This window comes from Nymphalis io, chromosome 7 (genome assembly GCF_905147045.1).
Source record: "Nymphalis io chromosome 7, ilAglIoxx1.1, whole genome shotgun sequence".
NCBI lineage: Eukaryota > Metazoa > Arthropoda > Insecta > Lepidoptera > Nymphalidae > Nymphalis > Nymphalis io.
In genome coordinates this window covers 8,514,950-8,625,052 of record NC_065894.1, presented here as the reverse complement: position 1 = coordinate 8,625,052, position 110,103 = coordinate 8,514,950, and the positions used below count along the sequence as shown (strand labels likewise).

Here is a 110,103-nt window from a genome sequence, read left to right as displayed (position 1 = left end):
ACTTATCTGATCTGATCTTATTCTGGTACGTAAGTCGGAAATTGAGGTACAGCTCTTCCCCGTTCCATCTTTTAAAAACTATCGAACCCTCCAAAAACTGAATACGAAAATTTGTTAGTAGACTAGTGACGTCATACGCGTAACTTCCAGCGTTTTACAGGGAAGCGTTCTCGATCCAACACTTTTATTAATTTACTTTAACGACTCGTGAACTATAGATATAGATATTGAAGCATGTAAGTTACTTTTTCAATGATAATACTGCAATTTTATTATCTGTGAATGTATCACAGAAATATTCGTGCCCAAAGAAGATCCACATCGGATTGTAGGCTTGTTCATACTAATCTTTAGATATACCCTCAAAACGCAACGAGAAGTCAGGTATAATTTATCGCAGGATAATTAGGTCCACAGCAAACACGACCACATCTCTCTTCAAATCAGAGACAAGAAGACAACGTTGAATTTGAATCCATATGAGTTTCACACTAGCGCTTTTTTGACATACTCTTCTAGGACCGCCGTAAATAATTTAGATGAAATGGCATCTCCCTCTCTTCGAATTCTGTTTTTAACAAGAGTTTTTTCAACTGTTATACTGCCTTACCCAGGCGATTTTTCGATTTTAATCAGAGCTTCGCAGGGTTTCATTTCTACAACTATGGCTGAATGAAAATCTCTACAATTTGGTGGTGTTTAGTAGATTGCATCTTTGAAATACATACTTTTGAAAGTTACTCAGTGTTTTTTTATTTTTATTTACATTAATAAATAAATAAAGAATACACTTTCATAAAACTAAATGTTCCATTCGCTAGACATAAGTTTACACTATTTAACCACATTTTTGAATAAAAAAATAAAATGTTTTAATTTAATAATGTTTTGTATAATGTACTACTAATTTAATTTTTAATCAGACGATATAAATATCTAATTTAAATGTTTATAACAGAAATAATTTCTCAATATAAACAAACACTAAATAGTTTTTATAAAATATACATCTCTAAAATCCACGTAAATAAATTATAATACACACAATCGTTTCAAGTTTCAAATTACATGAAAATTATTATCTGTGATCGCATCGCGGTATTGAGATATTTAAATCATGACATTTGTTTCGATAACATGATACTGCAAATGATATTCATAACCAATGATAGTTATCGTTAAGTAAAAAGGGTTGATAATATAATCAAGTAATAAGGGGATACTTTTTAGTTTTATTTTGAAATTATAATTTTTAACAAGTGTTGGAGAACGAATTCGTCGTCACTCAGTTATTTTATTGAACCCGTGATATTTATCACCAAACAGAAAAGAATTTAATGCTTTTAACACTATATTCTCATAATTAATCAATAAATACGATTAAAACGGATCTTAGTTAATATACAGCAATATGCGAAAAATATGAAATTTCAATTTCAGTTTCAGCAGTACAGCAGTAAAGCACTAACCGCTTTCTATTTCCATAATAAGACCAATAAACAACTAATTTGTGAGGAAAGATGTTTTCGTAGAATCTAGATTTTCATCTATAGAGTAGAGAATAAATATGGATACGTAGTAATTGCAAATTGACATTTTAGGGCACTACTCGTATAATGGCCGGCAGTGCATCAATATTTTGCGCGGACAGAGGTTTGGACGGATTCGCCACGTTTGGAACTACAAGTGTTAGGGACAAGTGAAGCAGCGTTCCTTCTTTCAAACGCACTTATGAGTGTTTTCCTTATTTAGTAATTGACGTTCAATTACATAGACAGAATACAATTATCACATTGAAATCGTACTGCCTTTGGTTATCCTCTCACACATCGCATTTTGCACCGCCAAACAGAAATACTTATCGTATCGTAATAAGTATGGTTGGGTTACGGTTTGAAAGGTGAGTGAGCCAATGTAACTACAGTCACAATGGTCATTACATCTTAGTTCCCAAGCTGACGTCGCATTTACCAGCCTGCCTACCTATTTTAAATAAAAATAAATGAATAATGCAACAGCTGCACTTTCCATAGGCTGAATAAGCAAGCAATCCTTCAAAAAATGATAATCTGAAACAAAAAAATCATTCGATAATCATCATATCGAAATATTTCCACATAAAATATCACAAAAAATAAGATTAAAAGAACAATTGGGAAAAAAGAAACAAGATATAGATAACGTTGATCGCATCGAGTATAAAAAATAAAAAACATCATTCTTTAAATCTGAAAGCAACTCAAAAGCATCACTTATCAGAAAGGATTCAAAAATATTTCCGGATTCCCCTAATAAAGTCTGATTTCAGCCATTTATTATTTAGGCTAGGCATAACCAATCCAACCAAGGCTGGGTGCTTTTAATCGAAGTTTGCGCTTACATTTTTAAATATAACTTTATTTTACCAAGTGCAAAGATAGATAATAATGGCAATTTTGTAATTGGCTATGTATAGTACAAAATGTTATAAAAATTATAAATTATTAAACTAATTCTGCTCAACCTATATTTTCTAGGCGAATCTTAAAACTAAATTCAATCTTATATTGTGTATACATGTTAAATGGCGGAAAAATATTTAATGAATGTTGTGTCGTGAATTGTGAATATTTAATTTTTAATATTACTTTTTTATATTTAATAATAGAATTTGCATTATTAATATTTCATCGGTGAATTACATTAATTTAAACACAATAATATCAATTAAAAGAGACTCTTTTAATTTGAATTTTAGCTATTATGAATTATTAGCTTAAAATCACAATAATTTCCATCACTTCGATGGAAATTATATATATATATATATACTTGTGATATATTTTTTTATTATTTAAAATAATAAACATTTTCGCCGTTTAAAATAAAAAACATTTCTACATAGCTAACCACTACTGAACGTCAACAGAATTTCAAGCCATAATAAAATTGTACCACAAAAGCAAAACACGATAAAAAAAACAAAAAGTCACATCTCTATTTCAGCACATTTTACCTCAAGAAGTTCATACGTGATTTTCTGTTTTGTAGAACAAAACGTGGTACAATGCATAAACTTTCAACGCAAGATCTACGAGAAGGCATGGAGACAATAAAACAAAGAGAAACGTATCTGGCCTGGAGCGGTGCGACGAACTCCGTACGGGGCGAGAATCCGCCAATCAGCGTCACGAACGGCTCGACCGGGACCGCCCGCCGCCGCCCCCGAAATTTCAACGAACAACGCGCCGGGAATGAATGAGACGCAGCATCCCTATAAAGATTTTACATCGATTACGGGGGTATGGGAAAGAGCCGTTTCGCTCTAGCCCGAGGGCGGCGACGTGAGGTCCTCTCGCGCAGTCGCGAACAATTAGCGCGCGGGGCGGCGTGTCGGCGGCACACCACGTCACTATAATGTGGTTAGTCAGTGAGCGTCGGGGCCGAGCCGACGGCGACGGCACGGATCACGATATTCGAAGCGCGGGAGAGCCGCGCTGCTCGCTCAGCCAGCGCACCGGCCACAGCACGGTGGAGTTCAAGAGTGCGGCGTGCGCGGGGGCCGTAGAGCCGCCCGCGCCGCCTCTAGCTGCTTTGCCGGACCCGCAGCAGTTCAACATCTTCCCGGCCTTTTTCAGCCGTCAGCTGAACTTCAGCAGTGGCGGCGGTAGCGGTCAGGGCTCAAAGATCATGGAGGAACTCAGACCGAACTTGGTGGGCGGCTTACTTGGCGTACCAGGACTCCTGGACGAGCATCAGTCGGATGCAAAATTTTTACAATCAGGTGCGGAAAGCAAATATACGCCAGACAAGGGCCGAAAGTGCAGCAATGCGTCATCATCGTCAGCAGAGGAATTCGGAGGATTGTATGGCGGTGATCATGCGGCTACTCCGCCAGCGCCGCCACTTAGTCGCTCCTTACAAGATCATACAGGTATGTATACGATTTACTCTTGCATCTAATCGATCGATTGAAGACGTTATAATGGTATTTTAAGTCGAAGCAAACCGTCCTGTCCTGCAAATATCCATTTGTAAAAACATTGAAGTACTTATTTACTCAGATTATTGTCAACAAACGTAAGTATGAAATACAATAGTTTTAATATTAAGATTTTAATAGACATTTTATTATAGAACTTCCATCCCGTCTCCACACGAATACCAAAAGACACAAATCAGCAGTGCATATAGCGAACGATCTGCATTTGCCGGGCACATATTGCTAACTATTTATTAAGAGTAGGTACCATTTATCCAAAGCTTTTCTTGTTTCAAATTTTATAATTTTATATCACGTATCGAAATCGTAAAGATGAAGCGACAACAATTATTATCAACTACTTAATTAGTGTAGTACTTAGTTAAGCTACTTTCGTTTATCAAAATAATATAATTTCCTTTGACAAAGATTAATACCTACACAAATCGGGTTACCATTAAAGTATATTTTAATATAATTATACGATGTTTGTTGACGAAATAGTTTTTTTTTTGTTTCATTTAATATTTAAATTGTTTTGTTTTTTTTTTTAGTAATGTGTCTATATTTTGAAACCATAACAGGCCGATGTAAAAAAATACACTTTCGTTTTATTTATTTTATTTAATTTGAACAAGTTATACATATCATAAACAATATACACGATAGTAACTACAATAGTAATAATACTATTGTAGTTACTATAACACGGTATAAACCGCGTCACAGTCACTATCACCCTCCAATTCAACAGCACATTTATTTATTATTTGTTCAATGCAAACATAAAATAGAATATAAATTAATTTAACAAAATATAATATTAACCTAAATATATATACCTACATATAATTTATAAAGTGTATAATAAGAAAAGGATGAGTTAGAAAGGAAAAATAAGTTAGGTCAATGTTATATTAATCGTTTCTGAATAATAAACACATTACATATACTATATCGATCTTTAAGTATAAACTATCAGGATATAGCAGTTCCAAATTATTCTCTAGTAAATTTTGGGTGGACGGAAGAAGAAACTACCCTTTAGCACACTGTATAATATATATTTATTTAAACTAAATAGTAAGTAAGTTTTATTTACATATGTATAAATGTAATAAAAGCTTTCAGCACAATTTCTATCTACTTTTGGCTGTCCAAATATTAATAATCGAAATAAATGAAAAAATCAAACAAACAGTTTGATTAAAGTTTACGCATTGTATAATTATCATATTATCATTTATAAGCCAGTGTCTTCTCATAATAACATTGAGATTCAATGAATCCTTAAATACAAAAAAGGAAAACAAAACGTTTCATTAAGTGTTTCTTAGACAAAAATCTGCGTGCATATATGGACATATGTACGTTATACATGCATGTTATGAAGACTGCCTCGTTGGTCTAGTGGCTTGATGGTCGGGCCAATAAAAACTTATTGGGTTTTTCTGTCAGAAAATTCTCAGTAGTAGCCCGGAATCTGGACGTTGGAAGTGTGTACACTCCCGTGCCTCGGAAAGCACGTAAAGCCGTTAAATCTGCGCCTGGACTCATAACGGTCGTTTCGGATTGCCTTCCCATCGGATTATAAGAGTTAGGGAAGAGAGAGTACACCTGTGTTTCCGCACACACTTGTGCACTATAATAGCTCCTGCGTAGTTGGCTATTCTCTCTTGTGGGTAGCCGCCGTGGCCTTAATCTGTCTGAAGGACATTATTATTATTAATATTATACATACATGTTTCTTTCATTTTGGTTCAAAGGTTCATAGGTTTTGCATAACATATAGTTCATAAATGAGGTTTTAATAATTAAAATATGTATGTTTCGCAACAATAACAATACAACGGAAGCAATGAACATAATTTCGTAATTTGGGAAAGTTTGTAACTCATTTAAGTTTCTTAATGTTACCACTTAAAAATATTTGTAAATCACTTACCTCTTATTTATATCCAATCCTCAGCAAAAGCTGTTTAATGCATTCTAAACACAATTCTCGCATCAGAACTATTAAAAGACACTTAATCATTATATAATAAGGTGTTAACGCTATTATATTTATAACAAAGTTTAATAACTACCATCGACGTCTTAAATTAAAAAAAATATAACGCCATTTGAATGAAATCATATCATTTGAAGTTGAGATGTAGGTACTACCTACATTTTCTTGTATATATTTTTATTTACAGAAAAACTATTTTATCATCAAACTGACCATCATAACTTTGACCTGCTTGATAAATCGTTTTTTTTTTTGGATATTCCCATTATTTCCTTCTCCGATAGGATTGTTAGGCACATTGTATGGTACGTCAGAATTCGTTTCAGTATTGATTATAATTTATGTCACTGGATTCAGAGTATCCATTTTGTTGGAAATCTTCATAATTGGAATCACCTCCAGTATCATAATAAGTATATTCATTTGTTTTAAAATTATGTTTGTTTTATTATACATAATTTATTATTTAATTGCTTATATCAGTTTAATATCCACTTAAAAATTTATATTGTATAATATATTATTTGGATATGGTAGAAGTTTATATTTTTCCGGAATAACTTCGATTATATTAGTCACTATACTTAATTGTGTTTATTGATAACCTTTAAAATGAAATAAAATATCTTATTAGGAATTTGTCTTTGAATTATAATTTACAGTGACTGAAAACCTCATAAAGACATCAATATGACAAATTTGAAAATTTTTGCATAATAAAATAATACTTTGGACTTGTGTTATTTAAATAAATTCACGCCAGTAAAAGTTATTTCATTTTAATAATAAAAAAGAGCTTAAACTAACAGCATATTATAAGTGAATTAAGGAAAAAACTATATGCCGCTTCGAGTTTTATTCATGTTAATCAAGAGGTTTTATATGAACACTAAAAGAAAAAAGTTTAAAAATATCGCTTAAAATGAATGTTTTATTAAAATATTTATGGTAAAGACGCTTTGTTAAGGTGTCACAGTGCTGTTCTTTATGTAAATAAACTATAAAGATTGTCGTACCTTATTGATTATATAACGTTTATTGATTATAAACGTTTACATATTTAAATAAAATAAATGCAAAAATATAATGCCTGTAAAATATTATGCGCAAAAATTTCACAACACCAACTGTGATTAATTTATTACAATACCATTTATGACATTAAGTTTTCCTTACAACGAAATCAATTTGAGTAAAGATAAGATTTTTTGTTAGTTGAAAGCAACTTCAATAAAGATGTCCGCCTATATAAATGTCAAACTGTTTATCATCTCGGACGCATGCTCATGTTACTCAAACAGTATTCATCTCAACAGTGTTTTGCAAAAATGTTCGAACGCAAAGAATAACTAGTAATGTACAGCCTGTCAATCGCGGGGTAAAAACCTACGCGCCTTTTTGAAAAGAGGTTTTGGACCTTACTCCACACTGCTCCAATGTGGGTTGGTGGATACATATAGCAGATTATCATCCACCACACACAGATTGCCTTACGATATTTTCCATCACCGACATGCACGAGATGATTCAAAAACACATGAAAATTCAGCGGTGCTTGCCCGAATTTGAACTTAATATCATTGGTTAAGATTCACTTTTTTACGTTAAGATAAAATTCACGTACATCCATCACGACTCATAAGAAACACTAATAACAGTTATTAAGATTAAAAATATAAAACTTTTTATAGTAACCGCAACCGTGCTACATAATGGTATGAACTTGAAAATAATGTACATAAACAAAAAATATGAATATGGAAAAACAAATAAACGAACAATATACAAATAAAATGTCTTCATTACAATATATTGGAGTTAGTATTATTTAATTTTCATGCATGATTTATAAACATTTCATTGTATTTAATTGTATAATAATAATAAAAAATGTATTACGTTACAACTATGTAATTTCTTGGCGCAAGTACGTCAGGGTAGGTACCGCCCACTCATCAGATATATTACCGCTAAATAGCAATACCTAGCGGTGCTGATCGCTATCAGGTGGCCCCTTAGCTGTCCGTCTAACTTTTTCATAAAGTAATTATTGAGTGTCTTGCCAGTCCTTTTGTTAAAGTTTACATTCCGAATCAGCAGCAACTTTAAATTTAATTTGATCTTGTAAAGGAAAGGAATCAAAAGTGTTTGTTAGTGTTGCAATGAATAAAATGTAATTAGATTTGTCATATTGTATGATTAAATTTCCATTATAGAATAAAAACCAATTTTAGGTGTTTAGTAGAAACATTTTTAATCAAATACTTTTAAATAACTAGGGTCTCAATTTAGCTAATATTTTTTATATATAGCATATAAAAAAGATTATCTTATGTTATTATTATACAATTGTGCATATATTCCAATGGCTCTCTTTTTTATAAGTTACACTTCTATATTAACCGTAATAGCCTGTGAATGTCCCACTGCTGGGCTAAAGGCCTCCTCTCCTCTTTTGAGGAGAAGGTTTGGAGCTTATTCCACCACGCTGCTCCAATGCGGGTTGGTAGAATTCACATGTGGCAGAACTTCAGTGAAATTAGACACATGCAGGTTTCCTCACGATGTTTTCCTTCACCGTAAAGCACGAGATGAATTATAATCACAAATTAAGGACATGAAAATTCAGTGGTGTTGCCCGGGTTTGAACCCACGATCATCGGTTAAGATTTACGCGTTCTTACCACTCGGCTTCTCGGCTTCTATATTGATAAAGTTTAAATTTAAAGAAAAAATAGACCTCCAAGATGAAACAATTTGATGAAACAATGAACAAATTTAACAACGCTGTTACTTTTGAGCAGCGCGTTAGTCGGCCTACCCATATTAAATGTACAAACGAAAAAGCTTCAACAAAATTTATTAAAATACAATTTTCATTCAAGTATTTATGAAGTGGGATTTTTTAAAAGAATCATTAAATTAATACAGTTTATAATAATAGTTTAATATTAAAGTCTTGTCTCGCCAAAACATTGAATAGTATAGTAGTAATTGCGTATCGATTTAATACTACTTTCAAAGCGTTTGATGTCGGTAGAGCTGTGTCCTTTTTAACTAATCTCTTTTGGGTGAGTGCCATCCGACTATTAGTTATACAAACATCAATACGATTAATTTTTTTTTTTTTACTATTAATAGGCCAGCTAATAAATAGTTTGACCGTTGACTTGCCTGATGTTTTTTTTTTTTACTATTAATAGGCCAGCGTTTGACCGTTGACTTGCCTGATGTTAAGCATCGATACGGTCTAAGATGTAGCACGCTTGCCTATAAGAAACCTGTTTACTCTGGATTTGAAGACACCAACATTGTACCTATCGGGAAATACGGACTCAGGCAAAGCATTCCAAAGTTTCGCAGTGCGAATGATGAATGTAGACTCAAAGCGCTTCGTACGTAGGCGGGGAATTTCCTCTGTGTACCTATGGAACTTTGGTCGCGTTTGCCTGGCCGTTCGATAGTAAAAAGGGGCTGGAGGAATCAGTTCATGTAATTCCTGAGCACATTCTCCGAAGTGTATCCGATAGAAGACTGAGATTGATGCAACCACACGATTAATATTAACATGATAATAACACATGATTAATATTGCTGGATTCCAATATAAGGGATGATTTAGCTAGTATCACTACAGGCACATGAGAACATAATATTTTAGTTCGCAGGTTGCTTGGCGTTGTACGTAATCTTTAATAATTCTTACAGCGCCAATATCTATGGGCAATGTTGACCACTCATCATCAAGTCTGGTAACCCATTTGCCCGTCCGCCTACATATATTATTAAAAAAAATTACACTAATAAAAGCTTTCTCAAACAAGTCTTTTTTGATTAAACAATGATTTTATTGTAAGCCAGATACCATTTAATTTTTTTTTCTGTTTGTCTATTAGAAAAGAAAATCTCGTAAAGTGGGGCATCTCATAAAATTATTTGAAAAGTAACATAAACAATAAGTAATTTAGAGACATTCGAGTTATATCAAATAAAAAAATAACTTAAAAGAGTTCAAATAGGTTCTAGGTTTTTAATATACTTTAAAGAAAAGTATTAGGGAATGTAACCCATATGTCATGAGTATATCTAACTTACCGCCAAATAATATATACGCATAGTAATTTACTTTCTATACATTTTCATCATCATGTATATTATGGATTATACTTGACATAAACTAAAACATAACCCTTCCTTAGCAGTCAGTCAAAATCAATTGAATATATTACTGAAAATATTGTCTGCTTATTACTTTCGTATAAATATAAGGTGTATTTAGATTACGTCATAAAAGGACGTAGTAATTCAATTTTTTATCTAGGAGCAAAGAGTTAATTGTGAGATTTTTTTTACCGATACCTTCTGACACAAGAATAGAATAGAAAATAATATGCTTTTTTGTACACCAAAAGAGTTACAGAAACACACAGTTATAAACACACAAAAAATAATTCATTCAAATGTAGTTTAAGATTAATTTTTAATAAGAAATATACAATATAAGAAAACGATTATTATTTGTGTGTCGATTATTATTTTCATTACAAAAAAGCGCTTTCGTTATAATATATTGAGACTAATAGTGTTATTAATTGATACAATCCCCATAAGAACTAAAGCTACGAGAACTAAGCTACGAGAAGCACAAGTAACGCTTTAATAAAAAATCTCTAATTAATGTACCAAAAGTGTGGGCCTTGATGCCTCAAAAATAACTATATTATTATTATTAATAATATATTAATGACAACTTTAAATAGGTGCCCTACCTCCTTTTATTGTTTTTACGTCGGTCTGTTCGTCAAAATAATTAAAATACAAATGTATATCGTAAATAAACAAATTGTGGCTTGGGAAGTTCTTCTCGGGGAAATTATGAAATAAAAAAGAAATGTTTTTCAAGAGAAGCTTGTGGCATATCAAATAAAAGGGCTCATGAAAAATAAAATAAAATTTTGTAATAAATTGTGTAATAAAAGTTTGCAATAGACCAAGCGTCACCACCGTCCATAGAGGGTCCAATGTGCCACCAACGTTGGAAATTAAGATGATATGTCCCTTGTACCTGTAAAGTGGCGCACTCACCATTCAAACCGGAACCCAACAATATTAAGTATTGGAGTTTGGCGGTAGTCCGGTAGAATACGTAATAAGTTGGTGGTACCTAGACGGTTTTGCGCAAAGCCCTACCACCAAGTCTTAATATTAAACTGCACACTTACAAATATATTTTTACTTGACAATTTTCTGAAAATATAATACGCTAGCAGCGAGTTACATATTGGATAGAATAAAAAAGCCTCTCCATTAAAAAACACATATGCTAATTTTCATGGCTACCGGTCAAACGGTGTCTAACTATATGTATATATACATAAATAGATTTATTAGTTATCAAAGTCGACCTATTTGCGGTAGGCACAGAGTGCTAAGAAACTGCACTGACGCCAATCCTCCATGTGCTTTTGCTGGTAGATATCCCGCCATCATAATGTTGGATAAGACGCTAAGTACCTTCTAATAGTATTTATATCGACTTTTCCTAAATTAAGGGATTGAAATGGAGTACCTATCCCAAACCTCCAAGCAGACGCAACTAAGCCAAAGAAAATACTACAAGTGAAATCAAATTTACCTAAAAAAGGGAACTAAAATCGAAACAAAAATGACAATAATTCTAAATTTAATAAAATTGAAATTCATTTTTTGTTTTATCCTGATAATAATATTCACACATAATAAGACAAACTATTACTGTATAATTACGGACACGTACTGGGACACTATCCAGAATATGTACGTATTACAATTTCAATTAGAGTAATATTGCAAACAATCGGCCCGAGGCTGACGTCATGAATACGAAATGTCACTAACGACCGCCTCTCCCCGGCCCGGGCGAAGGCTGAATTTTCAAGCGGATATAAACCTCCACTGGATATGTGGGTATGTGGGTAGCTATGTATTCATACCGCGTTTATTGCTCCGTTGTGGACAAAGTGATAGTCGCTAAATATTATAACGATTTTATTAGATTTGAATTTATTTCATTTCAAATGTATTTATATTAAATCAAACCCGGCATTGCTTAAGGTACTACCTATGTATTGAATGCATACATTGAGAGAATAGTTTTTATGTATTTTAACATTAACGTAACGATAATTTACATAAAAGCAACAATGGCTCAGTTATAGTTAGGTGATTAAAAAAGAAATGTATGCTCATTCTGCTGCTACTGCTTTATAATATATACTTCGCACACGATTTCAAAACTTAGTTGTTATCGTATGAATATTTCACATAACAAAAGGTACTTAAAAAAGATTACAAAAGTGTCTATATTTTAGTTAAACACAAACAAACTCAATTAAAAATGAATATTTAACAATTTTAATTATTTTTTTAACCCTACATATAAATAAATATGTATAACTAACTTCATAAAGCTATAATTTTTTTTTTTTATAGAATAGGAAGGCGGACGAGCATATGGGCCACCTGATGGTAAGTGGTCACCAACGCTCTTAGACATTGGCATTGTAAGAAATGTCAACCATCGCTTACATATCCAATGCGCCACCAACCTTGGGAACTAAGATTTTATGTCCCTTGTGCCTGTAATTACACTGGCTCACTCACCCTTCAAACCGGAACACAACAATATCAAGTATTGCTGTTTTGCGGTAGAATATCTGATGAGTGGGTGGTACCTACCCAGACGAGCTTGCACAAAGCCCTACCACCAGTATTTATAAGTAATTGGTTTCACAACTGGTGTCGAAGCTGTGTTCTTCAACTTAGTTAATAAATATATATATATCTAATAATTGCACGTGTTTTACTGTAACTGTAGGCTATGTATATAAAAGGTGTAGTGGTTGTACACCCCACCGGCGCGTCACGTACAAGCGCTAACAATGGCCGCGCGAAACGTGAACACAATTTCTTAGGATCTATAAAGAGAGACTTTAAATATCTTTCTAATATAACAACCATCAAAATTTATCCAAACTAGTGCAAAAACGATTTATTCTTTTTTTTGTTTTTATTAAGGTTTTATTTTATTTTAAGTTTTTTTTGCGTTGTTTACTTCCTTATAACGGCATTTAGATTTACTATAAAGGACCCTATCGCAAAGCATGCATTAAAACGTAACAAATTTTTATGTAAGAGGTTTTTTACTTAAAATAAATGTAAAAGTACAAGCGTCTTCTGTACGAAATTAAATTAGGAGCCTTTTAAACGTTCGTGAGCAATAGATTAAAAAAAAAAAGATTCATGCACGTAAACCTATATTCATAATACCTACTATTCATAATAATAATTCTAGTTAGCATGCGTGCACTTTAACTATATCATATATATCAAATAATAATTCCTTTATATCACCAGCTCCATGCGTCTTAGCAACGAGGGAGTCTAGATACAAGACTCATGAAATGAGATCATGGAAGGTGGAATGTACTTTTAGCACGTTTTTATATATCAAATTTAACTTACTTCTATCTTTGTATGAATTTAATGAAAAAGCTTTAATTTTGCAGTGGCGCAATCCCAGAAAAATCTCTTAAGATACTAACAAAAAAATTCGTATAAAAGTGTTTGCGACTTTCTATCGTTACGCAAATTTTGAGCACCAAATTATGATAATTTTGATTTTGAAACATTTTACTTGGCGTGCCACAGTGAACCTTATGTAGTTTTCATAAAATTGATTTGTTTGACCACTACTTGGTGGTTAAGCTACAAGTCCACTGGATAGGCAACACCCACACATGTATTCTACCGCCAAACAATAATTAGTATTTTTAAGTTTCGGTTTGAAGCGTGAATGAGCTAGTACAACGACAGGCACAAGGAACATAGCAAATGGACGTTAGTGACCGCTTATCATAAGGTGACACTTTGGCCAATCCGCCTTATAAAAAAATAATTTATTACACTTATAAAAGCTTTTTTAAAGAAAAATCTGTTGGTAAAGACTAAAATTAAGTCAGATTTATATTTGATTTAAACAATAATTGTTTTAGACCTGATACTATTTTCATAACATTCCTATTTGCCTAATAAAAAAGTGAATATCCTAATATAATAAAAATAACTACATACGAGCATAGCATATTCTAAACAGAAGCCAATTCTACTAACATATGTTATCGCAATCGAATCGAAGCGTACATGTTAACGTTTACCCGTTTTCCTATTCTTTAATTTAATTATCGACTGTTGACATAAAAGTTAACAATTAAGTTTGGTTTTGACATAACGGTATATGTTAACATCATATCGGTTCGGTTTCGATCCAAACAAATATAGAATAATAATAATAAATTAGTAAGTGGATAATAGGGGAAAAAGAATACTTTATTTTTTTAACATTAAAAAACTAGATGGGGATATAAATGCTCTTTTTCCCGGTGACCGAGACGGAGTATTTATTAAAGCCGACCCAAAAAAGTCGAGAAAGTACGAACGTGAAATTAATAATAATAATAATCATTTATTTGCATGAAACAGAATAGTCAAAGTTGGATTGGAATTGATTTGGGAACTTATCGTAATCGTTATATATCGTTATCGTTATAGTCGAATTGATCCCCAGGTCTCAACACAAAGCAATAAATAAAACAACTCACACCAGACTTCGCCACGTTCGACATTGCTAATGACCTGCGACATGAACATGCTTCTTCTAATATCCGTCCCACATGCTCTACATTAATAGCTAAAACATTCACTGCGGCTAACTTGTGATATATAACATTTAAATCCAATTATGAAAAGTAATTATTAACTTGAAAATTATAGTACAAAAAATTTATATAAAATGTAAGTAATCAAATACTACTATCGTAAAAATAGATAATTTTCAATTCTATTGAATATACTTGTTTTATATACATATAATTCATTTACATGCATAGTATGGTAGATGTTTTAACTCGATATTGAATATAAAGTTGATGTATATTAATTCTATAAATTTCAACTCAATGCTAAACTCAAGTAACAATTATGCATACATAGTAATTATATAAAACAATGTATATTTCCGAACATGTAATGGACGTCAGTACAGAGTCAATAAATTCCATGAGATATACTTCATAAAGTACGTTGGATATACATGAATATTAATATCCTTTTGACAATCTGTCTGAATAATCATGGTCCGACATATACTGTCGGTCTAGAGTTATGAAATTAAAAAAAAACTGCTTTCATTAATCGTAATTGCAATTGCACATTTTTAATAATCCTTTTTAGCATTTTAAGGATCTTTTTGACTATTGCATTAGATTTTCTAGTTCAATCGTATTTTAAATTTACCAAAAGTTATTATAAAAAATAATACAATAAATATTAGTACGATATATTCAAATTAATGAAGTATTTTCAGGCTAAGCTCCTGTATGTATAAAACTGTCTGACGTCGAGAATGTGTATGAGTTGTTATTATATGACACACATTAGTACATACAAATAATTATGAAGTAAATTTATTAATTTTAGTGATTACTAATAAAACAACTGATTGGATAAAATTGTAAATTAAGATTAATTAAAAAAAGATTATATTGTAATAAAATAAACTAGGTATCTCGGACAACGGTTTTAGTATCGTGTAATGTATAGACTAAAGTCGTATTGATAGCAAATTTCTACATTCTCGTTCGCAGTTCTTGCCCTAGCACAAAGTCGTTAATTGATACAAAGTTTTGATGAAGATTTTATAGGTAGGTAATACTGTACAATGAACACTACAATTAAGATTTTATGCCCCACTTAAACCCACACCCTTTAAACTGGTGGTACCCACTGGTGGTAGGGCTTTGTGCAAGCTCGTCTGGGTAGGTACCACCCACTCATCAGATATTCTACCGCAAAACAGCAATACTTGGTATTGTTGTGTTCCGGTTTGAAGGGTGAGTGAGCCAGTGTAATTACAGGCACAAGGGACATAAAATCTTAGTTCCCAAGGTTGGTGGCGCATTGGATATGTAAGCGATGGTTGACATTTCTTACAATGCTAATGTCTAAGAGCGTTGGTGACCACTTACCATCAGGTGGCCCATATGCTCGTCCGCCTTCCTATTGTATAAAAAAAAAAAAAAAAACAGGAATACTAAATATTTCTGTTTAACTACAACAGTAATATTTACAAAAAGGTAAGGTATACAAAAAGCTCTTTCACCAAGCGAATGTCTACTGGCTCTTCAACTTTATTAATTTTTTTTTTAATTTAAGATCAACGTTATCATTAATTCTGCACTAATATTTAATTGCGTTATTATTGTTTTAGCTTCTACTCCTTAGTCGATAGTAATGGCTTAAATGAAATTAATTAGTATTCATAATTCAGAATAATTTATAACTTCGTTGCTTAGTTTGGTAATCTTCGTATATAAAGCTATTTATAATTAGATAAAATCATTGGCACTATGATTAATATCTAACAAACATGTATCTAGTTTCTACAAAATATAATTATTTTATTGAAAGTACTGACAATTACACAATTGTAGTTAAATAACTATTAAATAATATTGAAATAGATTATTTTAAGACATTATTAAATTAAAATAACATTAAAGTCGGATTAGCTTATCAAAACTATTAAAATACACTTAAGATTAATATAATAAATTGTTGAAAATTTTAGTACTTTTCACAAAGTTGATTATCGTTACAATTGTTCTCAATTATGATATTTAACTACATCGTTGTTTTACAAAAAAATTATAATATCAATCAATATAATATACAATTTCTTTTGCGCTAATGCTGTCAACCTCAGGTATAACTGGTTGGACTTGAAAGAAAAATTTCGTTTTAGTTATAGGCTTTAAAATTTTTGTCTCAGGAATGTCATTTTTCTTATCTTTTTCACCAACAAGACTTGTAGAATCTTCACCAAATCTATCAGAAATAATATCAACTACATTACTTATTTCATTGGCAGTAGATTTCCCAACATCAACTGGATTGATTAAATCAATAGAACCTAATGGACTAGGTATGATAGAATTTTTACTGTTATCATTTGAAGTTGTACCGACACTTCCTTGTATATTTTTATAACCAGAAAAATTATCGTTGCTATTAATCTGACCAGTGTACCTTTGACCTGCTTTATAATTAATTTGTTGATTTTGGATATTCCCATTATATACTTCTCCAACAGGATTGTTAGGTACATTGTATGTTATGTCAGAATGCGCTTGAGGATATTGATTGTTATAATTGATTTCACTGGATTCAGAATATTCATTTTGCAAATCTTCGTAGTTTGTATTACCCTCGGCATCATAATCGGTATACTCAATTTGTTGTTGAAAATTTTTTGGACGTATTACTAAAGGTAAAAATTTTTCTCTTCTTATTTTATTTCTTTCGTGAATCTTTTCAAGGATACCCCCGTCGCTATCATTGAATATGTTCACTGAAATTTTTATATAAAATTTAAATATAAACTTCATTTACTTATATATCATTTGTCAGTGTATAAGAAATTTATTTAATAATACGACTTTAAAATACACGAAAAGTTAAATAAACAGACTAATTGACCGGACAATAATATGAATAATTTTATTCTAATATCAACATTTGTGTGTGAAATTTACAGTCCTTTATATTACTATTTACTTATAGTAAAATGACTCTTTGTATTCTCCAATTGTTTACCGATGTTTGAATACTTTAATCGGTTATTTGAATAAACACACTTTTATAATATCGATATTTTATCGTATTAATACACACTTTAAAACAAATGAAATAAATAATATAAAAAGTTTATTCTTATAACAATTACACTTACCGAAAACTAAGCAAATAACAAGTAATTTCGTGATTATTTCCATATCGAGTTGTGTCTGACACAAATAAAATTTAATGACTAAAATAAAATCACGCTAACGAGCTGTGCCAATCACTCTAATTATTTGTATCATTAAAATTATCAAACTTGTTTCGAAAGTATCTTTAAAATCATATTAATAGTTAGTATTAGGCTAGATTACCACTTTTGTTTCGAGCGTCACGGTAGCGCAAGGCAAGCGATCCCGTGGCGCTCCTCGCTTAAGACGGAAAGGGTACCGCTGGTTTTTCAGTGGGTATTCCGATGTTTGGAGCGCACTCAGCGCCTTGGATACCGGCGAGCCCTACATACCGACCCCCCCCCCCCCCACACTGTTCCCGTAGGGGAAACGCGTTAAACGCGTAAAGGTTACCACTTTTATTATTTGACTAAGTAAAAATAATCAGGAAATTTTGGTATGATGCATACTCAAACAGATAAATTCACAATAAGTAAAACCAGAGTAAAAATTATACAAAATAACGCTTAAAATTAATCTTTTCGTAAGATATATTATTTAGTACTACGAATTATTTAGTAATACTCATTTTATTTATTTATAAACTATAAATAATATCGTCTAAATATTAAAAATAATTGCGAATTTACCGCCTGTTTAATAAACTATTTATACAAAATTTAACACCAGCTGTGGTGAATTTAATAACGATACAATTTATGTGAATAAACTTTCCTTCCAATACAATAAATTGTAGTAGAGTTGATTTTTTTTATTTGTAAGCATTGGTCTTCAATAAGGATGTCCACATGGAGTGTAATGAATGTCAAACTTTGTGTATAATCTCGGACGCGTGTCAGGCGCGTGCGCATGTTATTTCAACTATCCTTCTCAATATTGTTTGTTACCTGTGGAACTATAACATTGGTCTACTAAATCCTTTGTAATATGATGTACCATTATATAATTTGCTGTATTTTTCTTTGTCTGATACCTACATATTTGGTGTTTACAGCTAAAATCTTACCTTTAATTTAAAATAAAAATTAAAACCTTACCTTTAATATGAATGGATCTTGCAACTGGGTGTATTTTCGAGATTTTAATTTTAATGCGTTGTTTTTAAAAACTTCATCGACCTTTGAATAACGAAAATTAGTCAATTTCAATTCTTAACTTTTATTTAAAAAAAATCAACAACAAAATAGCAAACTAATATGCGCATAAATATCTTCAATAAAGAGCCCACTTGACATAATAGAGTGCGCTCGCGCCGCGTCACCCCTAAATCCTATAAACCTATTGTAATTACAGCATACGATCAGCTGCCACTCAAAAAATGTTACAAATGTCCAACGGGTTGAATACGAGGAGAAATGTGAATTCGTTTTAGATTTATCCTAACTAACATTTTTAATACGAAGGCGTGTTTTTTTTATTTATTTGTTTTTTAAGCTTTCAAGTCTTAACTACTCAACAGATCGTCGTGAAATTTTGCTTACACATTGGCAGGGATACAGAAAAATACAGAGGATTAATATTTGTTATAAGATGATGAAACTTGTATAAGGTCAAAGTGTACATTGGAAACACACGCACGATATTGTAAGTATAGTATGTATTAATAAGTTCAATAAATAATATTAAGTGCATTTTACCGTTTTGAAATTCATCAAATAAATAAAAAGTATTAAATTATACACTTACCTATTTGAGTAAGTACTTTCTACTTACAAGAAAACTAAATAAAATAAAATTTACTTCTTTTTATTAGATAAAAATTACTTATCGTAAAATCGATTTATACAAACTTTCTTTGAATCAAAAAACAACATGCTTACTATTAGATATTGTCTTAGAAGTAATAAATTATGTACGTTTTAGTTTAAGAAATTAAAAATAAAAACTAGATTCAACCACAAAGTACCCTCGTAATAAAAAAATCATTGCATCCTAAGCCGTATAGGAATAGTGCCAAGTGAAACGAATCGAGATCTCAATCAGAGGGATTTGCGGCATTTGCACCGATTATAAATCTATTAAGGGTCTGTGACAACATATGGATGCTGGAGGGCGAAGCGACCTGGAGCCCCGTGGAGCACCAGAGGGTGCCAAATACGTAATAGATTTTTATTTTTAATATGAAATTGCTATTTACTTGACAGCAGAATTGTTGTGCAAAAATTTTATATTTTACTTTATTATTTTTATTTTACATTATTATTTTAGTCATATATATAAACGGAACCACGTTTATTACGAATATAAAAAAAATCCGTTTCATCCGGGTTAGTCCAACACTATAATTATAGAACATCTTAATTCTTATTTATAACAATATTTTTTTAAAAGATACTTTTGGAGTCTATTTAAAATTAAAAAAAGAAAGAAAATTATGTAACAAAATAAACGTTATCAATAGTAATAAAAAATAGTCATTTTTAAAATTAGCTTTTATAATACATACAAAAGTGTTGAAGAGTTCTTTTATCTGGAGCCAACCCTGAGTGTAAAGCATGCTTACCAAAAAAAAATGCATTTTCATCGGAACTGTAAGTTTTCAACTCCGTTGGATAAGTGGAAATGGTCTAATTCAGCCTGCAAGAGATGATTTAAACAAACTAACAAACATTAAAAGTTAAATAAAGGCAAAAATCAACGAGATTTATAAATGCTTATACCGTTAATATAACAATAATCTCTTCTCATCTTATAATCAAAATATCTCAGTTATGTTTCAATTAACTAAATAAAATTAAGATAGATGTAATTAATTATTACACCAGAATTACAAACTTTTACAAATAAATGTACATATATACAATTAGTTCGTCATAACTATAAAAGCAAATATTTTTGTATCTTTTAAATAAGTCTCGTTTTTTACCTCTTAGATTTTTCTAGTAAAGTCACCCGACACCTTTCGATCGCCACAGATGGTGCTTTTATGTCAATCGTCATAATTAGAGGATTAAGGACCCCTAATGACATGTTACATTGAATCTTTGTTACACCCCCGAACAAATGTTCCCTATTTTGTACTACAAATAAATATTGTGCGTTGACTTGTCGCAAGTCACTCGTGATTGTGTCACATTAATCTTTTGTTCTCTTTACAAGAGAAAACAAAACCACGAAACCTAATGGACTCTATTTTACTTTACTAAAAATGTAAAAATATAACAAGGTTTAAAAGAAATCACGTTACCTTGATTGTGTTACGGAAAATTGTTAGGCAGAACCGTAACCGATATATACGCCATCAAAGCCTCTAAAACATAGAAGCGAATAAAAAACAGCCTTTTAAACGTTAAAAGGCTCCGTTTACCGCGGACGCAAACACTTAGCTCCGTGTTAATTAATAAGTAGCTGGGACGCCGTCAAAGGGAATGCATGAATACTTGCCAAACCGACCTCCGACGGAGCTTTTAAAATCTCCCCCTCTTAATTCCAATGCTCAGAGAAACCAAAGGTAAACTGATTATGTCGCCAATATGCGATTTTTTTACAAAAACGAGCTTAAAGACTTGAATATGTGAGTGTGTGTGGATGGGACAGGTATAATAGTAATGGAATTTCATTGCACTCGCTGCAGACAGCTAATTTTGCGAAAAGTAAGAGCTATTACATTTTACTCATATTACAGTAGTTAACATTGAATATTTTTTTTCTAAATCTGTTTGTTTAAAAAAAATCAAGTTAACTTTTGCAGACAATTTTAGCATGTGCCTTTTGTAATATTTCTAATGATATCGTAACTTATACTTTACTTGTTTTCTTTCCTGTCTTGACTTATATATAATAACTTATTAATTATAAGTTATATCTATAAGATTATTATCACTTATCAAAATATTTTACTACTAAGGACAACTTATAACAAAAATAATATACGCCAGCAATAAACCACAAGGGATAACTCTCAAGTGCCATTTTTCTGACTCTCACGAAGACCTCCGTTCGGCTGAAGTACACGGATTTGATGCCGAATCATTAGCTGTAACAGTGTTAAAGCAACGCAATTACAATTACGTCGAGCTGAACTTGACCTACGGTAAGGATCGATGCGACCCGCTATGCAAATAAGAAGCGGCTTCTTTGAACCAGACCCGCGCTAAGTGGGGTCGAATGATCAGACCTTATGTAAAAATCTACCTAAAGATGCAATTGTTTGGTCCATGGATATGGGTTAATGCAATTTGTATTATTATAAAAGGAAAAACTGTGGAACGTTTTTGTATATCTTAATTAAATTTCCCGTATCAAGTAATGCTTTTCGCACTATGATTTATTTGTTGCGAGCCCGCAAATTATATTATTGGATTCCGTGAATATTTTTTTTTCGCCATTTTAGCTTTACCAGAAATATTAGAGGATTAAGTTTTTTTACAATAAGGTAATATTGGTACTACAATTTTATAGTTTATAAATTTTGATCTAGATATTTAAATTTATAAATTGTATAGATTTTGTAAATATAATGTATAGACATATTTTAATTCGAAATATTATAAACTTTACACTACATATTTCTTTTGAATAAAAATAACGTTTATTTAAAAAAACACTACCGTAATGTAATAAGTTACAGTTTATTAAGATACCGTTATCATCAACAGCTGAAGGAGCGTTCAAAAAATTGAAGCCTGAACCTGGCGGGACGAGCACTTCAGGAGGCGCGTCAGCACTCTCCCCCTCACTAGGACCACAGCACGCTGGACATACGCCTACCACGGCGTCCTGTCCCACGCCTGCGAGACGACGTCACAGAACGACGTTTACACAGGTACACTATTACTGCTTAAGTGCGATTCTACTACGAAAGTTAGCACTTTCTGTGTTTGCAACTATTTCTGATTCTCCAGAGAGCCACTAACAATGTGCTCGATATTGTCGCACTAACAATGAGAGCACTATATATATTTCATTAATAACTAAATAATTTTATATACTAATGTTTAATTGCATTGTCATGCAATTATCAACGTGAATGCACACACTCAATATGTATTATTCAGCACATGAACACTAGCATAGGATTTTAGAGAACATTTTCAGCTAAATAAAAACTGTAGCGCTATTTTAAAATATAAATCTGGGAACATTTACCTTACTGCAATGGGTTATTTTGGCACACGTGTATTTTCAAACTCAGGTAATAGCGTTGAAAAATGTTGCAAAAATGAGATGTAACATTAAAATCCTAGATGATCTGTTAAAGCGTCACGACTGTTCCGATATTTTCTCATTTAGCTCCAACGTTAGTTTTTAGCTAGCCTTCAGCTTCCTTAAACGGTAAATGTAGACATTTAAATTGCAGTTAAATTGTTAAGCAGCTTTGCCACAAACATAATTTATTTTTTATTATTTTTATATCAATACTTCAGTTCAGTGAATTAACTACTTTAAAACGTTCCATCATAGGTTTTAGTGGTAGTTTAAATAAAATACATATTAATGTAGTGATTTCTCATAACATGTTATTATACATTTTTTTGGAATTCCCGTAAATTTCCGTTATAGAAATTGTATCTCCAATCGGACATTTAACTTCAGAATAATATTTAATCATTTGAAAATTTAAATTAATAAAATGATTACATACATAAAATTGATATTACCTGTCACAATATTATTACAAGCTTAGGTATAATATGGTGATGATAACACTGATAAGGGTCCCTAGTTACCAGTTTCTCAACGTGTGTTAGTTGACAATACAAACTCTATATGACAACCACCTCCAAACATTTAATGTGGCAGCAATACGTACACAGTTAACCTGTTTTGCATAGTTACTACACTACATAGTTAATACATTATATACTGATAATAATATTAAATTCATATGTAAATATTTAATCACCACCAGGAACAGTTAGCAGAATTAGAGGCAGCGTTTGCAAAATCCCACTATCCCGACATCTATTGTAGAGAGGAACTAGCGCGAACGACGAAGCTCAATGAAGCGAGAATACAGGTCAGTACTATACTTATAAACGATAATACAATACATTGACAATTTTATTCAACAAATGTACGAATTCCATGTTTCTTTAATCTATTATTTTATTACGGCTTCGTTTGTTGTATTAAAGCTTAATAAAGTTGAAAACAAGCCGACGACTCGCAATGCCGCCTTTTTCTTAGGTAGAATTGTCGAAATATCAATGATGCGCGAATACTGGAATAATTTAATTTGGAACGTAGGCCGGAGGCGGATTGAATTAAGGCACCATCTGTCGTCCTCGGCCGTATGAATACGAAATGCTTACAGTTACTCGCGAGCGATCCTTATCTCAGTTTTAAAATTGCTCAATCCCCCGGGACACTCGCTATTGATTTGTCCCTAGAGCACCTAAATCGCAGCTTCAGATATTTTATTCAGAACATGACTTGTGACATGTCCAAGAACGTCTCCATTGAGTTTAAAGTCCAATTTAAAAGTATTTATAACTGGTAACTTATACTATAATCGTACAAAAATAAGTGTAATATCACTTAGCAAAAACGAGTCCTGCAAACGTTATTATTTTATAAAGATAAAACGTCTACTCAAAAATATGAAAGGTATGGCAAATGTCATTACGTAAGACTTTTGCATACATTCTGCCGTTAAAAGCTCATGTAACGTACGCACACAGCGTATTTAGAAGTGCCAATACATGTAGGTAAGTAGCTACGGTACCTACACTCGTGCACACGCGCTACGTAGAAGGCTATTAACGTTCAGGCGACGCTACATAAGAATGTAAACGTTAAAGACGACAGCGACGTCGGGCTCCCTCCTTCTAGAGGAAATTTCGATATAAAAATACAACGTGCCGGGCGAATGAGGGGACGTGGGCGGCGGTGCGGGAGGGTGGCCCCTGAGGCATTGCAATCCCATCAAATGGATCCGTAACGAAGTTAGCCGCTCATCCTCCCCGCGCGCCTCTCGACATTGTCTCTGCCCTCAAATGAATTCTACAATTGGAAATAAGAAAATGTTTTGTTGGATCCGTGCTTTTTCAGTTTAAAGGAGACCATTTTCTACAGATACACGCTCGCCTAAACGAGTCGGTACTGACTTGGTTTTTCATGTTTGAACCTCTGTTATATATTTAAAAGGTCTTCTTATCTTTCTACAAAATATTATTTATCTATCAAGTGTTTGGAAATTATATTACGAGTCGTACAAGGTTTTCATAATCGTTTTCATATTCCTATAATTTCAATTAAGTTAATATGATTTGAATAGGCGTTAACTATTATTATTATATCAAAATAATTTGATTATTACCATTTTTTGAAAGACCCTTTTTTAATTTCTTATTGAGTAATTTTAAAAACATTCCATTTAAAAATATATCAATATATGAAAAAAACAATATAATATACCTATATATTTATTATATTGTGAAAGAGAGCTGACGCTGAACAGAATATTTATATGTTTTTTTTAATGTTTCATTGTTTGTGTTATATATTAATATAGCATATTGTTACAGAAACCTAATACTTAAGTTGAAATAACATTTAAAAAAATACTTAGTTAATGTATTCAATCAACATACAATTGACTGTTGAAAAATTTTTTTAAAAATAAACCTTAGACCATTTAAGTTAATTACAATATTTAGTATAGTTTGTATTGTAGCACGAAAAGTTTATGCAAAACTTCAGCTCAATCATTTGAGCGGAAATGATTTAAAATTATGTTATAATAACCCACACATAACTTAAATAAAAACTTGTATTTAAAAAATAAATTGTAATATTTGTTTTCCTATTTAAACTGCTCTTTTCAACTTGAAGATATCCAATAATAATAATATTGTAACAGATCGCTCTTAAAATGCTCGGAAATTGGTTCGTTTTTCATCACAACGCGCGCGGCAAGGGACGGATGTCGAATTGCGTTGCGAAAAAACTAATATCCCTTTTATGTTCTCTTACCCTATTCTATGTACTACATATATCAAATATTATATCGTCCGTATTTTATTAGATATAGGGTTCAAATTAGTAATTACAAACGATGGGCTGGTATGTATCGGTTTATTTATATGGGGAGTGCGTCCGGAGGGCGTCTCCCTGGCCCTCTCCCTCTAATCAGCTGTAATCACCATATCAAAGTACGCACGCCTCATTCCCGTTGACAACACCGATTACGGGGCGATGTTTTTTATTTTGTTTTAGATATTACATGTTACGAAATTATATTTCGACTTTTTACCCATTTCAAAGAATACCGTCGCTGTATGAACAATGCAATAAGGTATCATCGTAAAACACTTTAAGCATTTATGATGAAACTTTAGTTACATTTCATTCATTCACATTCAACGTCATTTATTGTTTTAATTTTTTATAGTATTTCATTATATTAATTTATAATGCTTATTTTATTTTTCTTTAACATGACCAAAATCAACTTAAATCTATTTGTATCATGTTTCATATAAAAATATTATCAAATTCTCCATGTTTTACCAGTTTTTAAACTTGTTTATTTCGACTGCAACGATTAAATACAAATTCAAAGAAAATAGCAAATAATAATATTTTTGTTTAACTTATTCTATTATGTTAAGTTTGTAAATATATATTTGTTTTAAAACAGGTGTGGTTTCAAAACCGTCGAGCGAAATACCGCAAACAAGAGAAACAGTTGCAGAAAGCGCTCGCGCCAGCAGTGCTGCCAGGCTGTAACGGCATGATGCGGAACATACAAGGCTACAGGGGATACCAACCCTATCCGCATCCAAATACTATCAACAGATATCCACAGGTAACCTATCATCAGTTAACAGTGAAATTTAACCGAAAATGTGTTAAAATCTTTTATAAGTTTTTAAGTGTTAAATAAATCATTAAAATTCGTGATAAGCAGAGAAGGAAAACATCGAGTCAAACATTGACACATTGTATTTATGTCCAAACATACATTCACAAACAACCAATGAAGCAGCTTTATGATATAAGCCCCAAGCTTAGCAAACTAACAGTAGTTTTTACATAGCAGTTAGGCATTTACGGGCTTTTACTCAAGATCATAGAACTCTGCAATACAGATTTGGCTAAGTATCAATAAACCCCAGAACACATTAATCTCAAATCGAATTGATAATTAATTTGCTCTCGAGAATATTTGGTAATTATAGCAACCAAAGATATCTAGTGTTAAAATGTTTTGTTCTAACTAAAACATTAATTTTTAATCTGAGAAAATATTTACATGTCATGTTATTTTTTAATACAAGAGCAACAGATAATTTCTTCCAATTATAAAATTGGAATTACAAATTATACCTTTCCTCAATTTACAAACGAAAGTTATACACTTATATTGTTTAAGATATATAGATTCTTGAATCAAAGTTAAATATAAAAATCCAATCCAATCCATAAACAAATAAGGATTTGAATTATTTTCCTGACCTAAACATGGTCAAGGTTCAAATTAAAAAAATTCAAGGTCATGGTTTAACTTTGGGTCTGCGGTATAAACCGAGAACGTTTAAGTAAATAATCATTTTAACAGAAAAGTAAACAAAAACAATATATGATGTCGTTTCTTGTAAATTATCTTTTTATAAATAAGAAACTACAATAGTTTTGGAGTAAATTCGATATTCTTATATTTAAGTTTTATAATTCTTTTTGATGTATGTTATCGTATGTCTATATCAGTACTATGTATTCCTGTATACCAGTTTGAAGAGTGTCACTAACTCTTCAGTGCTAGTGTCATTGCAACAATATACGTAACATATATGATCCCATGGTTGTCAGTGTATTGACGTTGGAAGGAGTATTTTTTATTTCTTATACTGCCAATGGCAATGACTCTGAGCAAAGTTTGCTACTTGCTTTATAAGGAGGGCAATGTTTGCTCGGTTGCTATTCTAAAATATATAATAAAAAAACGTTTTACTTCCGTTCTTAGCTACGACTATACGAATAAACGCTTTCTAGATTTTATCACTATAAATGTTCAAACAACATTATCTCTCCTTGAGAGTAATTGGAATGACGTCTGGTTTTTAGTGATTTAGCTTAAAGTTTAGACTAGGAATGCGGCTAAGCAGCTAGGCGGCTATAGTCTTAGGAGTCATTTAGTACGTCAAAATCCAATATTATAAATGAGAAAGTTTTCCTGTATAATATTTAATGTCTATAAATTAAAATTACTTAAATCCCTCTTCATAATATTTTTTATAGCTGGGAACAAGGAGTTTGTCATGAATAGAATTTCACGCGGGTGAAGTCGCGGTTTTAGCTAGTATATTATAAGGAATAACTTTAATTGTTTTATAGTAGACTGTTACCTATATAAATAGGCTATATCATATAATGTATTTCAATATATTTTTATAATATCTGTAAAATATGTGTTTGTATTGTCGTACGTAACATAAGAAAATATCCGTACCGTAACCGTAACAGCCTGTGAATGTCCCACTGCTGGGCTAAAGGCCTCCTCTCCTCTTTTTGAGGAGAAGGTTTGGAGCTTATTCCACCACGCTGCTCCAATGCGGGTTGGTAGAATTCACATGTGGCACAATTTCAGTGAAATTAGACACATGCAGGTTTCCTCACGATGTTTTCCTTCACCGTAAAGCACGAGATGAATTATAATCACAAATTAAGCACATGAAAATTCAGTGGTGCTTGCCCGGGTTTGAACCCACGATCATCGGTTAAGATTCACGCGTTCTTACGACAGGGCCATCTCGGCTTTTAAAACAGAAAAGAAAATATGCAACAAATTTAAATTATCAAAGAATGTATTATGTGAACGATTCGCTCGTTAGCGTGTGGCGCTAATCAGTCGCTCTGATTACGCCATAATGAGATTGCGTCATTGTACGGCCACCGAAAATAATGCAAATAGCAGCCGTAGGTTGCGCTTGTGGACAATGCAACTCGTTATGTGTTCCATACGTTAACGGATATGAACGAATGTACACAACGAATCGATTCGAAACTTAATTGATTTCCTTATTTTGTTTGCGATGCAACGAAATAACAATTTTTAATAGCATTCCATTTATGAACGACAGGAAAATATTTTTTACGGATGTTTACGGAAAAATGCAATTGTTTTATAACACTAGCTGAGCTGAGGTTACGTCTGTTTTAATTGGGTTCTTACAAATATTCATGCACGTTTCATACAGTTTCATATATAGAATGCCGCTTATAATTGTTGAGCCGCTTTAAAAAATTGTAGCGTAAATTTATAGATCCTAAAACTATCCTCAATAACACAAATATATTTTATCAAATCGGATTGGAAGTTCCTGGAATTAGCCAACGTACAACTATATCGTGTAGACAAAGATGCTGCATATTACTCAAATCGTTTTTCTTTACATATGTACATAAGCGAATCTTAACCAGACAGCAGACTCAAATCGATACAAGAACTAACAGTAACTTTTTAAGTATCACGGAGATATTATTCATGCAAAAAATACATTGTAATAATGATATATATTTTGAAGTGTTCAATTGCCGGTTATAGCCGTACTATAATGATGATTAAAAATCGTTTCCCGACGTGGTAATTGCAGTGGTTTCAATATTTTCGTCATCGCATTACCCATTAGCGAAGTGTTGATCGTGATAAATTACAACCGCAGACGGAGCACGGACTATTTATGGCCATGTTTCAACGTAAAACAAACCGACTAGTAACGTTTATAACATACTATTTCATTTTCAATGAATAAATATAATCATAGTATTCAATATTTAATATCTTACACGTAAATATTACGTTTTAAGTAGGTGCGGTCTACTGTTGTTATACTTATTTTTATATTCTATACCCCCCCCCCCCCTATAAAAAATAGTTAGTATTGTAGTGTTCCGGTTTGAAGATGAATGATCCAGTGTGAGTACAGGTACAAAGGGCATAACATCTTAGTTCTTAAGGTGGTGCACTGCGACTGGTTAGTATTTCTTACAATACCAATATCTATGGGCGATGGTTACCACTTACCACCGATGGCCCATTTACCAAATAATAAAACAAAATCGATGTAATATTTTTTTTCCGAAACCGTTAAACACCAAAGAACTATTGTTATATAATTTTAATATATTTTAGTATTAATTCTCTTGTTTCTCCTATTTAGCACCACGGCAGCTACGAAGAGCTGCAAAAGGATATCTTCTCCCTCTCACAAATGGGTGGAGGCTCTTACCCGATGCCACAAGGCTTCTCCATGGGCCACAGCGCTAACATGAGCGCCGTCGGCATGCGACAGGATACTATGGGTGAGTGGCCTCGACTTTGTATCATATTACTTTGAGACTTAGGAACTGTCTCGAAAAGAACATAGTCCAACATCCGTCACTTTGTGACGTAAAAGATCCGACGGCGGCGTGGAACTCCACATAAAATAAATAAAATAAAGTAAGGATATGATGAAAAATTCCGAAAACCCTGCTGAATTAAATATTGCTGCATGTATTATTTTATTTAAATATTTCTTGCACAACACAGAAAATATATTGTACAAAAAGCGGACAAATAATAAAAACATTCTCTGTTACCCCAACTTAGGTACTACAGCAAAGACCGCTTGTAAGAGTGCACAAAAAACATACATACGAAAACATAAAAATGTATGTATGTATACATGATAATCATATTTTCATATAATACATTACTTGGATACTTCAAGTAAGGTATTATTTTATTAAAATCATGTTCCATATACGAATTTTTTTTAAAAAACTTTATTTTTATAAAAAAAAACTTTTATATTTCGTCAAAAATAAATACTTTGAATATGTACCAAGAACAAAAATAACGCATTTATTTCATATCATATCACTTCACAGTATACATCTATAAATATATTAACTACCAAATTATTATAATAATTATTTGATAATAAAATTATAAAAATACAATAAAACACATTTGGTCCATATGTATTACAATATGCTATTAAACATTAAAATAGGTAAATAAATAATAATTAATTGAAATGTAACAAGTATTAAAGTTTGTAGTTTGTATTAAAGCGATATGGTATGGAATAAGATACTAAATACAAAGTTTTATTATTTCACCGGTTGCTACCACCCACCGCCTAACACAATGAATAATACGAAATTAAATCGAGTACGAACTAAGATGTAAGTTTGAAGTGTAAAACAAGAAGCGGTAGACTCGCGCGGCAGCTTTCATCAACTTTCTATTAGAACCGTCAAGGCAATTATAAAGTTGCGGAGCCCGGATGATCGCAGCCTCGTTTTTATACAAATATCCCTTATAATAATGAGAAAACTTGCTCTTTGCTGGCCACGACTAAGTTCCGCCAGATGATCTCGAAAAGGAAAAAAAACTTAATTAGAATTTGTTAAAGTCACAGGAATTCTTTCTTTTGTTCGCTGTAAAGTGTTTTGTCATAGCTGCGTCAAAGACACTAAGTACTATTAAACTCGGTAAAAAATGTTACTCCTAGTAAATTGTGGACTACTTTTATTTTTATTACTATTTTGTTTATTTGAATAAATATTTTCATTAATAGTTTCCTATATATTTGAAACTTTTTACTCTTGTAAGTAATTATTTTTAACACGAAGTATTCATTTCATATATTTAATTAACGTATTAATAATATTAAATTCTAAAGTTTTTTGTCATTTAATTTCAAATAAAATGCAAGGCAAAACAATTTTTTTAGTGTCCTTCTAAGTCAGGAGACATTTATAATGGATATCAAGTTATTACCTTTGAATTAACTTAAGATATTTCCGTTAATAAATGATGTACTTATGTCAGTCGTATGTAGTTGAAGACGCTGGTACGTCTCACTAATTCAATGATCCTTGAGTTTGCGGCCGGAGATTATAAATCTGTTCTACTGAACTCAAGATGTTCCAACTTGTCCTAAATATATTCCAGGTATATTACTTACATTTAAAACTTGAACAAAATTTTCTTGAATAAAAGAACAAATCCCGCAATGTTCGGACTCTCAACAATAAGATAAAATAACAAACTATTATATAACTGGCTATCAATAATCCACTATTCGAAAACTCAACTTTTACAGGAACAGGAACAGACGTAACCAAATACACAATGGATTTTTTGTTTTTTTTTTTTAATTAGATTATGAGAAAATTTCGATTATGAGAAAAATAAATCATATACTCACATACTTTATAATTATTCAAAACACTTGATGTCTTTAAATAAAGAGATATAAACCAATATTATTTTTTTGATATAAATTAATTGAATCACTCGGTGGTAGAGCTTTGTTTAAGCTCATCTGAGTAGGTACCCCATTCATCAGATGGTCTACCGCGATCCACGACTCTACTGTGATCATTTTCACCATTTATGACTTTCAATTTAAAAGAGTAATAAAACATTTTTGGTACCTCATCGCGGCCTCGCGTGAAACGAAAAAAGCCTCAAGCCAGATTCCTGCGTAGAAAAAACGTCCAAGTAATGGAGGCGAGGCATCGTACCGTAGATATTCTAATAAGAAAATTTCCACTACATTTACTTTGGCGGGCGTCCTCGCGGCGTCTTCGCAAATATCTTATTTCCTGCGGCGAGATTGCATCTTGAGAAAACGCGAGGGTCGCCTTGTACCTCTCTACTCTCACTACCCTCCGGCTCGTCTACATTTATGTCTATCACTATGTGGTAAAGCCGTTGAGGGTAACTGCTATCTCTCCCTTTGCATCTTTACATAATACTTAATAAACAAGGGAAATTTTAACAGAGCAACTTGACAACAACATAGCATTAGTGTTTATATACTCAATTTATAATTAATTATTAACTTATAATTCATGTCAATAGAAATCCTGCCTGCATTTTTTAAATTCTTATTTACTAAGCGAAATCTAAGTCGAATCTAAGTCTATATTCGATACATGAGCGTTAAATTTGCTTATCGATGGACTGAAAATTACTTCTGGAAAGAAATGTGTCAATACTCAGAAGAATCAGCTAAATAAACTTAACTAAGCAGGTTTATATATTTTTCTAACCGTAATTTTGTTTAATTAATAATTATAATTATATGTATACTTTTTTAAGTAAAAGCCTTGGAGGGTTATTTAATTATTAAGGTATCACCTAAATTGTCGTTACTTTTGTAAACACACTAAAATTCCTGAACAGGTCATATACCTGTGATCCAATATTTATATACTTGTGATGACGCAATCACCTTCTTCATCCAAACAACAAGATAAAAAGACGGAAACACCGCCTTGTTTGAAGAGTAGACAAAAACAAGGGTTGCTTTTCTTAACGTCTACAGTCTTAGACGAAATACATGGATGTATTACAAAGATGTAAACATCTATAAGTTATTATGATCATTATTGTCCACATCGTTATATAAATAACTTTATTATAAAAACAACTTTACAAATACCATCAGCAGAAAATATTATATAGGGATTGTTTCCTATTATAATAATATTTCAATCTATATATATTTTATTTCCGTGACTATTATTTTTGAAAAACGTTAAATAACAATAATATAGATTGTTAAATAACTCGTAATAATTCAATTTTCAGAGCAGTACAAATGTACATAATGATTACACTTAAAGCAAATAAACAAAAGTAAATGTATGTTTGTTGTTCATTTTATTTGCATTTAAAATTGAACTTTGCTAATATTAACAATTCGAATGATATCGACAGGCATGAGTGCAGAAGACGAGTGGTACAACAAATCGCTGTCCGCGCTGCGAATGAACAGCGGCCACCACGCGAACCTGGCCGCCGCCCCTATGCTCCAATACCAGACCTAATCGCTGCTGCACGGCGCCGACTACTCCCCGGCGCCGCACGACTACGCATCCCCGTAGTCGCTTGGAGTACACGCTCGGTCGTTAAAGGTAATGTATGCATAAAGCTTACTGCACACGTAGCGTGACTTTAATAACACGTGATGATTGAAAGCTGAACGTCTAAAACTGTATTTATATATATTTCAATTATTTTGATATTCAATGCGTAGTAGCGCCCTGGAGTGAATAGTTTGCTAATCTTGTCAAAAGATTGATGATGAAGAAATTAAGATTAAATATGTGGTAGCCGTTTCATTTTGTAGATATTTATTTAAAGAGAAAACGAAATCTCATGTGCAGATTTGATATTTATAATTGTTTAATACCAAGCTATTTATGTATCCAAATTGTAATTACGTTTTTATATTCATTTTAGTTCAATTTTCAAGTTTAAATGTAACTGGACACTAATAAATTGTTTTTATTTTTAATTTATCAAAAGATAATTTCAGATTAGTCTTTAAATTTTTGGTTGAAATAATAACAGTAATGCATAGATACTATGTATAGGTACAAAATAGAATGTTAATTTACCAAGGAACGACTGTTTCTCTATAAACGTATATTGTGTATGCTAGTCATATTGTACAGCCATTTCGAAATAAATAATTAATAAGTACATAATATTTTCATGATTGTTGTATTAATTAAGTGAATTAAGTCGTAAGATCGTGTTTTTGATTGCTCCTTGTGTGTAGAAACATATCTGACAAACATATGTCAAAATTGTATGCAAAATGTTTTCTTAAAAGATTAACAAAATATAATTTCACTATTTGCTATATCATAGGGTGACTTATTATTTTACCGATACAATGTCAAATAGTATGGTAAATTATTTATATTAAAATAAAAACTAAGCAAGGAGCTATCATAAATGTACGAAATTTTTAATTATTAATTGCAATACAGCCTGTGTAAATATTAAACCGTTTGCATGATACATTTAAGGCGTTAAAAGCTCAACGATATGGTAATGTTAAATTATTATTTAGTCAAATTTTAATATTAAGATTACCTTTCCACATTACATTCTAAATACTGTACACACTGGCAATTCAAAATAATGCTAAACAGTCACGGTACCTACACCTACAACATTTTTACATTTGTCAACAACTAAAACTGAAAATTATTAATAATTTTAATTTTCAATTAGGATGGATATAATAGTGTTGATTGCGTCTGACTTTATGCATTTATTAACATTAAGTGATATTAAAAACTTGTAAATCGCCAGTTTGTAAGCAAACTTAAACCCGTGCCAAATGTTCATACTAGTCATATTTGTCTTACAAAAATCGTTATTGTAGTTTAATATAAATAAGGAAAAACCACATTGTATTTATCATTTCAACTTTGTACAATATACGAAGAACTATAGATAAATTAAAAGAAAATTCAATGCCGTTTAAAGGCCATCTGTGCATTTTTTTATGTAAATATTATCTATAAGGAAACTTGTCTTATAATGAACATGTGTAAAATTAAATAAATTGTCTAAAAGGTATTTTTGTTTTATTTTTTAGGTATATTTTAATAACACATATTTGAAAAATGGTTTGTTTTTCATTTGTGTTTACATTAAAAAACATTCAAGGCCAAGGTAGCGTAGAGCATGCTCGAATCCACTGGTAGACAGTAGAAACAACAGTTGGCACTCAAATTCGCTTTAACGCGTTCCTGTTCTCTAACTTTTGGGACTCTTTTTACTTTTATACCTATATAAACCAATCTGGTTCCCAAGAACCAGACGTTTAGCCTATTATTATATCAGTGTATGCAATGTCGGTAATTGATTGGCAATAAAAAAAAAAAAACCTTTTATTTTGCTGTAGCTGGTCGTGTCAAATTGCTATTCAATTATGAGAGACATTTGTATAATATAACATCTCCTGAACAGTTGTCTATTTATTAATTGATTTTAAAAATTAAACACAGATAAAACTAGTCAAATTTATTTTAAATAAACTCGTTCCTAGGCACAGCGTAATTAGGATTGGTTATAATGTTTTTATTGAGATATCGAACGAAGTGAGAGTACACGATGTTTTCACCGCCAATAGCCTTCCAGAATGTTGCAGATTCATGACGCAGCGCCTCGTTTTGTCCACACTCCTGAAATCAAAAAGCAATATATTGTATTATAATTTATATTTCTTCCCACAAGTAAAGAATATCTAGATTTAAATCATTTTATCGGCTTATAACAATCTAATACTCTTTCGTAAACGAAGATCGCTAGTTTAAATCATGCAAAACCACTGACTACAAGGTCTAAATAAGTATTAGAATTCGAATTAAAGAAAATAAAGGGCACCTGTAGCATTTACTAATAATCCTAGATATACGTATTCGTAATGAAATGGCATAGTGAGTAGCTTCTGTACTCTTCTTTTGAACAGATTACTCAAAAATTATAAAAAAAATGATTACCTTACAATACAGTTGGCGAAAAGATGCACTGTCAGACAAAGATTCATGGTGAAGTTTAATATCAGGTTTCCGATCACCAAAGAATTCTTCGTATTTGGTTTTCACCACGTCATAAACCTTAAGAATGTTTATAGCCAAGTTATTTTAATATTATTAGCAAAAGCCTAGTGACGTGAATGTGGTGAAATTTCCTGGTTCCTGTTTACCCAACCGATTACTAGCATGAGCTAACAAACATGGACGGAAGGTACGAAATAAATGACATAATGACATTGTATTGAATTGAGTTGTATTGAATATGTATATCCTAATTATAAATAATTTAATATAATTTTGATGCGTTTATATTACGTTAACTATTGTTTGTAACACTTTTGTTTTATCTGAAATGAATTAACTCTATCAGAAGATGCGATGCAAATTCTGATTAGTATCATCACGGGTTTAACTTCTCTAGTGTTCCTACATGTCGAATATTACTCGATATAGAGCTTACTTATATAAAACCAGTATATTTCATTGTGACAATGTGAGACGTTATATTATATTATAATAATCTATATTTTCCGATGATCTATTAATAAAAGCACAACCGTATTTCCTCCCTGTTCGTTGACATCTTGTAAAAGAACACCGAAGGGCTCTTGATATAGCGCCGCTGTCCATGTTTGAATGAAATATTCAAACAAATCATCTATAAGATTCATCTGAAATATAAAGTCATAGATAAATTTTATTACATTGAAGACGAGTAATTTAAAATATTTTTTGCTTCACTTTTAGCATTTGTTCAAAAATTTTAACCGTCCAAATTCAGAATACCATGTTTAATGGTTGTTTACTTAAACATTGATTTATCTCTTTCTGTCTTTATTGATTTGACATGTGAAAGAAACTCTTCTTTACTTACTTTAAATCTGCCGAGAAGATTATTGAAATACGCTTCATGCTTTCCATACAATTGAGTGAGAGTTTCGCAGGAAAATTGCCTCTTCGAAAGGCAAGTAATAGATTCAATACAATGCAATGCATTTATCTGAAGTCTAAAGTAGTTCTGCCGTGTATCCGTTACAAGTGTATGACCCTGGACGGAACAAAATATAGTATACAAAATATATATCTTATATGACTTAACGCCAAGACTTCGATCTTTCCCAATCTTAAGGAGGAACCAGAGAAAATGCAGTAAATTCATTCAATACAGTTAAATCATACATATATTTACTTAGTGTAAACAAAAACAGATGGTACCACTCATTCATCACTTTGTCTGCGGTGATTTGGTCACCACCAGCCAACATCGGTAATGTAAGAAATAATAACCATTCCTTACATCGCCAATGCGCACCATCCTTGGAAACAAACGATAAGGTGTTATGTCACTTACTCATGTAAAACGCATCAATACTAAGTATTGCTGTTAAGCGGTAGAATATCTCACGAATGGGTGGTACCTACCGTGATGGGCTTACAAAGCCCTACCATGTAGTAAAATTTCGATACTTTATTGCTTTATTTTCTTTCCAAATCATTTTCTTGATTTAGATTAAAATGATTTCCCATTAATCAAAACACAAACCGCACGTGTAGTCTATCGCCCAGCTCGATGTAAAAAAGAAAAATTAGCAGATTTACTTGATTAGGTAACAACAGTTTCACTGCCATCGGTATATCCCGACCAGGCCTGCGCAGACGCATATAGTGGAGCGGCCCCGGCAACGTCGCTGACTGAACTATTGGCGATTCAAACTTCATTACAGGTTGCCATCGACTAAGTAAAAGTAACATTTTTTCATGAACGTTTAATTTTATTTACGCATGAAGAAGACATTTTACAAAATGGTAAAATATAAGAAAATTAAGAAGAAAAGCTTTGGTATAACAATAATGTAATAGTACTATGGAATACATACATACATGCATAAATATTTCTACAAAAAATATACGCAGGATATATTTTGATGTTCGACAAACACAGGTGCACACTATTCCACTACTCTCATAATCCAACGGACCGACCACTATAGTACATAACAATAATTATTAAGTAAAACAAACCTTTTAGAAGGACTGCTAGATGAACGACGAGTACTCATAATACTCGCATGGGAACTTCGGCATCTAGAAGATAAAAGTATTTTATAGGTAATTTAATCAAAAACTGGAATAGCTAAGTATGTAGATCAAGTTTCCAAGCCAAGATACCCTTATCCGGGTATGTATGTTCTACTCTTTTGTGTGTTCTACAGCTTTAATCTCAATTAAGCCAAACTTAAAAGTATATATGACGACAAAAGATTTACGCCAGCAAGCAAGAGCTGTATCGTGACATCAGATCCGAATAAAGAGGATCAAAATCAACGCTGCCCGTCATGAAGGGATCCAGTTTACTTAGAAAAAGCTTCGCTAGCTGCAATGAGAGATAATTATTATTTACATTTATGTATTCCTTGTACTGTAACAGCCTGTTAATGTCCCACTGCTGGACTAAGGCCTCCTCTCCCTTTTTGAGTAGAAGGTTTGGAGCTTATCCACCACGCTACTCCAATGCGGGTTGGTAGAATACACATGTGGCAGAATTTCAATCAAATTAGACACATGCAGGTTTCCTCACGATGTTTTCCTTCACCGTCAAGCACGAGATGAATTATAAACACAAATTAAGCACATGAAAATTCAGTGGTGCTCGCCCGGATTTGAACCCACAATTATCGGTTAAGATTCACACGTTCTAACCACTAGGCCATCACGGATTATTCCTTGTATCTTTATATAAATAAATTCTTATTTACCGTTTATATAAAACATTTTAATTAAACAATAAAATAAGAGCAATTTAACGATATATTACTAGACTACACATACTTACCTAATAATATCAAATTACTTTTACTTATAAATTGAACAATTAGTTATACAATTAATTATTATTTAAGTCATATGGACAAAAGCGCTACAGCATTTATCAATCTTACAGAACTAGTTATTTATGTTCTCTCTCTTTGTTTACCGCTTCACCAACGTCCTCGGAGCAGTAATATTTGTGGAGATGGTGTAGCGCATAGAGTCGACGAGAATATTTCGCGCAAGAACCGGCCCCAAATACATGGGGATCATTGGTATCGAACATCGGACCGACCACCAGACCACCATCGTACACTAAACCACAGTCATTTATAGCTAAAATTTAAATTGATATTATATGATAACATTTTCAAGTCAGTGTATCTAGAATCCTTACTTCAATCTGTTACAATATCTTTATTTATTTATATTATTCTTAATAGCTAATTATAAATAAAGCCTTATAAATGATAATTTCTAAGAAGCATATTCTTAAGACATAGAGTTCTACGCAGTCCTTTTTGCTTTAGTAACACACATAATATTTCTACCGCATAACATCAATACAATGTTGTTTCATCGTCTGGTTTGTAGGTCATTACAAATACAAGAATCATAATATCTTAGATCCTATGGTTGGCGGTGATTTAATAATATAAGGCGTTCATCTATCGATTCCATCGACTAACCTATTTACTTAAATAATGATAATATAGAAAATAATGTTTAATACCTTTAAAAGCACACAAATTTATAGCTTTAATCCCAAAATAGAATAAAGCAAAACAAGGTAGATGGACGGCGTGCAATGGCGTCATAAGACGGAGGAACTGTACACGAGATTCTTGCTGCGACCAGCCATTCAAATAGCACTTTCGGTATATACGGACACCGAGTTTTTCTACACTAGCTTGAACTCTTTCATCAACCTTAGAAAGTTTAAAACAACTGTTAATTACAGTAACAGCCTGTGAATATCCCACAGCTGGACTAAGGCCTCCTCTCCTTTTTTTAAGGAGAAAGTTTTGGAGCTTATTCCACCACGCTGATCCAATGCGGGTAGATGGAATACACATGTGGCAGAATTTCAGTGAAATTAGATATATGCAGGTTTCTTCACGATGGATTCCTTTACGTCAAGCTCAAGAATGATAACACAAATTAAAAACATGAAAATTCAGTGGTGCTTGCCCGGGTTTGAACCCACGATCATCGGTTAAGATTCACGCGTTCTTCCAACAGGGCCATCTCGGCTCTGTTAAATATTTACCTATTAAATTAACAGATTAAATTTAAAAAGAAACGATTATGAAAAAGGCTATCTTAGGAATAGTTCAAAAGAAAGATACGGAAATATAATAATTATAGGTTAATAAATAAATACCAATATGACACTATAATTTAATATTGGAACATAAGAATTGTTTTGCATTGAAAGAAAACAATAAGTAATTCTCTACAATTACAATTTTCTTTTCATCTATTACTATAAAATTTAATTATTTTTTAGTATTACAATACTCACCGTCTCATTATTAAAGCAGTTAACTCTCATAGTGGTATCTTCTGGTGGGAATGGTTCAATAAAAGCAATGTTGTTGGGCTGAAGTCCCAATTCTAGTAAAGCAGCAATACAACTGTATGCTTCTATACAATCCCCATAAACCACCACTTGATTGTCTTCACGAAGACAGCAGATACTATTTTCTATTAAGACTTGCTTGGATTAATATGTATCAGCAAGATATAACTTCAAAAAAGTTTAGCAAAATGTTAAAGAAAAAGTATAATTTAAGAAGAACAAAACATAATCACACACTAAATTCAGATATCATCCACATCAGCTTCCTAAGACAGGTATTGGCCTCGTATAATGAATTGATAAGCATCACATTTTCTGGTATATCAGGGGATGGTGGGACATAATCCGGTTTGTACTTTGGGTTATCCATTAAAACTCTATGACAAGGTTTACCTTTCCTAAAAAGTTTTCATTATTCAATATTTTAATCAGTAGTAACGATTTTCATTATTGTAATGTATAGAAAGATAATAAACAGCATAACAACAATTCCATTCCAGTAGACAGACTCCAGACGGAAAACTGCATGACAGGCTGGCTGAGTACTGATGTTCGAGGAAAAAGGAGCCTATGTTAGGGTACAGAGAGTCCTGCAAATCTGTATAATGTATATAAAGTATATAAAAAAAATGTTTTTAACAAAAACAGTCATCTGTTCATTACAAATAAATAATTTACTTAAAAGTTAATAAACATAAAAATTTATATATTTACTCTACTTCCTTAGCCAATTCTATAGAGTCCTTCAAATAGTCGGGATGTTGGAATTGCTGACCACATACGAGAACAAGCTCGTCGTAGAACTTCATACCACCACCCTTCAAGTGAATGCATTTCTTCTTTCTATTAATAAATAAATATGCAACTGTAACTAATTTAGTAGCTTAATAACAAGCTTTAATCTACACAGACAATTTCTTAGGAATGTTGTTAAAGATATACCTATCGATCTGGATCATAACTGCAGACATGACATCAACATAGTAATAAAATGGTAGGCTCTTGAGATAGCGGTCAGTGTATCGACCATCGCGCGGTACGCAGGTCTCTGCTGCATGCATGCTATCAGCAACAGTCGGCAGACCGTGTAAAGATACGAGTGTTATGTTTGTAAATATAAGGTATTCAGCCGTGGGCCTGCAAATATATCATCGTAGTATTCGATTAATTAAATTTAATGATTGTCGGCCTTACTTATAAACTTTGCGTAGCGGCTGATTAGTTAAACAATGTTGTGTCCTTTTCTTTCAAATATCAAATTAATAATGTAATGTATGTTAATATTGCCGGTACTGGTAGGTAATAATTAGTAGTATATTTGACATAAGATTAGAATGTGTCAGTTTGGGATTAAAATGGTTATGGCAAATTGGTATTATTTTTTCTAAATATAACAAATAATAACAGAAAGAGCGAAATTGGCGTTTAAATAAACATCTGCCAAGCAACGTTTATAAGTAAGGCCGTTAATCTCTATCATCATAATTACTTATGTGGAGACTTTGGTTACTTATACAAATTAATTACTATGTAATTTTCGGTTGCCAATATTTAGATTAAGCTAGAATATTTTTTCGAGTAACGCGTACTTTTCTGTTTTACGATAACTCTAAAGTAACAAATCGTGACTTTAAAATAGAAAGAAAAATCTCACCCTAAAAGTAATGTTTCAATGAAAGCGAGTCCCGTGCGACTGGCACCAACTACAACGATGCTACTATTGACGTGCACCTTCGGAAGACTGGTCAGAGGTCGTTCCAGTGACCACAGGGCAAATGGCGTTGCACTGCAAAAGGTATTATGTTCGATTTTCACAGTTACAAGTTCTTGTAGTTAAAGCGCACCACTCTTCGTACAAAGCACTAATACAGTAGGAGCGTTGAATGACTTCCGCGCCGTGGAATTTCTGTCTGCGTATGCGCATAGACTCGGAAATAAAAAAATAGCATCTGAAAAGCAGTCTTGCTGGCATTCGAAACCGAATATGGTTTGTTAAACCGCATCATATGAGATCCTACAGCATTGCATAATTTAGACATTTTGTGTTTAACAACCCTACATAACCCAAACAATATAAGTTTTCCTTGTTTAGGCTCGAGGGTTACAAAACCTTAAAGTAATATCTAATTAATACTTACATGTCCTTGACTATCTTATCGCCTTTATTACCAACTACATTAAGCATCGACCGACGGGGGCGCACCGGCAACATGTGACTAGCTAACGACATGAGGTTACGACTTGGACTCTGCAAATTTATATGATTTAATAGAAAATTTAAAATAAAATAGTGTAAAATGTGACACATTCCTGTATTAATAAAATAGAAAATAATAGTAACAATGACAACGTCAAATCAAACGAAATAGACAATATGTATATCTTTAGTTAGATTTTTGAAGTCCAATTAAGATTTTTTTGAAGTCAAATTAAGAGGTTTTCATTTACGTAAGTGTATCTGCTCTTTATGTTTAATTATTTTAACATTACTGATACTCACCGCGTCGCCTTTAGCGAAAAGTCTGCAAACCCAGAACAAAGTTGCATATTTTGTTTGCCTTAATACGTCTCTCAAATACCATCGACCATGGGGGTCCATAATAGGTGACATAATACACGCTAAAATCTATCAAAAAACATATGTATATTGTATGTATGAATGTGCAAATATAAATATAGTCGCACTTACAGAAGCATCAGTGCCAGAACTTCGAGGCTCAGCCTCCAAATTATATTGAGTTCTAATTGATGTAACATCTTCTAAAGGTCTGGAAAATAAATATTGTTTTAATAATCTAAAAAATATATTTTTTAATGTACATAATATTAAAAAGCATTAATTAATTCTGTTACGCCACTGGTTTGGATTATGGCTATGAAAAAAATGTTTTTTTACTTTTTAAATGAAATTAAATATATAATTAAAAGAAAAGGAATGTTTTTTTTTATTTAATTACCCCAGTACAATAAGTCCAACTGGTTGATTTTGACTTAGAAAAATATAAGAGGATAATGAGTCAGATTCGAGGCTTGTTTCAAATAATGCTAGCAAATCTTGCTTCCTGGGTGCATGTTCTAACACATCATTTAAATTTGGTATATCGTACGATTCCGCTTCACGAACTCTTATATCTCTAGAAGATAAATTGACAATTACAAATTTGGTTGTTAGAAGTTCATAACAAACCCCCATGCTTAAGATCTCCGAAGTTTAACTGTTTATGTACATACGTCCGTGACTTTTTTTCAGCTCAAATATCTTGTAAACAAATTTTAATAAATAATAATCTGACTTGCGTTATGGATGAACTCGTCATGAAATTCGATTTTAAATTGAATAATTGAAAATTTTCTATAAAGGAGTAAATGTAAGGAAACTAAAACGTATATCACTCTTATACACAAAATACTTATAATAATGCCCTCCAGACCGATTTCGGCCACGGCGGCCAATCTCAAGAGAGATAAGCCAACTACGCAGGAGATATTATAGTGCACAAGTGTGTGCGCAAACGACGGCAATCCGACACGACCGGAAAGAGTTTAGGCGCAGGACCAACGGCTTTACGTGCTTTCCGAGGCACAGGAGTGAACACACTTCCAATTTCCAGACCCCGGGCTGCTACTGAGAATTTTCTGACAGAAAAACCCAATAACTTTTTATTGGCCCGACCTGGGAATTGAACCCAGGACCTCCGGGTCTGCGGCCTCATATCTATCCACTAGACCAACGAGGCAGTAAAATACCTATAATACTATCTTATATGGATATTTCACTTACCCTCTTATTGAGTTAACATGAGCTATATACAGAGTCTCATTCATGAATCGCATTCGAAAACTATAAGGTGTTACGAGCTGAAATCAAAAAGATTAATTGAAGATTTCCTTCATTCGATTCGTTCTAAAAGTTTAATTTTTTGAAATTTATATGTATGTGGGGCTAGAAGACTATATCACATGTATATTAAATAGTATAAAACCGAGCATGGATTTTTACCAACCTACATATCAAGCACACAGTTTTTAGATCATAAAAAAGTGCATATGTTTTCCTCAAATTCTCAAAACTTATTATGATCGAAATTCGACCATTGCACGAACACCAGTTGGCTTAAAAATAATACCATTTCAGCAATAAAATGAATTATTATTTGAATCGAACCTTTTCATTATCTCGGTGAAGTACAGATTAAAATGTTTTTACTATACTGTAATGCTAACAGTGCTTAAACTTTTATGTAGAAACGTCTTGACTTGATACCCGATTGAATCATAAGCTGTATAATACGTGCGCCGGTATGTGTGCGGCTTTTTCTTCAGACACGCTTAGATTGACGGCTTTTTATATCTACTTCAAATCTATGACTATAAAATGTTAGTATATATAACAGTTATGTTAGTATATATAACATTATCCATATGTCTCGTTATCGTATATTTAGTTTGTATATTAATACGTGCATGTGTTATAAACATTTTAATTATAGACAAATAAAAAAAATACCGTAAAATGTTCTAGAAGCGGAAAGCATGTGTGACTCGATGGAAGACACATAACACAATAATCTTTATCAGGAAATAGTTCATAAGCTGCTTCAAGCATATCAAAACCGTATCTAAATCATAAGAAAAAAAATAATAATATTGTGTTTTTCATGTTTTACTGACCGATTTCGGCCACGATGGCCTATCTCTTGGGAGACTAACAAACCGCCTAGGACGTATTATAGTGCACAAGTGTATGTTCAAACATAGGTGCACTCTCTACGCCAACATAGTCCGTTGGGACGGCAAACCCAACACGACCTAAAAGAGTAGGCGTAGAACGAATGGCTTTACGTGCTCTCTGAGACACGGAAGTGTACACACTTCCAATTTCTAGATTCCAGGCTACCAATCTGCATCCTTATATGTAGCCACTAAGCCAACAAGGCAGTCAATTGCGCTTTGTATTGTATTTGTATGAAATAATTTGCTTAGCTAGAGATATAACCGCCAACAAAATCAACCAAAATCAAAATATTATTTATAAATCATAGTTTATCTGTATTAGTGAACCATCTCAGAATTATTCATAGGACAATTATATTTATATATAGCTATTCCGTTAACCATGTCACGTACCTTAATAAAATAAATATATAATAATAATCGTTCGCATAACGATTTTTTCTTTATTACATTGATTTTACAAAATTAAAACTATTGTGTTACACAATATTAAAATATATAATTAACATACCTTTCATCGTAATCAGGATGCATTGCGAATAATTCCAATAAGAAAGCATTCGGGGCACCGGAATAGCGAGTAGGTTCTGGTGGCTTACAGGGTGCTACCGCATTTGAAGTAGGAGTTGCTAATATTAACAATAAACAATACTATCATAAATGTCGTAAATCCTTTTACTTATCTTAAACGGCAACAATGATTAGACATTTACAACAATAAAGTTGACAATTCAATCGTTATTTAAGACAGTATTTGATTTTTGGCCGAGATGGCCCAGTGGTAAGAACGCGGGAATCCTAACCGATGATCGTGGGTTCAAACCCCAAAGGGCAAGCACCAATGAATTTTCATGTGCTTAATTTGCGATTATAATTCATCTCGTGCTTTACGGTGAAGGAAAACATCGTGAGGAAACCTGCATGTGTCTAATTTCACTGAAATTCTGCCACATGTGTATTCCACCAACCCGCATTGGAGCAGCGTGGTGGAATAAGCTCCAAACCTTATCCTCAAAAAGAGGAGAGGAGGCCTTTAGCCCAGCAGTGGGACATTCACAGGCTGTTACGGATGTTACGGGATTTGATTTTTGATTTCTCGCTCATAAGGACTTATTTATCGCATATTTTATTAATGCGACTAAGGCGTAATAAAATTATATTATGCTAATAAAATTTTCATTTACAAAGCAAAACTTTTAATATTTTAGTATAAGTAACCACAATAAAAATAATGGTATTTTCCTCATCGATTTATAAATAGAACCATTTTAAAAATTAATCCAAATGTCTATCAACTAGTAACGGGTCATAAACCTGGTTCAAGGTTATTTAAAAAATAATTTGAATCAAAAAGTATGAAGAAGAAAACTTACAAAGTCTTTTTGGTGTATCTTTGACGAGGTATTTATTTTCGAACACAGACTCTTTTCGATGTTGAAACTCTTGACCATTTTCGGAGAATCTATTAATGTGTTTATTTATTTTTCGATAAAATACTTGCTTGCTTCATATTTTAACAAGGACTACGTTATTAGAAGGGTCGTATACTATACACCAAAAAAATAGACAGTAGATTCGCTAAATAAATATGCTTTGAACTGCTGGGTTTCTTTATGAAAGTTGAGTGAATCATTGTATTGTACAAGGCATTATAGATGGAATTACTGAATTCTCAAACAATGCAAATGTCTATAGACAAATGATGATAATTATGATAAATGAATGAATGATTAATGATAGATTATAGGTGATCATGCCTTATTATTTTAACATTAAGATTATATTTTAAAGCAAAGCAAAAATAATAATCAATGCTGCTGATTTGCAATATAAATAGTTGATTAGAAGGGACAAAACATCTTAGTTCCCAAGGTTGATGTAATTGATGGTTAACATTTCTTACATTGCCAATGTCTATGGGCGTTGGTGACCATTTACCCTCATATGGCCCATTTGCTCGTCCGCCTACCTATACTATAAAAAAAAAATTTTTTCCCCCAGAGTCCTGGGTACCTACTAAAGGTATAGGTATGGATTAACATCTTATTATCTTACGTTACGTGTAGTGTACTATTGACCTGCAAACCATGAAACTACACTGACATGATCGAGCTTATTGTATCTTTCTCGAAGTTGCCTCCAAAACAGAACATAAAACAAAACGTAAGAAGAGTTTTTATATTTTATAGTTAACTTACCTTTGTTTCTTTACAAAGTCTTCGTTCATGAAGAGACGTGGCAATCTTAACAAGTCTGTATCAATGTTTACAATATCGTACTCCAATTCATCTTCCTCGTCTTCCAAAAGTTGGAGTATATCTAATTGTGTGTAAGGCAGCTGGTGTGAACGAGCTTTTATCTCTGCTTCCTTGTGAATATCTTTAAAAGCATCTTCCTCAAAGACCCAAGTAACCTAGAATTATTTTTTTTTAATTTGTAAGATTCAGATTATACACACTTCTTTTATTCTCGATAGAAAATAAAATATCTCGAAAAAAATAGTCAATATATCTTCGATACAATTGTATCGCAGGTATAAAGTGGTAATTACCATCATTACACTGGTCAATCACCATAAAAATGCCATACGATTTTTTTTATGTAAAAAATTTAAATGAGACAATGGCCGTTGATATGGCATTAGATGGCGCTGCAGCAAGTCAACGTTCGTCCATCCCGTTGAATCGATCGTCATAATAATTGGATAAAAGCTTAGAAACAAAATTAAGTAGAGTTCGTATTGTATCACGCCGGTTGATAAGAGTAGCTATTAATCTTTATAAAACAATCAGCAAAACGAAGAAATTTACAAATAATTGGAAAAATGTAAATTCCATTTAGCTTTTTCAATCAATTCAATATTACTTATTCTATAAAAAATACTTATCAGTAGATCACAATATCATATTAATTTCCAATTAAGCTATTTACCCTGGACTTTGTTTCTTTTGCATGAATATCAGTGCTAGACTCTTGCTTAGATTCGAAGACAATACCAGTTCCTGTGAAGAAACTGACAAGAGGCATATTTAGCTTTAAATATTTATAAAAAATTGATAAATAAATTTCCATCACTAAAATATACTATAAGTACTACATATATTTATGAACCTTATAGCGGAATCACGTTCGCGAGGCTTTGGTGGTCTATCAAGATGTCGCAAACCGGAAAACGGAGAAAGCTCAAAACTCTCCTCTAGCGCCTCGTAGTTAATCTGAGTGTTGAGACACATTACACCCACTGCTAACTCTTTGTGCTGTAGCGATTTACAAATAGTGAAAATAAATTTATATTTTTAAGAATTATTACATACAAATAAAATTTACAAAATATGTTTATTTTAATAAAACACATCCTCTAGGTCAGGTATAAGGTATCACGTCGCTCCGATATTCCGTTATAGCCTCAAAGATAGAACTTGCAAGCACATATTCGCATTTATAATTTAAGCACTACTGCCTAAATTATATCGCTACCGATATGTGGAATCAATATATTTTTTTTCATATTATAACGCCTAAAGAAAATTAAAAACATTATGAGAATCAGAAAGTACATTCAATTCGTAAATTTTCATTTATTTCTGCCTTTTAGCTAAACTATAATTTTCTTAAAACTTTAACTTTACAAAATATAAGCCACGAAGTCCTAGTTAAATTTTATATTTCTACTGATAATCGGTATATCAGTAGAAATATTACCGCAACTTTCTTGTAGCTACTGTACCGTCACTATACCCTCACTCTTCTGATCCTGTAATACGGCCATAGAGAGCTCAGGTGAAGGAAAAGCAACTTTCACATCTTTTGTGACACACAAAACACATCTAAATAATAAATTCCGACAGCTATTAAGAACTTATAAACCGAAAAAACTCTTTATCGGCCTGACCAGGGATTAAATCCCAGATCCTCGGTATCTACATCCACAACAACAACTAGAATGCTATATGAGTGTAGTATCAACATAGTACATACCTCACATACAAGCAACACTCGTTCAGAATCCGGATGTCGCGATATAAGCTCGCTGATGTAGAAGTCGCCGTACAGTTCTCGCAGACGTGTCGAGTGCCGCTCTATTATTGGCACTAAGTCATCATTATCTTCTTCGCTATTCATTAAAGAATATAAATTTATAGGTAAATTAATTCAGAAGGTTTGGTTATTTTTTGTCAACTAATAAACACACGAACTTGACAGTGAGTTGATTTTATCAACTCCATCAAAATCATTTCCAAGGTGTCTGACAAAGAAAATCTGTTGCTTGTCAACAACAACTGCTGCTATCACATCACTATGAATTAAAATTATATATAAATATCATAATAAATATAAGACAATTAATGATAAATTCTAACACTGCTCGACGTATCCTCAACCTAGGGCTAACTTCTCGTCGCTCAGCTACCCACAACGAAGGGAGTTGGTCACCGGGAACACCTCGTTCTATGGCCTGTGATCGCTTAAACGAAGCTTCAGAGCGGGACTGACCCGGTACTAACACTAAAGATATTATATTAATACTTAATGTATTATAATCATCAGAATTTTCTTATTACACTCTTAAAATATATAGAAAATTATAGATATAGATTATTTAAAATAATCAAATCCAAATGTGATTTAAAGGCGATGATAACTTTCTGAAATCCAATTCATTGTAAGTCTACAAATTCCATAGACAAATGTCTATTATATTACTTTTAATATCATATTATACTTACAGGAAGTAATTGAGTTTTTTTATCATATTTTTTTTCAATAGGAGACCGGAAATAGTAAGTATGTAAAATGTAAAGCTCTCTTTTCACGTCGGGCTGCCGTGCCATCGGAATATCAGAAGGAATAGATAATGCAACTATTTACGCACTCAGTGCAGTATAATATGCACAATTTGTGGACTTTTTTTATATTCGCCGGGAGGGCAAATGACTCTATTACCACCTCTATAGACACCTGATGGTAACGACGTAACGACGGCCAGTACAAACGGGAAAAACGTTCTGCACTAGCCGCCTTCGCCCTGCCGGCCCGTAAGATGCTTCTTTACGCCTCGTTTGAAGGAACCCGGGTTGTAAGAGGAGGGGAACACGTGAGCTGGTAAGGAATTCCATTTTTTGGAAGTGCGACAAACAAAGGAGTTACAAAATTTCTTTGTTCGCGTTGGAATTGATGTCACAGTTAGGCGGTGACATCGAGAACCAGCACGCGTGGACTTAAGAAGGAAGGGGGAAGCAATAAAAAGCAAAGGGACTTTAATCAAGTGTGTTAAAGCGTTATGCTAGTCTCCGTTAAATGGCTGTCATGGTCTAAATTCAGACAAGATACATTTCCAACACTCATGTAAGTAGTTATAAAAAAACTTACGTTGATAATCAATTAAGGATTTCATCATCCCGATATATTGTAGATAGGGATCGTGCATGAAGACAGACTTAAGCATGTTATCGACAACTTCGCGAGCATACACTGGATTCCAGCAGAGCATATGTATAAAGAGTGTATTCCGTGCTTTTAGTTCTATAGCCCTAATTGTAATACATACATATCATTAATAATATGTATTATGTAATGCTGTGTTAACGAAAATATCCTGTTAGGTTGTACCATATAGTAACAGCCTGTAAATATCCCACCGCTGGGCTAGATTCTCCAATCTTATTGAGTTCAAGGTTTGGAGCATCTTCCACTACGTTACTGTTTTAATTCACGATTAAAGTAAAGTAAACACATGCTAATCCCCTAATCTTACCCCAACACGTGATCGAACCAATGGGAACATCTCGACTCTCGACATGAGATGTGTTTAACCGTAAAATAAAATTTGAAAAGAAAATTAATGTAATATATAGAGGAATATTTTCTAATGATTATAATGTAGTATATATATTGTGACAAATATTCACTGAAATCATTTTCTGATATGTTTATTTTAATCTAATAATTGCTGATTATAAATGAAATGTTATGTACTTGAACTTGGTCCAGACGAAATCTTCCCAAGCGCATGGGTTAACAGAGGGTGCTAATGGATAATCCTTCAATACTAAAAAGCCGACGATTGATTCGTTAAGGTCTAGCTGGCATATCGACAAAGTACAAGTTTCACTAAAATATAAGTTTTAATTAGTTTAAAAATCATTTTTAAAAGTAAATGTCAAATACGTAAGCTCCATTTGGTTCGACAATTATCATCAGCGTTTATGGTGTTCCCGTTTCTTTCAAGTTTATCATAATTACAATAGAATTATAAAAAAACAATGAGTACTTTCAATGCTCTTAGTTTCGTATATAAAAAGTTCCTAAAATAGGTTCTTATTATCCCGATTCACTATATTAAAAATTCTACTATATTATTTTCTGTCATGTAATATTGAAAACTCACATAAGATACACGATATCCGACGGTTGATTAACACGAAAATTCTTCGACATAGATTCAGTAACAAAAGGCATTATTACCGGAGCATCTTCTACCAGCGCGAGTCGCAAGCGCCCTAAAGGTGTTGCGCGTAGAATCCTTGACACCATACTAAGTATAATGTGAGTAATATACAAACTTCAATCAAATTAGTCCTGTATACTTTAATATATCCCGAGTATTACTATATATTATTGTACGCTTAATAACTTTATGGAAATAATCTTGACAATCTATATATTACAAGCAAAGAATCAAATCAATTTGACAAATTATTGTTTCAGAAAATATTCTATTTAAAACTCTTTAGTTAGACCGCAGTAAAAAACAGTACAAATGATACAGCAATACCCAGTAGCAATTATAAATACAATTAATAAAATATAAATAACAATACGTGTAAGAGGAGCGGGTTGTACAGGGGTTTCATTTTAAAGAAAAATCCATATTCATACAGACTTAAGTTTATTTAATATACTTAAATTGAAACATTACGAATGTTAGAAATTCATAGAAAATAATAAATCGATAAAAGCACTGCCAGGACAGAGTCGCAAACAGATGTTTTGAGCTTACACTTAAGAATAAAAGAACATTTAATAACTAAAACTGATCAATACGCTTAATATACAGAACACATAATATTCTAATAAAAAATAATTTAATTCTGTAACAAAATTTTCTACTAGTTCTAATTAGCATCAATAAATAAGATGACTTCATTCTGTGGATTTCTTTGGAGCGATTAGGTTTGCGTGTGCCGTTTGAAATAAACTTAATTTCAACTAATGTCGTCGTCCACCGTCGGTTCCGTGCTCGCGAGAGCACATGATTACGATATTTATGTTATATTTACAAAATTCCGAAAGGAAAAGAAACCCATTACCAAAATCTTAAAAATAAAACATAAATTATAGTTATCGCTATAATAAAATTAAACTACTTTTGACTAACTTTTACGAAACATCAAAGCTGGTTGCAAAAGAAAAATTGAAATATTAAAAGTATTCCTTATCTAATAATATTATTATTAGACATTATTATTACTGAAATGAAAAAAGCAAGATAATGAATTAAATTACACCTCCAAGTCAAATTTACCTATTTTTTATTATTAGCTACATACAATATCTCAAGGAATAGCTCGATATGTCCCCGACATATAACAATATAAGTAAAAACTTAAACGTAAATAATATACAAATAAAAATTAAAAAAATATTGCTTAACGCAACGTTAGGCGGAATATTATGAATGTACATAAAGAAATACCAGTTTTATTCATCGATACCAATTTGATTTTTTTAGATTTTTAGAGCGTTTGAAAGATACGAAATAGATTTTTATACTCATACCATGTACTTATAGAAAAAAGTAATATAAATCAGAATGAATACAAACTATATATGGTAACCACATTCTCGGCTTTGTTAAACCAATCATCTTATCAGTGATGTAAGAATATTAAAACTAGTAAAGATTATGCTCGTAACGCAATCTTATTTTAATCCAATAATGTAAACATTAAAAGGAACTTAATATCAATGTTAAAATTTAAAAACAATACCATTTTTATAGTATATCTCGCCATGTTATCGTATATTTGTATGAAATGACATGTCTTTTAGGTGTACAAAAATATCATCAATATTTAATATTTATCATCTATATCCTCAATACCTAAGAATTAAATTAATCTATTTTATAAGGACAACATTTAATTATGGAGTAATAAGCGATTTTTTTTGAAGTAGCTGTCATGTTTTATGTAAGTTAAATGCTAATTCATCAACGATTCAAAAATGAAATGAAAAACTGTTTAAATATTTAATTAAATGGCAACAATTTTTTTTAAGATTATTTCAAATTATTTAATAATCTTGATTAAGTATATTACAAATTTCGATATCAGTTAATAGTTTTAAAAATTTTGATTTAGAAAGAGGAGAGGAGGCCTTTAGCCCAGCAGTGGGACATTCACAGGCTGTTACGGTACGGTACGGTATAAGTGAAATATATCTCGAATCATTTTAACTAAAAAACTGAGTATGAATGGACTTTTTTAAAATGATATACAACATGAAAAAGTCTACCTAACTCTTAAAAACTTTACACACTATTTTAAAATTTTAGAAAAATGTTATTAAATATTACTTAAATATAGTATACATTACTTTAAGCATGCGAGTATATGTGAGGTGTGTGATTAAGGCAAGTGTGGGTTACGGATCAAAATGTACCTTATTTCATGATTCTTTATATATTAAACTAATCAACTTTAGAATTAATATAAATCACACTAATATAATTAGCATCTATATTCGACTTCATATTAGAAGTTATCAATCTACGCAACAACTGCAAGTAATTAAATTAATACTATGTTATTAAACGTCAACACGATTAATTACTTGTGTTTCTTCTTCAAAACGTAACCGTAATGTTGCGTTTTCGCTTAAATAGTTGGCTATTTACTTGTTAACGTAAAACGTTGGTAATTTTTTCAAGTTAAATAATATATGGTATATTACAATAATTGTAACAAGTTTTGTTGACAACTCAGGGAAGTTAATTTTTTTGCCAACTGTATGTGTTGCCAATTTATCTTACTCTAGGGGTTCTAGAACGAAACACGAAATCATAATTGTATTTTATAGTTCTAATCGCACTCCTGCGACCCTGCTACAGTTACAAACTGTTTCTTTGCTGACTTTTTCATATATCAAAGTATTCGAAGCATATGTTCTGGAGATCTCTGAACAAGATTACCTTTTCGCTCAATTTTCTCCATAGAAATATCTATCGAGTTTTTCTATATATCTAATAAAAGCATTATTATGTACTATAATGAAGGCTTATCTCTATATTATACAATTTATTCATTATACACATATCTATATACAATACAGCGGTACAATCTGTACATTTATATTGATCCAGGTTATAATTTTTCATTTTTAAGATTTACTATCATGATATAATTGTGTATATATAATATAAAATTATATATGCACAATTATAATACAACTCCATATCAATGATTTCATTATTTCTAATTTATTGCTGGTTTATGGTCATTAAACATAAAAATTATACATACAAACATTGTAAGAAAACCCATAATATCGATTTAAATAGTCAATATTTATCAACTTATCAGTTAAACGCTAGTACATTAAAGTATTGCCTTAACGGTAAGCTCCTTAACCATTTACTTTTTAACTATCGTATATAATGGCTTTAATTATTAGAATTAATCTATATGTACAAGTCCTTACTCCATTCCTAAAGCGTATACCACCTCCTCTAATTTCACATCTTTCATTACATATGAAACCTGATTTGATATTCTTTGAAATAATCCTAATTTTTAAAATATTTGTGACATAATTAGTCATGTTCTACTCTCCCTTAAATTTTGTTATAATTTGTACATTTACAAAAGTATAGGCATTCTAAAATAATCTGTTACAAATCTCATTAAATCAAATAAATAAACAATATCTATTGTTCAATTAAAACATTTAAAAGTAAATGCTTTGTATCCAATATTTGAATTGGTTTATCTTATAATAAATTATCTAATGGACGAAATTGAATGTATTATAAATCATATAGTTATTGAAACTAACCTCACTTTTAGCCTTTTATATGTCGAATCTTCAAAATTAATTTCGTTAAATAAATAAGAATTATTTTAAAGATATATTGATTGTAACATCTGACATGAAACAATTATATACTAAATTTGTAATAAATTTAGTGAATAATTATTTTTATTATTATTATTACTTGCATTACATAACAAATATTCATTGTTTAAAAAGTCAAGATACAGTGCTGATGTGTGTATACATTAAAAAAGAAATTGTTGAACAAAGTCAGTGTCCTAGTTAGTTGTCCTGTACTATTACCTCATTTATTGTAAAATGTATAATACACATACTTCTGAAAGTGGTACTTTGACGACAGCTCAATTAAGATTGAAAACGACGATTATGTTATGCAAATCATTCCATTATTTGTTTAAAACAACTCAATATGATCAGTATGCCAGTAATACATATAGTTAGGATATATATCCTAGATGCTGGTAGACCAAGAGATTACTAGACACATAATTTAGCACTTCCCTAATTTTTTTTTTCATATATTAAACAGAAAAAAATTCACACAGACAATCTTATGACTTTAAGGAGTGTCAAATATTTGAAAAATGATATATAAATGTAGCTTTGAACACACTAGCCATATTAAGTTATACCCTTTGTTAATGATGTGATATAACATTAATCATGTTAAAACCCAATTTTTATGAGCATAAACGAAGTATTATCAAAGTATTTTTTTGTCGTCGATAAATATTTTTATTTACCATAATGCATATTTTATATTGAATAATTAGTTCCACGATCGAGTGATCATTATAGATGATGATGGTGTGTCAAGAGATGTGGCTACGTGTGTGCGCGGCGCTGTGGGCGGGGTCGCGGCGGACGGCATCACTTGCTCGGCTTGTGCTTGGGTGGCGTGGTGGGCGGCCCGCCCTGCTCAGCAGACGCACCGATGGCGACGCCCTCGCTGTCCACTTCGGTCTGGAAATATATGAATATATATTTATATCTATTGCTAAAAAGACTTTGTGCTTGTCAGTTATTCTGGTAATAAATAATGCACGAGTGTTTGCGAAAACAGATGACCGATGGAACGGCAATTCAATCGGAGAAATAACCAACGGCTTTTCAAGAGTTTCGAGGCACGGGAGCGCAACATTAATTTCCCAACTTCGACCTGACACAGAATTTCTTGGCAGAAAAACACATAATAAGTAATAACTTTAATTAGTATAACCCGGGTTATGAAACTAGAACCTCAAACGAGCAGGAATATGCAGTCATACAGTAGAAGTTTTACACCAAAAGCTCGGACGCCAAATCTTTGGCATTTTAGAAAAAGTTTTTTTTACTACTTTTTTATATGAGCGAATTAGTACTACTTTTTCATATGAGCGTTAATCTTGTGCTTGACGAAATTGGAAGTAAAGGAAATAAATAAATATCTATTATTATGTGTCACTTACTTTCTCGTCCTTCGTATTGGTTTGTGGAGAACCCGTACCACTGTTGGCATTACTGTTATCCACATCATTTTCAGTAGATTCTGTACTTGTTGTACCTGCTAATGAACGATGCAACCATAAAAAATCAATAAATTATTTTATGAAATTTACAAAATTTAATTGTCATTATGATTATAAATAAATATATAACACATTTTTAGTGTTATTACTTAGAAAATTTGGAAAAAGTAAAAAAAATCATCTCCTTTACTGGGCTCAAAGGATATAAAAAAATCACAACAGATTGTGTATAAATTCGCAAATTCAATTCAAGTAATTACAAATCAAGTTGTCAGGCTATTTGTCTTTAGAAGAAAATATTTTGAATAAATAATGAAAACCTATATATGTTGTCTATTATATTTCCCAAATTATTGATTACATATTTCGATACAATATCATTATTTTTTTTTTTTTTGATTTCCCATAAATCTTCAAATACCAAATGCCACCCATATAAATACCATGCCAATATGAATGCTATTAGAAAAAAGAACTATTTCTTAAATTTAATTCCTACAATAGAATAAAGTATAATAGAACAAAAATCTTAGATAAATAATAATAAATATATACCAGCTTGTATGTGGTTAGCGCTTCCGCGATCGGCTTCGTGCTCGCGTAGAACTGCGTCTAGATTATATCGACGGCGATAGGAAATAAAGAATGTGCGGATGTGTGCTTCTGTCTTAGTGCCCAGTGTTTCAGCAATCGCTTGGAAATCTTTACCTGTAAGATGAATTTGTAATTTACCCCCTATGTACTTACAAGTATAAGTTTAATGTAAAACAAAAGGTGGCAACTTCTTCAATCTTTTATCTAAATAGCAAATAACGATCAAATCCATGGAAGATTATAAAAATTAGAAAAGAGGACAATAAGAAAAGTCATTTCCACAAACCATATTTTCTGACAGCCGTGACTGCCATCAGTAATTCGTCATTAGTCCAGCGCGAATTTATCTTTGCGGGCGGTTCGCCGGGCCGAAGCTCCTCTACACCAACATCCCCTACTTTGCGTTTCATAGCACTTAACTGTTGTTTGTTTTGTTGAACCTGCATTATAAAATTCTATAAAATTTCGCTCTTGCTTGAAAACACAAGCAATCAAATCATTAACATTAGCTAAATGCTAGGCAGGATCGGGGTGTGCATATCTGGATTATCCAAAATAACACTAATCAAGATTCGCAGGACTCTCACTGCATTCAACGAGAACGTTTTGTTTGAAAGCTATTCAACAACACAAAAAAAAGTATGTATAAAGTATGAGGGCATGTGTGCAGAATACATTTTGTAAAGTCGCCTAATGCAATATTGTTGAAAAAAAAAATCTACAACAATCGACAATAATCTGTTTTAATATCACATTCTCCACATTACATCACACAAATCATTAGTAACACCCATGTTAGATTAACGAACAATAATTTCAGTCTCGGTCAATGTCAAGCTTAAGCGTCGGTGACAACGTAAGGGTGAGAATGTGTTAACTACATAGCGTCATGGATGGCGGGTTGCATCTTACTTGTCTCTTGAGCGAGATAATCTCTCTGTCCATGGCTTTGAGCATAGCCTCCCCCTGATTGACAAGGCCGGGCTGCGTGGGCTCGCCGGGCTGCGGGCCGGTGGCCATGGCCACAAGATCGTCGTGATTGATGTAAATGCCTCGCGGCAGGCGGTGCTTGTACCGCTGCTGTTTCGAGCCGGGCCCGCGACGCCCCGAGGGCCCGCACAGCGGTCTCATCGTGCCGGTGCGTCTGTCACATCACCGCGAACGTTCAAACAATCAAATCTCTGGCACCGCCCTACTACACTTTCAAGTGCTTTCTTGCAATTTCTACGAGTGATTGCGAGAAACATTCGCCAATTTAATTTATACAGGTTGTCATGTCATCTTTAAAATCTTAAGATTCGTATAAATCTTTAAATAATCGTTATATCATTAGTTTTTCTGCGAAAACTAACTCGACTATCAATAACGACTCAAATTTAATAATCGTTTATATATTCCTCAATTCAAAATAATAATTAATCGGACAACAAGTAAAAAAAAATTACGCATTGATAACCATTTTTCAAGTCGGCTATAATACATGACCGCGGCATGACCAATATTTGTAATAAAGCTAGAGAAAGAATCATTTTAAAGTCTTTGGATTGACTCGAATAACAGAAAAACCTTACTCGCGTAAGATGATGATGAATTGAGATTTCAAAGTGAATGTTGTTTGTTTACCGACCTGGCGTGCACGAGGCATGCCTGGCACAACTTGTGCGAGTTGTGCGGCGTGGTCTGCGAGCACTGAATGCCGCAGACGGTGCACCACTTGCCCGCTTCGCCGCCGCCCTCGCCCTAAACCCCAATCAATATTTTACTGTCCTGACCTAATCTAACCTAACCAACAGGGCTGGAACTCCTCACACACTTCTTTTAAAAACCCTTCGTTTAGAATATAAAACGATATTCTGCACACATTTACAACAAAAAAAATTTGGGGGCTGTTAAAGGAAGCATGCGGGATCACTTGATAGGTGAATGAGGAACGGGTAGGAGTGCTAATTTAGTAGTTCTTACAAGACTAAGAATATAATGAGCACATGGCATCGTGCTTAAAGATTAACAAAATATGTGCCATTATTTTTATTTCCTTTCTTCTATTAAAATTAAAACAGCATTCTCCTGTTTTACCAATAAATTCATTTTAAAAAATTTTGATTTTTTGTTTAACATTAATAATTTAGTTTTTTTGTGTATCATCTTATGAAAACAGAAGATTACATTTATGTTTTTGTGACATATTTTGAAACTGTTTTGTTATTATAAAATGAATATGATATGATAATAAATAGTCTGTTTGTAAATAAAAATGCAGAGCAGTTAAACTAAAAAAAAGCATAGTCAAAAGCAGCAATTTAACTAATTCAATCATGAAAAATAATGTATGGTAGCTATTTGAACTAAGTTTCTATTGTTGTATTGTAGATGAATTATCTATATATTAAGCATGTATTTTAATATAATATAATTATTCTATTCAATTAAAATTTGTATTGTATAGGAGCGCATCTAGTTAACTGTAATACAAGGTGGTTTTCATGGTTCAAATAACATTTTCTTCTTAATGAATATAATGAAAATTATTCTATGATATGTGACACATGAAGCAGTTGCTATCGCAAAACAAACATAAACGCAAACAAAAAATACTCTATGGCTATAGTGCGATGATACAGCAGCTTGGCAGTAAGAGTACATTTGGGAGTCCAGGAATATCGAGAGACAATCTTCACAAGGAATTCTGACAAAGATCAAATTATGAATGACAACACACCAATAACAGATAATAGTGAATAGAATGGAAGAAGACATTTAACATCCAGTTATTGTAGCAACATGGTCATACGCTTAGTGTGGGAGCGACGAACCCACCTCGCCTTGCTGGCCGACACGAAGCGAGGGCCCGCCACCCGGCATAGGCTTGCGTCCGCGGACTATACCACGATGTAAAGTCCACCTCTGTCATTACCAACATACATTACATCCACAAAATGTGCTACCCAGGCTTCTATATAAACACTCAGTTGACATCTTTTTTTATGTTGAACAACAGTGGAATTGCATAAAAAGAGATTTTAACTCAGTTTTAAAGTTTTGTGTATTTAATGTAATGCTTGAATGAATGTATACTATTAATAAATATTATCTACTCTGCATTTCTATTTACTAAGCCACCAATGACTTTATTTCTAAAGGAAATCATCATTGGACAATCCAGATACACTGTTTAAACTTGCAAACAAAGGAAGTCGTCATATTTACTTTTATGAAATAATAATGATAAATCTGCATACTAAATGACCAAGAACAAACATTTAACAAAAGCAATACAAACAATAACAATGGGATGGAAACATACATACCTTTTCATCATTATCAGAATCTTTATCTGAACCTCCTGGTTCGGATCCAGCCCCAGATTCTCTTTTCCCACTTCCTGAGCCAGTAGGATTACGACCTTCACTCACAACGTCCATTAAAGATGTACGAGCTCTTGTCTTTTTCCATGAATAATAATATTTTACTAGTGATGCAATTGATTTATCTGGTAACTATAATGAAAACACAAATTAGTATTATAAAAAGGTCAGCAATTCATATTGCATATATAAAACTATTACTAACCATTTGTCTTATTCTGTGAAAACTTTTACCATGGAACTGAAAAGCTTGTTCAAAAAGCACTTTGTCCTCAACTGTCCATTCATCAGGAAAGGGTGTAAAATTAGCAAGGTCCATGGAAGCCCGGTTCAGATCATGTTTATGCCAAAACAACATACCAAGTGCTTGTTCACCATTATAACCATATTTTTCTTTTGCTATAGTAATGTACTCATCCACTAAAAAAAAATAAGTAATTCAGAATGCAAAAATTGTAACAAATATTAGTTCCTAGTGAATTTTACTTACACTTGATATCTGATATGTCAGATGTAGGTGACCAAACAAGTAAAGCTCTATCTGATATTTGATCAGGTTTTCTTTGCTCCAAGGGTTCCAACTCAGGACACACTGCCTGGTAATCACGCCCCACTCTTATTTTTTCAGCTGCAAATGGCACTACTGCTTGGTTTTGGTGTAACATGTGTTGATGAGATGAGCGCAGCATGAAGGCAGATGAAGAGAAGCATAAAAATAAAGCATGATATGAGTTGTTAGTTATTAACCATCAAGGCGATTAGACAAATATTAGCTGTTTATTAAACAACTTGACGCATCAAATAAAAGCGTATGCTTACACTGCACAGATCATTTAAACAGGTACCAATTTATACTGTATGAAGCCCCATATTATATATTCATTCATAAATATTCTTTCTACTTTTATTGCAAAATAGCTTACCGTTTTCGTCTTCAGAACTAGAATCAGGGCTGCCGTGACCATTCGGGCTTGGCCCTCTCGAACGCTTCCCGTTTCGAACATCATTACTTCTTTCAGCCAAAACCATGACTACTTATTTTGCACACTATCACACCTATTTCACTATATTTCCACAAAATTTAAAGGTCCATAGATTAGTTAATTTTACTGAGGCTAATCTAGGACCAATAAAACTATACGCAAAGCTTAGCACTTCAATTCAAACGTGATTCAAACCACCGCATCAATAATCTGACAAACCTGCCGTAGGATGTAGTAGTTCGTTTCATTGCGTCTGTACTTTAGGCATTCACTTTTTAACATGCAGTAAAAAAACATATTTTTAATAAATACGATGAATTATACGTATATTTTAAAATTAAATACATATAAATGATGTTGCTTGTATAACAAACGCACGCTTTAAATTTATATTTCAATAAAAAGTATGAAAATATTTTAGTATAATATTTTTAGCGATAGCAATACTACCATTACAGACCTTGAAAAATGAACCAATAAACACTGAAATGTTATCATTTTATTCTTTAAATACTACGCTATCTTCCTTGTAATAATAATCGTTACTTACTGCAGTAATATGCGAAGCGATACTTCGTGTATATATATATTTCATTCTCCGTTAAAGTAAAATTAAAAGAAATATTTTATGATAGTCGTTATATTTCACATTTGAGTAAGAGATGGCGCTTAAATATATATGTTAAAGAAATATTTCCATACATTGTACTCAAAACGTATAAGGTATTATACAAAGGTTACAACATCACTGCTTTTAACAATTGATTATATTTAGCATAAAACTTCATTTACAAAATATATTAAGTAAATATGCACATACAAATTAACATTTTTTTCAATTGAATTATTTTCATCATCTAATTTAACTTATCAAAACATTACATATGTAATAAAAAACCAGTTTATAATATGAATATTCCATTCCTGATTAATTATAATATTATACTCTATAGATTCTTGTGTATCTGCATACGCAATGATTTGTGTAAGAGTAATTTATCGCGATTGTAATGCAATTTATTTTATTAAATAATTGTTTATTGTTATTTAAAATGCAAAAGTTTAAGTTGTACATTTTTGGACATCTTTTCATACAGCACATTCAAATGGAAAAATGCATTTATAAGTGGGTTGAGTGTACACTTATAGACAAGACACTAATAATCCCCACTACACAAGTAAGAGCATAGTGTTACTTTCACTTTGAAAAATTGTAAGGGATTCTCTTGAATAATTCCGCGTTAACTACGAAGTACGAAATATAAGTTTCAAAAACGTGTATGAAATCTACGAAATTCGAACATTAAATGAATATACTATTTCTAAGTAGCATAATATTATAATTATTATTATAGTACCTAAGTATATACTAGTAATATAATAAGTGACCTCAAATTAATTTGGGGGTAAGTATATAACAAAGCCACTAATTATACACCTACAAGAATTGAAAATATTTAATGAAATTACACATAAAATGCGATTTAATATATTAATAAGAGGCACAGATATTTTAAAATTTTAAATTCAGATGATTATTTTAATTAGTAGTCGTCGGAGTTAAGTGATTTTAAATTATAAATACTAGATATTTAAATTACCCATTTGTACATTTTCAACTTTAAAATGATAGAATCAGCATACAAACTTTCATACACGATTTTCCTTAGATGGGTGAATTAAAAAGAATTGCTAGCTTCGTACTAAATTGAATCAAAATCGGTTCAGTTGCATAGCCGTCAAATCTTAAAAGACACACAGAGTTACTTTTACATTTATAATATTAGTATAAATAATGAGGTATGAACAAATATTACGACTTAATCAGTATCAAAAACCGAATGAACCGATATACTATACACCGCACGCGGTATGTACGCCGACACCCTACATTTTCTTAAATGTGATTATTCAAATATTTTTAAAATTGAAATGGACGCCTCAATCTAGTAGGTATTCCAAAAAGTAATTATAAATATTTATGAAGACAAACAAATATACAGTTTCTTCTATAGAATAAGAATGTACAGTTTCTTCTATAAAATAAGAATGTAAAAAAAATTATAAACATACAATGTTTATAATTTTAAAAAAATTTAAAAAAAAAATTATAAACATACAATGTTTATAATTTTTTAATAAACTATTTATTGTTCATCTAAAAGTTATGTCGATAACGATACAATTTTTAAACTCATTTACGATTAATTTTGTTAATATAACTTCGATATAAGTACAGTTATCATGTTGAAATAAAGTACTTTTTTATTCTTTTTAGAAATATTGCATAAAAATGCTATTTATTTGTATACACAAAAACGTCATCGTACCTCGTCAGAGGAAATCATGAACTCTGTTTTCATACTATAGACTTTATTTATAATTTAAAAATCATGCAGTGGATAGAATCCGTGGATCTTAACGGGTACAAGCCCTTTGAATTTTGATGTGCCTAATTTGTATTTATAATTAATCTTGTGCTCAGCGGTCAAGGAAAAAACGTGACAAAAACGTGCATTTGTCAGATGAAAATCTTCCATATGTGTCTTCTCCACAAGAGAGGATTCCCTAATCCAGCAGTGGGATATTATTTTACAGGCCGTTACTTTAATAAAACATGCGGTTAAGCTAGCCTGAGGCTAACCTGCTTTCTTGTGATCTGATGTACAAAATCTACATTTTTAGGCATAGTCTTCGCAAACATGATTATTATTGTTATATTTAGAGAAATTAATGTACATTCGCCATTATATTCTTATTACAAAACTGACATTCCAAGCTTATGTCAATACAATTAAAAACTATTTATTGATTACCCGAGTATTCATATTAGTAATAGAAATAATCGTAATTAGTAATCGACTAATGGAGGACGTCAGACGCCGTGTAATAATTTTCGAAGTTGAAAGAAATAACCAGTCGAATAAATAAAGTTATTTGTAAAACATAAATAATTTATTGCTTTTTAACTTACTAACTGCGGATACTGCTATATACTTACAATAAACCAAACAATATAATATGTAGTTTGGCTTAATATACATATACAATAACATATATTAGTATAATAAAAAGTTATTGGGGTTTTCTGCTAGAAAATTCCCAGTAGCAGCTCGGAGTCTGGAAGTTGGAAGTGTATACATTCTCGTGCCTCAGAAAGCACGTACAGCCGTTGGTCCTACGCCTAAACTCTTTCCGGTCGTGTCGGATTGCCGTCATATCAGATTATCAGAGAGAGTGTACCTGTGTTTACGCACACACTTGTGCACTATAATATCTCTCCTGCGCAGTTTTTTTTATAGTATAGGAAGGCGGACGAGCGTATGGGCCACCTTACGGTAAGTGGTCACCAACGCCCCTAGACATTGGCATTGTAAGAAATGTTAACCCTCGAGCACATCGCCAATGCGTTGTTTAAAAAAATTATTTAAAAAAAATAGATTGGATCCAGAGTAAAAAACTTTTATTTCCTTTGTCTATTTATCTAATATTAGATTATTATTAAAACATAGAGTAGTAATTTTTTTATCTTACAATACGCTTAAAATAACCTATGAGACGAAATAATTGTCATAATATGAATGGCTTATGAAAAAAGTTATATTTTTTAACACTGCGCGTGATAAAACATGATCGTTTATAATAATCATATGCCGTATTGGTGGACCACAATTCATTTGCTATAATACATTATATCTGGGTATCAAAACCACAGTCAGCACCGCCTGTAAGCCGCAAATTCCCGCCTTAAATAGTAAACCAGAGATCTCTGCGAAATATAATCTTAACTGTGCAAACGCTTTTTAATAAATAATAATGAAATATATAAATAATGGCAATATGATAACATTTTTAACCAGAAAAAAATGTTTATTTCTTATTTAGTTAAAAAGTGTTTTTTTCTTATTTAGTGAGTACATATTTATTTTTTGTGTCTATCTATCTTTCTTTAGAACATTACAACTACGAAGATGTAATGTTCTTAAGATACCCGGGGGCCATTGGGGGCACAAGATTAACCAATTAAAACCTCGGTGATGGAAATTATCGACACAGAACAGAGAGGCCGTTGGATCTTTTTAACATAATTATAAATTATGTGCATTTTGATTTATTTATAAGATTTTTGTTAATGTAATAATTAACTTTTCCTGTTACTTACGTATGTGTGAATCAAATCTTGCAATTAATTTTTAATCATGTTTCATCTACACAATTGCTCTGATATTTTACATTTAATATTCTTTTCTATATAAATTTCCCTGACTGATAGCTGCAATAAGTACAATAAGTATTTTTAAATTTTATCGTAAAAGACCGAAACACTCTTCAAGCGAATCCAACTCGTACTTGACCGGTTTTTTTTTTATATCTGTGTAACGTTTATTTAAGTCATAAATATTTTTTCATATTGCTGTGACCTTTTTTTTTATAGGAAGGCGGACGAGCTAATGGGCCACCTGATGGCAAGTGGTCACCAACGCTCATAGACATTGACATTGTAAGAAATGTTAACCATCGCTTACATCACCAATGCGCCACCAACCTTGGGAACTATATTATTTATGTGCCTTGTGCCTTGTGCCTGTAATTACACTGGCTCACTCACCCTTCAAACTGGAATATAACATTACCAAGTACTGCTATTTTGCGGTAGAATATCTGATGAGTGGGTGGTACCTACCCAAACGAGCTGACCTTACCTGGTGTTACTTTATTTGCAATTATTTTTAATGTCAAAGGTTTTTATTAACATTTTAATAATTTGAATTAAACAACTGCCTATGACCACGGAAACTGCAGTCTTTGAAACGTCATGAAATGATAAAAAAAATTAAAATATACGTGATAAAACCGTTCAAAGTTGTTTAATTTAATTTGTAACAATTGCAAAACCTGAGAATTTTTTTTGCCTAAATATTTTTTGTTTGCGGCCCACGACATCATGACTTACACGTGTTTGTGGCCCCTATAAAAGAAAGGTTGAGTATCGCTGATGTAGATCAAATGGGTAAGTATCCAGTGAAAAGTTGCCATTAACATTAATTACAACAACAAATTTATTTATTATTAAATACAATTATTTAAAATGTATACTTATTTAATTTGTACATTATTTTAATCATGCTGTTGTTATAAAATTATTAAAGTCAAAAAGTTAAGAATCAAGACCTACATTATGACTATTACAAGGGTGACATATCATATCACACAAATGACATTTTGTTGAACTTATAAGTAAATTTTTCTTATTTCCTTCTAATTAAATAATGTTATCTTAATTTAGATAATGACTACACTGTGATTTAGTTTTCTCACTGGCTTGCAGTGAAGTGGGCTGGAGTGGGAGATGAAATGCTTATTTAGCATAAAATGTGGTGCTGTTGTGAAGGATACCGCATTGTGAAATAGTCGTATTGTTTTCGCACAAAATAGTAATTATGATTGTTATGTAATTATTGTAAGTTTGTAATTATTCGTGATATTGTACGTTTACAAAGATGAGGGCGGTCGCGTTAATAAGCGGTGGAAAGGACAGCTGTTACAACATGATGCAGTGCGTCGGCGCCGGGCATACTATTGTAGCCCTGGCCAACCTCCAACCTATACATAAAGGTTAATATTGTCATATAATATACCAATTTAGATTAATTATATACATATCTATAATTTCATTTATTATTATTGTATCTTTATAAGATGTTTATGAAATTATTTATGTACATGGATACTCTTATTTTTTTTAAATACTTTTAATAAATAATTATGTTTATCTTAACTGGAATTCATCTTAATAAGCATAATTTAAATGCAAATCATTTAAATATTATATATTAAAATTATATTTAAATTAAACATAAATTAATATTACAATAACATATTGTAATATTAATTTATAACAAGAATAGATATATTTTTTACATAAAATTTCTAAATATTTATTATATTGTATAACTCATATTGTAGATGAACTTGACAGCTACATGTATCAAACTGTTGGGCATCAGGGCATCAACCTATATGCTGAGGCAATGGAATTACCCCTCTATAGGGAAGAAATTTCTGGTGTTGCTATTGATCAAGGGCGAAACTATAAACCAACCGATAATGATGAGGTGGAGGATTTATATAGACTATTGTTCAAGATAAAGGTACCATAGAATAGTATTTTATATTGTATTAATAAGAAATTAATACATTTTTTTATATGTATTAAGTATATTTTTTTATTTTTTTATTACAGGGTGAATTAGACATTGAAGCTGTTGCTTGTGGGGCTATTCTATCAGATTACCAAAGAATTAGGGTAGAGAATGTGTAAGTACTATTTTTATTTATCAATACATATACATAATGTTCTACATTACAAACTGGTCAGTATTCAAAAGTTCCATCTATGAGCCAACCATAATGAAATATCTTTGTTTGGTTTTCAATTACATTTCAAATGATTTTTATTTCATGATCACATTTATTTTAGATGTCAAAGACTCGGTCTTGTGTCACTTGCTTACTTGTGGCGTAGGAATCAGAAGGAACTACTCCAAGAAATGATAGCAAGTGGTGTCGAAGCCATCATAATAAAGGTTAATTTTTTTTTATCTCATATTCAAATTAACCATTAGTCAAAATAGGTTCTTATATTTATATTATTATGAACGATTTTAAAGTATGTTAATGCATTTTTATGATGAATAAAACTCAAAGGAATTCTGGCCTCACAGTTAAATGTTAAGAACATTCAGCTCTATTCAAAATGTATGCGTCCATATTTATTTGGCCTGGTTAGCTAAAAATAATTATACTTTCAATGTGTTTTTGATCGAATTAAAATTATATTTTAGCAAAATCTTTACATATTGTGGCATCTTCATTACAAATTGAAGATCTCTTTGAAACTCTCTAATTTAAGCATACATATATAGTTATGTAAATGAGTATAACTAAAATGTTAAAATTTTAAATTGTTTCATTGAAATAAAACAAAATTCAAAATTTACTGATACATTGATTTCCTCTTAATAATAGTTTCATAATTGTTTGTAATTAAGATAAGCAAGTATGTTTTACTTCTATTAAGATAATATCTGTGTCATATGTAAATATGTATACAAGTTTTATATATTTATATATTTTCAATTATAACTATTTATTATTAAAGCTAATTAAAAAAAGCATATCTATATTTTTTTATGTTTAAGTATATTTTCTATTGAGACAAATTGTAAATATATTTAATAATTGAATGGATTCTGCACATTCAACCTATAAAATCAATTATATTTGATACATCAATATAAGGAATAGATCTTTTAATTATAACACCAAAGACTATGCACCTGTGCCCTTGTTTCATTTAATTGAGTTATTTTTTCATTTTAATATTAATTAAAAACAATAATTATTAAAAATGGCCCATGTTGATGCAGCATCGGCAGAAATATTATTAATATACTTTTATCAATTCAGGTGGCAGCCCTAGGTCTGGATCCCAAAATACACCTCGGTATGACAATCAAGGAAATCCAGCCCCACCTTCTAGTCATGCAGGAGAAGTATGGACTAAATATCTGTGGTGAGGGCGGCGAGTATGAAACTTTTACCCTAGACTGCCCATTATTTAGAAAGAAACTAGTTATGTAAGTAACTTTTATATAAGATTTCATTGTATTATATAAAAATCAGTCTTTCAATCTTATTCATAATTGATTATATGCATATGTAGGCGCTACTGTGAGAAGTATAAATTGTAATTATAGAATGCAAAGATTTAATACAAATGATTTTCTTTGTATTTAAAATTTAACTTTTTTTTCACAATTAAATTTAAATTTGACATAAATAAAAGCTTAAGATGTTATTTAAAAAAAATTATAAGTAACTTGATAAATACTTTTCCTTAGAGATGAAAAAGAATTGGTGATACACACAGAAGACCACGTGGCGTCGGTGGGGTATTTGAATTTAAAACTACATCTAGAACCTAAAAAAAATTTCGGTGGAACAATTAAACTACCTCCAACAGTAAAAAACTCATTAGATTTTATAAAAGATTTGAATGATACAGTGTTTAGCGATATAAGTGATATAGAACTAAGTGAAACAGAGTTAGAATCATTCGAGAAATTAGAAAAAGAAGAGAAGATAAAGCAGAACGAACTGAACCCATTGCTCACTTACTCCGGGGACAATCCTGCTCTTCAAAACGTAGATACGGCTGACAGTAGTGATTTAGTAGACGGTTATTATTATGATGAGATGCATGATCCGGAGGATATGCATCCAGTTTTAGACCATAGATCAATATATGGTAACAAGCATGGATGGTATTTCATCGGAGGAATTGTCGGTGAAGGTGTCGATACAGCTGTAGCCACCGATGACGCTATGAAGAAACTCATTAGTAGGTAAACTTGTTCAGGAGCTTTTTCTGATAAATGTGCATTTTGTTAAACTTGTGCAAAACAAAAATAACAGCCTGTAAATATCCTTCGACTAAGGCCTCCTCTTTATTTGAGGTTTGGAGCTTATTCCATAACGCTGCTCCAATGTAGGGTGGTGAATACATGTGTGGCAGTTTTTTCTACCAACACATGTAGGTTTGCTCACAATGTTTTGCTCTTCCTGGGCTTGAACCAGTGTAAGATTCGCGTTTCCTAACTATCTCGGCAATTTGAGCATGTTTTTATATAATAATACAGACAATTTATTAAATTGATTGTGTTGTATCTTATCTTTGACATTATTATCTTAATATTAACTTAGACATACAATCTGTATGTAATACGAATTTATCTTTTAATTATGAATGATCACGTTTTAAATTAACACCTAATAACTCATATAATTTGTTTTATAATTAAATACGAGTAATTATATTTTTAATGTATAAAAGATAATGTATTTTTTTTTTTTGCTTATCTCAGAAGTAATTTCAAAAATTAATACTAAATTCAAGTTTTAGCACACATTTAAAGTCTTAAATAATGTAATATATATACCACCCGCCCCGGCTTCGCAATCTGTTTTTAGTAAGCGTTTATATTGTTAAAGGAGTAACTATACTAAATTTCAAGTCAATAGGATCTAGTTTCGGAGATCTTGTGATGAGTCAGACTTATATGTAGATTATAAGCTAATAATATTACAACACAATTATAGGTTTGCTCGACTCAGAAGGCTTGACCTTACCTGAAATATGTTCTGTCAACATATATATGAGGGATATGGAAGATTATGCAGCTCTGAACGTAATCTACGCAGAACATTTTTCATTTCCGAATCCTCCTACTAGAGTATGCGTACAGTGCCCTCTACCGAAGAACGTTGGTCTCATAATGGACGCGGTAAGTAGAATTACATCGTCAAAAGTTCAAGTTCAAGTAATATACTTGGAGAAGTGCTTTGTGCAAGCTCATCGAGGTTGGTACCACCCTTTCTACGGTAGAACAGCAGTTTGTTGTGATTGTTGCGTTCCGGTTTGAAGGATGGGTGAGCAGTGTAACTACAAGCACAAGGGACAAAACATTTTAGTTCTCAAAGTGGTTGCATTGGCGATGTAAGAGATAGTTAATATTTCTTACAATGCCAATGTCTATGGGTAGTAGTGACCACTCACCATCAGGTCGCCCCATTTGTCCGTCCACTTCCATCCGCAATGACCATATATAATTTTAGATCTCGACCATTGATATTAATCCACTTCTAGGTCAAAGTTGTTTATTTATATTTATTCCTGCAATTACAAATTTAAAAATAACTTTAGCTTTCCGGTACATTTATTCGAATTTTCGTTTTTTTTTTAATCTCGTAATTCCGTTTGATAAGTTAATATTTCTATTGTATGTTAACAGGTTGCATATAAACCAAGTAACAATAAAGATCAAGACTCAGACGGTTGTTCCAAAGAGCGTGTGACCATGCATGTTCAGGGTATATCGCACTGGGCGCCGGCCAATATCGGACCTTATAGTCAAGCCGTTAAGGTACGTTACCGTAACAGCCTGTGAAAGTCCCACTGCTGGGCTAAAGGCCTCCTCTCCTATTTTTGAGGAGAAGGTTTGGAGCTTATTCCGCCACATTGCTCCAATGCGGGTTGGTGGAATACACGTGGCAGAATTTCAGTGAAATTAGACACATGCAGGTTTCCTCACGATGTTTCCATTCACCTTAAAGCACGAGCTAAATTATAATCACAAATTAAGCACATGAAAATTTAGTGGTGCTTGCCCGGGTTTGGACCCACCATCATGGGTTAAAATTCACGCGTTCTTACCACTGGGCCATCTCGGCTAAGGTACGTTATAGATGTTAAAATAAATATAACAAATGAGTATAAAAAATGAATACATAGCAAAATAAATTTTGATTATTATTATTACAATAATTACTACTTATCTGTACTACGTCTCAAAATAGTTTTTCGTTAATTACATAAGAATTGGAGTAAATCTAGATTATCTAATAGTTTTCTTACATTGACACATCGTTAGTTATTTAATTACATTTCACTCGTAACTTCCCACACAAACGTCAACTGTTCAGCGATCTACCGAACATTTCACTATGTAGCATTTTGTTAGCCCACAAATAGCTCAAATGTTGTTCAATTTAAAGTATGAAATTGGGCTTGGATTTAAAGTCGTGTAAAAACATCCGAAGCACTTGACCGTAAAACTATTCACATATTAATGGTAGTCAGACGTCCAAATGTCGCCCTTAAAAAATTATAACGGGCAACGGTCACGTTTGTATATAGGCGATAAAGATTTTTTACACTGCCTATGCACATCTAATGAGCTGGTCCCTTTCTACACACACACTTGAGACATAGTGATAATGCGTCAGGTGGGCGAGGTGGTGGGCACGTGCGGGCAGATCGCGCTGGTGCCGGGCTGCATGCGGCTGGCGGAGGGCGGCGCCCGCACGCAGTGCGCGCTGGCCCTGCGCCACCTCACGCGCGTGCTGCGCGCCGCGCACCCGCGCGCGCACATCCGCAGCGTCGTGCAGGTGACTAGACATTATACACTGATCGATTGGTGGGTAAGGCTAGCGGCGGTGACTTGTGTTGGTTTTTTATTTAACTTGAATTAAACTCATCGTCGTCTGGAAAACTTTAATTTATATATTATTTATTTATTAGTTGTGCGCGCGGTTTTAGCGTTTGATCCTATCTATAAATAGGTAACAGCTTGTGAATGTCCCAGTGCCGGGATAAGGCCTCCTCCGGAGAATGTTTAGAGTGTATTCTAGTGGAATATCTTATAGCTGCTCCAGTGCGGATTAGTGGACAGGTGTGACAGATTTTCATGTGACACATGTAAGTTTTTCTCGCTGTTTTTCTTCACCGCCGAGCATGAGATGAATTATAAACACTAATTAAGAACCTAAAACTGTAGTAGTGCTTGCCTGGATTTGAACAGGGTTCAGCAATCATGGGTAAGATTCGTATGTTCCAACTACCGAGCCTTCTCGGCGTATCTGTTCCCTCGAACAGGCAGGCATACCGTACTGAGTAAGTGTCCCCGTGTATGCGATGGCAGAGCGTGTGCTACGTGACGTCGCGCGGCGCGGCGCGCGAGGCGCGGCGGCAGCTGGAGCGGCGCACGGCGGGCGCCATCGTGCAGTGCGCCGTCGTGGAGGCCTTGCCGCGCGCCGCCGCCGTCGAGTGGCACGCCTGGGCGCACACCGACAACAACCGCTTCGAATGTGAGTCGCACGCACGCACGCACACGCACACGCACACACACACACACACACACACACACACACACACACACACACACATACACATGTATCTAAAGCGTCTAAAGTAAGAACTACACTTGTCGTATTTGGTCAATTTTAAGGTCAATAAATATGTTAGCGTAAACTGTTCAAATCAAATTACTATATATTCTTAAATAATTATTTACATACGTAAAAAATTTTGTTATGGGGATGAATAGTTTAACTAAGTAATTATATTTCTAGCGTGTTTTATTAAAGTAGGTACTTTAAGATGAAACGATAGCTTAATTTTAAATGATGATAATCAGTTACATAGTTTATTCAAGAGACAAAATAGTTTACTAAATATATATATATATATATAAATAGAATAGACACCGGTCCCATAAGGATCCCATGATGTTTTAAACAATGAAATATAACCGTTCACCGACTGTTGTAATTTATTTATCCAATCCAAAATAATTGTTATATTTTAAATTAATTAATTCAAATACGTTAACCGTTTTACAGATGAAGAGACCGGCTGCAGCGTTGGCGATTACAAGGTCGCTATAACGAGGAGATGGAATTATGAAAATACAGTCGCAGCTATTGTCTGCTATGTTGCTACTGGTATGTGTAGAGGGACCATTGTCATACGAAACGCTCGTAAACGCGTTTGTCTAAGCGCAATGGACATAGTATAAATAAATATTTAAACTTAATGTCTCTCGTATGGGCAAAATTATACTCGACATCAGTTAAAATGCAATATCGTGACGACATTTCGTTATTTAATTTGGTTCTTAGTAATTAAATAATTCAGTAAATAGGATGACATACATTATTTATTTAAAAATACATGCATATTAAATTATTAGACAATAGGTTATGAGAGTAATTTGTATTTATTTGCGTGTTTGTGTGTGGTGGAATAAGTTCTATATTTTCTCCTAAAAGGGAGAGGACGCCTTTAGCCAAAAGTGGGAAAATCACGCGATGTTTTTTTGCAGTAACATTTTTAATATATTGCCATGAAAAATTTATATTTTTTTTTAATTTCCGTAATCCCTAAAAAATAATAATATGTCTTTAAATAACAAAGTAAGTTCGGGGAATTTAAAAGATGGGGGTATCAATAGCAAAAATATTGTCATAATAGGTGAATTATACATTGTGTACATCATTATACACATAAATCTCCATAATAAAAAAAATAAAAGACATAATATCATCGTTCAAGCTGTTAATAAAACGGGTTTCGTTGTCAGTGCACTGATATTGCATCAATGTGGTACGGCGATACCATAAACATATCGACGGATCTGATCGATATCAAGCTTAGCGTCGTCGACTAGTTCTACTGAGAGATCCTTCGAATTCCGCAGGGTCGTCCCCGTCGACGTGCCAGGTGTCGTTCCCGGACGCGGAGGCGTGCGCGCGGCACCGGCGCAGTGCGGGCGGCATGTCGGCGGCCGACCTGGGCGACGTGCTGGAGTACGCGCTGCGCAAGCTGCTCAACGACTGCACGCGGGACCCGCTGCCCGCGCTCTACGTGCGGATATTCTACCAGGTGCCGTGACTGATTCGTTTCTGTACAATCTTTGTACACTGTAGTCGCTACAAGGTGCACTTTAATAGGTCATAAAGTGCACATTGTAGCGATTTTCTATGTTATAGGTAGGCGAACGAGCAAATGGCGTTAAGTGGTCACCACCGCCCATAGATATTGGCGATGTAAGAAGTATTAACCATTACTTACATCGCCAATGCGCCACCAATCTTGGGAACAAATATGTTATGTCCCTTGTGCCTGTAATCACACTGGCTCACTCATCCTTCAAACCGGGACGCAACAATACTAAATATTGCTATTTTGCGGTAGAATATCTGATGAGTGGTACCTACCCAGTACTCCCACCTAGTACCTACCTACTAATATTTTATTTTTTAATGGAAATGACTTCATTGGCCCGACCTGAGATTTGAATTGAACCCGGGGCTCCGGGATCGGCGACCTTATATCTAGCCAACTGCGGAGTAACGCAGCTTAAATAGAGTACTCGAGCGAGTCCGTGCGGTCGGCAGGTGTGGGGCGCGCCGTCGCCGGCGGCGCTGCGCGCGGCGGCGCGCGCGGCGGGCGGGCGCGTGGGCGCGCGCGTGGCGCTGTGCGCGGTGCCCGTGGCGGCGCTGCACAACGCCTTCGCCTTCCTGTCCATCAGCGGCCTGCGCCTGCAGGAGTGAATGTTGACGCGTACGGTGCTCTCTCTGTTGATGCGCCTCCGATTTACGTTCCGTTCTAGCTCGTAGTTGTTATAATTTTTGTCATTTGCATGAATATCGCGACTCAGGTGCCGCGTAATACTGAAATTTATTTTAATCTATCGTTTATATTTATAAATACGATCTCTTAGGAATTGTCGATAATGAATATAGCTGATACAGATACGAGAAAAATTTCATTTGCTATTAAATCAAATATTTGCCCCAGTATTTATTTTCAATAATAATAATTTCTCCAAAAATCAGTGATTGATCACATATTTGTGCCAAGTATTTTTTATGTAGCGACAAATGCACTAGAGAACTATATTTTTGTAACATTCGATATTATTTACATCGAAATTGTTGAGTCCATTTTGGGGATGAATCTCTATACACATTGAGTTTATTTTTTAAGCTTATTATAAGTTCAAGTAAATTATAAGTTCAAGTTAAAGTTGTTTCAATAAAAAACGTAGCCATAAAAATGCCAAAAATATATTATTATATAACTTTTGAGACTCGACTAGCGAGAGTCGCTTAACGGTAGGTGAAAGTAAAGTAAAGTAACAGCCTGTTAATGTCCCACTGCGGCGCTAAGACCTCCTCCGTCTTTGAGGTGGTTTGGAGCTTCTTCCACCACACTGCTCCAATGCGGGTTAGTGGATACACATATGGCAGAATTTCAGTGAAATTGCAGGTTTCCTCACAATATTTTCCTTCACCCAGAGCACGAGATGAATTATAAACACAAATTAAACACATGAAAAGTCAGTGGCGCTTGCCGGGTTTGAACCGGCGCTCCTTATTTAAGATTCACGAGTTCTAACCACTGGGCCATCTCGCCTCGGTGAAAGTAAAATCTTGTATAATTGCTGGTTCTGGACATAAGATATAAACAAGCCTTTATACTTACATATTCCGTGCTACGTATAGTTCTGCTGTATTAATTCTTCACAAATTGAGATTCGATGACACAAATTCACTTTAAAATCAGCTTCGTTAAAATATTTTAACTACTTTGAAAAGAACTTTAGAAACGTACTATAAAATTATATTAATAACAATGATTATATTCATAAAATTTTGGATGAATTAAATTTATTAGTAACTATTCTGATAAATATTTAATGTCTAAAGAAAAATAAAATTAAAATAATTCGTATTGATTTTTCATCTTAAAAAACATTATGTAACTGAATATATTAAATATGCCAATCTTATTTTCGAAAAACATTGATTCTTAGTATCTCATTCGATCCTTTACTGAACAACGCTATGGCATTTTAAGGCCAACATTGTTTACTTTTTCCTATAAATAACTTATTTTTAAATATCAAAGATAAGTAAATTTATGCCAATCGGTTGGCATAAGGTTGGTAAAAGCGGTTGGTTACTTTTTTATTTTATATAATAGGAAGGTGGACGAACATATTGGCCACCTGATGGTAATTGGTCACCAACGCCCAGACATTGGCATTGTAAGAAATGATAACCATCGCTTACATCACCAATGCGCCACCAACCTTGGGAACTAAGATGTTATGTCCCTTGTGCCTGTAATTACACTGGCTCACTCACCCTTCAAACCGGAACACAACAATACCAAGTACTGCTGTTTTGCGGTAGAATATCTAATGAGTGGGTGGTACCTACCCAGACGAGCTTGCACAAAGCTCTACCATCAGTGATACTTTTTGTTATTTAGTAGCTTTTGACGAGATTATAAAAAAAACTAGTAATGATAGTATGATAACTCAAGTGCTTTTGATTTTTTATTAGAATAGGTTGTAAATGTAAAACAATTCTGTCGCTTCTATTATAATCTCATTCTGGAAATTCATTGCTTTTAATAACTTTTCAAAGTGAATATACTGTTTTTCAATATTTATTCCGTGCTTTGTTCCAGGTATCCAGCCCATAAAATACAAATGCAGATGCTTTATTGCCGTTTTAAAAATATATTTGCTGAATATTTTTCAGTGTTTATAAAATTTTGTTAATTATGCTACCGAGTTTACCATATTTTAAGTCAAATTATATAAATTATTTTTATTGCATATATTTGTGTTTGATTTTATCAACATAATAAAAACAAAGGGTCAAATTAAATTTACTTTATTTTTTTACAAAATTGACCGAACAGTGCGAGATTTCTAGAACGTTTACACTTGCATTAAGTAGACATAAAAGTTATAATTATTTCTCTTACAAGTAAGTCTTATTCACCTGTGTCAATAAAGCAATGCGGATTTGTGGTGTCGAGACACCGAAACCAGTTGTGTATATCATAAAAAAGTTACATGATTTGATGAAATAATCAGTTGACATCATTTTTATCTTAAAATTGTCACTAAGTAAATTATGATTAATAATAAAGAAAGCATAATTATAAACTAAACTCGATACATTACACTTAATCAGTATTAGTTGAAGTTACTGATTATATTTCTAATACAAGTTATAATACACAACAAACTGGGGATAGATTGCACTCAGCAGTGGTTAAAAGACGATAGCGCGCAGAAAGTATCGTAAGTACAGAGAACGCATAAACTTTATAAAATGCTCCTAAGTTGGTTTATGCTCATCAAATTGGAGTCAATGTATTATAGAATTGTTTTCCAAAAAAACTTAACAAACTCCTTTTTGTCACAAAAAAAACTGAATAAAAAATTTGATGTAAATAATACTTTAAGAATTTAACCAAAAAAAAAAAAAACTTAATTGAAATGTCGAGTAGCCATTATATTTTATTAGCAAAAGTTTTATTAAGATGAATTGAAAAACAAATTCTATAAAACGTGACTGACAACCGTATTATAGGATTAAGTCAATCCTTACATGTAATATAACAATGCAGATTCACAGGACATTGTTTCGAAAATATGTGTAGTAGTCTTGATAAATCTTGAGCATCGCCCAGGAAATTAATAATGCCTAATTCGTCTATGTAATACTATATAAATGGTTTGAATAAATAATTTTCTCATAATCAAAATAAAGATACTATGCTCTTTGCTATATAATTTATTTTATTATAATCTTTAATCATTGGGCTTGTACAATTTCCGGGGCGAATGTTAATAAATTAGAAGATAAATGTAGCCTATGTTTTGTACTTTGAAATTAAGTCAAAATGCTAGCTAGGTACTGGAACTGAAAAAGAAGAGATTAAGATTAAGATTTATTTATAATAAAGACTTACAATTTAAACTTTCGTAACATAATTTTATTATTAAAATTAGAATAGCTTATTTCAGAACCGGAATAACTTTTGTTATTCAACTAGCATTTTGTCTTAAGCGAAATAAATTGTCACTTGGAAGAAGAGCTGCTGGATTTCACTCATATAATTAAACTAAAAAAAAACCTAACGATCTAGTAATATAGTTTTTAATCAACAATTTTATAAACAGCTAAAATTAATCATTATGTATTGGGAATCGGATAAATTCTGTAAATTTTTATTTATTTATAAGTAAATAAATTCATTTTGGACATCACAGTCATCCGCAAGTGAATATTTTCATATTTTTCGTTTATGCTCGATTATAGTTTATAATACATATAATTATATATATATAAATATATATGAATAATGATTATCGGGTATAAGTTGTATACAGTTGTATCCATATAAAAGTAATAACTAAAATAAATACCTTATTAAGCAAAATTAACAATACCCTAAAATTAACCTAAAATCAAAAAGAAAATGCGCACTGTCTTCTTTTTTTAGATCATTTTTAAAATGATTTGCTATTTTTTGCCAATCTCTAAACAAAGAATTTGCATTACAAATGCATTAAAAGGCAGATTTTTATAATATACAGTTTATTTTCCAGTTTTCGAGAAATTATTTGTAGAGAAAACATTCTAATTAAGATACTTTCCTTTATATAAACCACACACATATAAACAATAATGTCAGAATCGATGAATTAATTTCCATAACAAAACAACAGCACATTACTCGATCTCTCGTACCCTATTCTCCTTCGACATAAATAACACGGGGACGCATACATGATCTGTCTCGCTAACATTAAAAAAAATATTAATATTAAAATAGTATGATTGCCCAGCTACCCATATAGTGAAGTTAGTATTAAATTACTGTACAGTTCATACGTCGCCACGTACACATAGCCTACGATTGAAAGTCATATTACCGAAGCGAACGAGAGTTAGACGTAACGAAGTACCTACGCTATACATATACTAGGGGGCGCCGTCGTCGGGGCGCAGACGGCTCTGCAGGTACTGGCGGTGCGCGTACTTGTTGAAGCGGCGCTTGGCCATGAAGAGCGTGGCGATGGTGCGCGGCGCCAGGCGGACGGCGGCCGCGCGCGACGTGATGCCGCCGCGCCGGCACTCGCCGCACGTGTAGTCCAGCACGTGCAGCGCGCTGCCCGTCGCCCTAACGCACTCTGCACACAACACACGCACTGAGTCGCCGCCTTCGAAACGTCCGATACGTTCTCTAAACATATCTAACACGAGACTTAAGCTTCCTATATTGTGACCTTTAAAGTGTATCGAACTTCATCGGATACAGACTGCGATCGGCGAAATTTACAATGAACTATTGACATCGAGAGTTAAAAAGCGAATATATGGTAAAAGCGTAGAATATAAACGTACATAAAAATCTTATATATAAAATGAATTCATGTAACCATGCGATGCATTATAAAATGAAGCGTAAAGCGTAAACATTAGGATACAATCGTAAATTCCTCAGCGGACATGTAACTGTATCCTCATGTTTATCGAAAGAGTTCAAGCTTAACCCTGGACATGATGCGGCCGGCGCAGTCAACGTCGCTCGTCGCAGAAAGTCCGGCGGGTTGCGGGAGGGTCGGGTGGTGGGGAGGGGGGACAGCTGGCGCGCTACGGCGGTGACGTACCTTGATGCAGTTGCCTATCGCAGAGCTTACAAATGACGAGCTGCATGGTCCCCTTTGGCCCGATGAAGGAGCGATCGCACAGCGGGCAGTAGCGACCGATGCGATACGCCCTACGTACGCACACACACATACGGACCGTACGCGCACAAGCACCGGAACACAGAAACACGCCATTAGTATCAGTCGAGACCTCGCCGCCTCCACTTTGTTACTTCTCATCCGATGGCTCGTTTTATTATTCGTTATATTTATACACGTGTTACTTTTGTGAGGGTAAAGTGTAATTGTTTTAATAGAAGGAGGAAAATTAATCAAAAGATAACAAACAGAGTAGCCCGTGTTACAAAAAGAAGATACTGGGTCCCGGAGACTTTGAAACACACACATTCACAACCGAACTATCATACAGCAGTTAATTATTTTACATAACAAAAAATATAAAATAATAATTTAACTTCATTATTATTCCAGTAAAGAAAAAAAATTCTTTCGAAAGAAACTAAAAATAAAATTTTAATCGAATATTTTTCATCTGTGTCAAGAGCCAGAAAAACAAGTAACAAAGTAATTTCAGTTAGTGATCGCTTCAATAATGACATTGATAATATTACGCCCGTGTTAGTTAAAAAAGTATGGAATGAAGTTAGTTGATGTTACAACGGCTGATGTGATGTCGACATCCATTGCCTAATGATGGAAATATTAATTGAGGCAACATTATAAAAATCTACTGTAATTAAAAAAATATATAATAAAAAATTATTGTTGCATCAATTAGATTCAAAGATTGAATTAAATTACCAATAATTATAAAAATGAAAATCAGACAGTAAAGTAGGTCATGAACTGACAGATCATTAAATATAATATATTGTAATTATAATTAGAACAAAATTATAAATATAATTATTTTCTCCATCAATGTCACTACTTTGCTGTCATACAAAGATTGCTTGCTCAATAAATAAATTAAAATTTAAGCACAATCAAATAGTGCATATATTACTGAATATTAAAAAAGTTCAAACAACCTCCGTTACTTAAATAATTGTTGAAATAACTTATATGAAGAGATGTGGAGCATGCAACTTATTACTATTACCAAATTCTTCTAAGTAATAGACAACCTTCTTTCTTGACTTATTTGCATATCTTATGTATTATTCTCGTACATATACTCAAAAAATTTAAAATAATCAAATTTCCTAAATCGAAATCTGAGCGTTATTATTTAGAAGAATTCAGTGGTGGGGGATATGTGCTGAGTAAGAACGCTGCTTGGAGTCATTAAAGAACATTATGCGGGGTCAAAAATGCTACAATATACCAGAGACAAAGCGGGTATCGACAGAGTGAGACAGGAATGGGAGAGCTTGTGTTAGTCAACATTGAACACGCATGAAATGACGTGAATACACAATGTCTACCAAGACCAGTTAACAAATTACACATAAATCATCGAAACTTTGTAAAAAATCTTTGTACTTTTCGTCTGCGTCCTTCGATGTTTATGCAACTATGGGTTCACGTTTTGTTGTTGCCCCTCTTGATTTTACTTGAAAAACAATATCGAATAACGTAAGTATGGTTATTCTCAAGTCTCAGATAAATATTATATTAGGGAACTTCGTTTTGTATATGATTAGCTTTATACATATTTGTGCTTGGTTTATCTTACTGACATATTGGTAAAAAACAGAATCCTAACAATTCTTAATAATGGGTAAAAGTTAAACAAGTTCTCTATCATTAAAGACATGTAGCTTCCTCATAATTCATCACAAGAAATGGTAAATATTTACTACAAAACATTTCAGATGCTCAGTTCAAGTTATATAAGCTAATCACCTATTTTACTATGTAATTTAAAACTTGATGTTATTTATGTCAATAAATCCAACATTTTTGTTGAGGTAAACCATATTGATCTACTTTATAGATTTCGAAATGTAAGATAACACAATTACATTAAAAGGGAAAACGTTTAACAACGATATTCGGAAGTCGAATCTCTTTATTAGACTCCTTGATTTTTCAAATTTTTACCTATTATATATTTTTTAAATCATATTTTAAATAGCAAAAATGTTTATATAATTTTTAAATTAAAGTATAATAAGAATATATATTTAATAGCTTTAACCATGCACCATTTTTGCCAGTTAATATATGATAGGGGGGACATTATTTCATACGAGGCTATGTGTTATTTGAAAATATATAAAATTTTAGAGCAAAACTTGTGTTTTTTATTTTATTTTTACATTACTGATAATTTATGTATTTAATAAAATACATATTCACATAACGTCGTGTGAAAGTATTTGTATTGGTTTTCTATAAAACTACTTAATACACACATTCAACTCTAACTGTGTAATTTGACGGTCGTACATATTAAATGTAATAATTATATTTGTTTTTAATTTTTTCAATTCGTTTCTGACAGAATTTAAAATTTAGTTTCGAGGCACAAGTAACAATAACATTTAAATTGTATTTCGTCATCGATTAGTCGGACTACGTGGCCACAGTTAGAGCCGGTCGTGCGTCGTGTTCGCTGCGAGCGATAGAGACCTGGCGCAGGGCGTGCACAGCGAGTGCGAGTAGAGCTTGTGTCCGCCGGGGCCGCGCCGGGTCTGGTGGTGCCACTCCGCGTCCGGCCCGCCGGGCTCGCGCGCGCCGCACGACTTGCACACGGCGCACTCCACGCAGTGCCAGCGACCTGCGGACCGCGCGCGTTAGTGTGTGTCCGTGTGTGTTGGTCACGGACCGAACGACGGGGCTCACCTGTGGGCACGGCTTGCAGGCCTACGCAGTAGATGTGGAAGCCGCGGTCGCAGAGGTCGCAGAACAGCATCTTGTCGTCGTCGGCGGGTCGTGCGCAGGAGCAGCACGTCTTGCACTCGGCGCACTGCCACGCGTACTCGCGACACTTGCGGATCGTGTCCGCGCTCAGATCCACGCACGACGGGTGCACTGGAAGTACATCGAGTTGCTGGTCTTACTCCAAAATAAACCAAGGGAACCAAATGAGGAAACTAAATACGAAATTATCTATTTTCTTTAAGTACCATATTAAAACTAGATTAACTAATGCTATTACACACATTTCCAAATATATCATATAATAAATAGTACTAAAAAAGTCAGTGTCTGCCTGTCTGGACTTTGCTTACTACTTCTAAACATAGGCAACATATTTTGATAGAAAGAACGATAAACGAGAAATTTTGTATGTATATTTAGCAAATATTTTGTACAAATAGCCGAACTAAATCGGAGTTTTGACCAAAATACGCTTTTCGTACGCTTACATGGCTAACGTTGGCTAGACCTTAGAAAATACATTTAAAAGATGTTCTAAAAAATTTTAGGTCTTAAAAAGGCCTACAAAAAGTTCACAAAAAGCGGGCTACCGCGGACTATTGCGTCACATGTTAATGTGCCTATTTTGTATGATTCATACATAATAAATATGTTTATTATAGATTAATTAAAAAAATGTAGATTATTTGCGAAAATATTGTCTCCAATTAATTATTCATCTTTGTTCAAACAAATATATTAGTTATTTTGGGCATTTAATATATATTAAGATTGCATGATATTGCAAGATAGAAAAGATTTAGAAGATATTTCTGATTGTATATTACAAGCAACCAAAAATATTGTTCGATGTAAAAATAAAATTTTGACATTTTAATAATAATAAATATTCTGGGACATTATTCACACACGGTCATCTGATCCCAAACTAAGCACACCACTATGTACTTCACTATGTACTATGGAAACCAGACAACTGATAGACAGACATGTTCACGCACACAAATGTCCCACCTGGGTGGGAATCGAACCCACAATCTTACTAACCACACCAACCGGCCTGTCAAATTGGAAATTAAAATTACCCAAATAATCTATCCCACCCAACCCAAATCCAATTTGATATTATTCATATTTATTACATAATTGAGTAGATAATAACTATATTGTAAATTAGCTTGGGAATAAAATATACAGTGCAAGTATTCAGCCATACTCACGCTTAGCGTTGCAGTTGGCGCAGACGAGGAAGCGCTCGTGCGTGTACTTGCGGTTGGCCTCGAGCCGCAATTTGCACACGCGGCACGTGTCAACTTCCTCGTCCTTGATGGCCACCGTCGAAGCCTCCGCTTGGCTGCTTCTTTTGGTTTTTGTCAATTTTTTTCGCTGCAAAAAACAGTTATACTTTAATTAAGCTAACTCACACATTATTTCGACGTCATCATAACATTTATTTATATATTACTAGATTTCGCACGCGGCGAAACCACGACACGCGTTATAAGTTAAAAAAAAGTAGCTTACGTCTTGCCTCTTGGTTCATAACAAAGTTCATCATAATCGGTTCAGTAGTATAGCCGTAAAAGTTTAACAGACAGACCTTTCGCATTTATAATATTAGTATAGATAGCTAATGTTATATTAAACATTTATAGTTTTAAAAACATTAATTAATATTCCATAAGTAGTATGCATAACAGCTGGAGTTTTTTTCAACATTACCAGCGCAATGTGAATTAATAAAATAAATGAAAATTTAATAACTTATTCAAAATAACAACAATAACAAAAAAAACAGGAAACATATGCGTTTCAGACAAATCAGGAACTTATAATTATTTATGTGCGTAGACGCGTAAATTTCAAATCTTATACTAAATATCAGAGCCAAAAACTACTCTATCTATTTAATCCCCTCTCCCAGATCTACAGCTATGATGACGCTATTATCACCATTATCATTGTTCGAATGTCCACATTCCATTAATTTAGGGTTGGCGCAGTGTTTTAGAACACTGGATAAACAAGCATGTGGTAGATTTTTACAGCCATCCATTTACCTGACGCCAGACATCATGGGAATGCTTATAGGTTGATTTTCGGCACCATGCGTGGGGCTGAGGCGCTCAAATGTGTGATGTGATATTGATAACGGAGTTTAATAATAATTTCCTTGGTCAGCTATAAAGACATCCACGAGTTGAGAGGGTGGAGTGTCTGCTCTACTGGAACCATACGGCAATATACAAGCTATAGCATTGTCACGTTAAGTCATGCGCCTCACCTTGGCGCTCCTCAGCATGTCGTGGTCCGAGTCCGACGAGGAGCAGCGCGAGCCCCACTCCGCCTCGGACTCCGAGCTGGACTCCGGCGGGGAGGCAGGCGCGGGCGGGGCCGCCAGCGCCGTGTTCAGGGGGAAATATCTGGAATCGGATATCGGATCGGTGTCATCGAGTCTAGTGTATCACAAGTCGTTAAAAAAATATTAGTATTCCGTTGAGTGAGCACGATTAAGAAAGTAGTCTCTAATTGTCTAAACAATAAGTAATATGCACAAGATTTGATGATGATGATGGTAAGATGCACAAGACTAAAAAATAAATTAATATTTTACACATTATTGTTATATCGAAGCTAAAAATATTTATCAGGAGATTTCCAGACGGGGTCTCACCTGAGGTCCTGCGGCGCGTAGACGCGGTAGCAGTGCTGATACTGGCCGGGCAGCAGCGCGTGCGGGTAGAAGCCGTGCGGCGGGCGCACGCGCAGCGCGGGCGGCGCGGGCGGCGGGCGGCGGCGCTGCACCGTCAGCGACTGCAGGTCGGCGCACGCGGGCCGTCGCAACGCGTTCAGGCGCGCGTTCCACTCGCTCGCCGACGCGATTGCCGCCGCCGCCATGTCCTGCGCGACACACTACACTATAGCACACATCGCCGGTCCTACATGAGATAGTGAGCTGTGTCACTGTGGGTCATCATATCTTATTTCCCAATGTTTAGATCTTGTAGGCATGGTCAGATCACCATAATTATTATTATATTATTTGATTGATTGACACTGTTTAATCTTTCATATGACGATACATTCTGCCCAATAATATGAAAATGTGTAACGCGAGCTAGACAGCTTTATCGCATAGAGCAGAAAAGAGAGCGCAACATGAGGGATGTTGCGCTTGCAACTACACCCTAACATCGTTTTTGAAATCGCATTCTTGTATTAGATTATATTCCGCTAACTGTACCTGTCTAGTTTTCTCGGGATCAATCTTCGGCGGTTCCGGTTTCTGCTCAACGATTTTTTGTTCCTTAATTTCTGTCTTTTCAGTTTTCATTTCAACCTTTGTTTCTTCAATCGTGTCTTCTATCGGTTCAGCGAGTTGCTTCTCGCGTTGATGACTTCTGAATTCCTCATATTTGTGCGGATAATCAGAAAGCATTATATCTAAAACTTCGCTCGCATCTACTGCCGTTATACCTAGGAAAAGAAAATTTCACTATAAGCAATACTATAAAATCATCAAAGACAAAATATCATGTTCAATAAAATAGTTTTTTTTTTTCAATTTCTAATACTAATCGTACAGCAATGCTATTCTATATATATACTGTACCTGTAAAATGTTGACAACCAGCTTATCGTGTTATACTATTTAAATGCGTGTATACATATTGTATTAATGTGAGTTTCGAGATTGTTATTACAAAATAGGCCTATTGACATTAAAAATGTTACTTACCGAGATCACAGAGGGCTTCCGTGACTAGTCCCTTGCTAAGCACATAGTCCCTCTCTTCTCCCGTAATAGTTCGTCTTTTCAACTCTGGATACCTTCTCTTAAAACTCTTCACACTCAGGAACATCGCTACTTGCTCTTGTATCATCATAACCTAAGATTAGATTAGCAAAATTAGATTTACATATATATACAGTTGTCTGACAGTCTATTAAGTTATATAATTATAATATAGTCTTTTAAACGTCATATTTACTTGTTAACTATTGCATAAAAGCTTTACCTGAGGTTCCCCTTCCAATTTTTCAGGTGGTGGCCATGTGTATTCTTTAACATCAGCGGCCGTCCATACTTTATTGCTGTAAAATAAATATATGTAGTAAGTTGTATTATCTTTATGTTAAGGCGGACGCCTTTACATGGGTACAAAAAAGTTAAATCTCTTAATTTTTAATATGAGTAAATAATAAGAGTCACTCTAATAATTTATGGTCACACAATTAATGGATACAAATTTTATAAACACAAAAGTGAGTTTATTTGTTTGTTATACTTTCACAATTTAAATACAACTGATCAATTACGAAATTTAGGACATACGTTGTTGCAGGTACAGTAAAAGACAAAGGGTACTCCATTTACAATATAAATATAATTTTGTCAATACTTTAATGTGCTTCTTCTTACCTATCAAACAAATCTGCAAATTTAGACTTCCTTGTTTTACTACTATCGTTGGTCAAACTTTTTACGGAGCTCTGAGAATCTTCGTCGAGTAAATGTGAAGGCCTGAAAATATTATATTATATTTGTTTATTGTTACAAAAAACAACAAAAACAAACAGTCACAATTTATTATCTTAGCATACTTAGCGGGAGTAGCGTTGTCGTCCATCATGCATGTCTCTTCTTCAAATAACTGAACAGTCGTTGTTGCTGGACCACATACTCTTCCATAAATCCCCATTGTTTCCTGTCAAAAATTATGTTAGTCAACACATTTTTGTGAGAAGATTTGTATTTATAGAAAAAGTATATAACTTATTCATAGAACGAGTATATTAAAGTATATAATTATTGTAAGATTATTCAATTATTTATAATTACATTACCTTCATGTACATCGCGCCTCTACCGCCGCCTCGACCTCGGCCGCGGCCGCGCGGACTACGCGCTGCTGCGCGACCTCTTCCTCCGCGGCTACCTCGACCTCCTCTGCTCCCACGACCTCTACCCTCGCTTATCATCTCCGCCGATTTTAAAAATGGATCTTCCATTTTAGGTAGCGTCGTCTCCAAAACGACTTTTAAATCTGGAGAGCTACCAAAAAGCTGTAGCTCCGTCGAGGAATTTCGTCTTCTACTTGTCAGGGGTGTAGAACATACGGATGGCATTTTATCAAGCGCCTCCGTCATACGTGGCAATTTAATGCGTGAGCTCGTCGGATCTATTTCCTCTTCCTGTTTCTGCTCAATAAAGAATTTGTTTGCAGTCTCTACAACAGGCTCTGCCGTAGACGTAGAATTCGACTCTGTGTCTAATCGGCGACCTCGTCCACGACCTCTGCCTCTCGGTTTCACAAGTATCACTGGACGATCCCTAAAAAATATTTTTATTAATATTTTTTTCAATTTTAAATCAAACAAAGTTTTTAAAAACAATGATATTTTACCTAGATAACCGAAGTGATCGCTGGGGTCGTTCTTCGAGTGCTGTTACAGGAAGGCTGATGACCGTTTTCGAACCTTCTGAAACAGGTAATTTTCGCGGGCGTCCACGCTTTTTGGGTTGTGGTGTCATTTCTACAGGTTTAGGAATGTCGTGTAAGAAGTCATTAGTTTTTATATTATCAACTTCTAGTGGATCCCGAACGATTTCCTCGGGTGCCATACTAAAATCTCGAGATTCGGAGTTATCATTGAATATCATTTGAACCTCGGGTCTAGTTTTTTCAACGGATATACTGTCCGATAATAAATCTGGACTACAAGTCGAAGTACTCGACTTTAAATCAGGGCTTAGACTTTGGTTGTTTTCAGTGTGATTAAGGTCACTAAAAGGCATAGCTTGTAACTGTTTTGCTTGTTTTGTTAAAATGTTATGTATTTCAGAGCTTCCATTTTTAGCACAATTTTCATTATTTAAAAGTGAATGATTTCTGCCTCCTTGTTTTATTTCCAAAGGTTTCCCGGGTGGTGATATAGGTGATGTTTTTGCAACTAAAGGTGTAATTGTTAATGATTTGTTAGACAAAAGTTGGCCAAGCTTTATTCTCTTTATTTCAAGCACAGAATACTCAGATTCTTTGCTTTGTGGGGGGCTTGTTTCCGTAGTTGAAGGTCTTTTGCCCATGTTTCGCTTTGCCAAGGGAGACTTTTCTGAAGTCTGTAATACCCTTGAGCTTCTTAATCTTTTACCCATTGGCATTGGAGTATCTGCGTGAGGTTTTCTTCTGCTATTTATAAGGTTCTTTCTTTGATGAGCATCATTAACCATGTCATGAGTATTTTCAGGTGAATAAGATTGATCAGATTTTTTTGTTTCTTCCGTGATAATTTTTGCTGATGCTCCTTGATCAGTTTTATTAATTTTTAATATTATTCTCGGAGAATCTTGGTCAGGACTTTGATGGGAAATTTTATCCGAAATGTTAATTTCGAGAGGTTTCGTAATATTTTCATTTGCTTCTTTACAAAGTTCTTGCATAGAACGTACTTTTAAAGGCGCTATACTACAGCTTACATCATTCGTTCTCATGTCTTTCATTCGACTGCAGTCAGCTGTATCGTTTTCTGTTTCTAACTTATTTTTTTCTAAAAGTAAATCATTTTTAACATTTATATTTTTTGTGGGTGATTTAGGGGGATCTATCAATAATGACGACGAAAACATGGCAGCATTCATTTTATTTCCCACTTCTCCGTCCAGACCTTTTTCTTTTCTAGTTTCTAATAATTTTTTAAGTAAAGTACAGTTTTGCCTCATGGGACTGCTTTTTTGTTTTACTCTATCACCAGGAGTTTGTGATATTGAAATTAAATCTGATTGCAAATTGATTGTATTATCATGTGTATTCCTGTCTGCTACTTCATTTTCTAAAGATTCTTTAGAATTTGTTGGCATGAGATGTGAGGAAAAATCAGCCATATTTATCTTTGCTTCTTGTGAAAGTGGCTGGGTTTCTGTAACTATCTTCAATAAATTGTCACTTAAAAGAGGCGTTAAAACTTGTTCTTTAGTACAAGGCAAGCTTTCTCCTTTCGTTTGAAGCAAAGTAATACAATTTTCGTTTACTAGTGATGATCCTGAAGGACTCTCATTTGTACTCTGCTCACTGAACTTGCAATTTACATCTGGTTCTTTTAATTCAGTGCTAATGTGATCTGACAGTAAACTTACTTGAGATACTACAGGAATAGAGTCACTGATGTTATTACAATGTTCATGTTCATTATTTTTATCAATACTATATTGACTTTCATTTACAACCGATTTTCTATTAAATTTCATTACTAATGGAGGATTTTTTGAAGGAGTTTCTTCAATTTCGTTTGATGTTGATGATTCTTTTTCTTTTATTTCTTCAGGCTTTAAAACAGGTTTTATATTTAATTTAGTAATCATAGTTGTTGTAGAAGTAACTTTTGAGATTTCTTTTTTAGGTGATAGAGGAGATATGTTGTCATCAGGTTTTATTAAAGGCTTAATATTTAATTTAGTAATCACTGGAATATTTTCTTCCTTCTTAACGCTTGGTCCTGACTCTTCCATATCATTTGGTTTACATATAGGCTTAATATTAATTTTTGTAACTATAGGTATTTGATCAGCATTATCATCACTTGAGTTTCCTGTTTCAGAGGATTGATTTTCATTATCTTTTAGAGAATCTTCATCTAATGGCTTAACAATAGGCTTAATATTAAGTTTAGTAATAACAGGTATACTATTTTCATCTACATCAGTTTTTAAAACATCACAGTCTTTTTCTTCAGAAGAATTTATTTCAGGGCTTTTTAAGGGTTTAATATTCAATTTTGTAATCTTAGGTACATCGTCTTTACTACAATCTATTTCGTTATCTTTAGGTTTCACTATAGGTTTAATATTTAATTTCGAAACTACAGGAACTTTGTCATCCAAGCCCTCAGATAATGGAATATTGTCAGAAGGTTTTATAACAGGCTTAATATTTAATTTTGTTACTATGGGAAAATGCTCAGTGTTTTCATAAGGTAGCGACTTTTTACTTTTAGTTGAAACTTCTGATTCAGACTTAGAAACTGGCTTAATGGTTATTTTAGGTACATGAACTACATCTTTAACTTCAACACTGGTTGAAACACTTTCCGTTGATATTTTGAGTTTTGGTATATCAGGAGATCGGAAGTTTTCAACTGTACTTTCTGTTCCTGTTTCATCTAGAGGTTTTATAATAGGCTTTATAATCAGTTTAGGACTGAGAGGTTGGCTTTCACTTTTAGCTACTGTTTTAATTGTAAATTTTGGTATTTTATCTGTTTGTGTATCTTCTGGCTGACTTAAAATAACTTTCATTTTCGTTGGAGAAGATTGCTCTTGAAGCTCACAATTTTGTACTGCTTTTATTGTTACTTTTGGTACATTCTTCTCCGTATAGAACTGTCCCTCAGATTCAGTGCCTGGTTTACCAAGTTTAATTGTTACTTTAGGCACTATTTCTGATGATCCTTGATCAGAAGCAGATGCTTGGTCAGATGTACTTGTGCTCTCATCATTTTCAGAATACTCTGACTCTGATATCTCACTACTACTTGATTTTCGATGAATCTCATTTATTCTTTCGGGCTGTTTCAAAAGCGGTTTAATATTTAATTTAGTTATGTGAGGTATTTGTTCTTTATCTTTAACATCTGGTTCACTGATACATTCTTTTGGAGGCCTGATGGGTTTTATTGTCAATTTTGGTACCGGGGTTTTGATTTCTTCTGTATGTTTGTTACTCAATTTAATTGTTAATTTAGGTACTTGTTTTGTTAAGTCCGACTCATCTGAATTTACACTAACATCACCACTAACAAGATTTTCTGTGCCCGTAGTTTCACTAGTTGATTCTGTATATTCTGAAGCATTTGAAGTTGATATATTAATTTTTAATGGTGGTAATCTTTTCTCAGTTTCTAAACAATTTATTTCAGGTAAAACATCTGTATGACTAATACATACTTGAGCTGCTTTTTCACTTTTTTGAGATGTCTCTTTTGTGCTTTCTGGTAATACTTCCAATTCCTGTGGAGGAGATTTTTCAGAAAAGTTTTCAGGAATAGTATCACAAGAAACAACAGATTCTAATGTCCTGTCCTCATTTACAGACTTTACAGAAGGCTCTATAGTTATCAGTGATTCAGATGAAGTTGATTGACATTGATCACTTTGTGCTTGTATATGTTCCTTATCAAGTTTTTGATCAGTCGGTGTACAACTTGTTTGAGGAATAATTTTTTGTCTAATGAGTTTAATTTTTTTAGTCGGACTGCTTGATGTTTCTGCTTTGCAGATACTAACTTCGCTTACACTTCTAATCTCTTCTGGCTTAACATTACCATGTACAGAGGGCACAGCATCCGAAGAGCTAGATACATCTTTAATGATAGAATCACTTGCCTGTTCGGATGTGTCGACATTAATACTTGAGTCTACTGTGGACGATACAGTAGAATCTGGCCTGTTTGGCAAGGGACGCACAAGTCTACGTCGCAATGGTGATCTCGTTAAAGATTCCACTATAGGGACTTTTCCCTCACTAATACTATTGTCACTTGACGTTGATTCAGCACTTTCCACTATAACATTGTCTCGATTATCACTAGATGTCACACATTTCACTGTCCTTTCACAAGGTGAACTCTCAGTTTCTATTACACTTTGCACAGTCTGTACAATACTGCTGGAAGGAATATTTGGAACAGAAATGCTCTGAAGCTCTTCTGAACATGATACTGCATATTTTTGAGTATCTATTGACACTTCTAAGTCATTACTATTGAGTATGGATGAACTTGTTTGTGGCAATTCTACACTACTCACTTTCACATCTGCCAAAACTTCACTTTGAGATGTCAGATCATTGGGTGAATTTATTTGTAAGTTTTGTTCTTCTTCGATTTTGGCACTTGTGGCAGGGGCTGAATTCTGGGATTTTAAAGAACTGTCACCTCTGTTTATATTATGTACTGTTATATCAGAGTCTCCTCCACCGGCAAATCTACTGTCGGTGTCGTTTTCAAGGGAAAAAGGTAAACGCTTCGGTGCTCCGGGTCCATCAACAATCTCGTCTATCATATCCAAAATCGCTTCCGTGCTTGTGTTGACATCTTGCGTCGATGGGGAAGGAACGCTGTCCCCATCAAAATTATCCTCCGACATTGCGGGGGTTTCACATGATGTTCTCGGTTCAGATGGGTCCTGCTGTAAACTACTAGTTGCATTGACGTCCTCAATCTGTCCAACGTCCTTTTCCCGCGCCGATACACGGCGGGAAGCGTTCGTTGCGGCGCCCGCATCGTCTTCTGAACTCTCCATTATCTACTATTTTGCGACGCTGTCATATCTGAAATATAAAACGCCCGCTAGATGATATTTACGTTTCAAACGGGTAACCTGTCGACGTGCGAGCTTGACAAACCACAGGCACCATTCTAATTCACCATAACGCTAAAAAAATATGTTCACGGATCCATGGTGTAGATTATTGTACCTACACATGTACTTTATTCTCATATTCACGTTAACGTGTTGTTCAATCACGCACAGGGTCTCGGAAACTAATCATTCAACAGCGTAAACCGGCAAACAAAAAGCTTGTATACGCCATTTTTAAAACCAAAGACATGGCAGGTTTAGATGTATGAGCCAATAAAAAATATCTTATACGGACAATTCGGCCATTGTCGTGTTGGTAAACTGCAAGAAGCCCATAGATCGCTCCACTTGAGCTTTTAGCTTGTAAAAGAGTAATAAATATGCGTTTCGACATGTGGTAAAACGAGTAGGATAATAGTTATTTGAGAGTAGACAAAAATATTTTGTATGGCAACAAATCACTTTATTCATATTATTGTTTTCAAAACTCGGTCATTTTGTACTTAAAATATAATAATATGGTACAAACTATACTTTAAACAAGGGATACTTTGATTGTTGATGTTCATAATGTTAAGATTTATTCAACAGTACCGAAACTAACCATGTATCGTTGGTAGCTCAACCAGCTTTACCAGCGATATGTTTTTATGAATTTTATAACTACTGTAAAATTACCATTCGGAACAGTAGTTTAATATTAATTTATCAGAATTACGCGCATATTTTTACAATCTGAAAAGTTAATGTTATAATATCGGTAATTACATGATGTTTTTCTTTTAATGTTCTAAGGCTCTTTCTTATAACACTGCACTGATAGGAACGCACGCGCCTTTGATCTTTTTCAAAAAACCAATAAGCCATGACAAATTCGTCAAGAAATATCTATTCCAACTTTCACACCGTTCGTTTGCGTTAAGCTCGCACCGCTTAACAACATCATAAGATGTATTTTACTCCTTATTAATTTCCAAGTTCTTAAGTTATATTTAAAGTTTACTTTTAATATATTAACAGAATACAATATTTTACTTAAAAACAAAATTGTATTTTTATTCTGTCGGAGAAGATTGTTGTTATTTTTGTAATTGTTTAAAATAAAATATATAGTAACGTTTTACTACTTCTGCGTTTAATTAATGAATACATTTATTTAGATTTGGGCTATTGTACATTTTTTGTGTTGGCACTTCAGCGCTTGGGCTGCTGTTTTGGAATATATTTTGTTTATCTGTGTATTTTGGATAAGGATGAAAAAAAAAACAATTGTCTTTGTTCAAAGAAGACATGGTTAATAACTTACTAAGAATTAAAATTATAAAGGCTCAATATAGGCTTTTCAATTATACTTAAGCACTCAAATTAGATTTTTAAAAACACAAGACGAAATGACGACAATTAGGCCATTTACATGTGAAGATATGTTACATTTTAACAAGGTGTCGGTAATAATTTAATTACTATTAGAGCAATGTTAGGGTAAATGTTGATTTATATGATATAATTTGTTTTTAGGAACCTTGACCCTTTAACGGAGACTTATGGTCTATCTTTTTATACCCAGTATTTAGCACACTGGCCTGAATTTTTCCTAGTTGCAGAATCGCCCTGTGGGGAAATTATGGGATACAGTAAGAAAAAACCATTTTGCATTATGTTATAAAATTTGTTATTAACGTTTAACCCTAAGCTTGAAATACAACTTCAGCCATAGTAATACATATTTCTGTTGATGGCCTTTTATTAAAGGTTTAAATTAATTTCAGTTATGGGTAAAGCTGAAGGTCATGGGGAGAATTGGCATGGACATGTAACTGCCTTGACAGTCGGCCCAGACTATAGACGATTAGGCATTGCAGCTACATTGATGAATATATTAGAAGAAGTGTCAGAAAAGTAAGTTAAAATTAACTTAAAAATCTGTCCTTTGATGCATTTTTTATTCAAATAATATTTGTTTGGTACTACAATTATCTATAATGATTGCACAAATTAAATATGTAAATGCATACAATAGCAGTCGCATAAATGTACAAAGTGAAATCTAATGATAAAGTGGTTGCTTTGAAGTATAAATATGAATTAAAAAAACATGTTATTTATTTCAGGAAAAAAGCTTATTTCGTTGATTTGTTTGTAAGAGTAAGCAATAAAGTGGCAATAAATATGTACAAGAATTTGGGATATATAGTTTATAGAACAGTGCTTGAATACTATTCAGGAGACCCTGATGAAGATGCATATGGTACTAACAATTTTATTATAAATTAAATTTAGTAAAACCATATAATTATGTACATTTTTTATGTGTACTTTCTAATAGATTAATTGTATTGTTGTTGTTTATATTTTACAGATATGAGGAAAGCATGTTCAAGAGATATTAATAAGAAATCTGTTGTACCTTTAACACATCCTGTTCGGCCTGAAGATGTTGATTAATCTACTTTAAAATAAAAATAAAATAAATTTTTTGATAAATTTTATTGTTGTTGTTTTTATCAAGGTATCAGTACTAAATAAAATGTAGAAAAATAAATTCAGTAAGTCAAGAAATTAAAATCAGTCAATTTCCATTTTATTGCATTTAAAATCACCTTTTATAATACATTTTCCATATTGTTCTCATTTTCTTCTATAGGGGTATTAGGTGAATTATCTTTTTCCTCTTCTTGGTTGTCACCTGTTTCTGAGTTTTCTGGTAACACTTGTTTTTTACGCCATTGTTTTGCAGCTGCTAGAAGTTTCAAGTTTGGCCTGACCATTTCGTCTTCAGGGAAAATGTAATCAAATACTTCTTCCCATCCTTCTTCCACACCACCCTCACTAACAACCTTCTGTCTCTTTTTCACTCTTCTAGGCATTTTAGCTAAAACTTTTTCAATTTTCTCTACATCTCCTGCTTCTGTTTCAAAATCTTTCCATGCTTCTAAAAGAAGTACTCTGGATTCCTTTTCACCAGCACTTCGAAGACTATCATTTGCTCGTTCATACACACGACGTGCTAAATCAATGTTAATATTATCTGCATTTTCTGAATTCAACTCAAATTTAGCATAAGACAGCCATACCTTCACATGAACAGTTCTTTCTAACAGTCTTTCATAGAGATGTCTTGCTTTGTCTGTTTCACCTTGAGAAACTTCAAAATCAATATAACTTTTCCACAATAACTCAGGCATATCAAGCCTTGGTTGTTTTACTGCAATCTCATAAATAGCTCTTGCTCTGTCTATATCACCAAGTAAAGTTTCTAGTTCTGCAAATTTTATCCATGTAACACAATTTTCAGGACCATATTCTAAAAATTTCTGATATAGAATTCTGCATCTATCAAATTCTCTCAGTTGAATTTCTAGATCTATATAACCTCTGTAAAGTTTATCCCTAGGGCAGATTCCAAGTGCCATTCCTAATGTTTTTCTGGCTTGTTTTAAGTGTTTGCATCTAACTTCAAATTGCGCATACATCAGCCATATTTTTGAAAATGTAAATATTTTATGTGGTATTAATTCTAAGCAAGTTTTGTAAACTTGCCTTGCCCGATCTATATCTTCTGCTTCTAGTTCTTCATATAATGCATAGTTGATCCATAGGTATATGTATCTCCTCCAGAATTGTTTATCTTTTGATGGTGGAACATTTGCAATAGCTCTCTCATAAGTGTCCCTTATATCATCCACATTTCCTTCATTTTCAACAAGTCTTATGTAATCGAACCAGGCATCATAGTTAGTAGGGTTTTCTATTACCTCTTGTTCATACATGTATTTTCTTTTATTAACAATAACATCTTCAATACCAGATCTATCACCATACTTTTTCTCATGTATTGTATAAGCCTTATACAATTCCTTATTTCTGTCCTTAGGAATGTGATCAAGAGCATATTTGTAAATAACTCTAGCTCTATCATGCTCCTTTTGGTTCTCTTCAAACTTTGCAAATGCTATAAAAAGTCTTTCATCTAATTCTTCATCTCCAAAGAATTCTACAGCTCTCTCATATATTTTTCTAGCACTATTTATAAAACCATGGTTTTCTTCAAACCTTGCATATTTAATCCAATGTTTAACATCAGGATGTACCATAACAAACCTTTCGTATATCTGCCTAGCTCTGTCCAGCTCTTTATAACGCAGTTCAAAATTAATGTATGTTTGCCAAGCTTGTTCATCTGGTTGCCATTCCATCCATCGCTCAAAAACCTATGAAATAATAAGCAAAATGTAATGATTCTTAAATAAAATATTAAATATTCTGCATATTACTCGATTGGTAGAACTTGAATTGTTTTTAAGCAGGTTGTTAATTTGAAAAATATGACATACTTGTCTTGCTCCAGCTACATTTTCTAGCATTTCTTCCATGTAAGTATATTTGTACCAAAACTGAGACACTCTTGGGAGTATTGTCACTGCTCTGTCCCATAAATTCCGGGAATGATTTACTTGTCTATTACGCATTTCCATTTCTGTATACTTTAGCCTGAAAATTAGTTTATAATTAATATTTTTAAGTGTGTATATCAAACTTTTATTTTACTTTAAGACTCCACAATTGTTGAATATAGAATAGTATACAGAATAGTATTTAATACCATAGGGTAACATTTCTGTGGTCCACATCCAAAGCTCTTTCATAAATTGAACGAGCTCTCTGAACTTGTTTTTGTGATTCTTCCCATTGAGCATATTTAAGCCAATTTCCTATGACCTGCATACAGACAATAAATGATATATTTTTTTTTAGAAACAATCTAAAATAAAGCCAGTATACTTAAATAAACAACATATCAAATCATAATATAAATAGTATATACAAGTCTGTTCTTGCGAATATTATCCTCGAAAGCTTTTCGTTTACGATGTTGGTAATCTCTAAGCTCTTCTGGATCAGAGATCTTCTGTTTTGGCGGCGGCGGTAAAATTTCCAAATCTCTCTCTTTAGCTTCACGTAAAAGCTGTTCAGCTGTGATTTGTATTTCAGCAGGAGCTTTATTTTTAACCTAAAACATAAAAACTTTTAATTTGTGACTTTATTTTATGATTTCATAAATATTACTATAACAATTGTAAAATTAATATTAAATGTTCAATTGACCTTAGCCACTTTGGGCATTTTTGTAGTTTTTCCGTCCATATCTGTTGTTTTTTAGATAAACTGAACTGTAATATTTTACAATCAACTAAAAATTAATATTTTCTGTTTTAAAACCTGAAATATTGTTTATATGTTGTAATAACAATTGTTGGTTAACAACAAAGTTAGCATTAACGAATAAAATATGTACGCTTGTAAATGTGTTTTGTGTAATAAATAGGAAGAATTGAAGAAAACGCTTAACTTTGACAGTTTTGATATTGATGATATTTATCACAGAGTATATAACCACTAACTACGTGATATTATGACGCCACAGACTAAATAATTTATTATACATTAAATGCTTTTAAATAACGTTTCACTTTTTTATTTACATTAAGGCATTAATTTAAAAAAGTACTACTTAGTATTACTTCTTTTCACATATCTAATATAATTTTATCCGTGCAGTGACGGAGAAAGAATACATTTCACTGCCCCTCTCGTTTCCATGGGTGTCGTAAGAGGCGACTAAGGGATATCTGAGCGGCCATCTGCTCATCTGGTGGTAGGATGTTAAACATCCGCCTGGCTTGTTACCACCGTACGCATGGTGAAAAACTCATGAAGTGGCTTGCAGCTGCGTTTCGAGGTCAGCCAGCGTACAGCCAGTGCTCGAGCGAGTATTGCCGCGATGGGTGTTGGTCCAATGGAGACGGCTGTTGAACTAATGCCGGGGGAAACTGTATTGACCTGCCGGACAGGGAGACCCGAAGAAACGGCTGTTCCGCTGGCCGCCCGTGGCATAGTACAGGGGCCCGAGCGTGCCTAACCAGCTCGCGAGGCTGCCCCACCAGGCCACGCATAATCTCGGGGTGGACCGTCGTGCCGGTTGGTGACCGGAAGGTGGGGTCCCGGCGGCCACTTCCGGGTTGGTTCGGGGGCCCTTCCGTCCGGCGGGTCAGTGTATTTTTCCTTTTGACAACTACTTGGGGAAACACGCCCCCACACTTTGCCCATCCCTATCGTGGCAATACGTCGCTCGCTTCACGTCTCTTTTCCATTTTTTTCCCAAATGGCAGCGCAACAAAGCAGAAATAACGGTTGTACAGCGGTGCACACCCCCACCATACCCTCGCTGTTTGAGTTCGAGTTCTCTAACATCCGTGGACTCCACGCTAACCTCAACGCTGTCCACCACCATCTCGAGACAGCACGGCCAGCAATGTTGTTTCTCACGGAGACACAAATACTCCGTCCTGCCGATACCAGCTACCTTAATTATCCCGGCTACACGCTTGAAGAATCCTCCAAAGCGAAAGCCGGAGTATGCTTGTTCGTCAGGACGGATGTTTGCTGTCACCGACTGCGCTGCTTGGAGGACCCCTTCTTCTCCATGTTGATGGTACGTGTGGACCTGGTTCGTCAGAGTCGAGTCTACGTGTGGCTCTACAGATCCCACAATGGTGACTTGGAGACAAGCCGATTATTTGACCATCTTAGTCGGGTGGCAGATGCTGCGCAAGAGCAATTTCCTAACGCGGAATTGCTGTTTTTGGGGTATTTTAATGCTCACCACGAATCATGGTTGAAATCCTTCAAAACTGACCATGCTGGAAGGACTGCTCATGCGTTTGCTCTCACACATGACTTGACCCAACTGGTTGATCAGCCCACCAGGATCCCAGACATTGATGGGCAAGCACCTTCTCTACTGCACCTTCTGCTGACTTCTCACCCGGTGGAATATCAGGTTGTGGTTCAGGCTCCTCTTGGCTCTTCGGATCACGGCCTTATATCTACCAGAGTGCCACAGGCCAAGCTGCCGCCACTAGCGGTATGCAAACGTCGCTTTTGGCACTATAAGTCGGCAGATTGGGACGGTATGCGCGATTACTATGCGTCGGTCCCTTGGAAGGAACGTTGCTTCAGTGGGAATGACCCGACAGCTAGTGCCGCTGCTGTTGCTGACGAGATCATGTTGGGAATGGAATACTACATTCCTAGCTCAAATCTCGTCAGTAGCGGTACGCGTAACCGTTGGTTCACTCGTGAATGTACCGATGCTGTATCATCTAAGCAGGCGGCATATCGCAAGTGGATCAACGGCTGCATTAGCGGGGCATCTAACATTGACTCACTGAAAGCAAACTACAATAAAAATTTCAAGTCCTGTAGAAAGGCATACATGAGAGCGGATGCACAGCGCGTCCCCTGGTTATTTCTTTTTTTACACTTTTTAAGCGAAACATGATATAAAAAAACCGCTGAGTTTCTTTCGCCGGTTTCACTGAGGGCTGGGTGTTCCTTTTCCAAACTGGTGGTAGTTTCTAGTTGACTATCAATAAGCAAGTGTGTATTGCTTCTATGTTAAATAAAAAAGTATTTTGATTTTGATTTTTTGAAAAAACGCCGCACCTTGTTCAGAACTCCGAGTTTCCGTGAAGCTGTTTTTATAAGAGCCTCGATGTAATCCCTTGGACTAAGGTCGCAGCGAACGTCAATCCCCAGCATGGTGATTTTGCTTTGTATCACCAGCGGAGTACCACAGAGGGAGGGAAGAGGGGAAAATGCTGACTTTTTCGCTGTGAGAGCGCATACCTGTGTTTTCTTGGCATTAAACTCAACAAGATTATCAGAGCTCTAATGTCCTATCGAGTTCAATGACAAGATCCTTCCGCCTCTCCTCAATTTCCGCTCGCCCAGCCACTGCCCGTCCGTGGTATCCACCATGCACTGTACTATCGTCTGCATAGCAATGTATATTCCCAAAAGAGAGCATATCATTGATATGCAAAAGAAAGAGTGTGGGAGATAGCACAGATCCCTGGGGGACCCCAGCATTCACTACATAGAACTGTGAAGCGCAAAAGATTGCCCCACAAAAGAGTTATTGACTTTATGAAATAAAAGACAAATTACTTTTTCATTATTTTATATCAATCTTTTTCAATTCAATTCAATTCTTCAATAGGAATGATTTAATAAAAATTCAGTTATTCAAATTATACACAAACCTATTCTAAAAAAATAATAATATAAATCAAAACATATATTGTCATTAAAATTTTAAATACAACTTTAAGCATGTTTAAATTTAAATTGTTAAAATAATTGCTGTCAAAAAATAGATAGCTTCTTCTAAATAAATAAAAAATATTTAATTTAAATTGTAATGTTCTTATACTTTGGATTTGTTCCAAATTTCTTTAGAAATCTTATTTCAAAAATATATTTTAACAATTTTCTAAGATTAAAAAATTGTTTGAAAATTTCAATGAGTCACGAAATAATAATAATTTCTTATTATTGTTCAACACATATTATTATTGATTGTAATAAATTATTTTTGAGCTGTTTAATTTTAATCCGTAATTTAGATAGATAATTCGTGGTGTTTTTTGTAAAATGTAATGTTGTCATTTAAGTAATTTTTATCTATGTTAATAACCTCGAAATTCAAATATAAAAACTTTGTTAAAAAAATGTATATATATATCTATATATGAAGATTATTAAGTAATTAAGTTGAGTGAACTTAAAGAAACAAAATGAGTTTAATTTTTAAAAATTTGAACTTATTTCGTACAGGGTTACAATTGAAAAATTCATGTAAGTTATATTTTGTATTTAATATTAAAATAAGTTTTATTTGAAGTCCTTAATTGGTTTCAACTTATTACTTAATGTATTTAATTATTTTTTTACTCTTATGCAGATATCAATTTAGTGGTACGTTTTGCAAATCAACCACTTGTTAATCACAATGATCAAATAGAAATTCTGAACACGATATCAGGAAACACAAATTGTAACTGGACTGAATTAAAAAATAATGTGTTGTGCAAACAGGGTGTTTTGAACCAGAAGAATATTGATGCCGTTATATTAAAAGTCCTGGTTACTAATAAAAAATTTGACATTGCTATATCGTTTGCTAACTATTTAAAATCCTCTACAAAAGAAATATCGTTGGGCGCAATGAACGGGCTTTTAAATCTTTATTACGAATATTCCAAAAATAATGACTTGTCCAATGAAGAAAAACAGTTTATTTTAGATGCATACCACAGTTTGTATGATAAGTACAAAGTGCTAGATAATTCAACTTGCGAAAAGCTGCTTCATGCACTTTGTTCTATAAATGAGTGGAAAAAATGTTTGAAAGTCCTGGATGATATTTATCTAACTGGAACTCCAACTCATTCAGCTTATAGTTTTTTAGTAGCTACATTATTTAAAAATAACAAAAGGACCGAAGCCTTAAAACTTACTGAAAAATGTACACAAAATAATAGACCGCTTCAAGATATTGCCTTTGATGAATGGATTAACTATATATTTAGGAAATATAAGGATAAGGGTATTTTATTAAAGTATTTAAATGAATTATGTCTTTATATATCAAACAACATTGCCGTTGTATCTGTTGCAACAGCACAGAAGCTAAAAGAGTCTTTTGAACATTTAGATTGGGATGGAAAATTGACAGAAATAAACCAACACAGGTATGGTAAACATAGATGAATGTATGTGGGCATATTTACTGTAAATAAATAAATTATTTGAACTGTAAATAAATAATGTACCCTGTTAAGTAAGTCATAATTGCAACATGTTTTCAAAATAGTTGGCAATAGCTAAGTTAAATTAACATTATTAATATTAAGAAGAAGATTAAGATTATTGATATTAAAAAGTGTCCATTTTTACTTAATAATTCACTATATTTTTTATTTAAATAAATTACAGTTTTTCATTGATTCTACTAATTTAAATGTTTTTATTCTTTTCAGTGGTATGTGTAAATACTGTAATGAAACATTAGACTGCCTGAAATTATCTGAAGAAGAATTTCATATGTTACAGAAGAATGTCAAAGAAAAATTAATAGTTGGTTCAGATCTGTTCCTGAAAACATCACCTGATGAATTAAAAAGATTTTTAAACTTTGTGGAAAAAACAGCTCCGTATGATGTAGTTCTAGATGCTTTGAATATTGCTTATACTGTGGGTAAAGGTGACATCAATGATAGAATAAGAGTTCTTGGAACTGTAATAGACTATTTTGCACAAAGAAAAATGAGGATACTGCTTCTTGGTAGAAAGCACATGCTGAAATGGAGAAAAATGAATTATATGATACGAAACACTGAAAGTTTCTTTATTGAGAATATGTACGTTCAATTTGTGTCTTTAAATTTTACTATCACAGTACTACATTACCACACTTCTTAAGATAATAGTAATTATAATTTTATTAGAGGCATCATATATAGTACCAACCTAAAAAAATGTAAATCGATGTTGTTGATATTTTGTTAGGGTTACAAAAAAATAATATATTTGTTTAAATATATTATTTAGCTAAAATATATTTACTTTTTACTATTAAGATTGTAATAATTGTATGTACTATATAAATAATTTAACTATCTTTTTTTTATAGAATAGGAAGGCGGATGAGCATATGGGCCACCTGATGGTAAGTGGTAACCAATGCCCAAAGACATTGGCATTGAAAGAAATGTTAACCATCGCTTACATAGCTAATGCTTGTGCCTGTAATTACACTGGCTCACTCAACCTTCAAACCTGAACAACAATACCAAGTACTGCTGTTTTGTAGTGCCTTGTGCGAGTTTTTTTTTGCTTATTAGAGTTGACTTTAACTGAGATTTGTATGGTATGAATGAACAGTGCTGTTTAGTGAAAATAGTCAGATTTCCATACAAATGCAACTAATGTCAAAAAAACTTGCACTAAGCACTATGTGAATTGATATTCTGTATACTTTAAAGATGCTTAAAATGATTTTAAAAGATGGCATATTGGTATTGGTTGTGTTTACAATTCAAACGGGTCTTCAGGATTAGTCTATAAACTTTAGCAACAATAACACTCCATAGCTCATTGCAAGGTGTTCTGGATAATTTTCATAAATAATTATGTAACTTTCAATTATAGTTTTGTTAGGAAATAACCCAAACCCCACCTAACACCCTGTGAATGTCACACTACTGGGATAAAGGCCTCCTCTCCTCTTTTCGAGGAGAAGGTTTGGAGCGTATTCCACTACGCTGCTCCAATGCAGGTTGGTGGAATACACATGTGGCAGAATTTCAATGAATTAGACAGGTTATGCAGGTTTCCTCACGATGTTTTCCTTCACCGTAAAGCACGAGAAGAATTATAATCACAAATTAAGCACATGAAAATTCAGTGGTGCTTGCCCGTTCTTGAACCCATGATCATCATTTAAGATTCATGCGTTCTTACCAGTGGGCCATCTCGGCTCGGCGGAAATAATTTATTTATATTATGTTCATATAAATACAAATAATTCTATATTTACCCCACTTCTAGAGTATTAATAACATAAATTATTGAGTTATATGTTATTTAGTTGTTTCCATCATAATATGTAAAAACCAATAACTTGACGACCATAAATTCATTTCAGTTCACAAGATGATCCCTATTTTATAACAGCAGCTATCTTAAGCGGTGCTCATACAGATATAGTTTCGCGGGATTTGCTCCGAGGTCACAGGTTTTTGATGAAGCAGGACAAGTTGAAGCATTTGTTTCAGAGGTGGCAGTGGCAACACCAGTGGATGGTATTTGTGCCTTCATATAAACCAGTGATTCAGGTAACTCATAAGGCTAATATGTTATTGGATAAACTTTATTTTTAGGCTTTATGTCAAATTCAAAAACTAGAAATTCTCCCTCTATCTTCGTTAGTAACATCTTCGGGATATTGAGATATATTTGAATTTAAATGGTTATTTTTTAATAAGTGTAATTTTTCTTGAATTTCGCAATTTTGGAACAAGTTACTTTGTTTTGCTAGTGTAGAAAGTAATGGTTATTACTTGCATATATTACAGTCAATATTGGAAAATGTTTGGTTAAAGAAAAGTTGTTGCTGTAAAATTTTGATAGTGTATTGTTTTTTAATTATTTTTTTTATTCTAGGCACCTTTAAATTTTACGCCCATTGCGCAGAAAAATAAGAATGGGTGGCATTTACCATATGTATCAGAAAACACAAAAACTTTTGGGCAAGTTAATACTGGAATTCCTGATTGTTCATCTTGGCTTTGTTTAAGGAAAAATCGTAACCATAAATTTAGTTAATTGTATGTTTGTAATAATATTTGTTGTAACTTAGATTTGTAAATTAAGATGATATTGCTTTCCTATTATTTGATGTTGGATCTTTTTAAATCACTAAAAATAAAATAAACTTTTTGTAATAGATTTGTTTTGTCTTATTTAATTTACTTTTTTAGTCTGTTTAAAAATGATAATATAAATTCAATGATATTCTACATGAACAGAGAAGTAAAATTAAAACGAATACATTAAATAATATAATTTTAAATTCATTGTATATACTCTTTGGCGTATATTATCTAACATTAAATAGAAATAAGGTTATATGTACATATAGCTATTTGCATTTTTAAAAAGTAAATAAACGTCACGTGTTCGTCAAATCTATATTCATATGTATTAGGCAAAATATATTTTTATAATTATTTACATACATGCCATAAAGCAAATTAAAAAATAAAATTGCTAGTGTTCCAAGGCAGTTAAGATGCCTAAGAATAAACAAAACGTCCAAGAACAACCTAGATCGAAACTGGACAACCTTACATCTAAGTCCGATCAAAATGTTAAGCTTTTGAAAGATGTTAACCCCGGTAAGTATAATTGTAGAAATAGTAGAAAGTCGCTGTTTCGCTACCGGACAAAGATATTTTCTCTTCTCGCAAGAAGGGATCGAAGCTCGTTCCATCAAGCTGTTCATTTGCGGGTTGGATTTTCTATTTATTTTTTCTGAAACAGGCAGCTTTTTCTTTTGTCCTTTACACGAAAAGTATTGGCCACATGAAATTATAGTCTTGTTTTAGCTCACAACTCACGCTTATGTTTAAATCTGTTTTAACAACTGGCAATACTTCTTTCAATATTTGTTTATTATTTTATAACAATCCGATATATTATACGTTGATGGTGGTACTATGCCTAAAAAAATCACGCATGTGCCAGCAATAACTATAAATAAGAAAGAACATTTATTTATTTATGTAGGTAAAATAAAATACTTTTCGCATATTTCTACAAACCACAAATAATGGTGAAGATTATCAGATCTCGGTTTCACACACCTAATTTGTGTTTAACCATAACTCATTTCGTGACCGGTGGTAACGGAGAAATCGTGAGTAACCCAATGCATTGTCAATTTAAAAATTCAAGTTATTATCTAGTCGAGAATAAAGATCACCAAAATTGGTTAAAAATCGCCAAGTACATAGCCAAAATACACGTACACACAAAAAAACAACTGATACACTCCTTATTTTACAAAGTTGGTTAAAAACAAGATAATTTTAATAGAGTCTCAAAAAAAAGCGGGTTCACGCATTCGACGAAATATGGAGCGAGTAGAGATGCTTGCCCGACCGACTGCTCGACGTTTGCGTTCACTGTGGGATGAGAAATGTGCTATACTACCACGTGACAGAAGGGATAAAATTAAAAGCGCACTTGAAGAGGATTACTTCCTTAGTCCAGAGTAAGAAAGATATTAAAACTAGTTTCCAGGAACTAATTACTTTGATTCAAATTTATTGCTTCCTGCGTAACCAGCGAAGAATATCGAAATACATAAAAAAACTTGCTCATATTCGCTTCGCTGGGCGTACATTGCGCCTTATGATTCAATTTATTGAGATTAAATAATAAAAATATTAGGTCAGTCGTTTACGCGTTGTGGTGTGAAAAACATCTGAACTCAAAACTTTTTAATTTTAAATATTATTATGAAGTAAATTTACGTAGATATACATAATAATTATATAGCTATATTTTTATATTTTCGGTTGGTTCAAAGATTTGGCTTTGTGGTTAATATTAATTTATTGGTCCATTTGTAGAACCTTCGGTTCAAGGTTCTGAAATTCTAATATATGTACTTACTTGAATGATAGACCATTTCTTGTAATACATATTTATAAGTAATCTAAATTTGAACATTTAATAAAATATATAAAAATGGCGGATTCTTTCATTATATTTTACATTGTTCCTACTAATTGTAATCTGTTTTATCATTTGAATTCAACTGTGACTTCACCTGTTTTTGACTAGTGTTTGACTATAAGTTAACATCCGTGTAGTCAAATATTATAACATCATATTTGTCATGTCATAATGGTTTTTCTTACTTAGGTAAAGTCAGGTCAAAAGTCAGTCAGTATGTAGAAAGAATGATATAAATGATCTAATATTAGTAAAGTAATTAAAATTGAATGCGAGTTTGTTTCTATATAGACAAACAGAGCAATATTTTCAAGCACTGAACGAGTCGTCCAAAATATGGTCCGGTCCCGGCGGGATGGTTAATCGGAAGGAGAACGTGGAGAGGTCCCGGGAGCTGCGACAGAGGCAGAAATGGCTCATTGATTTTAGTGCACAGGTCATCTTTCATCATCATTCTTATACTAATATTTTGGGTTTCACGCGTAAAATGAAAAAAGTTACTTGTCAGTTTGTTCGGTTGGTGTTAGTTTGTCAGATGTTCTGTTTTTTGTTGTCACTTGTTTCTTAAGTTAAATTTATTGTTTTTTATTTCCATATAAATATTTAAAATAGCAATCAAGAAAACTAACCGCAGTAAATACTTGAAGGGATTTCTCACGTAGTAACGAAGGAATAATTATATTTTCGATTTATAACATGGCTATTATCCAATATAAGTATATTTATAACATGATGTTATTGAGAGATTTTGTTAGAAACGGTAGAAATTTTAATTAGCATTTTTACTTTTTTTTTAAATCTCTCTTTGCCAATTATTTAGCTTCAGTTATAAGTATACTATATTTCATAGAAAAGTTGAAAAATATTACATTAATTGAAGGTTATTTATTTCACAATTGTTATTGTCTAGATGTAGAAAATTATGTACATGCATATTTAATGCTCAATGATAAATTACTTAACAATGCCATAAACTGTAATCATTATATATTTAAATGTCTTCCTAGGTGGCGTACCGTCTCTGCGATTATATCGCTAAAGGACAAAAGGAAATGTTGGTTTCGAATAGATTGAGAAGTATTGCAGATGTTGTGTTAGAAAGGGTGGCCGAAATATTAGGTTAGTCTAAAACTATAAAAAGGTCTAATATTATATAGACTTTAAGACTGATAGTAATTGAGTAAAAAACTTACTTAGTTATTACCAGCCTATGAATGTCCCACTGCTGGGCTAGAGCCTTCTCTCCTTTTTCCCTTTCTTTCACCACGCTGCTCCAATGCGGGTTGGATACAAGTGGCATATTTTAATCCATTACATGCAACCTGCATGTGATGGACGAACTCCTCACTATGTTTTCCTTCACCGCCAAATACGAGATGAATTATAAACACAAATTAAGTATATGAAAATTTAGTGGTGCTCGCTCGGGTTTCAGCTCTGAACCATAGGTTAAGATTCATGTTTTCTATCCACTGAGTCATCGTGGCTCTTAATATAAATGATAAATTTTAATTCTAATATGAGGATATTTTATACGGATTTTATTATACATACATATTTGATGTAATGATTTGTCATTAACAAAATTTTGTAAATCATATATGAAGATTAATGCATATTTTTTAAAATCTTATATGTAGAGAATACTTGTTTTCCATATAGGAGAACCAAAACCATCCCGTACACATCCTGGTCGTCTCCCTCGCTTCATGGTCGCAATATCTGACCGTATCGCTGTTTGGATTGAGAACGCGGTGTATCGTGCTGATGCAGTAGAGCCTTTCGAGTCTGGTGCGGATGAGCACATGCGTCTTGATTCGGAAAAACCACTTATCTCTTAATTATGTAAGATTTTCTAGAGTAATTTCCTTTGTATTTCTATGATAAATCTAGTATCACATGCCATATTTGTAGTTCCACAAAATGTAGATCAAATAATAATTAATAAATTTTCTTTAAGGTTACAAAACTTTTGAATAGAGAAAGCCGTACACAAATTTCTACTAAAATTGTCAACATAACCAAATTCTAATAATCATCAAACTGTAAATTTTATAAAGCTCTTTAACTAAAATAAATTTTGATTTACTTAAAGGCAGGTAGATATGCCTAACGATGTTTAATTATATTTTTACTTTGTAAGGTA

General features: G+C 33.1%; 9 protein-coding genes across 17 annotated transcripts; 5 read left to right on the top strand and 4 right to left on the bottom strand.

Moving 5' to 3' along the window:
- The first annotated feature begins 3,396 nt into the window (after positions 1 to 3,396).
- On the top strand, positions 3,397 to 33,595 carry LOC126769496 (homeobox protein Hox-B1). Its single transcript, XM_050488348.1, has 6 exons — positions 3,397 to 3,913; positions 22,417 to 22,583; positions 23,670 to 23,777; positions 26,403 to 26,591; positions 29,926 to 30,067; positions 33,486 to 33,595. Exons 1-6 carry the CDS (start codon positions 3,397 to 3,399, stop codon positions 33,593 to 33,595), a joined length of 1,233 nt encoding a protein of 410 aa, XP_050344305.1.
- A 2,001-nt stretch (positions 33,596 to 35,596) lies between these two features.
- Positions 35,597 to 54,937, bottom strand: LOC126769756 (cilia- and flagella-associated protein 61-like). The gene is made up of 31 exons (XM_050488674.1): positions 54,933 to 54,937; positions 51,619 to 51,765; positions 51,207 to 51,341; positions 50,601 to 50,761; positions 49,592 to 49,736; positions 49,209 to 49,344; positions 48,342 to 48,487; positions 48,162 to 48,243; positions 47,429 to 47,643; positions 46,604 to 46,692; positions 45,742 to 45,859; positions 45,004 to 45,115; positions 44,278 to 44,354; positions 43,454 to 43,630; positions 43,186 to 43,264; positions 42,997 to 43,122; positions 42,635 to 42,744; positions 42,151 to 42,282; positions 41,439 to 41,633; positions 41,211 to 41,339; positions 40,734 to 40,894; positions 40,440 to 40,621; positions 39,648 to 39,843; positions 39,081 to 39,250; positions 38,374 to 38,480; positions 38,129 to 38,191; positions 37,706 to 37,841; positions 36,981 to 37,154; positions 36,664 to 36,777; positions 36,071 to 36,187; positions 35,597 to 35,752 (listed from the first exon to the last, which is right to left on the bottom strand). Exons 1-31 carry the CDS (start codon positions 54,935 to 54,937, stop codon positions 35,597 to 35,599), a joined length of 4,092 nt encoding a protein of 1,363 aa, XP_050344631.1.
- On the bottom strand, positions 52,103 to 61,950 carry LOC126769483 (REST corepressor 1). Of its 2 annotated transcripts, none has more exons than XM_050488328.1 (10): positions 61,677 to 61,950; positions 61,244 to 61,396; positions 60,959 to 61,173; positions 60,697 to 60,885; positions 59,016 to 59,128; positions 58,301 to 58,532; positions 57,675 to 57,828; positions 57,350 to 57,502; positions 56,735 to 56,832; positions 52,103 to 56,249 (listed from the first exon to the last, which is right to left on the bottom strand). In XM_050488328.1, the coding sequence occupies exons 1-10, from the start codon at positions 61,780 to 61,782 to the stop codon at positions 56,157 to 56,159; spliced, it is 1,506 nt and encodes a 501-aa protein (XP_050344285.1). In that variant the 5' UTR covers positions 61,783 to 61,950; the 3' UTR covers positions 52,103 to 56,156. The 2 variants fall into 2 exon arrangements, with proteins under 2 accessions (XP_050344285.1, XP_050344286.1); XM_050488329.1 differs by having other exon boundaries at positions 61,244 to 61,381.
- A 4,996-nt stretch (positions 61,951 to 66,946) lies between these two features.
- Positions 66,947 to 77,772, top strand: LOC126769453 (uncharacterized). 2 transcript variants are annotated; one of them, XM_050488263.1, is made up of 14 exons: positions 66,947 to 67,352; positions 67,704 to 67,888; positions 67,981 to 68,054; positions 68,218 to 68,323; positions 69,207 to 69,376; positions 69,641 to 70,140; positions 70,899 to 71,083; positions 71,591 to 71,722; positions 72,585 to 72,746; positions 73,280 to 73,445; positions 73,980 to 74,081; positions 74,837 to 75,021; positions 75,537 to 75,702; positions 77,620 to 77,772. In XM_050488263.1, exons 1-13 carry the CDS (start codon positions 67,238 to 67,240, stop codon positions 75,690 to 75,692), a joined length of 2,238 nt encoding a protein of 745 aa, XP_050344220.1. In that variant the 5' UTR covers positions 66,947 to 67,237; the 3' UTR covers positions 75,693 to 75,702; positions 77,620 to 77,772. The 2 variants fall into 2 exon arrangements, with proteins under 2 accessions (XP_050344220.1, XP_050344221.1); XM_050488264.1 differs by having other exon boundaries at positions 75,537 to 75,707.
- A 40-nt stretch (positions 77,773 to 77,812) lies between these two features.
- Positions 77,813 to 94,161, bottom strand: LOC126769425 (uncharacterized). 7 transcript variants are annotated; one of them, XM_050488202.1, is made up of 15 exons: positions 93,929 to 94,161; positions 88,861 to 93,777; positions 88,301 to 88,787; positions 88,058 to 88,161; positions 87,876 to 87,977; positions 87,472 to 87,547; positions 87,192 to 87,342; positions 86,697 to 86,929; positions 86,127 to 86,353; positions 85,737 to 85,875; positions 84,673 to 84,838; positions 83,414 to 83,602; positions 83,201 to 83,348; positions 80,624 to 80,733; positions 77,813 to 80,143 (listed from the first exon to the last, which is right to left on the bottom strand). In XM_050488202.1, the coding sequence occupies exons 2-15, from the start codon at positions 93,747 to 93,749 to the stop codon at positions 79,935 to 79,937; spliced, it is 7,230 nt and encodes a 2,409-aa protein (XP_050344159.1). In that variant the 5' UTR covers positions 93,750 to 93,777; positions 93,929 to 94,161; the 3' UTR covers positions 77,813 to 79,934. The 7 variants fall into 7 exon arrangements, 6 of the variants coding, with proteins under 6 accessions (XP_050344159.1, XP_050344160.1, XP_050344158.1 ...); XM_050488203.1 differs by having other exon boundaries at positions 94,105 to 94,122; XR_007669366.1 differs by adding an exon at positions 82,109 to 82,178 and having other exon boundaries at positions 80,129 to 80,143; positions 88,861 to 94,160.
- Positions 94,162 to 95,067: 906 nt separating this feature from the next.
- On the top strand, positions 95,068 to 96,298 carry LOC126769537 (N-alpha-acetyltransferase 20). Its single transcript, XM_050488398.1, has 5 exons — positions 95,068 to 95,253; positions 95,328 to 95,443; positions 95,579 to 95,708; positions 95,921 to 96,057; positions 96,169 to 96,298. The coding sequence occupies exons 1-5, from the start codon at positions 95,201 to 95,203 to the stop codon at positions 96,252 to 96,254; spliced, it is 522 nt and encodes a 173-aa protein (XP_050344355.1). The 5' UTR covers positions 95,068 to 95,200; the 3' UTR covers positions 96,255 to 96,298.
- On the bottom strand, positions 96,280 to 99,125 carry LOC126769455 (protein crooked neck). The gene is made up of 5 exons (XM_050488266.1): positions 98,916 to 99,125; positions 98,635 to 98,820; positions 98,413 to 98,528; positions 98,144 to 98,300; positions 96,280 to 98,020 (listed from the first exon to the last, which is right to left on the bottom strand). The coding sequence occupies exons 1-5, from the start codon at positions 98,952 to 98,954 to the stop codon at positions 96,413 to 96,415; spliced, it is 2,106 nt and encodes a 701-aa protein (XP_050344223.1). The 5' UTR covers positions 98,955 to 99,125; the 3' UTR covers positions 96,280 to 96,412.
- A 3,230-nt stretch (positions 99,126 to 102,355) lies between these two features.
- LOC126769481 (mitochondrial ribonuclease P catalytic subunit) lies at positions 102,356 to 106,113 on the top strand. The gene is made up of 5 exons (XM_050488325.1): positions 102,356 to 102,509; positions 102,616 to 103,405; positions 103,694 to 104,074; positions 105,361 to 105,550; positions 105,879 to 106,113. Exons 1-5 carry the CDS (start codon positions 102,449 to 102,451, stop codon positions 106,038 to 106,040), a joined length of 1,584 nt encoding a protein of 527 aa, XP_050344282.1. The 5' UTR covers positions 102,356 to 102,448; the 3' UTR covers positions 106,041 to 106,113.
- A 285-nt stretch (positions 106,114 to 106,398) lies between these two features.
- LOC126769513 (uncharacterized) lies at positions 106,399 to 109,801 on the top strand. Its single transcript, XM_050488370.1, has 5 exons — positions 106,399 to 106,612; positions 107,313 to 107,490; positions 108,249 to 108,393; positions 108,965 to 109,076; positions 109,620 to 109,801. The coding sequence occupies exons 1-5, from the start codon at positions 106,507 to 106,509 to the stop codon at positions 109,796 to 109,798; spliced, it is 720 nt and encodes a 239-aa protein (XP_050344327.1). The 5' UTR covers positions 106,399 to 106,506; the 3' UTR covers positions 109,799 to 109,801.
- The last annotated feature ends 302 nt before the right edge of the window (positions 109,802 to 110,103 follow it).

Bases quoted from the DNA above. Each gene is read 5' to 3' on its own strand.
- LOC126769453 (XM_050488263.1), top strand. From the start codon at position 67,238: ATGAGGGCGGTCGCGTTAATAAGCGGTGGAAAGGACAGCTGTTACAAC. The intron at 67,353-67,703 runs GTTAATATTGTC...CTCATATTGTAG, and splicing joins CCTCCAACCTATACATAAAG to ATGAACTTGACAGCTACATG. The intron at 67,889-67,980 runs GTACCATAGAAT...TTTTTATTACAG, and splicing joins GACTATTGTTCAAGATAAAG to GGTGAATTAGACATTGAAGC.
- LOC126769425 (XM_050488201.1), bottom strand. From the start codon at position 93,749: ATGGAGAGTTCAGAAGACGATGCGGGCGCCGCAACGAACGCTTCCCGC. The intron at 84,839-85,736 runs GTGAGGCGCATG...TGTTTTTTGCAG, and splicing joins ACATGCTGAGGAGCGCCAAG to CGAAAAAAATTGACAAAAAC. The intron at 83,349-83,413 runs GTGAGCCCCGTC...CGCGGTCCGCAG, and splicing joins CCTGCAAGCCGTGCCCACAG to GTCGCTGGCACTGCGTGGAG.
- LOC126769537 (XM_050488398.1), top strand. From the start codon at position 95,201: ATGACGACAATTAGGCCATTTACATGTGAAGATATGTTACATTTTAAC. The intron at 95,254-95,327 runs GTCGGTAATAAT...ATTTGTTTTTAG, and splicing joins ATGTTACATTTTAACAAGGT to GAACCTTGACCCTTTAACGG. The intron at 95,444-95,578 runs GTAAGAAAAAAC...AATTAATTTCAG, and splicing joins TGGGGAAATTATGGGATACA to TTATGGGTAAAGCTGAAGGT.
- LOC126769483 (XM_050488328.1), bottom strand. From the start codon at position 61,782: ATGGTTTTGGCTGAAAGAAGTAATGATGTTCGAAACGGGAAGCGTTCG. The intron at 61,174-61,243 runs GTAAGTAAAATT...ATTTTTTTTTAG, and splicing joins TGACATATCAGATATCAAGT to TGGATGAGTACATTACTATA. The intron at 57,829-58,300 runs GTAAGATGCAAC...TTTATAATGCAG, and splicing joins TTATCTCGCTCAAGAGACAA to GTTCAACAAAACAAACAACA.
- LOC126769496 (XM_050488348.1), top strand. From the start codon at position 3,397: ATGTGGTTAGTCAGTGAGCGTCGGGGCCGAGCCGACGGCGACGGCACG. The intron at 22,584-23,669 runs GTACACTATTAC...AATCACCACCAG, and splicing joins ACAGAACGACGTTTACACAG to GAACAGTTAGCAGAATTAGA. The intron at 23,778-26,402 runs GTCAGTACTATA...GTTTTAAAACAG, and splicing joins TCAATGAAGCGAGAATACAG to GTGTGGTTTCAAAACCGTCG.
- LOC126769513 (XM_050488370.1), top strand. From the start codon at position 106,507: ATGCCTAAGAATAAACAAAACGTCCAAGAACAACCTAGATCGAAACTG. The intron at 107,491-108,248 runs GTAAGAAAGATA...GTTTCTATATAG, and splicing joins GATTACTTCCTTAGTCCAGA to ACAAACAGAGCAATATTTTC. The intron at 109,077-109,619 runs GTTAGTCTAAAA...TTTTCCATATAG, and splicing joins AAGGGTGGCCGAAATATTAG to GAGAACCAAAACCATCCCGT.
- LOC126769481 (XM_050488325.1), top strand. From the start codon at position 102,449: ATGAGTTTAATTTTTAAAAATTTGAACTTATTTCGTACAGGGTTACAA. The intron at 104,075-105,360 runs GTACGTTCAATT...AATTCATTTCAG, and splicing joins AGTTTCTTTATTGAGAATAT to TTCACAAGATGATCCCTATT. The intron at 105,551-105,878 runs GTAACTCATAAG...TTTTTATTCTAG, and splicing joins CATATAAACCAGTGATTCAG to GCACCTTTAAATTTTACGCC.
- LOC126769756 (XM_050488674.1), bottom strand. The intron at 45,860-46,603 runs GTAAGTTTTCTT...TGTTAATATTAG, and splicing joins AGATACACCAAAAAGACTTT to CAACTCCTACTTCAAATGCG. The intron at 37,155-37,705 runs GTAAATCTGCTA...TGTTCCGTCCAG, and splicing joins AACTGTTGTTACCTAATCAA to GGTCATACACTTGTAACGGA.
- LOC126769455 (XM_050488266.1), bottom strand. From the start codon at position 98,954: ATGGACGGAAAAACTACAAAAATGCCCAAAGTGGCTAAG. The intron at 98,821-98,915 runs GTCAATTGAACA...TTTATGTTTTAG, and splicing joins AAATGCCCAAAGTGGCTAAG to GTTAAAAATAAAGCTCCTGC. The intron at 98,529-98,634 runs GTATATACTATT...GTCTGTATGCAG, and splicing joins ATATTCGCAAGAACAGACTT to GTCATAGGAAATTGGCTTAA.